At 37.4% G+C, this 128,626-nt stretch overlaps 2 protein-coding genes and 1 pseudogene across 6 annotated transcripts; all 3 read left to right on the forward strand.

The window, feature by feature from the left end:
• The first annotated feature begins 1,791 nt into the window (after positions 1-1,791).
• Positions 1,792-46,592, forward strand: SelR (methionine sulfoxide reductase SelR). 5 transcript variants are annotated; one of them, XM_067789917.1, is made up of 4 exons: positions 1,792-2,013; positions 12,840-13,001; positions 13,062-13,226; positions 27,046-27,368. In XM_067789917.1, the coding sequence occupies exons 1-4, from the start codon at positions 1,854-1,856 to the stop codon at positions 27,276-27,278; spliced, it is 720 nt and encodes a 239-aa protein (XP_067646018.1). In that variant the 5' UTR covers positions 1,792-1,853; the 3' UTR covers positions 27,279-27,368. The 5 variants fall into 5 exon arrangements, with proteins under 5 accessions (XP_067646018.1, XP_067646027.1, XP_067646046.1 ...); XM_067789926.1 differs by having other exon boundaries at positions 27,049-27,368; XM_067789945.1 differs by having other exon boundaries at positions 27,067-27,368.
• A 7,012-nt stretch (positions 46,593-53,604) lies between these two features.
• LOC137253266 (thiamine transporter 1-like) lies at positions 53,605-92,120 on the forward strand. Its single transcript, XM_067789883.1, has 6 exons — positions 53,605-53,897; positions 71,172-71,517; positions 71,568-71,650; positions 81,891-82,192; positions 85,462-86,041; positions 91,569-92,120. The coding sequence occupies exons 2-6, from the start codon at positions 71,392-71,394 to the stop codon at positions 91,795-91,797; spliced, it is 1,320 nt and encodes a 439-aa protein (XP_067645984.1). The 5' UTR covers positions 53,605-53,897; positions 71,172-71,391; the 3' UTR covers positions 91,798-92,120.
• Positions 90,180-90,357, forward strand: LOC137238953 (U2 spliceosomal RNA; annotated as a pseudogene).
• Positions 92,121-128,626: the final 36,506 nt, after the last annotated feature.

Raw genomic sequence — 128,626 nt, forward strand, 5'->3', positions numbered from 1 at the left:
AGTTGATTAAGGTTGGATAGTGACAGGGGAATGAAGTTGGATATCAACTCGAGGACAATCTGGTTTAAGAATAATTAAATAATGATGTTGGATATCACTACCAGAACTAGATATATATTTCCCCGGAGAATGTTTTTCCGTGTTTGTTGGGTAAACACAATCCAGCTGTTGCCATATCTACAAATTATCTAGATAATAAAAAAACCAACGTTGCCGCACCAAACAGCACACCCCAAAGGCGGCGTGAAACTGCGACTGAAAAACTGCTCCGTAGTTTAACTGGAGTTTATATTTGATTAGTTTAAGCTTAGCTTAACCAAGCACTGATAAACTGGGTCTTAGATATCCGAATTTGTAGCTTAAAATTGTAAGGCAAGGAGCACACGAGGCTACGCGTCATAGACGCTGCAGGGAAATTTGTATGCTTTGATGCCGAACACATGTATTTGAATGGAGAGCTGCATACGAGGCGTCAGCTGCATGAAAGCGAAAAAGCATGAAATTTTCGTGTAGCTAAGCGTACAGCAATGTTGGTCGCTGAGTGTACGTACGCTTGAAAAAAAGGAAGAACAAGATGTTTGTTTAAATATTTTTGTATGCAAATGTGTGTAATTAGTTAAAAAATGTTACTTTAGTTAATAAAAGTGTGTGAAAGGCATATTACCAAAGCAAAAACGAGTATTAAACACCACAACAGCTTGGTTAGATATTGTTGAAGCGTTTAAAAGGCTAAAAAGTGTTGGAAACTAGAAATCACCCTTTTCTCTAGTCCGCGGTGGTTTAAAATTGCCTCTCATAATTTACAAAGGCACGGGGATGCAAACAACGTTTAATACCTATTTTCCTTTGATTTCGGGGACGGATATAGCTGAAGAAATTTAATTTTTTATTTTTTTCAATAATTGTTTGCTTTGTAGCGACGCTCGAAAGTAGCTTCGTGTGCAGATCTTGGGGCGTAGAGAAATTGTACCTATATGAAATATCTTGTGCGCGTCTATGGCGCGTAGCCTCGTGTGCACCTTGCCTAAGTCGTCTGTTCAAGCATTAAAAAAATATCGTGGTTATCGATAATTTTCAAAACTAACAGCTGATTTTGACAACTTTTAGTATTTCCCTTTGTTTACATTTTCCGGCGTGATTTACAACTACAACCTTGGAGGCACCACCTTCACCCATCTTGCCAACAATTTATTAAACACTCTGCGCCCGTGTATGACGTTTTGCTTTGCTTTCCCAATTCTTGATTTTGTTCGTTCGTGGATGCCAGTTTTCTAACGAGTGGCGTGGAAATAACAGCACGAAAGGTTTGCAGTTTTGCCTTAGGAAATTGTGTACAAATTTAGAACGTTAAAATTTACCTACAACTAGAAATAGAGCAGAATTGGTAGTGGAAATTAGCCGAAAATAATAAAAATATTGAATAAAAGGTCAATATATAGGTGAGTAAATTGAATTACATTAACAATAAGTAAGGGTACAACAGCAATACTATGGCAGCCATAGCTCAAGGACAGGTCGTCACGAATCACGGACGTGTATAAAAGTGACTAGTAAAAATAGTTTTGTATTATTATATCTATAATTCATCTGAGGTTTGCTTTGCGTTGACGTTCCACAGTGGAAAAAAGTGCTTGTGCTGCGCAATTTTCATAAAATACAGAGGCCATCGTCGGTATAAGTACTTTGAAATGCAATTAAACTGTCTTATCCATTCGATTAAATAATAAATCAGTAGTATTTAGTACAATTTTAAATTTGTATATTGCTTCAGGTGCTTAAAACGTTATTTAAACGATTATTTACTGTAGAATAAACTATATGCAGCTGTCCAAATATCTATTTTAAAAGAAGAAATGTTTTCACTTGTACGAAACTTAACATCAAGACATATTCAATTAGCAACTGTATTATACAGGATAAATCATATTGCTAATTTAAATCATCTGCAACTAACCAAAACAACTGTATCAATTGTTGGCCAATCTCCATTCATAAATCAAAGAAGCTTCTCGGGTGAGTGATGACGTTGCGGCGTTAGCTTGAATGTGCTTATATAGGTACATATGGGTGTGCGGAGACACGCATAGTTAAGACAGTATGCATCGTCTCCTCTTTATTTACCTTAAGTACAAGAAAACTACCTGTATGTATATAGTGCATTGTTTGTTTAGGCTATACATTTAAATCTTAATTTTGCTTAGTTATTGCAACAGCATTTGGGTGTAAAAGCTGTGAACGCAGTGAAAGTTTTCAATAACAGTTTGGCAAACCGAAATTTTTACGCTTTCCGCGTTCGTATGTACATATATGTTTGCACTCACATACAAGGCTACCATTAAACGTTCGCTAGATTTGTGACTTAACGTTTCAGAGCGATCGGTTTATATTTGCAGAGAAGCGGAACATAAATACTACTTTTAAGTTCTTTACATGATTCCAGCTAAGGCACTTTCTTGTAAGAACGCGTTCCATCTACGGATGACGTTACAATGGTGCTGATATCCAAAGTTAACGTGTGGCTCTGGTGAATTACAAAGCTCACGTACATACTGTATTATCACAAGAAATGATAATAAAGATGACCCAAAGCGAGGTTAATCCGGAATTTCACCAAATTCATGCCAAATATATTGAAAAAGGACACTTTAGCAACATAGTGAATACATTATCGGAAACCAAACAGCAGCCCATCGTATGGTTGGGCGCGGGATGGACTAGAAGGTTGAATGTGGTCATATTAAATCGTTCCCGAGATGGTCGTGCTTATAATACTTTAATGGGGTTTGTTAGCGGAAAGGACCAGATCTGTATCCGTCAAAGAACCATCGACATCGATAACACTTACCAAAATCTTCGGGAGGTGTCTTTATTGCTACAAAAACAATAACTGTTATAATTTGTATAAAACTGAGGTTCCAATAAATAATGTGGGTATCTGCATTTTTTTTTTTCATTCATAAGTCATTTACAAAGGCTTCATTCATTCATTCATTCGTGTATCAATGAAAAGATCACATCCAAATTAGACCCACAATATTTTTTAGGACGGCAGTATATGGTTATAAGTTTTTGAAAAACGTAGCGTCAAAGATGCGCTTTACTTTCTGCAATCTCTGTGAAACAAAGACTGTACCTAAATCATACATTAAACTCATCGTCCAAGGCAATGAGTACGGTTTTAAAAAACACCACGGACGAGTGCCACAGGAGATATAACACGAAAACAGATTCCATCAGCTATTACTGTGATGGTTCGTAGCCGACAAGGGTACTGGCGGCCGGGTCGTGTGGCAGAATTACTCGTGTTGTACCGGACAAATAGCAATTATTTAAAAAAAAATTATATTAGAACAAATTATTAAAATATCCCACTGTGCTTCATAGACGCATACATACATACAATTTTTTTTAGCCATCTGGCTTATGCGTGCTTCAATTAAATTTGTTTATAAAGTAAGCATTACATTATATCCACATCTTATAAAGGCTGAATAAAATTAAAGTATGATGATGTATATAACTGCTGTGGATGGCAACATAAAACGGATTTGAAAATAAGGTCTAATAACAGCAGCATGCTACTGCACACATATTTATGAGAATATGTAGGCCTTCGAAAATATTTTATCATCCAATCATATAAGCGCCACCTTTTTAAAGGGTTGCCAACGCAATGTATAGCTTCTCTGACCCCGTCATCGACCTAATCTACCTGTGGCGAATGATGTTTATTTCGCAGTAGACGCTCTGGCTACCCCAAGTTCCTCTCGAGGAGAGGGTTGGTGCCTAGATTAATTGAGGTCGTAGCAAGTCCTTCCCGCGATAGTTTTATTGTGCTTTTTGCAATAGTCCGGCAAAGGACCATCAACATTGCTAAAACTCCCCATATCCTTTGGGGTGTCTTCCTAATGCTACAAGAAGAAAAAGGAGAATATCTAATTTTATAAGCTGGTATCAGAAGTGATATGACCATTGGAACGCTATGAAAGAGGAAGTAAGAATATTCCCCCAGCGGGTTAGGGGGTCAGAATATACCCGCGGTAGGTATGCCTGTCGAAAGAGGCGACTAAAATACTAGATTCAAAGGGCTGTGTAGCGCAACCCTTTCAGGTTGCCAGCGCAATATATAGCTTCTCCAAACCCAATTGTCAACCTCATCTATCCTTGGCGAATCCTGGTTCACTAACAGGCGAGGCTATGGCGACCCCAAGCTCCTCGTGGAACTTGGGGGTGGGGAGGGAGGGATGTCCTGAAGGTTTAATATGGCCATATAAATAGTTCCCGAGATGGTCGGGCGAGCACCGGATCTGTATCCGGCAAAGGACCATCACATCGATAACACTCACCAAAGCCTTCGGGGAGTAACCTTATCGCTACAACAACAACAACAAGGAAGAATATTATTATTATGCATAGAATGTTCTCTCGGTAAGGCATTGCTATCGTAAAAGACAACTAACAAACGGCACATACCCAAAAGTTCAAGGACTACAAAGATTCGATGAGAGTGCAGCCATGCTAGTACCAGCAATGGTGTTTTGACAAGGTTGTTGTTTTCATGGTAAGGTTACAGGGAGACAGAACAAACCTACTAAAATAAAAAACTTACGCAAAACGAAAAGTTTTGTTTTAAGATATTTGTTTGATAAGAAATCCAATTAAAACAAAATACTTTTTCCATGGATTCGCAAATCGTAAACATTCATATTTGTACAGTAAGCGCTTTTCTTAGTTCAGGTTGACAGTCGGGTTGGAGAAGCTGTGTATGTTGCAAAGGCGTGCTACGCATGCTTAAATAAGTATACAAATATGGTGGCCCACTGCAGAAAGGGCCAGTTTGAAATCAAATTAATGAGGTGAAGCTAATGATCTTCAGAATGACGCAAATGATATACATGTACGTATTATCATCCATACATATATACAGGGCCGAATTAACAAGTAGGCAGAATAGGCAGTTGCCTGGGGCCCCGAAAAATGGAAAAGACTTCTAAAATTTTCCCACAAACATAAAATTCTACAGAGTGAAAGAAAAATATAATCAGAACTGAAAATAAATTTTACTCAAATAGATAAAACTCAATTTACCGCATTCAAAAGGCGACGACCGACCAACTAGACAAGGTTCCTAAAAAGGACATTTCCGACTCATTTGGCAAATTGTGTGACGTGCAAAGAAGTGTATCGAAGTGAAAGGAGAGTATATTGAATAATAAAAAGGTTTATAACTTTTCTTCAGTTGGAAGGTCATTCAGTAAGAAAACCTTGAAGACATTGTCAACTACACGCTGGGAAGCACATTCGAATGCGACGAATGCAGTTTACGTTTCATTAGATATCATATTAGAGGCTCTAGAAATCATTGCTGATGATGAATGTTGATTTTAGGGAACTCTATTTTGACTGCTATGCGTTCAGTGAGTAAGTCATTGCAAAGTGAAAAAGCAGATTTGCAAACGTGTGCTTTTTTGTACGGATCGTTAGAAGAGAGTTTAGTTTCATTCCGTGAAAAGTTCAATGATTTCGAGGAAAAAACAAAACAATTATTACCTGGTGTAGGTTATACAGAAATCGTAAAACGTACTCGTCGTAGAAAAAAACAACCTAATGACGGAAATCCTCCAGAAGTAGAATTTTCGCCTCGCGATGATTTCAGGACAAAAGGTTTCCTCGAAATCATCGACAATCTTCACAGTGAAATCAAATGACGTACAAAAGTGTATATGGAAGTTTCAGAGAGATTTGCATTTCTCATCAACTTTTCTCTAAGTGATGGAGACCTCCACGAAGGTATAAATAACTTAGTTCGTTTTTATTCTAGAGATTTGGAAGATTTTTTCATTGAAATGAAGCAATTCCAAAGTTACGTGAACTCCAGATACACTGCTGCACAAAAAACTCATAGTCATTTGTATAAGATTCTAATGGACGATCAATTAGCCGATGTATTTCCTAACACACAAATAGCTCTTCGGATTTTTTTAACATTAATGATCATAAATTGTTGTGCCGAACGATCCTTCTCGCAATTAAAAATAATCAAAACTGCTGAAATAGCTACAACGCGACAAGAGCTACTCGAGATGTTAGGTGTGCTTTGCATTGAGTCAGATTTATTGAACAAAATCGATATTGATGATATAATTGATGAATTTGTCGAAAACAAATGTAGAAAACGACATGTTTAAAATATAGATAGTAATTTTATTGATATTTTCACATTGCGACAATAAAATTTTTATGAAAGATATAGGTTTGTGTATTTTTTAATCAAAGAAAGAATGGAACGAACGTGAAAAAAGGGCCCCCAAATTGATGGTTGCCTAGGGCCCCGTTGAGGGTTAATCTGGTCCTGCATATGTACGTACGTATTCATTGAATAAATTCGAAATGCGCCATTTTTAGTGTTTCTATAATTATAAATTTAGCAGATAGTTTATTTATACATAGTCATTTATGTACTACTTATGTCTATTTCTATGTCCATGCGTTGTTTTATAATCGAAAAATACAAGCCCCAAAGGTTTTGGGGAATGCTATCTTTGTACTGATGTTGACTATCTTGGGAAAGTTTAGATATGACCAAGTCCAAGCTTCTAGGTCGTTGCTCCAAAACGACCACCGCCGTGTTTCCAGTGCAACGAATATTCCATCCTGACACAGCCTTTAAATTAAACAAATTATAACACCTATTAAATAGTATTTTTTTTAAACGCTTAGCACTCTAGCACATTTCATATTGAGATTAGCAGTTTATCTTAACAACAGCAAGCCTAACAAGATAACAATAAAACCTAGACGGAAAATTACTGCTTGTTACACGAACTAAATTAGGTTTGCATATAGATTAAATTTATAACTGTATGTGTACATTAAGGTGGCCCTTCGTTGTATGGAGGGAAAAAAAAGTGTTTGGATTCTTGATCTCACCCCTTAAAAATATGCAAATAGCTCAAAAACGAATATATACAAAGTTTTAGGCCAATCAAAGAAGATTTAGAGGTGGCGCAAAGGGCTTGAAATCCTGAAAAATTACGAATTTTTACAATTTCATGTTTCAGGCTTCCATATTTCTAAGCCCTACGAAACTTTACTGCTTTTCCATACCGTAATAAGATCTGTATTTTCTTACTTTTCTAAAATGGCCACAACCTTCAAATTGGCTCGATCAATAACAGAGTTACAGGGTAAAATATATATTGCTTTCGAAAAACAAATATGAAAAGAAAATTAAGTCTGTGCAAATGTGTTTATCAGTGAATCGTGGTATTTGGGTAAAAAACGCTAAAATAAACTTTTTTATACACAAATACATATATCCCTTGAAGCCAAACTTGAAGTTTATTTATTTAAAAAGTATACACATATATTTTTAAGCTATTGCATAGATTTTATCGCGGGCTTGGCGACTAAATCAAAAAAAACCGTAACGGATATTTGTCAAAAAAGGTTCGAAAAGGTTCGAAAAAGTTCGGTGTTAGCAACAGGCCAAATACATAAAATTGGATCTCTATCATAAAGTTAAAGTTAAAAATAAAGTTAAAGTTAAAGTGAATGTTAAAGTTAAAGTGAAAGTTAAAGTTAAAAATAAAGTTAAAGTGAATGTTAAAGTTAAAATGAAAGTTAAAGTTAAAAATAAAGTTAAAGTTAAAGTGAATGTTAAAGTTAAAGTGAAAGTTAAAGTTAAAGTTAAGGTTAAAGTTAAAGTGGAAGTTAAAGTTAAAGTGAATGTTAAAGCTAAGGTGAAAGTTAAAGTTAAAGTGTATGTTAAAGTTAAAGTTAAAAATAAAGTTAAAGTGAAAGTTAAAGTTAAAGTTAAGGTTAAAGTTAAAGTCAAAGTTTAAGTGGAAGTTAAAGTTAAAGTTAAGGTTAAAGTTAAAGTGGAAGTTAAAGTTAAAGTGAATGTTAAAGCTAAGGTGAAAGTTAAAGTTAAAGTGTATGTTAAAGTTAAAGTTAAAAATAAAGTTAAAGTGAAAGTTAAAGTTAAAGTTAAGGTTAAAGTTAAAGTGGAAGTTAAAGTTAAAGTGAATGTTAAAGCTAAGGTGAAAGTTAAAGTTAAAGTGTATGTTAAAGTTAAAGTTAAAAATAAAGTTAAAGTGAAAGTTAAAGTTAAAGTTAAGGTTAAAGTTAAAGTGGAAGTTAAAGTTAAAGTGAATGTTAAAGCTAAGGTGAAAGTTAAAGTTAAAGTGTATGTTAAAGTTAAAGTTAAAAATAAAGTTAAAGTGAAAGTTAAAGTTAAAGTTAAGGTTAAAGTTAAAGTGGAAGTTAAAGTTAAAGTGAATGTTAAAGCTAAGGTGAAAGTTAAAGTTAAAGTGTATGTTAAAGTTAAAGTTAAAAATAAAGTTAAAGTGAAAGTTAAAGTTAAAGTTAAGGTTAAAGTTAAAGTGGAAGTTAAAGTTAAAGTGAATGTTAAAGCTAAGGTGAAAGTTAAAGTTAAAGTGTATGTTAAAGTTAAAGTTAAAAATAAAGTTAAAGTGAAAGTTAAAGTTAAAGTTAAGGTTAAAGTTAAAGTCAAAGTTTAAGTTAAAGTTAAAGTGAAAGTGAAAGTTAAAGTTAAGGTTAAAGTTAAAGTGAAAGTTAAAGCTAAAGTGAAAATTAAAGTTAAAGCTAAAGTTAAGGTTAAAGTTAAAGTAAGAGTTAAAGTTAAAGTGAATGTTAAAGTTAAAGTAAGAGTTAAAGTTAAAGTGAATGTTAAAGTTAAAGTTAAAGTGAAAGTTAAAGTTAAAAATAAAGTTAAAGTGAAAGTTAAAGTTAAAAATAAAGTTAAAGTTAAAAATAAAGTTAAAGTGAATGTTAAAGTTAAAGTGAAAGTTAAAGTTAAAGTTAAAGATATTTAGAGAATATCGAGTCTCAAACGTATGTTTCCTATTTCAGTTACCATAAACCTATAATTTCAATTATAAATATTCCTGAATAACCTATGTATGTACATATCTTGTAAGATAATAATACAATTTTTTAACCAATATTAACTTCTCATTTATTCAATAAAAGTACAAAATTTGTTTTCTTATCGGTCACCACGCTTAAAAAGTGTAACTTGTATTAATATCAAAGACAAAACTTGAATTAATATCAAAGAAAACAAAATGTTGCATAAATATTATAATTGCATAAGTTGATAATATGCAATAGCTTTACCGCGGCAGTCCCCGAGTGCCACCCGTCCTTTTTTTATAAATTTTCTTTCGAAATGCGTGATGCCACAACAAATTTAAGCCTGCACTGCAACTTGTTCTTGCAACAAGCATGTCGAAAGAAATTAGAAAAAAAAGTATAAAGAAATGAAAATATGTATGTATATATTTTAAAATTGCAAAAAACTACAAAAAATTTCTTTGACGTTTTCTTATTAAAACTGTACTGCTCTTGAATGAAAAAATTTTGAATAGTAGGTTTTTTTCAAATAGATAAATTGCGGCACTTTGCATTGGAATGGAAAACCACTTCCAGAAATAACATATCGTGAGAAGGTGAAACGACTTCCCGTTGTTGTTACTTACAGGAATGGTGAACAGTTAATGGGAGCTCCAAAATTATATGCTGCAACAGGCTCGGAAATAGCTGATAGGTTGTATGAACTGTTATTTGAATGGGATCTGAAAAATGATATTGCCGCCTGTTGTTTTGATACGACATCGGTTAACACAGGCGTTATAAAAGGAGCTGCAACGTTATTAGAAAAAAAACTTGAGGGAAAATTTTTTTATCTACCTTGTCGTTATCATATTTATGAAGTTCTGCTGAGAGTTATTTTCCGGTAAATACTAGTAAGGACGTTCAGTTATTTCGGCGATTTCAAGAAAGTTACAAAAACATCGACAAAAATAGTTTTAGAGATTTGCTACAAAATAACGAAGTGAAATTACTTTTAAGCGATAGCAAAGATACTATTTTAAAAAACCCTCTAAGGAATAGTTGAAAAACAAAATTGTAAGAGATGACTATAGGGAATTATTGGAATTAACGTCTATATGTCTAGGAGCAAGTGATGGCATACAGTTTCGTACACCAAAGCCCACTCATCATGCTCGGTGGATGTCTAAGGCATTGTATTGCTTAAAAATCTATTTATTTCGTGAACAGTTTAAACTAACGGAGTATGAAGAGAATTCGATAGCAAGTATATGCGCGTTTATTATACAATTCTATGTTAAGCTTTGGTTTACTGTACCAATCCTCATAGAGAACCTCTTCAAGACATATCTTTTATTAAAGAAATTTATAAATACAGAAATGCTAGTAAAAAATATCTGACATTGCAATAAAAAAGTTTTGTAACCACCTATGGCACCTGTCTGAAGAATGTATTGCATTGGCATTGTTCGATGATGACGTCTCTTGTACCATGAAGAAAAAGATTGTGGAAAAATCAAAAGCATAGACAACTGCGACAAGGAAACAGAAAATTTAAAGCGGTTACACTTAAGGCCCAGTGAAATCAATAAATTCATAGAAAAAGAACTACAGGATTTTGTAACAGGAAATACAATTGATTTTTTTGGTCGGTTTGGGATATCATCTCAATTTCTGGAGGTAGATCCACTATACTGGGGGGATACAGGAACCTATGAAAAAGCTAAGGATACTGTTATAAATATAAAAGTAGGTAACCACACAGCAGAACGGGGAGTAAAGTTTATGGAAGAATATAATAGAAAACTTACAAATGACGAACAAGAAAAACAATATTTTTTACAAGTTGTAACTGATTACAAACAACAATTTGAATCACATATTAGATCATCATTAATATATGTATATGTTTAAAAATGTATTTTCAAAAAAATTTATAATAAATAAATTTGAAACAAACTCATTTACGTATACTCATTATATACACATTCTTGAAGTAATGACACCGTGTTTAAGGCATAATTTATTTTATAACTTTATTATTATTTGACCAATTTTTGTTGTTTTAGATTTATTTGAAAGCCAAATATCTCACTTACTAATAACACGATAAATTACGTTTCACCCATAACAAATGAAGTAGGGTTGACCAAATTTAAGAAATTGTAAAAATTCGTCATTTTTCAGGACTTCAAGCTCTTTGCGCCACCTCTAACCCTTTTTCGATTGACCTAAAACTTTTTGTATTCTAGTTTTTAGGCTATTCGCATATTTCTAGGGGGTGAAATCCAGAATCGGAACACTTTGGAAAATAAGGCCCACCCTAGTGTAAATATCAAGCTATAATGGCTAGGGCTCTTTAAAATATTCGAATAATTCCATTAATCGGGTATTCGGTTATACGATTTTAGATTTCTGTACGTTTATTAATCCAATTTCGCTTTTCGAATAGTTAATTTATTAAAATTATTCGAATAATCTGAACTGAACGATTATTCGAATTTCAAAATGGAATTTCGTTTTTTATGTAGTGTTCATATAAAAAAATTACTTATACGCTATGTATGTATGTTGGGTTGGGTTGATTTGTATGGACGAAAGTTAACCTATATCGCGCCATCGATTTTTCGATAGGATTTGGGCTCGGGAAAAAAAGTTCCACTACGCATACCCAAAAAAATAATTTTCGAGTCTGCGAAAAAAAAGTCGATTTTTCGACCAAAATTCTTCTAAATCTTCATAAAATAAATTTTTTTCAAAAAACTGCATTTGCCAATTGACACGAAAAAAATTACATAAGAAATTATTTGGAGCCTTGAAAATGAAAAAAAAAATGCATAAAAAATCGATGAAAATTATTTTTTTTTGGGTATGCGTAGTGGAACTTTTTTTCCTGAGCCCAAATCCTATCGAAAAATCGATGGCGCGATATCCGTTAATAAAATGAACCAGTCTAATGTATGTACCAAATATTTCTTCTTTGTTGAATTTTTGTTAATTTGATCGATTAGTAGATATTGAAATCTTATACATACAAAACTTTCGGGAAAAATCAACATTTTGGTAAGAAACTCAAAAAAAGGCCAAAAATCGAAACTTCTTACAATTTTTCTCTATTCTGAAGAGTTTTGGTGCACCTTCTTCAGGGAGATGTGGTAATGCGACAGATGTATTCTCAAGCACTTTAATGCGATGAGTTCAAATCAGAATTGACCAAACTTGTTATGGTTCGGCAGTTACCTCAAAGAACGAAAACAAGTTTGTGGCAATCGAGAATTATTTTGAGGTTAGGGCCAAACAAGGATCGGCTATGCCAATTGTGATAGCGGATTGGGATTCAGCGCATAAAAATGCTCGCAATACATCTGTTGCATTAAAAGATCAACCTCATTTTTTGTGCAGGTGTGTAATTTATCGCTTTTAATTCAAAGAGCTGCCTTTTAATTTTTTAGAATGGGTAGTATGTATTCTAAGAAGTTAAAAGGCATCATAATCATATATATTATTTCTAATTGCTGTTTTTATGTACGGGTTTCTTTTACGGTGTTATTTGGAATCCAAATCTATAAATAAAGCGTTGGTTGTAAAGATGGAGATTCGGGCTATTAGCGAGCTTTGGGCAATTTTGGTCGTAGTGCTTTTGTTTAGCTATATTTTATTAAAATAATTTGTTAAAAATAAACGATTGTGAGCACACAAAGAAATCTATTTGTACTATGGCACTATTGTGAATATTTGCACCGCATTGCCGGTAGTTGCTTTTGTGCGCTAGATGGCACCGCAAGCTGTAAGTTTTAATTGATTGACGGCAGTTGCTATTATACGCTAGATGGCAATGCAAGCTGTAAGTTAATAGAAGAGCTGATTTCTGTTGATATTTGATAACAGACTTTTATATTGGTTGCGCAAGATGCGCACGGGTCACGCTCGTAATACTAATACTTCATACTCGCGAAATTGATATGTCTAATCTAAATTTTCAGATAAATCACAAGGCGACGAAACCACAAACATTGTAAAACAACAAATAGAAATGGAAAATAAAACTGAAAAAGTTAATGTAAATAAGGATGAATTGAAAAAGCGTTTAACGCCATTACAATATCAAGTAACACAAGAGGCTGCTACAGAGCGACCATTTTCAGGTGAGTGTCAATCATACTAAGTAGGAGTATAATAATATCTCAACTGATTTTTGTTTGCAGGTTGCTATAATAAACATTATGAAAAGGGTACATACCGTTGTATTGTTTGTCAGCAGGATCTTTTCAGTTCCGATACCAAATATGATTCAGGCTGTGGTTGGCCGGCATTTAATGATGTACTTGACAAGGGAAAAATAACATTGCATCGTGATGCTAGCATCCCGGGTAAGGAAAAATCCGACTCATCTCTGTTTAACAGTGTTTTGTTTGTGCAATTTTTTTAGTATGTATTACTGTTTTTGCTGTTGTAGATGCAGTCGTGCTCATGTGCACGAGTACGTATGTATGTATACATACAAATTTACTGCATATTTTAGTTGCACGCGTTAGAAGCAAATACGCACAGTATTTGAATTACATTAAATACGTTTGCGCAAACACGCTTTTAAATGTTTTATAATCAAGCTTTTTGCAATACATTTCGATTATATAAGTTATATGCTGTTTTAAACAAATTTTTTTCGTGTATGTTTGTATTAGTTTTAATATTTTGAATTGTTAGTAAGGAAGCGTAAGGAAACGAAAAAGGTTGTATTGAGAGGGGTGTCCAAATCGGCAACAGTAGCATACCACGGCACAACCAAACACATTTTTTTTTTTGAGTTTGATGCATAACTTCTTTTCGAACTAAGTTTTCAAAAGATAGATATCGTGCGCTTTTAGCGAACACATCTTTGTTGATACGATGCAAACGTGTTTCCGTTAATTGAGTGTTGGAAATTTTGCTTAATGAACGGCGAACTGAAAACATGATCCTTAAATTTTAAGGAAAATTACTACTTCAATTATTTTTTACACGTCACCAAAATATCTAAAGGAAAATTTTTATTCATAACCCATGATTCAATTACTATGGGTTTGTTCTCCAGTGATGACAGTTCTTTGAAACTCCCAAATTGAAAAATCTGGACAGGTTACTTTTACGAAGTACCCTACAAGAAACGCTGATAGTTTTACTAATACACTCACACTTGTAATTGACAATGCTGATCCTGCGATGACGTAAACATTGATACTCAAATTTATGTATGTTCCTCACGCATGTCCGCATGTACCCAACGACAGCCTATAATCATGAAAAGGGAATCAATCTGGGAAAGCTTCGGACACCTGGTACAGAACAAAAGAACATACTGCAGATACCATTATACATGTGAGACAGATAGATAATTCTCAACGGAATTTTATGTATGCGAGAACAGTTTATCCGATTTAATCATGTTGTCACTACTGACTGTCATATGACAATCAAATGATTATCACTGTAGTTTTGTTATTTTTTAAATTCCGCCATTTTCAACCGACGAAAACCATATAAAAAATAAGTTTAAAAAATGAAAAAGAGAGCATTTCAAAGCTCCATGCTAAAAGAAAAAAAAAAATCGAAAATAATATTAAAAAATACCAAAAGCTGTCGGAATGTGTGGGGCGCACTCAAAAAATTGATACGCGAAAAATAATAGTGGTTAGTGGTGATTCATTTTTAAATGTGTTTCCGCATGAGGAAAGCGCTCTTCTGTTGTTTTGTTATTTTCTGAATTTAAATTGAACATTCTGAACTCGAATTCTTATAAAACTATTTATTTTAAACAAATAAGAAACACGTATGCTTTTATCACGTACAAAATTAAAAACGTAATGAATTAAAGTAAATAAAAAGCAAAAAGCATTGTTTCATTTTTGGCGGAATATAATAATGGTCATTTTTGGTAGTATAACAGTCAAACCTGATATATACAGTAAACTATCATTTATGACACTTTTTGATAGTTAGGTGTCAGCACTGATCCAGGAAAATGTTTGAGAGTGAGCAGTACGGCTATATACTTAATCAGTAGGCCATGTTGGTGTGGAAGAAAGAGACAAAAACTCAAACGTACATAGTTGTTTACATCACATTTGCGCAAGTCCCTTTAAGTTTGTGATAGAAAGTTTGTATGAGGCGCTGATCGTTAGGTTGACATTGCTGACAATCAGATGATAGTCATATGATAGTCAGTATTCTTGTAGGGTAAGGAAAACGGGGAATAATTCAATCCCCTTCAGTGAAAATTGTAGTAGAAAAGTATCTTTGGTAGTATATTAGTAGTGATAATAAATTTGTAAATGCCAAAGGTTTTTGGGAAAATAATTTATTTTCTACTAAATATTTCGTGAATTGATAAAGTTATGTTGGTTTAGTCATTCTTTCAGAAATTGTTTGAAGAATGCCGTACGTTAGAATTTTATTAAAAAATGCACTATCTCAAAATTTGTTCAAAAACTCCCTATATAAGCATAAGTTCAATGCATTTTGTCATAAGAGGGTGTTAATGAAAAGCATTCTGAGATGAAGCGTTCTTCAATCTAACTCTAATATGGGGCGGCTTTGTGACCAATCCAGAATTGGAAAATTTCTGAAAAATATTTTGAGATAGCACGATTTTGAATAGGCGGCCGACATGGGGTAATATGCTACTCAGTAGCCGCAATGAACTGACAAAAACAAAAATAAAAGAAAATGGCTTATTGTCTTAGAACTTTATATTCCTACCTTGACTTTGACAGAAGAGTTAAGCTTTTGTGCGGTCCTGTGTAGCGAGTATTCACCTTTTTATTCTGAAATTTCGGAAAACTCTTTTCCGTTAACTATTCATGGAAGCGTTCCGGATAAACCGTTAATTTACAATATTATTTGGAATACGTTCATTTGATACTACCTCATGAGATCCGAATATATCAAATAAGTATATACAAAATATTCCAAATATAATAAACCAATAATTCCCCAAATTCTTAAATGGAGACGAATCAAAATTAAATGCGTGCAAAATCCCTTTGTACAGAAAATCTTTTTCAGTGCACAAAAACATTACAACAATCACATGAATTTTGAAAATTGCCACCTTCAACTGCAAATATCTCCGGACAGAGATATTTTCCGCCTTCGGATTATTGTTGTCGAGGTCACCTCTCTCGATATTTTTGATATTTTTGAACGCGTAACAGCAGTAGACTCCTGTTCTAGACTTTTACCTGAATAAGTCAACATGACCAATGAGTACATTTCGTTATGGCATCTCCATTATATACTAATGACATTTTTACGTGAATCGTGAATTTAATATTCGAGGTTTTGACGTTGAACGATGAATTTTGAATTGGGTTAGGTTTCGTATATTCATAGGTTTACGAAAGTGCACGATTTCTTGGTGTCCTCACTTTTCATAAAATACTTTTCATAATTACTGTTCAATGTTCAGCCATACTAATGGATCGAGGCATAGTTAATAAATTCACTATAAAATAAAAAAAAAAATGTTATAAGGAATTATGCAGATAAGTACTTATCGGGTATTTATAAACTGATTGCTTCCTATTTCTACTACTAATATTTTTCGAAAATTCGCAAAGAAACAACACAGTTAACGGATGTTAATTCGATTTGGGAGCAAAATGGCCGCAATTGTCAAAAAATTTGTCTCGAAAACCTCTTGTGATTGAATCATGGTCATAACCAAAACTTTAAAATGTCAAAGAACTGCCAGACAGCCAAATAAACACGTTGAGTAAATGAGGCGAAAAAATGTCTGCTCAGTAATTTGACGTAAAATTTCAACCGTTGAGTGGGTCAAAAATACCCGATGCACATAGAGGCATTTGAGCAATCTAGGCGGCCAAAATTATTTTTTGGCTTTAAATACATAGTTTAGTTATGTTACTCATGGTGATTTCAGTTATATTTAACTATTTATTTTATTTTATTATATACCGTGGTCCAAAAAAGTCTACGGCCAACAACGTTTCTTAAAAATCATTGTTTTTTTCTTTAAATTGTTTAATTATGTTATTCATGGTGACTTCAGTTATATTTAACTATTTATTTTATTTTATTATATATACAGTGGTCCAAAAGGTATACGGACAGCAAAGTTTCTTAAAAATCATTGTTTTTTGCTTTAAATTATTTAATTATGTTATTCATGGCGACTTCAGTTATATTTAACTATTTATTTATTTTATTAAATATACAGTGGCCCAAAAAAGTCTACGGACAGCAAAGTTTCTTAAAAATCATTGTTTTTTGCTTTAAATTGTTTTATTATGTTAATTATGGCGACTTCAGTTATATTTAACTATTTATTTTATTTTATTATATATACAGTGGTCCAAAAGGTCTACGGACAGCAAAGTTTCTTAAAAAATCATTGTTTTTTGCTTTAAATTGTTTAATTGTGTTACTCATCGTGATTTCAGTTATATTTAACTTTTTATTTTATTTTGTTTTATTATATATACAGTGGCTCCAAAAAGTCTACGGACATTCTAGTATAATAATTCATTCTAGTATAATAATATACAACTTACAAGCAGATCGCACGTTTCGCTGATTTTTGGCATTTATTTTTATATGCCTGGCATCGAGAATTCTAACAAAATTTATTAAGTAATTATCAAAAAAATTTAAGCCTGCGGAAAAATAGTGAATTTCTATACATGGCTTACGTGTGCGGTATTACCAGACTTGTAAATAATCAATACTAAAGCTAAAACTCGTATCCCAATCCGATACACTGTTATTTGTAACAGAAGTCCAGTCGCATGGTTAGTTATCATTTTTTAGGGCTCATCATCAGAGGGTATGTCAGGCAGGTCATCATCTTGGCTTTCAAACGACGTATGTCTCTTTCGAGTTTCAATGGTATGTTTTTTTGAATAAGGTCCGAAACTGTTTAATTTCTCGTTAAAACTTTCCGCATCTGATTCTTTCATGTGGTTGAATAATTCATTACGGGTGATTACTCGACCAGTGAAACCTTAATTAAAAAATCTTAATACAGCTATATACAGAACATACAAAGAAAAATGTTAGTCATCGATTGCAGTTTTTGGGGTACATTAGACAAATAGATCTAGGATTCGGTATCGGCACATTGATTCACCAAACAAGATCAAATTTTACAATTGCGTTTCTAAACGTGAGATTAACGTCCAAACTGAGTTTCATAAAAATCAGACATCTTTTAATATACCCGCCCACAAGAGTAGGGGGCGTGGCACGGTACCAATCATCATCATATTGCATATATATTCTTTTTATGCTACAACAAGATCACGCGCCGAATTTCAACAAAATTGGAGTACGTTTACTATTTTTTATTGCTTGCCCTATGGAGATGGCACCACTGTGCAACGCTCAAAATTACCAATTCTTTTCAAAAAGCGGGAATAAGCGGGACCAATCTTTCCACTATTTAACTATTTAACAAAACACAGACTTTCTAAAAAAATTGGAATCAATGCGGGGCAAAGCGGGTCACTAAAACAAAAACCTTTTGGAAAAAAAAATGTTGCCCCAATACATCACTTTTTAAAAATTATATTATGAAGGCGTTAAGGACTATATAAATCTTAAAATACATAAGTATTATACACACTTACCTGTTTCATAAGAAGCCATGGCTTCTTTTTTATAAACTTCACTGAAACCCGCAAAAATATTAATTGAAAATGTGTATACTCTAAGAACGTGAAAAACTGCCGCAAGATACGCACGAATGGTCCAACTTTGAGTGGATGTCCACACCACGCATTTGAATTATGAAAATAAATAATTATTGATTCTAATACGCTAGAGTACTGGCCTAGTAAAAATAATTTTTTTTTATTTGCTGCGTTTTGAAAAATTGATTTTCGGCCGCCCAGATTGCTCAAATAGCTCTATGTACGACGGTGCGTTCAGAAAGTGATCACTCGACGACTGATGAACAGTTGTGTTTGCTGAAAGCGCCCATTAGCTTCGAAGTTTGAAACTGGATCATTCCTATTACTTTTATGATTTATTCAAATTAAAAAGGTAAAAATGTAGGCTTGGGATGCCTTTTTCTTATTTAAGTAAATAAATACAAGGAGCGATAACGTCCGAAGAGATTTTAGGCCGAGCTTCCCTTCTAATTAATCTGGTGCTTCTTTAAATTTTTTTTATGCCGACTTCGAACGGCATCTGCAAGGCAGAGTTTTCACTGAGAAGCTTTTCATGACAGAAACACTCCGGAGTGTTTGCCAAATCACTGCCGGGAGGCGACCCCGCTTAGAAATTTTTTTTTGGAATTGAAAAAACTTGTTTCTAAATTTTTAATGTTGCTTCGTAAGGGTCTTGAACCCAGGATCTTCGGTGTGGTAGGCGGAGCACACTACCACCACACCACGGCTGCCGGCATTATGTAAAATTTTATCTTTTCAAGCTTTTATAGGAGGTATTTAGGTGGGGGTTAGTAACATATCGTACACCTAGATCAATATGGAGCTAACTGAAATATCTGAAATTTTGAAGTTATGAATACCACCGGGGTTCGCAATTCAATATATATAACGAACTGTATACTCGATTTATTAATACCTCCATTAATCAGCGAGAAAAGGCTTCGTAAAGAAAATTGCATTGGCGCATTTGGGGAGGCAGTCAGTTTTTCCCGTTTTCTGAAAATTGCGATTTTTGCGCTCGTGATGCGTCCCTAACCCCAACCGAAAAACACCCACTGGCGAGTGAGCGTTTGTTGAGTGGGGGCGAAACCGGTAGTAAGAGTAAGAGTCCAATTTGCACCTTCAGAAGCTGCACCTTCAGAAGCGGCTTGTTATACGAAAACTCAGGATTGACTGTATACGTTTCCCACAACCAACATTTATCTATGTAAACAAAGCGTTAAGAGGCAGGCTCATTGTGCAGATAGAGGTGGATGGTGAAAAAATTATAGCGGCAGAGCTTATAGATTTACCTGATAGCAAAAAAGAGATCTGTGGCTTATTAGAACTTTATTTTAAACAGTTATGGCTTACCCTGGAAACGCTTAGACCAGAGGTCTGCATTCGGTAGCACAATGGAATGGGTATGCAAAAGGTAATTTTTAGAGTCCCGTGGTTTAGACAAACATGAAATACCTCCAGCCGTATGATCAAACCTGACAAATGTTATTCTGTCTTTCTCTATATATCCTTTTGCCTCTACCCTCTTCTTCTCCCCTGACCCTCTTCTTCCTCTCTTATTTCTGATTCTTTTGCATTTTCTAGTTTACCTTCCGTAAATCTTCCCCCTTTTCCTCTTACATCTACTTCGGGGTGTACGAGGGCCTTCAAATATTTCTTGTTGTACTACTGACTTCACCTCTCTGGTTTTATTGCATCATGTGATGAATCTATGGTATTTTACTTCGAGCTAAAACCATTGGGCATCTTTAATTAATTGTTGCTATATTTTTCTGCATTCGAATATTAATTTATTGCATATTTATTTGCTATGTTTTTTGTTATGTGTTTGAAATATTTGTAGAAATTTCAGAAAGAAAACAATAAGTACTTAATGTTATTGTAGTTCTTCTAATTAAAATTTTAAAATAATTAACATACATAGAGGGTGATGAGAAAGTCATGAATAACATTTCAGCTGGTAAAGAAACACATCCTAGGCTATGAGGGTTTGGTGTTTTTTGTTAGCCAGTTGTTTAAACCATGATTAAATGATTTTTAAAAACTTCACAAAATAAATCATGGCCGACCAGAAGAGAGAACGGTTATACCTTGTAAGTGTTTTTATCATGGTTTAAACCATGATGCAAAAAATGGAGGCAGTTCCATTTAGTGTGACGTTAGCTACTTGAATTTTGCGGGGACAATGACAATTTCACCAAAAACAAGCTACCAGATTGAAAAATGTTACGCATTTTTATAATTTTGATGGATTTCATATTAACGGATATGACTAATTACTTTCATAGTAATTTTAAATAAAAAAGAAAAAAAAAAAATGAGCCTCATGCGTTGGAAATAATTTAATACGAAATATCAGCCTAGAAAAGAAGGTTTTTAATAACTTTTTAGAGCTCCCGAAAATTGCTTTGGTGGAAAAAACATGGATCGAAGTATACAAAGAAAGGGAATATAGCCTTCTCAAGTGTCCGTACGTTTGCTCAGAACATATTGACCAAACATACACGTTTTTCAATCGATTGCCCAAAGGAGGTCCTTATAAACCAACCCCGCAGTTTTTAAAGAGTTTAGCATACTTAACGCAATTTTTTGAAATTGAATGGTCATAAATTCGCTACAGGTCCACATTATTTATTTTATTATTCAAGCGTAGCCCTTGAGGAGGGAGAAAATTGCCGTTTCTCTGCAGGTTAGCCACTAGTTATGAGAGTTCGTTTGTCCATGGGTCACATTGGGGCAAGACCCGCATATACATATTCTTTGCCGTTTTAGCATTGACATAGATGTGGCTTTTACAAACGTAACTAATTAAATACCATGCCTTGAGAAATATCCACTGTAGAGGCATGCTAGAACAACGGAATTTTTCATGTATTTTTTTTTTTTTCTGTCTAGGGGTGAATCTGCCATAAAGATATGAATCATTAACCACTATTTTTCAATAAAATTGCATGTTTTACTCTATTCTCTCATCCTGAAGGAAATTTCCGTCCCGAAAAACTACAATTTCGTCTTAAACAGTAACGGTATGACAACGCTTATAGCAAAACAACAAACATTATGAAACTTCAAAAATCCCCAAATACGTCAAAAAATTTGGAGTGGAACTATCTTCCTTTTTATATCATGATTTAAACCAATTAACATATTTAAAATTAGAACTATTCTATTTTCAAATCAAATGAAAACGTAAATGGCACTGTAAACGGCACAATGCCGAAACTGGCTTGTCACTTATGTATACTCTCAAATGAGAGATTAAAACCAAGTCGTGCACGATGGTCTTGGCTTAAAACACAATTCTAAATTATTCTAATCAAGAAATAGAACGCTTCGAACAAGAAAAGGTTTTCGTTTGTAGAAACGGTACGCAAACCGACTGAAGCTACCCATTTTCTAAATCAAAAAAGCTTGAATTTTAGATCAAACTTTATCTATGACTTTCTGTACACCCTTTTCATTACTGAATTATCTTTTGTGTGTTTATATGGTATTTCGTAAATATGTAGTTTATTTTTTTATTCTGTCACAAACTTTAGAGCAAAAGTGGAATATTTACAAATTTATCGTAAATTACACTATAAAACAGCAATATTGCAACAGAAAACAACTTTGGTGTTCTTCTGAAAGGTGCCATCGGGCGGATCATTTTAACAGTAGATAAGTAGTAGATCAGTATAGCACGTCTCAGCTACTGTTTTAGTACTTTAGCGAGAGTCTTAGCACGATAAGAGTATAAAATTCGAACAATTAAAATTATATTACTTTTTAAAGAACGTTCAATAATAATCCTAACACTTTGGCGCCCCGTAAATCTATTCGTATTGGAGATAATTACAGTTAACTCAACACAATTTTCCAACCGTCCGTTTATTCAGGCTATAAAAAAGGAGTCAAGAAAACAATCATCATGAGAGAGCACAATAGCGTAGGTTAGGTTGATCAATAAAGGCATCACACCATAGTGTTACCAGAATTTCTTTGATGACCAAACGGAGACGCCGAATCAGGTGCCGGTACTTATGTTATAGAATACCTCCGTCGGCTTGGCAAATACTAGAAGTTTTCTGGGACCTAGTTTAATTGCTGCCTCAAAATCTGGCAACTTTGCCGCCCCTAATAGCTGGCGCTTTGATTTGAACTGTTTCTTTTCTGCAGCTCGCACTTTCTACATCCTCTGTTACTGACGAGGCCTAACTCATAAGCAGAAGGCAGTGTCCAGTTAGTAGTTAGTATGCCCATCGTGAGCTTAAAATCTTCGCTCCTTAGAGATATGAGCCACTTTCTTTTCCTGCTTGATGGATCATATGCATGCATAAGAGTACTTATGATTTCTCCCAAACGGAAATACAATAGCAAAATATGAAGATACCCAAATTGATTATAAATTCTCTCGATAAAGTTTCTAAACCAATAATTGCCGGTATTAAAAGAAGATTTTAAAATGAGCCTTCCAAAAAAAAAAAACTTAAACAAATGACAGTTTCCGAGATTAAAAAAAGACTCGAAAATGACTCCCTTGTATGCTTGTACAATCACAAAATATGCAACGATCACGATTTTATTATAAGTACGTCTCGAAAAACTGCTTAAGAAAGTAGTTATAAAAAGTTTTTCATGAAGTAATTTTCTATAATTTATGATTATTTTAAATGCACATTGGAGACCCGCAGAATACTCGTTTGATATGAAATGGTATGCTGGACATCCCTAGCATTAATTATTTCTTTTAATTTATTTTTTTCAAATAATCATAATCAAAAAAAAAAAAAAAATTACCTAATAATGCAAAAAGACGATGAGCTCTAAGAAGTCTGAGTCTTTCATCCAAATTTTTAACTATTCGTCCCCTAAACAATGACGCTTAACACTGTTGTACAGTGTATTGCTAAATTAATTACCTAAATATTACCCAGCGTTTGAAATGAAAAAAATTTTGTGCATATAATTTTCCTTCAATTTGAACTAAAAACAGCAGTACACCGAAAGTATGTACATATGAAAAAAATTATCATTGTGAATTCATACAATTGGCGAATGTTTGAAGAAAAAAGTTCACAATAGTTAACAGCCTCGATCACCTGTTAAGTCCCTGTCATTTGCTCAATAGCGTTTTGCAAAATTTTCGTAAACGTCTGGTATAATGCAATATTTACATATTTTAAAATGTTTGACTAGATTTTATAAATATATATAGTGTGAGCCTAATAACGTTTTACGATCAGTGAATGGAAACCATTTTCACTCAAACGATAACTATGCAACTGTAAAACTTTATCTAAGAATTATAGACGCTTTTTTTGCAAGTTAGTGGAAATAAAACGCTAGGTAGATTAGGAAATTGCATACAAAGCAACAACACAGAGTAAGCTAGTTGAGTTGGCTAACCGGTTTCAGATGAAGTCGCTTAAGCAACAGTCGACCAAAAATAGGACACTATTGTGAACGACCGAATGAAATGTACATACGAATGTGCAAAGAAACGCAAACTAAAAAATAACAGCGTTGCGGCAGGGCGACACATATAAATAAACACACGCATTCCATGTATTTTATGTTTTTAAACTCTCTGTACTATGCCCGGTTTTTCAGTGCAAGCTTAAAGTCCGGTAGTCTGTTTCTGTAACCTTTCGTTATAATAACGCGATTTGCTATCGCAAGGCTCGTATCGCTTTCGATATGAAAAGTGTTTCTCATCGTGTTCCAATGGTACATGAACCAGATACGGATAGAGATTTAACATGCAAATGCAACAACAATGTGAATGGATCACATTGGTATTTGCATTTGCATGTTAAATCTCTATCCGTATCTGGTTCATTTACCATTGGAACACGAGGTCTGTAACACACACTATTCACCTTGCGATATAATAGTGGTGAGTTTTTATCATATCTATGGAACAATCGAAATGGAACATGGGATCTGTCATCAATAGCGAAAAAGGTCCCTGCAAGAATTGTTGGATTACGTGTTCCATTTTCTTCATGTTGGAGTACTCTCACAATAATCCTTTGCAATGCGTTTGCGGACCACCATCAGCCGATCATTGTTCGTTTTTTAACGACAGTGATCACGACACGATGACGATCGAACAGAGTTGCCAAAAGTAAAATATTGCATGCAAATAACTAATAATAAAATTTTACTTTGGCAGCTCTGATAAAATGCAACAGCGCACTGGTTTTATGTATACATATTATATTAGTTTCTTTATTCACGTATGCGTATGCGTATTATATTAGTTTCTTTATTCACGCAAATGCTAAATAACATGAGAATATTCGTAGTATAAAATATAAAAGTTGTATTGCCCCTCTTCATTTGCTTTCACTTTAAATTAAATTCACTTCGATAATTCTTTCCGACACAATTCCTCTTTAGTACTTTGGCATATGATCCTCTGTGGGTGCTTCATGGAGTACTACAGAGAAAGTACTTTGGAAAGTACTCTCACGTATGTACTCCATGGAGTACTCACAAACAAAGCGAGAGTGGGATCACCTACTCCTCTCCTATTTTGTATGAATACAGATTAGATTTGGAGCAGTCCTATACTCCCAAAGGAGTATTCCTTACATTATTTATAGAGTACTCGCGTTTTTTGAAGGGGTATAATAACAAAAATTAAGTCATACAAATTGTTATTTTATGATCGTGCTCCCCCCACCGCATTTAGCTCAAGAGCAACGGCTTCCCATACACTGCGGCTCAGGGAGGCACTATTGCGACCGTTAAAAGTCCCCATTGCCACTTTTTTATTGGCCTTCATAATTTCCACCAGTTTAACCTTCTGATTTTTTTGAAAATTTTCCACTTCTGGTTTGTTTCTATAAAATAAAGAATTAAATAGAAAATAAAAAATCCATATCAGATACTAGCAAACGAACTTCACTAATTTTCTTTTTAACGTATGTATACTATTATGACCTTCGGAAAAAATCGCAAATGTTTGAGAAAAACATTGATTATCAGTTTGATATTCAACATTATTTATCCTTTGAAACAAAATATTATTCCGACTTTTTCTCAAACGTTGTTCTTCAACTTGAGAATGGTTTGAAATATACTTGGATTTCGTTCCATTCTGGTTGAAAACCATCGATATCATGGAATATTTTCCTTAATAATAATGTGAATACTTTTTGCGCCAATGTGTAATTTTAAAGTACATAATAAGCGTTCATGAAACCCAAAAATGAAATAAAACATATTACAACATGCTTATTTTACATCAATGCTATCGATAGTGCCATTGATAATTCGTCGATCTCTAATTTTCATACTTTAGCTGGAAATGTAAACAAGCGATTCTATTGAGTGAATTTGGACATAAAGTGAAAAAATAAGGAGGTTTTTCTACATTTTAATAATATTAAGTGATATTGTACTATATTATGCATAAATCTAAACAAGTTAAAAGTGAAGTGAGGCAAATAATAAATTTGCTTGCCGAAAGTGGCACAACAGTGGATTCCATTTCGTTCCGCTTTGTTCTCGTTTGAGAAAAAGTTGAGAATCCAAAAATTCTCAATTTGAAAATAAAGAAAAATTCTATATTAAAAATGTGCCTTTTAGTTTGAGAATGCTATCAACGGCTATTTGAAATGCATTTGAAAACTAACGTTTGAAATGTGAGAAATGGACTGATTCTCAAATGTATCTCAAACTGAGAATTGATAAAAATGTTTATTGGGTAGTGATATGAATATCGCAAGAAATATCGAAAATACATACTCACCACTCATACAGAAACACTACATTGCGATAACCATGAATCAGGGTTGCATTTTGCGATATAATTCGTAGGATACAGAAACGGGCTACAGATAAAGTTGACTAGAGTTGAATCTTACCACTCTCACCCAAACATGAACTATACGAAGCCACCTTTCAAAAAAATACCATTGTAGCGCTGTTGCAAAAAAACGACGATCTAAATTTTGTGTTCTGTCTTTTTAAAAAGTCATACCTGCATTGATCAATTATCAATTTCTTAGCTCGTTTGTAAGTTCGTTCCTTTGTGTATATAGTAAATAATTTACTCTACGTGTTTCTATTAAAACTACAACAAGGTATTTTTTCCTAACTAAAGTTTTCTTTTCCTTTCATCTTTTAAACGTGCCGCAATATCTCTCAATTCTTTGTGTTGTTAATTGAAAAAAAAAAAAAAAAAAATTACAATAATACTCAAACTGTTTTCTTAATTACGTAACATTATTTGAAATTTATTTTATAAATTTTACCCATTAAAATTTTGAATTAAATAAATTAAACTCGTAATTCTCTACTTTAAAATTTATAAAATTGAACAAACCACTAAATATCTAATAATAATTTTCTATACGATGACATACATACTCGTGCAATTGTTTATACCACGTTACGCTTTCTGCCTAAACGCACACATTAAAAAAAAAATACATATATGTACATACACACATACATATGTATATACATTTGTTTTTAAAAACACTTATCAAACCACGACAAAAAAATTGAATGTGTTAATAAAATATAGTAGTAATTTCGAAAATGTTAGGCATGGTGCGTACTGAAGTGCGTTGCTCCAAATGTTCAGCGCATATGGGACATGTTTTTGATGACGGCCCGCCACCGAAACACCTGCGTTACTGCATCAATTCAGCATCTATCGATTTTATACCGTTAAAAAGCAACAACAGCAATCATGCCTCTGGCTCCTCAGCAACAACAACAACTACTTCCTCTGCAAAAAGAAATATAAAGAAATAGTTTTTGCTGTGTCATAAATTTGTTGTTCAATGTTACTCGCAAAATATTTTATTATACTAACAATATTTATTATGAAAATTTGTAAAAGAACAGTTTAGCTGAATCTGCTGTATTTTATAAGCAAGCGGTAAGGAGAGTAGTATTGAAGGAAGGGGCAGCTTGTAAAGTGTAATAACAATAATAGAATAGCGCAGGCTGACAAAGATTGAAAAAAGTTTAATTGTTGCACTTTTCTTAACTATTTTGATGTCTTGAGTTGAATTCGCTGTTAAGTTTTTTCCATTTGGTGTGGGATTCGAGATACTTTGCTATTATAAGTGTGTTCTTTTCAAGCCAAAGTCGCTCGATCTAAAAACACAAAAACAGTAAAAAAGCATTTCCTGCCGAAATGAATAAAAAATGGCATTTAACACTATAACTAAGTGATCCGTAAACGAAAATCATGCTCTAGAAGTCACTTATTGCATCCATCCTATTATATGGCGCAGAAGCATAGACGCTGACAACGTCTGATGGCGCGGCTCTGGCAGTGTTCTCTAGAGGGTTCAATGTGGTCATATTAAATCGTTCCCGAGGAGGTCGGGGTAGTACCTTAATGGTGCTTGTTACCGTAACGTACCAGATCTATAACAGCAAATGACCATCAACATCGATAACATTCCCAAAAGCTTTGGAGAGTGTCCTTATCGGACAATGACAACAGAGGCTTATAAGGCTTTGCAAAGTTACTTTTAGCAACACCACCAGCTTCGAAACCAAATAGTGATTCAGTGAAGGCTTGTGAAACTCCTATCTCTGTGTGTCTGTGTCTGTGAATAAAGTTTCTTGGAATGTCCTTTTTAGAAAGCCTCCCAGAATTCAAGGATGTTGGGCCGGGAGAGCTTCTCAAATGTATAAACTCCACAGGATGGATATAGGGGGACGGGTTTCCCTGAGGCACTTGAAAATGTTTATTAGTCTTCTTACAACACCCTTTCATTGGTTAACTCACGAGTTTCTGGCATCAAAACGGAGCCATAATTGGAGTCAATTGGGACTCGCCACTCCAACCAACCAACCAACCAACCTATCTCTGTGCAGATATAAATTTGATATTCGGTACGTCTTCTTCTTAGGAACCAGCATAATGCCAGCTGAGAAATCTATGAATCTACCAACACGTGGTAGATACTTTGGACTGAGCGGAGTAAAGTTCCCTCCGGCGAACAAAAAGTTATGTCTTCTATCATATCTGTCCTTATGTATAGCTCTAAATAGTGAACGGTTTGGAAAGAAGATGGAACGGAATGTATGTTTTAGATAGAAACGCTTTCGGGAATATTTATGATCCTATTCGTGATGTCTACGTTGTGAATGAGGTTTAAAGGTGCTGTTTCGGGTTAGAAAGTATTCTTATATATACCCGATCGATCAGTTGGGAAAAGCAGGTAAAGGTAGACCTTTTCTCTGTTGGTGCTCTCAAGTGGCGTCAGTTATCTTAAAGCAGAGAAGGATATACTTTTGCACAGTTATGGTCCCAACTCAGCAGGAAGAACCAATTGAAAAACGATCGAGTTCGCTTGGTGCTCCCAATTGGCGGCAGGTAGCTCATAAAAGGACGGCGAATACCGTTTAATCGGTTAAACGCTTAATAAAGAAGAAGAAAAAATGCGGTAAAGGATGAAGCTACACGTCTACTCCACCTCATCCAACCGAATGCAGCTGCAGCGGAAAGGGTTTTCCACATGGAACCATTGGGTAGTGAGCCGCCAGAACCTCAATCACCTAATTGATTGGGATTTACTAAACCCAATGACTTCGGCAGTCCCTCTACTCTATGGAAGGAAGTCGCTGCACAGCATTTGCTTTGCGACCTCAATGCCCATCTCTGTAGGAGCAAACTCCAGGTGGCCAGTGAAACTATGAGTTTCCCATAGTCCGCTTTCATGGTTAAATGTAACCATTCGGGATAATTTTAAAATAATACAGGCCACCGCAGACCACTATCGATCGTCGAGCTCACAGCCGCTTACCTTTCCAAGTAGTTCTAAATTAGTATCCTTTTGGAAGACACAATAGTGATCGGGTAGCTTGAACCTACGACTTACATCGGGCTCCTGAAAGAAAATCTCTCCGCCAACTTTGACCACTACTGCCCCCCACCTCACTCCATCCCTCTTCTGAGGAAATGAAAATGTTGTGTATGTTTTGGCTGTGATAAAGTGCCCGAGTGATGTGTCGGAGAGCCTGTTCAACGCCCGGATGTTCAGTACATTCCATCGTACCAGCACCACATCGATGAGTATCTGCTTGACTACCATCTCGCAAAGCCAATGCACGACCTTTGGCGAGAGTATCCCTAAGCCCAATAACCAATGGAACGAACACGAAATGACTCTTTGGGAGAATTCCGAAACCAATGAAATGAACACGAAATAACTCTTTGGGAGATTTCGAAACCACGGGCAACCTCTTGAATACAAAAAGAACACACTAAAGTATTTTTCTCTTCAAAATTCTCATTCATCTCTCCACTCAAAAATTTGAAGCTCTGATCTAATAAAAAAATTACCTATGCGGATTTCGATTTAGCTTCTTTAAAATCATATCGAAAAGTATGAAAAGAAAATTTGAAAATGTGTGCCTGCTTAGTTTAGTTACATATATGAACTAAATTTGATTCAGTTATTTGAACAAATCAGACACAATTTTAGTTAACAATTTCTCAATTGAAAATTTAGCAATGAAAAATCATAAGGTGAATTCACGTCTTGTTAAGTCGTTGGCCAGTTCTCGGTAGTTCTTTTAGGTGTACTTTATTTTCATTTAATTAAAATTTATAAACGATTGACGTATTATCAACTCAGATTTTCCGCACCAGCACAATTTTTTTTAGCAATTATTGCATTCCAATGAAGCGTGATTCAGATACGGATATATATTTAACATGCAAATACAACAACAAATTGATCCATACGGATCACATATCGTATTGTGTACCTACGAAAAAAAACAACGCTTCATTGGAACGCGAGGAATATTTGGAGCTTTGTTAAAAACGCGATATGGCTGTTATGTACGAAGTGAAAGAGCTGTAAATCATTTGATCGTCAGTTTGTCCCTAAACGTCAAATTTTATTTTTACAGTGTACTGCGTTTTTTCTAATTAGGCTGTAAGAAAACGTAGTAAAATTTAATTCTGTACTATTTTATCATTTTTGTTAACCATTGAATCCAATATTTCTTATCACCGGCATGTTTGTAGCCTGTAGCCCATAAACTTTAATTTGGTGCCTTTTTAGATGAAATTAGGTTAGATTGGCCACCGGTGCGAGCACCAGTGTACTTAGGCCTAAAAAGGTCCCATTGTGATACCACGTGGATCTCTCCCCTACTCAAACCAACAGCTCCATACAGCAAACGTCAGGAGTTTCTTATGTTCCAACTTAGCCAGATCACAAAAATCGTGAAAGAAGGGAAATCCCAGAGATTTCTTCCTCTTGTGCGAAAGCGCGGGACAATCGCACAGAAAATGTTTGAATGTTTCTATCTCTTCTTCGTCTTTGCAGCTCCTGCAGTAATCATTATAGGGAGCACCCAGCCGTTGTGCGTGCCTCCCGATTGCTATGTGGCCGGTTATAAGTCCAACCACCAGAGATTTTCTCTCCATCCAGATAATTCTTGTGTGAAAAATAGTTGCAGCCAAGCAGTTTTGACATTTCCTTTATCTCTCTGCTCTCAATGAAACGGCGTCACTTTCCTGCAAGACACGAAAGTCAGATTCCGCAATGCATTATAAGAAAATTTAATAAACATATAATAATAACATATTCGAATTGAAAATACACTTACATAAGTTAAAGAGAATACACTAAACAGAGAAAAAGAATACTTGTGCTCAAATAGAATTTCAAACTCTATCCAGGACTCATTTATACAGTCACTGTTATCCCTGGTTTTTAACCGACTGTGTTCTTGCAGGGCCGTTGCTCAGATATACCTCACGTTCCAATGAACAATGTGATTCGTATGTATCAATTTGTTGTTGCATTTGCATGTTAAATTTTTATCGTTATCTACATCACTGTTCATTGGAACACGAGGATATATATCTAGACGAAACCGGAGCCCTGTACAAAAAAATCTTAAGAAAAAAGTAGCAGAAAGTGTTTGAGTTTTCTTGAAAGGTGAATACTACTAGACAAACGAAAATTTTCATTTTTTGCAATGTCGATACCGCGCTTAATCAAGATCAATTAGGCACAAAAATTCAGTACACTGAAAGAATGAGACGCTTAGAGACAAAAGCTTATTCGCTTTAATAATTAAAAGGAACTTCTGTGCAGCTCTGACAACTATTACGCAAATTTAATTGTACATATAAAAAAAAATTGCCAACATTTTAGCAAATGAAATTTTAATGTCAACTTTGCCAAACCGTTGGGCAATTGCTCTTTTCACTTATTGGTTTATTTAAACGCATTTGACGTTATAACACATGTCGCTTTCATTGATAGAGCCAAGCTTGTGGTCAAATTTGACCTAGTGAAAACCAAGTATAAGACTAAAGGTAAAGGACATACGAAGCGACACTACACTACGCGGCAAGATATGCATCATTTGCCGTCATCCGGTGGCCAAATCCTGAGCCAGATAAATAATTTTGCATGTAAATGCAACAACAACGATTTGAGCCAGATAAATCCAGATAGAACTCTGGTTCAATTTGTGAGCCAGATAATTTGTTAATTACTTCTTTTTAGGTTGGCAACGCGGCCTTTAATAAACCTACTTTTTCAAAAATAGATGTCGCTGCTTAGCCTTTCGCCGTATGAGTTAAGCTGGAGACATTGGTGCTTTATCGGTAACCGTATCGGTAACCTTATAACAGCTGATTCGACCAACCTTATGAGAATCAATGCAATCGATTATTGGTGCCGCTAAGGTCGTAACCGTATCGTAGCCAACCAATTGGGTTTTGGTTTACCGTCGTAACGATAAACAGCTGATTACGTTAGGGATACGGATACAGCGATACGACATACGGCACCAATGACTCCAGCTTTAAATGAAAAACAGCGGCGACATCTGCCTATCACATTTCACGTGTGCGAAAATTTCACGACATCTGCTTTTCAAGTCTCTCAATGATCCAGAGCATTCCCGTGAGAAGTGAGCGTGAGCCGGAGCTGTAAAACTCACTGAAAGACGGCAATTGTGAATCAAACTTACGGCTGAATTCTGTAATTCAGTCTCATCTCAAGTCTCTAAATTTGAGATTTTCCTTTAGAGACAATTTTTGTGACTTGAGATGATTTCGGTATTCAGTAAACGAAAGTCACAAAAACAATTCACCATATCAACGAAATTCACCAAAATGACAATTTACTCATACATTGAACGAATAATATAGCATTGCATTTTGTCAACATAACGTTAGGTTGTATTGTGGCTGATCTTGATAAGACTCCGTTCACAATTTTTATAGAAAATCCCAAAGTGTGTAGGTTCGAATCTCAGCGGCGCCACATAGAGTTCGATGTTTTTTTTAAGAATTTTCAATTTTTTAATTTTTTCTATGCTTATTTTAATTTGAGGAATAAAAAAAATATATTTAAGGCGTTTTTCGCAAATAATTTTCATACTTTTTCTGAAATTTTCACGTTTGTGATCTGCCCCGGCCCAGCTCACAAATTAGTGATTGCTTTTGTGAGGCTGGAGACGCGAGACAGCTTACAGAATGGCAAATTGTCTCAAAAGTGATTTTCACCCCCAAAAAGTCTCTCATAGTGACTAGAGACGGCTTACTGAATTCAGCTATAAGTGTGATATCTGTCAACTGCCTGACAGGATGTTCAATATGGCTACTTTTTAGCGTTTTGACATGGTGTTCAATATGGCGGCGCATAGGGCCGGCTATCTTCAGCGGGTGATAGAAAGAGATGCAGAATGAGACAGCGATTGTCAATTACAAATCAGGTGATCCAATCACTTTGGAATTTTGACGTCTATGCAGAAGATATCACAATGATATGCATTGCATGTATTCTTATGGAGCAATTCTCACATAGCGAGAGCAGCACCGACACGCAAATGAGCGACCAAAAGTTGTTCAAATATGTAGGCAAAAGAGAGTAGCGCCGCTGTCGCTACATGTCACGTCGCTTAGTGTGCAAGCACTTTCAAATCGACAACGATCGCCACATAGTGGAATCATACAACATTGTGAATGATAACTAAAGCAATCATCCGGTGGCAAAATCCTGAGCCAGATAAATAATTTTGCATGTAAATGCAACAACAACGATTTGAGCCAGATAAATCCAGATAGAAGTCTGGTTCAATTTGTGAGCCAGATAATTTGTTAATTACTTCTTTTTAGGTTGGCAACTGCTGTCGCTGCTTAGCCCTTCGCCGTATGAGTTAAATGAAAAACAGCGGCGACATCTGCCTATCACATTCCACGTCTGTGAAAATTTCACATCTTGCCGTGAGAATTGAGCGTGAGCCGGAGCTGTAAAACTCACTGAAAGACGGCATAAGTGTGATATCTTATATGTCAAATGCCTGACAGGATGTTCAATATGGCTACTTTTTAGCGTTTTGACAGGGTGTTCAATATGGCGGCGCCTATCTTCAGTGGGTGATAGAAAGAGATACAGAATGAGGCAGTGATAGTCAAATACAAATCAGGTGATCCAATCACTTTGGAATTTTGACGTCTATGCAGAAGATATCACACTTAATCTGCAGACATTGGTGCTTTATCGGTAACCTTATAACAGCTGATTCGACCAACCTTATGAGAATCAATGCAATCGATTATTGGTGCCGCTAAGGTCGTAACCGTATCGTAGCCAACCAATTGGTTTTTGGTTTACCATCGTAACGATAAACAGCTGATTACGTTAGGGATACGACTACAGCGATACGACAAACGGCACCAATGACTTCCGCTTTAGTTATCATTCACAATGTCATACAGGTGACAGCCGGAAATCAGCTGAATGATACTTTTTTAATCTGATTTAGCATCTCAACTTCTGACGCAGCACGATTTTGACTTTAGGCAAGCGTATGTCGCCCCGTTGCCACTTTGTATGGTTCCGCCATGGATCGTCATATAAAATTTGAAATAATAAAAATGCATTTTAACCCATTCCTGTCAGTCAATCTAGCAACACTCAGACGAAGAAATATCAAACTGCATATGAAGATAAAAGGGATCGATCTAAGAACGCAAAGTTATTTGAAAGTTTTACTATAAGGGATTGTATTGCTAAAGGGAACTCAGTGACAATTCATAATAGTGTTTCTACCATATGGAAAGTAAACTAGGTCCTACATGATGTCCACGCGGAGCCGCTGATTTAAATTAACGTTATCACTCCAAATTAAGCAAATTAAGCCTCGAACGAAACGCCAAAATACGTCATATTCCATAAACCATTTTGAGAGCGAAACAACACTTCCGTCTCGTTCTTCGTTAACCATGAATTTTTAAATTAGGATGAGCAACCATAATTTTTTTGAGAAGTGGATAGGACTTAACTTCACTTTCTAAAACCTATGCAATGATCTTTATAAGAAGTAAAAACGGGAAAATTTAGACATTATGGAACATGGAAATACGTTTCATGGCAAAACGCAATAATTTAATTAAATTTTTCATTTTTTGAGCTGAAAGTTTTGTTATGTTTATATGAATGAGAATAAATTGTGGAGTACTGGGATCCTTATTTAGGGAGTACCTTAGCAGTGTTTAAAGAGTATACGAATAAAAAATCATAAGTTTAATTTAAAAATATGCCTCCATTTAAGACTGGACACTTTTTCTCATTTATCTAGGAACCTGTTATAAGTCACTTATTGCGTTTTTGTTTGGAACTCCTCAAATAAGAAATGTGGTGTGAAATCGAAGAAAACTAACTCAACAATTTACGGTTTGCATACAGAAAATGTAGATACGTCGAAAATCAGTGACCTTAAAACCAAGTTAGTGATTGACGAATAAAAGGGACGTCATTCAATGTTAGTTCATTCTGCACCCAGTAGCGAACCACAAATCACACACACAAGATTGCGCATTTCGCATGTAAACAAAAGAGCAGCTGTTTTTATGGGCAATTTCACGTCATTTTCCTTTAGATCTTGTTTTTTTCTCTTTCTTTCATTCGCTTAATCAGTCAAGTGTGACGTAGATGCGCAGAACGAAGCAATTTTGAATTCGTGAATGCGCAGAAGATTGAGAGAAAAAAACAGGAGCTAAAGGAAAATGACGTAAAATTGCCAATAAAAACAGCTGATCTTTTGTTTACATGCGCAATGCGCAATCTTGTGTGTGTGATTTGTGGTGGTAGCGAACTAAGCTCAAATCGATTATTTCTTAATTATATCGACAGTTTATTGAAATCTGATAGCAGGTCCAACACAAACAAATAAACAAAAAAATATGAAGCAAAAAAATTAAATCTTTAAGAAAGTTATGTTATAATGACATTATTGTCTACAATAAATATATTTAGAAGTTGCAGTAAGGTCACTAATATATTACAGCTCTAAAAGAAGTTATTATTGATTCGCTGTTGCCCAATGATTAGCGAATGAGTAAAGAAGCGATGTGTGGATAGTGCACTACTCGAATAGTGATTTACTTGGAGAACAAACTAGGGGCCGTGTGGACGGGTTTTCAAGTAGAAAAAAGTAAATTATTGTTAGTCTTTCTTTAGTATTAACATTTTTAAATAATCTGTCCCCTATGTATGGGTAATTTTTGTTGGTTTCCAAAGATTTCTAACCTTTATAGATATGAAATCAATTTTTTTTTTTATTACTGATTTGAATTTTTTTTTAAATAGATATTTTGGCATAACTGTGTTCTACGTAAATATGATTTTATAATTTACATTCATATACTACATAACATTACATAAATTCATTAAAACATCAATTAATATACATTAAACAACGTAGATACAGCAAACATAAAAGGTTTTCATAATTGCTTGATGGTGTAATGATTTGCTTGGTACATAACTTAACGTTCATCTAGTCACAATATTTTTTATCGATTAAATTGTGTAAAAAAAATTAAAACTATGAATAAGTGATTATAGCTTGAAACAAGTAAGTAGTAAGAAACTTCGGACCATTCTCTACAAAACAAATGTGATATCTTATCCGTCAATTGCCTGACAGGATCTTCAAGATGGCTACTTTTTAACGTTTTGGCAGCGTTTTGACAGGATGTGCAATACGGCGACGCATAGGGTCGGCTATCTTCAGCGGGTGATAAAAAGAGATACAAAATGGCACCACGATAGTCAGTAAAAAACCGGGTGATCGGTTCTATTTGTGATTTTGACGTCTATGCAGAAGTTATCGCACTTGCCTTACCCACAATGCTTTGGACACTCTATTTAAATAATTTTGTATAAATGAAAAACCTTGAAGATATAAAGAAGCGTTAACAATGAAGATAAACTGGCTGAAGAATAAAAAAAAATACATTTTTTGTTTCGAGAAAAGTTAACGTACGAATGACAAAATGACTAAACTGTGGCATATTTAATGATTGCCGATTTATTTTTATCGGTTTGTTTCACTGAGTTGTCAAATGCATGGTATACAAAATGGAGGTAGTTCCATTTAGTGTGACGTTAGCCACTTTTGCGGGGACAATGACAATTTCACCAAAAACAGGCTACCAGATTGAAATATGTTATGAATTTTTCTAATTTTGATGGATTTAATATTAACGGATACGACTAAATTATTTTCATAGTTATTAAAAAAAAAAAAAATGAGCCGCATGCGTTGGAAATATTTTAGTACCAAATATAAGCTAGAAAAGAAAGTTTTTAATACGTTTTTCGAGCTCCAGAAATTGCTTTGGTGGAAGAAACATGGATCGAAGTATACAAAGCAAGGGAATATAGGTTCCTAAGTCTACGTACGTTTGCTCAGAATATGTTGACAAAACATACACGTTTGTCAATTGATTGCCCAAAGGAGGCCCTTATAAACCGACACAGCAATTTCTGAAGACTTTAGCATATTTGAGCGCAATTTTTATGAAATTGAATGGTGATAAATTTGCTACAGATACACATTTTGCATTTATTGTATAATTCAAGCGTTGTGCTTGAGGAGGGAATTGTTAAAGAACATTGCCCTGTAGCTCTGCAGGTTAGCCACTGGTTATGAGAGTTCGTTTGCCCGTTGTACCAGGGGTCACCTTAGGGCAAGCCACGCCTATAACATTCTGTGCCTTTTAGCATTGACGTGGATGTGGCGTTTCACAAACGTACCAAATTAAACACCATGCCTTGAGAAATATCCGCTGTAGAGGCATGATAATAGGGCCATGTTAGAACAATAGGATTTTTCGTGTATTTTTTTTTTTTTTCCAGGGCTCAAGTTGCCATAAAGATATGAGTCATTAACCAATGTATGAGTCATTATCCACTATTTTTCAATAAAATTGCATATTTTATGTATGCTAAAGCATATTATTATTGTCTCAGATGACTATTGCGTTTTCATCCTGAAGGAAATTTCCCTCCCACACACATCCACATTCACAATTTTGCCTTAAACAGTAACGGTATGACAACGCTTCGAACAAAACAACAAACATTATCTTCAAAAATCCCCAAATACGTCAAAAAATTGTGAGTGGAACTACCTTCTTTTTTATACCATGGTCAAATGAATACAGCAAGTACTTTGAACAAAATTGTATATTGAATTAGGTACTTCAATTGGAGTAATTTATTTGTAACGAGTTAAATCAGACTGATGTACAATCCATTTACGTACGCCATCTTTTATAGGTCTGTAGAGAGACTGTCCCATACTTGTTAACTTTCACGAACGTTTAGGTTCTCCGCGTATAAGATTCTCGAATGCTTTTCAGCTACATCAGCATTTACTCTTTACCTTGTATACATTGGTTCTCCTCGCGTTCCAATGGACAGTGATCCAGATCCCGATAAAAATTTAACATGCAAATGCAAACGACGATATTCGATATTTAGTACGTTAGGGATCCTTAGTATAACTAGCAGATACTTGGGTAACTAGAGCGTCCACCATTCGTCCCTCCTGGCAGGAGTTTTTTACCCGCGTCCATCACTTTTAGTGGGCTGCCGGTGAGACCTTGCTTTGTGTGCCTTTTTATTATTTCTAGGGTGTAACCTGCTCAAGCGGTCAGATGTTTTTTTGGTGTTAAATTAGTTTGTATGCTATAGTTTAAAAACCCACTCGTTTTCACGTGATGTGGCGGGACTATGGGCTTCGGAAAAAATTAATTACGATTTACACGAACGAAATTATTTTTAACTTTATTTTAACTTTGCACGGTGCAGAATTAATGGAAATTAGGTAGCTGAAAACAGCGTATGGGGTATTCCATCCCATTTCGACCAATTTTGAACCCGACCCCTTTAGAATTGGCTGAAAGTTTTTCTTCTTTTTCTAGCTTACGAAAGACGTTTTTCAGAAGTTTTCATCCAACTCAAAAAAAGTTATGAATTTAAAAAATTTTCAAAATGCTATAACTTTTTTAAAAATTGACCGTTTGGGATTTTTTTTTCTTTTTTTAAATTTGTTTTTAAATGTACTTTTCGGAAAAAATTCAAAAAAATTTTTAAAGTTTTTTTTTTTTGGTAATTTTTCAGTTTTTCGAGATTTTTCGAATTACGCCCTTTTTTGTTTTTTTTTTTCTCGTAAAAAACCAATCAATTCTGCAATCATCCCCTCTAATCCCGGAGTGGGCCGAGAATTTTTTTTTTTTTTTATTTAATTGAAAAAAAAACTTTAAAATTTTTTTTGTATTTCTTCCGAAAAGTACATTTTTTTTTTTTTTTTTTTTGTCGTCTTTATTTACAATCTGTCGTTAGACAATAAGCAAATTTTATAACATTACATTTACATTGATGCATTAAGTGCAATTTGTCCTATAAAAAGGATTATTATGTGACTTCTATGTATATACAACTGTAAATCTCGAGTTATGTAAATTAACTAGGAGTATGTGTTAACATACATATTTATTTACTTATATATATACATTAACTTATATACATACATTACATTAAGGCCATCCTCCCATACAACCCCCAAAACTAGCTCGCCCCGCAAACACACCTTCGTTGCGACCGACAGCTGTATTTACGGGGCGAAGAAATTTCAAAGGCTATACGAGAGAAAGGCCCCATTTTTGCTTAGGATCTAAGAGGCAAATCTAAGGGGTGCAGTCTTTGCAGCCGTCGTGTTTCTTCGCTGTTGTCTAGCAAGTTAATGGCTTGTGGGTTTAGATGGTTGTGTAGTCTCTCGATATATCGTGTGCTGTATCTTTTTATTTCGTCTATAACCATGAAAAGTACATTTAAAAACATATTTAAAAAAAATGATCCCAAACGGTAAATTTTTGAAAAAGTTATAAAAACACCGTTTTTTTTCAAAATTCTATAACTTTTTCAAAAATTGACCGTTTCGGATCATTTTTTTTTTTAAATATGTTTTTAAATGTACTTTTCGCAAAAAATACAAAAAGAAGTTTAAAGTTTTTTTTCAATTAAATAAAAAAAAAAATTCTCGGCCCACTCCGGGATTAGTGGGGATGATTGCAGAATTGATTGAAGTTTTTTATGAGAAAAAAAGGGCGAAATTCGAAAAATATTGAAAAACTGAAAAATTAAAAAAAAAAACTTAACAAATTTTTTTGAATTTTTTCCGAAAAGTACATTTAAAAACAAATTTTTTTAAAAAAAAAGATCCCAAACGGTAAATTTTTGAAAAAGTTATAGCATTTTGAAAACAAAAACGGTGTTTTTTTAAAAATTAATAACTTTTTTTGAGTTGGATGAAAAAATTTGAAAAACTTCTGAAAAACGTCTTTCGTAAGCTAGAAAAAGAAGAAAAACTTTGAGCCAATTCTAAAGGGGTCGGGTTCAAAATTGGTCGAAATGGGATGGAATACCCCATATACAGCTGTCATTGGTATAAGTTTGTCTTAGCTCGCAATATGGCGTTGCCAGATATACCGTTTGTAAATTGGTTACACTTCAATTGTTTGACTTAGTTAATACTTCGAGCGGCACTTCACTATCAGCAACATTTCTTTAAAATTTTCTAATTTGCAATTGTCTTTTAGTCTTTCTTCAAAATTGCATGTTTTGTTTGTGCTAAATGCAGCTTTTAGAAATAAGTAAATATTAATAATAATTAAAATATAAAAAAACAGACAAACATACTATACCACATTCTATATATAGCGCAGTTGACATATATGTAAAACGCATTGGAAGTGTCATGGTTAAACCATTTGTACAATTTATTTTTAATTTCAATATTTTTCTTATATAAATTCAATTTCTGAGCCGTTTAAATGTATATATGAAGAAACATTTTGAAAGTTTGTTCCACGTGTTTGAACAATTTCCTTATAAGAAGTTCAAAAAAAAGCAAGTACGCGGCGGAGTAAAGTACGACATATAATGACTGACGTAAATACTTTTACTAAGCAATACAATTTATAAAAGCTTGTCGACTAATAGCATTGCTTTCATAGTCGCACGGTGGGGTATTTCTCGATCTAGCTGGCTAAAACTAAAACAGCAGTTATTTCTGTTAAAAAAGTAGTTGTCTCACTTCATTGTTATGAAAGGAAATTTGTGGCAGTAAATTCACGGTGTTCCGCGCAGAATTACTTGGATCGAGCCCCCGGTTTCGGAGGGACCCGGAGTAATTTTCTGGCATTATATGAAATGTGTATGTCAATGTGGGTATCAAACGAAAGGTATTCTACTCCGCATTTCTATTGACACTTTTTAGTAGGGTTGCCACTTAGGGTTCCCACCTCACCTTTTTTATATTTCTTTGTATATCCACTATTATTTCGGAAACGGCTCGACCGATTTGAATCAAATTTGGTAGATCGATATAGTATGGCATTTTTAGACTTTCCACCTAGGTGTTGTCACTGAGGATGTTTTCACAAGGTTGCCACCTTTTGCTAATAGGGGTATCAGTCTCTTACAAAATTGATTACCACTCAAAAAATTGCGGATATGCGCAGCCGTTTTTGTTATTAAACTTTGAAACAAACATAAGCTAATGTATTGCCAAAAAATTACTGACATGATATGCCATGAAAAAAAGATATATCTTTTTCTTTGCAAGGGTTTTAAAAAATTTAATATTGAAAAGTAGTAGCATTACAAGTAGAATAACTCATTTAAAACATGCGATATAAAAAATCTAACATATGAATTAAAAACACATTTAGGTTAGAACTGTATATTGCTTTTTAAAGCAAAAATACATCGAACTGCACACAATTTTTATACAACTTTAGATGTGCGAGGTTAGCTCTATTGACGTTCCAGATGGGTTTTGGGGTATGTATACTATTCAGTGGACATCTAGGAACGCCAGGGAGAGTATTTTAAAAAAAAATTGGAATGTTTTGAAAAATCGACTTTTGGCTAGCTAAATTGATCAAATACCCCACCGTGAGTCGCCTGCTATAAATGGCAAAAAATATACTGCAGCATATATGTGAAAATTGTCAAAGTATGACGGATGCAACAACTGATACGTTGCTTATGTGGCGTTTACCATTAAAATAAACACAACCAACTCTGCTGACAGTTTCTTCCTTCTCCGCCAAGTAAGTGATGTATTGTTTCTGTTTAAGTCATAAGTTTGACGTCTCTGGGTACTGCGATTGGCTTTTCTCTGATTTTTAAATTTTTTAATTACCAAATATTTGTAATTGGCAAAATATCATTACTAAGTCTATTCATTACAGCACAGCTCTGAAAAAAATTCTCTATTTTTCGTGAGAATTTTATTTTCTGTCCAGAAAAGAATCCGGAAATTTTAACACATAAGTTTATAGATGAAGAGACTGCTATTGCTTTTTATCAAAGTTGAATTTGCGGGGATTTGACTTACATTCATTTTTATTTTGAAGAAAATCTGTGCGGTCTTTAAAAGAAATAATGATACGATTTTTAAAGCAATGAAAACATGCACTTCATTACATTAAAACCGAATAAGCCACTAAGCCAAAATATTTTCATGGTTTTAATTAAAAATATCTTAAAAAAATTAAAATTTTTTCGAAAATGTGTGAACTTTAAAAAATATTCAAAACATTTAGAGCATAGCAGAAAATATTGAGGTGTGTTTTCGTAGTCGTATTCAAGCGGGTACTTACATTTTTTAAAGATAGCACATAGGAAGTTTTGTTAAAAGCTGCCTGTAATTTAAGTAGCTGCTTAATTTTAATGTACTAAATATGCACGTTGGAAAACAAGAAAATAAATAAAACAAATGTTTTAAGTACCTCACTTCCGTGTGGGTTACATTCTAACAAACTACGCTATATATTTACATATTAAATATATAAAAAGTTGAAAAAAATTTAAGTATGACATTTGAAATAATGCATTTTTTTATATATATTTTTTCTATTTCTCCCTCTTTTCGCTTTTTTTTTTAATTTTACATACATAATACGCGTGCCTGTGTATGGGGGGGTTTGAATTTTACACTATACAACAATACATAATTATTTATTAATCACACATAATGAACAAAACAAAAAAATTAAAAAAAAAAACCTTTGCGCACACAATACACACATAACATAAATGCAATTGTTACTTACTATGCATTCGAGTACATAACTTATTTTGCTGCATTGAAAAATCTAAAAAAATCGTGCATTAAATGATCATAATTTTCATTAAGCGTTGCTTATTTTCAAAATTTTCATGATTAAAATAATATTTGTAACATTAAATTGACATTTTGACTTTTTTATAAATTGATTATCTTAACAATAATAATAAAAAATTCCATTACATGCATTTTTTCCGCAATAATAAAAAAAAAAATATTTATCATTCAAATACTCATTTCCATATCGCTGATAATTATCCCGCTCAATTTATTTCTATGGTTTGTTTCATTTTGCTATTATTTCTAATTTTTCATCTGATATTTCACTGCCTCGTCTATTATTTCATACGCTGCTTCGTTGTTTATTTCATTTCACTTAATTTCGCTACTTTCACATATTATTTCGCTCATTTTCTCTCACGTTGTAATCTTGTCTCACTCTCTTTTTGCTCACGATTCACTTGTTTGTTTCACATTCTGCTGATTTTAATTCATATTTATCACTGGCATATATATTTTTTTATGCCCTTGTACTTTCTTTTATTTTATTTTTTTTTATTGTTTTTATTTAATATATATTTAATTACTATATATATTGCTTAATGTTTTTTTATTTTTTGTTTTTTTTTACACTTTTTTGTTTTTATTTTTAATTAATTTGAATATTTATTTGATTTTGTTATTCAAATTTGTGTTTCCTTTCGTTGTTTTTTGTATCTTTATTAAAATTGCACTTATGTTTAAATTACTTTCTTTATTACTTCAATATCTGTTAATTTTTCTCAAACAATTACTTTAAAATCCCTAAAAAAAATACAACCGAACTTCTTGAACTAATGCTAATTAACCTACAATTTTTTTCATAATTAAATTGTTCCCAAAACATTTCCTGTATAAAATTCGACAAAAAAATAATATCTCGTGTATCTTTTTCCCTGCCACTTTCCCAATAATAAATAACTTTTACTGTTAAAAAAAATATTTATCAATATATATTTGTATATACAATATGCATTTATAATACCACTTAATTTGCAAAAAAAAAAACAAATTCAATTAAAAAGGGGGTAATATTTTACTACTAATTAAACATCCAGAACGCATACGCACAGAAGTACGCTGCGCGCGCTGCAACGCTCACATGGGTCACGTATTCGAGGATGGACCAAAGCCGACACGTAAACGTTATTGTATTAATTCGGCATCGATTGTTTTTGTATCGGCTGATGAATTGAATAATGCAGTAAATAGTGGTGTTGGTGCTGTAAGTGCGACCACACCTCCAACCGGCACGCCCATTGCGCAACAATAACACCGCATGAAAAATATACGTAAGTCAAAAATATACTACTAAACGGCAAATAACGGTACAAATATCAACAACTAAGCAGTGTTGTCGCCAAAATTAAAACTGTGTCTGTGTTTGTAAGAGGTTAATCAGCGTAGTGGTAGTGATTTAGTCGTTGATTAACGAGCAACATGGTTTGGTCTATGCACGCATGTGTGTTACCACTCAAAAAATAGTTCGTGAATATGCTATACAAATATTTTTTTTATTGCTTTCGTCTAACATTGAAAAATTCAAACATTCTGTTTGTTTGCAAAATATGTTTTTTGAAATGCGCAAATAAACAACAGCATATTTCGGTGTTGCTACTCTGCTGGCTCACCGACTACTAAACGAAAGCCGTGTAGTAAGCGCAAATAATTATTTCGCTGGTTGAAGACCTCTGCTATACTCTATATTTGTTGCTTTTTGGCATTAGTTTTTTTTCCTTTTGCTTTTCTGCTTCGCATACCAAAAAAAAAACTGCAATTTTTTTTAGTTTGTAATTTAAAAAACGCTGATTTAACACGTAAAAATTAGAGTTGGCAACGCTGAAATTTAAAATTATTGCACTAAAGTTAAGGTTTTAAATTAACTAAAAAAGTTGTATTTTAAATTTTTATTTTTGAAGGATTTGTACTAATAAACAAAAGTCGTATAGAAACAAACCAAATTGTGCTGTCTCGGGTGTGGCCAAATTTCATAAAAAAAAACTTAAATAACTAAATATGTAAATGTTATAAAATATACGAGAAAAAAATAATATGCTTTGTTAATAATACAATTGTATTTGAAATTAAAAAATTACAAAAAAAAAAAAAAATTAGGTTTGTGTAATTTTTTTGTTAAAATAAAATATCAACTGATATTGATTACCTAAATATTATATTAAAAAAATAAAAAATATTAAACAAATAGTAACACTTGCGACATAAACAGAATTAAATTGATGAGCAAATTTTCTACATACTGGTTACAAAAAAAGCGACATGCTAAGAGTAAAATTATAACATACTTGGATCTGACGCGTTTCAACCAGTAACGCCAATGGAAAGGTAAAGAGGCTAAATATAGGAAAAAGAAATAACATGTAGGGAAAGAAATTCAGCCTTAAATTTTGGATGCAGGGAAAAAGGATAGATATATATAGTACATAATAGGTTAGGTTAGATTATAGTGGTTGACCAACAGCAAAGCCAAGTAGCACACGCCGGCTGACCCATTGTGATACCACCCAATGAGTTTTATATATGTATGTATGTAGAAAGTTGTACAAATTTGACCGTCTAATGAGGCAGGCTGGATACCTTAGATTCCAGCAGAGCCCAACTCCTCTAAGCAATCGATGAAGTGCTTGTTCAGGCATTCCATACGTGTCGTAGCTACAACAGGATATCTGCAGAGGAAATGTTCAACACTTTCTATCTCCTCTACATTCCTACAGCTCCGATGTAAGTTATTCGTTGGGACTCTCATGCGTTCGTCGTGTACTCTTAACATACATTGTCTCGCTAATATCCCAAGTAATGAGCCTGAAGAGGACGATTGTCGATCTGTGATTGGCAAAAGTAGAAGCGATGTAATTCGATTGGTATAACTCGGTCTGTTCAACGGTCTTCTGCGCTAATTTAGCAGCAACAAAGTACCCAGGTACACAACTGTGAACTGGGGCGCATAGAGTTTTCAGTACGGTTTGACTAACAAAGACGCTACAATGGCTGGCCATATACTTAAGAAGAGCAAAACGTTCTTGACAGTAGATACCACTGCCATTAAGTTTGAAACCGCCCTTGAGGACTGCCGTGGATTCTGAGTCTAGAGTAGAGTATAATCCCATGTGTTCTGATGGATAACTTATTATATAAAAGTATCGAAGTGATAGAATCCAGTTGACGTAAGTTTTGGCGGATGTTCTTTACAAATCCAATACACGAGATCTTTATAATCTATCGAAGACAACGCTCGGTTAATGAAAATTCTTTCGTCGATTTTTTTCTGTTTATACCATTAATTACATCAACAAATTTTATATTAGTTTTAATAGATTTTTATGTAAGCAAGTAACACCAACACTTTTTATGTACATCCCGATATAAGATTGTAAGCGTTTGATTTGCAGTAACAATTATTTTTAATAGTAAAGTCAATTATATGTAGTAAGTTCAGGATTAAAATGATTGTTTTGTTAATGGTTAAACCTTCAACTTCCCTATTCATATGTAAGTATGTAAATATGTAGTGTTCTTATGTTTTATTTCTAATAATCTAATCTAATAAAAAAAAATGATTATAATATTTTTGATAAAATGCAAGTTCTTCGTTTCAATTTGGATGTAGACTTCAAAATGGATAAAAATTTACTAAAATTATGTAAGTATATAATCGTTAGATAATTTTTTATAAACCTTATAAAAATAGCTAATAAACTATTTTCCTTAATTTTTAAAAAGAAACAAGACCCTGAAGAAGACGCGAAGAAATGCGTAGTAAATTTATAGATCATCATCGTTTTTGACGAGTCCTCTATGAAAAGTGCGTCTCAAAAACAACAAAGATCCGGAAAATAATGGATTATACCGCGGCTCTTGCGATGTACGAAGGCAAGACGAGCACATTGTACATCCACAACAAGTTGGTTTCATGATAACATTACGAAATTGCCTGACGATGAATTCGTGGCGATTTTCGAAATAGTACTATCGAAATACACTCAGAGAAAAACGCCGTTCTAAAATCCAGCACCACCTGACTCAATTCAAGCTTTTCATGTTCTTACTTTTTTGTTCTTGAAAAACGAACGACGTGTTCTCAAAACAACAATCTTGCTCTTGAACTGACAACCGTTTTCTTGAAAAGAGAACGGCTGGTCTTAAAATATGAAAAAATGTTCAAGAAAAAAGAAACGGTATAATTCGTGTGCACTACAATGTTAAATACAACATTTGGCACGAACTACCAAGCAATTGTAGTGGCCCAGCGGCTATGATGTTGCGGTTGCGATCGCGTGGCGCGAGTTCGATCACCGCCAAACTCTAAATTTTTTTTTAAAACAATTTTTTATGTTCTATTTTTTTTTAACTGTTATTTTTCGTTCAGTCATTCACATATGCACAGTTAATTCTCAAACTTGTTATGAAATGTTTTAAGTATATATGCAGATTACGTCTTCAAATAAGGATAATTTCTCCATAAGAGAAATAAAAATTTTGAATTTTAATAAAAATTTTTTGTTATAAATATTTTTTATTTATGACAAAAAAATTATTATTATTAAAAAATAAATGGGTACCTATTGGAAAAAATACTTTCCCCTCCCACCAAAGATCAAGCACGAACTGTTCTTCAATTGAGACTGAAAAATGTTAAATCAACCCCAAATCGTTCTCGAAGTGTGAGAATGAAAAATCTTAAATCAAGCCCAAGTAGTGCTTGAAATGAGCACAGAAGTTACACACATCAATACCAAACTGGTCATAAAATACGAACGGTGTGCTTGGAAAAACTGTTCGGTCACGAGTTAAGAAAAAACGTACTTAACAGACTTTTGACAACGAATGTTCTTAATTTTGAACTTGTTTCGTTCGTTTTAGAACGATTTTTTCTCTGAGTGTATGCCAGTAAATGTTTCTTTATTTCTTTTCAGTTTCTCTTAGAAAAACATAATAATTGAATATTCAATTATTATAAGCCGGTGTTAAGCTCATGAATTCTTAATAATAAGTATAAATTGAACACACCATTAAAACAAACAAACAGTTGGTTTCATATTTAAATAAAAACAATACTCCCTAAGGAAGATGGGTAAGCGTTTGGGAAGCACTCCGAGTGCATTTCTGCCATGAAAAGCTTCTCGGTGAAAACTCATTGCAGATGCCGCTCGGAGGCGGTATAAAAACAAGTAGGTCCCATTCCACCAATTTGTAGGGAAAATTAAAAAAGGTGCACGACGCAAATTGGAAGAGAAGCTCGGCCTCAAACCTCTACGGAGGTTATCGCGCCTGCGGCTCTTTTAATAAATCACACTTAACGATCGCAGCAATATTTGTTGGTTGGTTGCGGTGCTGCCCGAATACCAATGATCCGTGACCAAGTAGCACACAGGGCTCCTTATTGATACACATTTTTCCTGGAACCAATTGCTGCTGATTTAGTGTGGCTAGTCGGTACTCCGTTCGAACTATTTGGTGCGAACATGGCACCTGCTGATATCTTGTACAGAGCGCTTTGCTACTTCCTTAAGTTTCGGCAGTATAAAACTGCCCATAGTTAGAAGCTTAGTGTGTGCTAGAGCTGGGCATTCACACAGATAGTGCGCGACTGTTTCTTTGCTGCCCTCCTTGCCGCAGCTCCTGCAAATGTTATTAAAAGGGATCCCCATTCTGTCAGCGTGCAGATCAAATGGCCAGTGGGCCGTAATTGTGGCAGTGATCATAAAGATATCTGTCTTTGACTTTTTTAGTAGGCCCTCTGCTCTCTAATTATCGTAATTCGACCGAGTTTGCTGGTTATCCTACAGGTGCCTGAGGGGTACCAGTTAGAGACTGCTTCCTCCTTGCATCTGGTGGACGATGCATTTCAACCGCCACAGCCTCCATCAGTGCCACTGCCCTTGCAAGTTGGTCAGCCTTCTCGTCGCCCTCGATGTTCCTGTGACCAAGTACCCATATAAGGGTTATGTTCGCGAAATTAGCTGCGGCTTGAAGCAACCTCTTGCAGCTGCTGCTCTCAGTAATAGTGATGGTTTTCGTAATTATACCCAGCTGTACTTGTACACAGGGTATTATAACTTTGATTGGATAACGGTTGGTTGTACAGGCATAAAGGAATCGAAATAAATATAGAGTTCCACATATAAAAATCATCAGTATCGAAAAAAAATTTGATTTAGCCATGTCCGTCCGTCCGTCCGTTAACACGATAACTTGAGTAAATATTGAGATATCTTCACCTTTGGTACACGAGCTTATCTGGACCAAGAATAGATTGGAAAACACAAAAAACCTGATTATTTAGTAAATAATACACCTAGAATGTTGAAATTTGACATGTAGACTGATATTTGAAAAAAAAAAACAAAAAAATAAAAAAATGGGCGTGGCACCGCCCACTTGTGATAAAATCAATTTTACAAATATTATTAATCATAAATCAAAAATCGTTAAACATATCGTAACAATATTCGGCAGAGAGGCTGCCTTTACTATAAGGAATGCTTTGAATAAAAATTAACGAAATCGGTTAAGGACCACGCCCACTTTTATATAAAAGATTTTTAAAAGGGTAGTGGACCAATAAAATTAGCTATATCTTTGCAAAAGAGAGATTTATATCAATAGTATTTCATTTCCTAAGTGGATTTATAACAATAAATAAGAAAACCTTAAAATAAAAAAAAAAAAATGGGCGTGGCACCGCCCCTTTTATGACTAACCAATTTTCTATGTTTCGGGAGCCATAATTTGAAGAACAATTAGTTCAGAATAGAACCATATGTATATGTATTATAGCGCAGCCTTGTAACACTATTAAGCACACAAAACAAACAACAACAGCATTTCAAGTATACAGCTGGGTATGTAGTGTTCGGTTTCACCCGAACTTAGACTTCCTTACTTGTTTTTGCTTCATTTTAAGAGCTAGAAGCTTAAAATTTCGGCAAATGCTTACGTATACGGCATATATTGTTTTATGAAAAAATCATAGAGATCGGTTGTATATATACAATACATATATCCCATACAAGCGATTGCTCGGATAAGAAAATTTTCGTAATTTTACCCCATTTCAACAGCTGGAAGCTTAAAGTTTCGGCAAATGCTTACGTATACGGCACATATTGTTGGCTGAAAAATCATAGAGATTGGTCGTGTATATAGTATTGTAACGAATTTATGGAACTCCTGGTTACTAAGCACCTTTTGCTAACGTTTGTATCGCTGAACTGTCGAATAAATAACTCCAATACTCAGTATTTCAATATGGTACTACTTTGGAAGTAGTACAATTATACTTCAATATCACGTACTTCCCAAAAGCGTGTTTAAATCAAACTGATTCGTCATTCCTCAGCTTGCGCTGCTTTTATACTCTCTGTTGCCTCGTCCGCATATTTCTACCAAAGATGGTTGAAAGAATAAGATGTTGCATGCGCGAACTTCAGTGGAAAGCAGCGGAGCTTCACAAAATTCTAGTAGGCCACTTCCACCACACCACAAACTTTAACACAAGTTTTAACATAATTTAAGCACACAAAATACACTGATTGTAGTTTTAGAGTGTAAAAATGTAAATTCTGAACACATTAGCTGAATAAATAGTTTACAAATAATTGTTAAATAATAAATACAGACAGTGGTAGTTTAATACATTCTGCTATGGTGAGTGGTGAATGTGACCTACTAGAGTTTTGTGAAGCTTGCTTCACACTATTTTTCGCACCGGCAACACCTTTATTCTTTCAACCATCTTTGTTTGTACTAAGATGTAGACGTTTCACCTTCTAGAACTGTTGTATTTCCTGCTTGGTAATTGAGCTATATGCGTGTGTATGTGTTAGTAACAACTTCGGCTGATGACTACATGTATGTGCGTGTACATAAGTTTGGGTGCTTACTGTATTTGGTGTTGTGATTAATTACTAACAGCATAGTGATGCTAATATTCGTCACAGTATGTATCCCATACAACCTGTTGTTCAGATAAGGGATTCATTGTCAAAGCTATCACATGTTGACAACAAAAAACGTGAACGTTTCTGTGAGGATTACCGATCTATTATTATTCACCGAAAGGTATGGTGTCTTTGGCACATCCGCTGAATGTAATTTCTGGTTTAAAGAACTCGTAACAGAACTATATATTCCAAACTTAAAAACATGCTAAGCTTACTTATCAGGGCTAATAATTTTACGCCGCTTACAGCATTGTTTAAATCGATATCTACGCCATAGTACAGGTTTACAAGTATGATATGTATGAGAAGGAAACAATTCCTTTCTCTTTCTAACACACTGCCGTTTGACACTTCGGTCAGTGTCAAACTAGTGTGGAACTCAGTGGAACCTGCGTGTAACATGCGTTTGACACTGAACGAAGTGTCAAAATTACCGGGGTTGCTGTCGTGGAATAGACGCAGGGAAACAAAAAAAGGAGCGGAATATCAGATATGGGTTGCCGTGATGGTAAATTTTTTTTTACGAATTTAGTATGAAAATGTATTTCACTTATATGTGTCCTACAGAAAATTATGCAAAAGTCTTGAATTGGGGTATCTGAGGGCACGTAGTTATTGCAGTATTAAGAATAGAAACACGAGTGCTAAATTTTTCTACCCGTTCAAAAGTTCTCCGCAAAAAACAGTTTGAAACCGAGGTCGACTGCAATAACCCGTCCAAAAATGTGGAAAGAGAAATGAAGAGACGCGTTTTGTCCTGTTATCTATAGTTCAAAGGCGAAAAAGTATTCGAATTATTGGAAGCGAGGCAAAAACGCGTCTATTAATACCTCCCCCAACGGGTTTGGTCATGTTTTAGCAATCGTCCCCGGTAATACAGTATCACAATTTGTTAATTAAACTAGTCCAAAATATATGGATTTTAAAGAGAGATGTAATTAAGTGCTCATTTGAAAGTAAATAAGAATATTTCTTTGTAATTTTGCAATAAAAATTTTACACAGTTTTCGTTAGCAGCTACTACACTTTTCTTGGACCTAAGAAGTCCAACAGTGCCAAATAGCATCCACACAAAAAACGAACAAGAACAAGCATTTTATCAGGTGAGCGTGGCTGTGTATGTGCGTGCTGCTACATATCCTACTTTTAAGCTGCAGACATAGGTGCTTTATCGGTAACCGTATCGGTAACCTTGTAACAGCTGATTCGACCAACCTTATGGGAATCAATGCAATCGATTATTGGTGCCGCTAAGGTCGTAACCGTATCGTAGCCAACCAATTGGTTTTTGGTTTACCGTCGTAACGATAAACAGCTGATTAGGTTAGCGATACGACGTACGGCACCAATGACTCCCGCTTTAAGCCGGAGTCATTGGTGCCGTATGTCGTATCGCTGTATCCGTATCCCTAACGTAATCAGCTGTTTAACGTTACGACGGTAAACCAAAACCCAATTGGTTGGCTACGATACGTTTACGACCTTAGCGGCACCAATAATCGATTGAATTGATTCTCATAAGATTGGTCGAATCAGCTGTTATAAGGTTACCGATACGGTTACCGATAAAGCACCAATGTCTCCAGCTTTAGACCTGTACTATGATCTACGCTTTTAAAGCTTTTAGCGTGTTTATAGCGAGTGTAAAGCAAAAGACCAACCATAGTGCATTGTACAGGTTTACAAGTATGATATGTATGAGAGGGAAACAATTTCTTTCCCTTTCTAACACACGGCAGTTTGACACTTCGGTCAGTGTCAAACTAGCGTGGAACCCAGTGGAACCTGCGTGGAACATGAGTTTTGACACTGAACGAAGTGTCAAAATTACCGGGGTTGCTTCGTCGAAAGCGACACAGGGAAGCAAAAAAGTGATCGGAATATCAGATATGGGTTGCTGTGATGGTAAATTTCTTTTAACGAATTTAGTAGGAAATTTTAAGTGCACCCATGTGGGTCCTTCAGAAAATTATAAAAAAGTCTTCAGTTGGGGTATCTGAGGACGCGTAGTTATTTCAGTATTAAGAATACAAACACGGGAGTTAAGTTTTTCTACCCGTTCAAAAGTTCTCCGCGAAAAACAGTTTGAAACCGAGGTCGACTGCAATAACCCGTCCAAAAAAGCGGAAAGAAAAATGAATAGACGCGTTTTGTCCTGTTGTCAATAATCCGAAGAGAAAAAGTATTCGAATTATTGGAAGCGAGGCAAAAACGCGTCTATTAATACCTCCCCCGACGGTTTTGGTCGTGTTTTAGCAATCGTCCCCGTAAAAAAGTATCACAATTTGTTAATTAAAATTGTCCAAAATATATGGTTATTAAAGAGAGATGTAATTAAGTGCTCGTTTGAAAGTAAATAAGTATATTTCTTTGTAATATAAGAAAAAAAATTTTAAGCAGTTTTCGATAGCAGCTACTAAACTTTGTTTGGTCCTAAGAAGTACAACAGTGCCAAATAGCATCCACAAAAAAAACGAACAAGAACAAGCATTTTATCAGGTGAGCGTGGCTGTGTATGTGCGTGCTGCTACATATCCTACTTGTAGACCTGTACAATGACCATAGTGTACAAGTACACTATGAGACCAACCGGCGAGCAAAGTAGCGAGAAGACCAGCTGATAAAAGCAACCCATCATTGCATGTAAACAATTTCGTCATGTAAAAACAAAACGCTGAGAAGAGAAACGTTTAGTGCTAGCAAAATTGACAAACGTCGCTCGTACTGTTATCTAATGTACCTACATATTTAATAAACTTGACAATGATAATAAAACAAAAAAAAATAAATTAAATTGATTAGGTACTTTTAGTATAAAATTTAATTACTCAAAGCTATGAGAATTGTTGCTGGATAGCCGACGACAGCATGTTAAAAGTGCAACCATTGCCATTCGTACATTAACTACGTGATTTCATGCATACATACATACGTATTAAGTGATGTAAGTATAAAACATGTGCTGAAATGATAGGGGGACTCATTTAACCTTATAAAGTGTGTAAAAGTATAAATTTATCTAGTGCGTAATCGAGCTGTCAAATTTTGTATGAAAAATCATTTACACAATAGGGGGACTCATGAAAGCATATAAACTTATAAGGTGTAAAATTATATCCATTTACACACGCTGTTATATGAACGCACCTTGTAATACTCTTCATAAACTTGATTGTGTATCAGCTGTATTATTGCCGAACAAAATTTTTTTGATTGTTATAAAAATTAAAAAATGCCACGATTAAGTGAAAAATCAAAACTAAAACGTCTTTACTAAGATATACTTGTAAATGACTTACTGATGTTGGAGATTTCTGATGAAAATGCCTGCTGGAATGTCTGCAAGGTTGCATTCCTTTGAGTTTTCCGCGTTTACACAATAGGGGGACTCATGAAAGCATATAAACTTATAAGGTGTAAAATTATATCAATTTACACACGCTGTTATATGAACGCACCTTGTAATACTCTTGATAAACTTGATTGTTTATCAGCTGTATTATTGCCGAACAAAATTTTTTGGATTGTTATACAAATTAAAAAATGCCAAGATAAAGTGAAAAATCAAAACTAAAACGTCTTTACTAAGATATAATTGTAAATAACTTGCTGATGATGGAGATTTCTTATGAAAATGCCTGCTATAATGTCTGCAAGGTTGCATTCCTTTGAGTTTACCGCGTTTACACAATGAAATGTGCGCGTAAATTTATACAAATTGTGTAAATGATTTTTCATACAAAATTTGACAGCTCGTTTACGCACTAGATTAATTTATACGTTTAGACACTTTATAAGGCATTTATAAGGTTACATGAGTCCCCCTAATGAAATGTGCGCGTAAATTTATACAAATTGTGCAAATGATTTTTCATACAAAATTTGAGAGCTCGTTTACGCACTAGATAAATGTATACGTTTACACACCTTATAAGGCATTTATACGGTTACATGAGTCCCCCTAATTTGTATAAATTTACGCGCACATTTCATTAGGGGGACTCATGTAACCGTATAAATGCCTTATAAAGTGTGTAAACGTATAAATTTATCTAGTTTACGCACGAGCTGTCAAATTTTGTATGAAAAATCATTTACACAATTTGTATAAATTTACGCGCACATTTCATTGTGTAAACGCGGTAAACTCAAAGGAATGCAACCTTGCAGACATTACAGACGGCATTTTCATCAAAAATCTCCAACATCAGCAAGTAAAGGCGTTTTAGTTTTGATTTTTCACTTAATCTTGGTATTTTTTAATTTGTATAACAATTAAAAAAATTTTTTTGGAAATAATACAGCTGAAAAACAATCAAGTTTATCAAAGGTATTACTAGGTGCGTTCATATAACCGCGTGTGTAAATGGATATAATTTTACACCTTATAAGTTTATATGCTATCATGAGTCCCCCTATTGTGTAAACGCGGTAAACTCAAAGGAATGCAACCTTGCAGGCATTACAGCAGGCATTTTCATCAGAAATCTCCAACAGCAAGTCATTTACAAGTATATCTTAGTAAAGACGTTTTAGTTTTGATTTTTCACTTAATCTTGGTATTTTTTAATTTGTGTAACAATCAAAAAAAATTTTTTTTGGCAATAATACAGCTGATAAACAATTAAGCTTATCAAGAATATTACTAGGTGAGTTCATATAACAGCGTGTGTAAATGGATATAATTTTACACCTTATAAGTTTATATGCTTTCATGAGTACCCCTAACAATTTCGGTGATATAATTGGTATAAGCATTGGCACAATATATTAATTAATTAAAAACGCCGCAAACTTTTGAGTCGGGATAAACAAATTCCTTGCAAATACCCGTTATATACAATCATACTGACGTATGTATATACCAGTAGGACACTTCTTAAAAGAATGTCAAATGGTTTATGAAGAAAATGTTAACATCATTCACCCTTATCGCGAGTTTTTTTTCCACCCGAAATTATTCACAGTTTTTGTTCACCCTATCGCAGAGGGTGGCGAAAAAATTTTTCATGTTCGAAAAAGATTTCACCTTATCGGCAACTCTTTGTTCGGGCGAAATGAACAGCGGAGAAACCCAAATTTGTTCACTTATATTTTTCAGGCGAACGAGAGAAAAACAAAATGTAAGTGATTTTTTGTTATGAAATTTGATACTCTTATAATTATATGTACTTTTATTATTAGAAATAAATCAATAAATAATGCAAAATCGGAAACAATCGGAAGCTGAGTGGAAAAAAGTGAAATTCCTTTATTGCTGTAAATTCTATTTTTTATGACAACGTATCATTCGGCCAAGTTATCCATTGTGGACAAAGCAACGGTTCAAAAATGTTGAGCACCTCACTGAAACAAGATCGGCTAAGACCCACTTCATGGTCCTTTCCGACGCCTTTTCCCTATGCGAAAAAACGAAGACATGTACTCAATTTTACAATTGGTGGAACTCCAGTTTGTAAGAATAACTAGCAAATATTAGAATGCCGACTTGTTTAGCCTGTAATATTGGCGAAAGCTAATTGAAAAAAATTAACTTGTTATTCAAAAGTGCTGAAAATAGTAATTGTTAGCTTACAGTGAATCATTTAGTTCCAAAGGGTTAGAATTGTCCCTTAATTGCCTCCGAATCGCTTTCACATTTATATTCTCCTCTCAATCAATACCAACCTAAGTGCAATACTAAACATTATTTTATTAATTTTTTATTTATATTTTTGTTGTATTTTAAGGAAATATTTGCTTGGTTACAAAATTTACACAATTGTAAGTAAATTATTTGTTCACTGCCAATTCGCAATAGAGCATCAGCTGTTTCGAAGTGAATTTTTGTAAGCCCGAAATTGCCGATAGGCGGAAAAAGTTCACCCGAACAAAAGAAGTGAAGGCGAACACTTTTCCGCGTGAACTTCGCTATAAGGGTGATTGTGAATGATAACTAAGTGTGATATCTTATTTGTCAAATGCCTGCAGGATGTTCAATATGGCTACTTTTTAGCGTTTTGACATGGTGTTCAATATGATGGCACCTATCTTCAGCGGGTGATAGAAAGAGATACAGAATGAGACAGCGATAGTTAAATACAAATCAGGTGATCCAATCACTTTGGAATTTTGACGTCTATGCAGAAGATATCACACTTAGTTATCATTCACAATGGTTAGCGTGGGTAGGTGAAAAACAATGATAAAAGCATGGTGGAACCATACAAGGTGGCGGCACGGTCACATACCTACAAAGATAAAGAAAAGTTCCATGTCGATGGACTAATGTCAAAATCATACTGCGCCGGAAGTTGAAGTGTCAAATGATTTTAAAAAAGTACCAATCACCTGATTTCCGGCAGTCAACTGTTACCGGTTCCGCTATGGATAAAAGTGAGCACCGAATTTGTTTTACGTGAGCACAATATCGAAATAATTTGGCTACCTTTGCAAAATTTCTGTTCAAATCAGCTTTGACAGTGATGTCGGTGTGCCTAACAAAAATTCAAAGAAGAAAGTGGTTTGTTATCGACGAGCTATCGAACTTATTGTTGGTTTATGTGCTTGCACAAATCACTCACAGAAGTTCTGCATTCACGAGCTCAAAATTGCTTCGTTCTGCGCATCTACGTCACACTTGACTGCTTCAGAGAATGAAAGAAAGAGAAAAAAACAAGAGCTAAAGGAAAATGTCGTAAAAATTGCCCATAAAAAACAGCTGAACTAATGTTTACATGTGCAATGCGCCACCTTCTCTTGTCCCATCATGATGCGCTTGTTATATAATTTTTAGCGGTTTCTTTACGGCGAGTGGTCGGTTTACTATAACGATAATTAATCGCGAACGGTCGATAACACACCGACAACAAACAACCCTTCAAAAACGCGAGTACTCTATAAATAATGTAAGGAATACTCCTTTGGGAGTATAGGACTGCTCCAAATCTAATCTGTATTCATACAAAAAATGTGCTCCAATTAACATTGCGATGTCCTAAGAGAGGAGTAGGTGATCCCACTCTCGCTTTGTTTGTGAGTATTCCATAGAGTACATATGTGAGAGTACTTTCCAAAGTACTTTCACTGTAGTACTCCATGGAGCACCCACAGAGGATCATATGCCAAAGTACTAAAGAGGAATTGTGTCGGAAAGAATTATCGAAGTCAATTTAATTTAAAATGAAAGTAAAGGACGAGGGGCAATACAACTTTTATATTTTATACTACGAATATTCTTATGTTATTTAGCATTTGCGTGAATAAAGAAACTAATATTTCTCTATACATACTTTAGTATGTATACATAAAACCAGTGCGCTGTTGCATTTTATCAGAGTTGCCATAGTAAAATTTTATTATCAGTTATTTGTATGCAATATTTTACTTTTGGCAACTCTGTTCGATCGTCATCGTGTTGTGATCACGGTCGTTAAAAAACGAGCATTGATCGGCTGATGGTGGTCCGCAAACGCATTGCAAAGGAGTATTGTTAGAGTACTCCAACATGAAGAAAATGGAACACGTAATCCAACAATTTTTGCAGGGAAGTAAAAAGTCGATAGCTCCTGTTTAATTTTTTTATAAGGGCCAGTTAATGGTGACTTACTAAACATATTTGAGTTGGAGAATTTATTAAATTTTTGTAGATTGCATTTATTGTTTTGGATACGTTTCACTCTCAATGATCCAGAGCTTTCCCGTGAGAATTGAGCGTGAGCCGGAGCTGTAAAACTCACTGAAAGAAGGCATATGATACGGTTATGGCGTAAGCGTTATGGTATGGCACCATTAATCAATTACATTGATTTCCATAAGGTTGTTTCGATCAGCTGTTTTATCTGGTTATGGATAAAGCTGCAGACATTGGTGCGTTATCGGTAACCTTATAACAGCTGATTCGACCAACCTTATGGAAATCAATGTAATCGATTATTGGTGCCATATCGTAACGCTAAGGTCGTAACCGTATCGTAGCCAACCAATTGATTTTTGGTTTTTCGCCATATCCATAACCTAAAAATATTTGAGTTGGTGAATTTAATAACTTTTCGTAGATTTTATTCATTGTATTGGATACGTTATGACTAGGAGACTCATTTTTTGTGGAAATTGTTTGTAATTTTATGCGTTTTTTTTCATATTTATGAAATTTTTACGATTTTTATGTTAAGGCACCATTAATCGAAAACAATGTATAGGGTTACGTTAGGGATACGATTACAGCGATACGACAAACGGCACCAATGACTCCGCTTTAAGTCACCATTAATTGGCCCTATAGATCATTGTTAATGAAACTAAGTGTGATATCTTCTGGATAGACGTCAAAATTCCAAAGTTATTGGATCACCTGATTTGTAATTGACTATCGCTGTCTCATTCTGTATCTCCTTCTATCACCCGCTGAAGATAGGCGGCACTATGCGCCGCCATATTGAACACCCTGTGAAAACGCTAAAAAGTAGACATATTGAACATCCTGTCAGGCAGTTGACAGATAAGATATCACACTTATGCCCCTATTGCCGTTAACAACTCAACTTATTTGGGTTGTAATTAAAACAACTCAACTTTAAGACAACTCAACTCCTGTTTGGTATTACGAATTACAACTTATTTCAGTTGAAGTTGAATTGAGTTGCCAACTTCAGAGAGTAATGATTTGACAGATAAATGAACAACTGATCAATTTGTGGCGGAAATTTAAGCATTTGTAAAAGTGATTTTGTTATTAAAAGCAAAACGTATATTATATGAAATCTATTTTATAATGGCAAAAATGTTGGTGATTGACATGTCGCGAATACCGAAAACATTCGCGTGATCATTCCAATCACTTGGAACTACCAAGCACCAAGTAAGAAAATGTTTAAGTGATAAATGAAGGGCTTCTAATGAAGTTATTTTGCAGATTTGAAAGGACACATTTTGCTCATTACTAAACAAAATTAAGACCATTTCCGCATACGCGTTCGTATTTTAAAATTATGCGCCACACTCCCATTCCTTGCTGACGGCAGCTATCAAATATGCTGTGGAAATGATTTTGGTGTTGGACTGGTTTTAGATATTCACCCCTATTACGGTTGTCAATAGTGAGAAAATTTGTGTCGACCCTCATGAATTGGCATCGGCGTTGTCAACGTCGATAACTATTGACGAGTATTGACGCTTTTTTGATATTGGCTAAAACAATGTTGAAGTTGTGTTGACGTGAAGCGACACAAAATTTGTCGACACAGTTTTTGGTGACGACAAGCGCGGCAATACAGAATTCAGCTATTAAAAATTAAAAAAATTAGTTTTTTTTATGATGTTTATGCCTCTTATTTATAAATTTTTTATTCAATTTCAGAAAATAATCAAAATAACCAACAGTCAGTTTAGTAGAATTGTGGTAATGTTCTAGGGCAGCGGTCGACTGCTAAAATACGTCCAAAAAACTCAGGAGAGGTACCAAAAGACACGTATTGACCTCGATTTTAATAATCCGAAGGCGGAATATAAAAATTTTACTTGCGTTATTTGCAAAAAAAAAAAAAAAAAAAAAGTTGTAAGCTTTCAAGTGGTTCATTAAAAGGTTTTTGTGAAATTTCAAGGATTTTTTATTTCTGCCTTCTAGGTCGATTCGGGTATTTTGATACCCCTCCCGAATTCGATTAAGTTTTCCATTAGTGCACCACGCTCTGGGAGGTAGGGAGTTGCTAATGGTGTACTAAAGAGAAATCCAATCATTTACAATATATTCACTAAAGTTCGTAAACAAATTCGTTGTGTGTATTTTGCCCGGAATGCTTAATTGTGCGCTAATAGATTTCAGCAGTTATTTAGATCCACAAATTCACTGTGGATAAGTACAAGTGTGTTGACATCTTTCTGACAGGCACTCGCTTAGGTTAGCATAACGGGAAAATCTGGGTTGCCATTGTTGTTTCGATTGAAAACGGTCAATTTCGGTTCTGTGCAGGGACATTAAAAATTGAAACAGGATTTATGTAGTCACAAAAGTGTTGCTCCTGTTTCACAGCATTTTAATTTTTTGCATGGCGAAAATTGTTCAGTTCAGTTATCAATTTTCATTGAAAATTTAACTCATTACATGAGGTTACTCCTCTACGTGTAAAAAGCATAGAAAAGGTAGAGTTTTTCAAATTATTGTGAACAACTTTTTAGAAACAACAACAAAGTATATCGGTAAAATATTTTCTATGATTTCTGAATTTCTGTTCCCAAGTTCATAATATTTGTCTAATACAATAATCAAGTAACAGCATTTTTAAATGAAAAAACAACAATGTTACACGTGTGGCGCTTTATATTTTGTTAAGTTTTTCTAGACTTTTTTGACTCTAATTTAAATAAATTTTGCTATGTCATGTTTCCGCATTGTTTGAGGCTAAACGTCTTCTATTATTTATATTTCCGTGGAAATATATGCAACTATTTCAACTGTAAATACCACAAAGTTTTATTGAACTATCAAATGCAACTCAGCTTAAAGTACTCGTACGTACCAAAAATGCAACTCTAAACCTGAGATTTGCAACAGGCGAGCGGCGCTGTTTGTATTTTTGACGTTTATCGCTTAGTTGACACACTCGGTATTGTACACGCACAAATTGTCCACTAAACAAAAAATTAACTCAATACAAAATGTAAATAAACAACTGTCAAAAATATAGCGATCGTATTTTTATCGATATCACGTCGACATCAATAAATTGCCTTAGTAAATACCAATTATGCATTGACGTGACATTGATGTTGATACGACGTGATGTCGACGACGATACGAAGTGATGGTTGACGTTGACAACCGTGATAGGGGTGATTATTGAGGAGCTTATTTGTGCGAATTGGATTAAAACCCAAACGGCAAAAATTGTCTTTTACTCTAAAACAGGATTCTGCATTAGTGTGTACAAAAAATGTGGCAAAATACAACAACCACATCGAATTAGATTTTACTAGAAACTAAATTTTTAATTTTTGTTTTCGGATTCTAAAATCGGAGGTCGAAACGCGTCTTTTAATACCAACTTTGAAAATGTTTGTTAAAAATTAGTTGGTGAACCGTCTTGTAAAATTTTAGCTTTTTTCAAAACAACTGCAAACTGCTTGTAATCAGTTGTAAGATTTTGACGTCTTTGACAACTACACTAACACAAGGTTGTAAACGGTAATGCCACAAAAAGTTGTTAGACTAGACAACTCAACCGACATTTTTTTTGACAGGTTGAGTTGTAATCTGTAATACCAAATTGCGAAATTTCAACCCAACCAGAGTTGAGTTGTAAACGGTGATAGGGGCATTAGTTTCATTCACAATGCTATAGATATCAAACCGATAACAAACCAATAGCAAGCTGGTAACATTTCGATAACAAATAACAGTGGACAGTGTCCATATTCCAATAAAAATTTAACTTGCAAATACAACCACGATGTGATTCATATGGATAAGTTTTTTGTCCGTCAATGTAAATTGGATCGTGGGTATTGATAACGTTTCTATTGATAACAAGCCGATAACACTTTGGTAATACACCCAATTGTCAGCGTCCATTTATTTTTGTTACTGTGCAAATCAATATCTTCCCCTGCGGGTAAGCGCTTGTAGAATATGCCCGCGGTAGGTATACCGGTCGCAAAAAGCGTCCAAAATACCACTGCTATCCAATCCATCAGCAAGGTGTCTTTCCTCAAAAGGGAGCAGTGTGAACGCGATGTATTCCCTGCGAAACCCTACCAAGGTCGTTAACAACTATACTCGCAGGGAGCAGGAAAAGCCAGTTGTGATCTGTATATTATGTATTATTGTATACACAAGTCACATCTCAAGTCAATCGGTTCGGGCCCTTGTAGGAGAATGCGAGGAGAGTTCACTCGTAGGTTCGCTCAGAGTAGACCATGACGTTTTTTTCCTGGGAGTGCATACCCAGGGGGATTCGGCCCTTTTTGCTTGTCTCAAAAACCTCAATAGTTGAAAACTGACCCTGAGGGGCATATGAAACGGTTGGCCACATGCCATATATGTGACAATCGGTGAAAACGTCGCTGAAGCGGAGATGCTTCAAGCGGCCTTAGGATACGTTAAGAAAGGATGCCTGACAGGATGCACATCCATAATTGTGACGGGAATTGAAGGTTCCTAGCATTGGGCAAAATTGTTTAGTGGAAACAATATCGAAGCAAAGACAGTTTGCTCTCAACAATGTATCATACATTATTGCAACGGCCGGGCAGAAAAGGTTGGTCACATTCCTGAATTGTGATAAGCACACACATATCTCATATAGATTATTTATTAAATTAGATATTGAGATAACAATAATCAATGAAAGAAGAATACTGATACAGGCTCAACTCACGGTGGAGATTCCGAGCAGCAGGGTGCCATTTTCCTAATCAAGGCTGGTTGACTTTGTCAGGCCGGTGATCAACGGATATTGATCCGTGTTTAAGCACACCATGGAGCTGGGTCATTCATGACAGGTGCCCCCGTAAACATTTACACACTCTGTGCAAGTCAATCTAGATTAGACATTATATCGTAGACTCGAATGGACAAGGCGAAATGGTTGCAATAACATTCCTTAATTGTAACACAGGCTATCCTGGTGCCCAGAAAAGGTTGTAAACATCCCTTAATACTTGTACTTAAGTTTTGGAATTGTATAATGTATCTGACGAGACAAAGCATTAGAACATGATGTAACGAACTATTTATGCTTAGATTAGAAAGGTAATGGAGCTCAAGGTGTGGTTACCTTGCAATAGGATGCCATTATCCATATAATGGAGAAGGGTTTAGATAAACCTTGTATCTAACCAAGGTAAGACTTTGTGATTGTACACCCGATTACAAGCTGACCCGACTGCAAGCCAACGATCGTGCAATCAAGTGTTTGGGTGAAAAACATGGAGCTGATCGTTGGGCCGCTGAACACGCAATTAGATCCATATATTTGACACCGTGAGGTTGAGGCAGATACTCACAATAAGCATATACATTAACCTGGGTCGATTTATATGGACGAAAGTTAACCGATATCGCGCCATCGATTTTTCGATAGGATTTGGGCTCAGGAAAAAAAAGTTCCATTACGCATACCCAAAAAAATAATTTTCGAGCCTGCGAAAAAAAAAATGGCGAGAAGGTCAAGTTTTCGACCGAAACACTCCCCAAAACCCAAAAAATATTTTTTTTTCAAAAAACTGTTGTAAAAACGTTGGCGATAACAGGTTTTTGAAAAAAAAAAAATAAATTTTTTTTTGGGTTTTGGGGAGTGTTTTGGTCGAAAAATTAGCCCTTTCGCCATGTTTTTTTTTTTTAGGCTCGAAAATTACTTTTTCTCGATGGCGCGATATCGTTTAATAAATCGACCCAGTCTAATACATTCTAATATACATATCTATATATATAAAAGGAAAAGCTAAAATGTGTGTTAGTTGGTCGCCGGTGCATTGTTTACTATATAGTGACATGAGTTAATAGCCGTGTTTTTTTTACACGTAAACGTCTATACGCTTAAACTTTATATGGACTGCTAAGCGACAAACTTTAAATACACCTCTGAAATTGCTGCGCATAAAATTTGTCCTACTAAATTTCAATACGCATTATACTCAGATGTAACTGAAATATGTGTCTTTGTTTCACCCTCTACATTAATTCTATGTATTCTATGTGTGTCCACAATTCATCGCAACTGATTTAGCTATATGTTATACCCTATGGCCATCAGAGGGTTGTGTCTCCGCTTTTCGGTACACCCTGTGGCTGTACCTAGTTATTTAACCACTGCCGCTAGATGTGTCTCGTAAGCATTATCTAAGCGAGGATAGGCGTTTTTTTCACGCGCAAACGTAAACGTATACGCGTGTATAAAAAAACACGGCTAATAATACCCACATACCTATTTACATACGTCCTATTCGATTTTCCTGAAATTTGAAATTAGGCGGAAAAAGCTTGTTAAAATGTATGTATATAGACCAAATTTAGGGCAGAACAACGTCTGCCGGGTCTGCTAGTATATATATATATATAATTGTGCAAATCAAACGTCAAATCTTTCAACCATATAAATAGTTAGCTAATCGAATTTTTTTTTTAACTTTTCAATATTTATAACATACTTTTTATCTATGATAAGGATATTGGATTATAGCTCAGCGGTCGTCTATCTGCTGCGATCGACAATCACAACAGGAAGGAATAATTCCACAGGTGTGGAACTGGGGGAAAGGACGAAAAAATTTGTATTGCCTCAATCCCTAAATTGTTTAAGTTCTGAGGATGTTCTTCTGTTTATTTCATATTTTGCACATTGGCAACCACGAAGTACAATGACAAGGCCTATATTAGCATGTGTTGTTGGGAAAAGTGGCTGGAATATTATTATCCTAAGTGCGAGCTTCATCTCTGCCTCTGTTTAAGAGGACAGCACTCTGAGAACATTGGTTACCAGGTCGTGCTTTTCGTTCTGACAGAAGTTTGAAACCTTCCGTGTGCCCTTTGATCCAACTTGATCGTTCCTGGGAAGTTTCTTTCCGGGATGTGGACCAGGGACCGATCTATTCGAACAAATTCTATTCACGGTCTGATGTGCCTGTAATTTGGGACATATGTGGCCCTTTGCCTAGATTAGTATTTACGATACTTTTTCCTGGGAAAGGGACCCGGGACCGATCTTTTCGAACAAATTCTGTTCTTGGTGCGTTTTACCTGAAATTGGGCAAATGGATAGCCCTTTACCTAAATTAGTATTTATGACACTTTTTTCGGGAAATGAACTGGGGGCGGGACTGGGACTGGGAAAAAGGGATGGAGAAGAACTGTTGAATAAATAACTCCAATATTGAATAATGGAAAAATGGCCTTTATTAAAGTACTTCACAATAACACTTATACTTTTCAACTAGCTGGCTTAATAACCAAAATGATAGCTTAAATGAAACTGACTTTCAAAATAATACTGCTATGGCTCGCTAGATAGCGTCTTATTCGAAACTGCTTGATAGCTCAAATCAAACTGAATTCCAGCGCCTCTACATTTGCTGCCTTTTATACTCTCTGATTTCAACGTTCGCATCTTCTAGGCGCTTCCATTTCCAGAATCTACTAATTGCCATCAGCTCTCAAACTTCTCAGCTGTAACTACAATTGCACGATTTTATAGCTTCTCTAATTGCATACTTTCAGGAGTATCTCAGATATATGCATGTGTTTGTGCATTGATTCTCCGCTGCTCGTATACGTACATGGTACATATGTGTAGACGCAATTATTTTTTTCATTTTTGTCGATACATAATTGCCGTCATCCGGTGGCAAAGTCCTGAGCCAGATAAATAATTTTGCATGTAAATGCAACAACAACGATTTGAGCCAGATAAATCCAGATAGAAGTCTGGTTCAATTTGTGAGCCAGATAATTTGTTAATTACTTCTTTTTAGGTTGGCAACGCGGCCTTTAATAAACCTACTTTTTCAAAAATAGATGTCGCTGCTTAGCCTTTCGCCGTATGAGTTAAATGAAAAACAGCGGCGAAATCTGTCACATTTCACGTGCGCGAAAATTTCACGACATCTGCTTTTCAAGTCTCTCAATGATCCAGAGCATTCCCGTGAGAAGTAAGCGTGAGCCGGAGCTGTAAAACTCACTGGAAGACGGCAAATGATTGATCTATGGATGTGCATGATATCACTGTTTAGCATCGGCTTAGAGGTAGCAGCACGCCTAAAGCCGGGGTTACTCACGAACGTACGTAGAAAAAACGTGTCAGCTGACACGACCTATCTTATGAGTGTGCAATGTAAACGAAAACTCACCGACGTGCAACGCCCGTACGTACGTAGTCCGGAACGTAGAAATCAAAACAATTTTGATTTTTTCCGTAAGAACGTGTCAGCTGATCGCTCTCTCACTAGACAGAGTTGCCTAGTAAACTTTTGTGCGCTAATTTTTGACCGTTTGCAATTTTATGCAAAAACGCCTAATTAAAGTTTGAAAAATTGTGAAAATAATTCGAAATAAATATGGAAAAGTGCTGATTATAAATATTTAATCTATTTATACTTATTTAATAGTATTCCGGCCTTTTACAATATCAAAAATTAAATTGGAAAAAGTTGATGTTTCCATAAGCATACATGCAAAATGGTCAATGGCAACAGTGCTTATCTGTAAACAATACACACACAAATATCTTATGTACATGTACACAGACGCACACATTGATTCCTACGGGCTTGAGAGTTCGGTCAAACGTGCTTCGTACGACAAACGTCCTTACGTACGGTACACGTCGGTGGATAACTGCCGCATTAGTTTTGCTAATATTCGTAACAATATGAAAATAAAAATGGCTTCTCCCATCATAGCTTATAGCGAGAACTCCGCCGTCAGCATAAGTACTTAATTATCACAGAATTATATTTTGTTTTGAAATAATATTTGATACATACAAAGTGGGAGGGACTGCATACTTATTATAGCCGCTTTGAGCAGGAGTCTTAGCCGCGGCCAGAAGAAATTTTATGTTGAAGTTAATCACAATACACTTTTTTGAATGAAAGTTATAGCAAAACAAGTAAAGGTGTCTAAGTTTGGGTGTAAACGAACATCATATACTCAGCGTGAGCTTCAATTGTGCATTTCATTTCAGATAAATTACTTTTCTACATAACACGTGGCACCGCCCGTTTAACAAAGAATGTCTCCACATTTCCTCTTACAATAAAACTTGATAAGTTAAATATCATTGATTCAAAACTAGTTTTTGCAAAGATATAGCTTATTTTATTCGTCCACGACCCTTTAAAAAATCTTTTATATAAAAGTGGGCGTAGTCCTTAACCGATTTCGTTAATTTTTCTTCAAAGCATTCCTTATAGTAAAGGCAACCTCTCTGCCAAATTTTGTTACTTACGATAGGTTTAACGACTTTTGATTTATGATTAATAATATTTCGTCGCTTGGCGCGCAATACCGCGCGTTCGCAAAGCGCAATACCGCGTATATACCAAAATTTCCAAAATCGAGATTTCGTTACCCCGACTAGGACTCATCGCCCTTAATGTATTTACGTTAAAACTCCGCCGTTTTTATCAACAAAACCGAAATAAAAATCAAAAGCAATACCGCGTATAAAATTAAAAAAAAAAAATTTGGGCGCAATATGTATTTCTTCGGTAGATGCGACCGTGCTAGTCTCTAGGACCGAATGAAGGACAGTCTCCGCAAGGAGCTACTCATTGTATGACAAATTTTGAACGATCAGAGAGAAATTGAGCCATGCTACATTGAAATGCCATGCTTTTTTGGCCCCGGGAAAAACCTCGAATGACTCCAGTACATATACCAAGCTACCGGTGGAGGTGCAGATTTTGTACGTACGTATTTGTCTTTTTTTTCAGTAGAAGCATGCGTATATATGTGTGTCAGGGGGTTAAAACGACATAAAAAGAAGAAATACCTACTCGTAGATGAAGGCTATTACGATCAATACATCGTACAATTGTTTGTATGCCCCTTTAAAAATCAAATATTTCTGTTGAAATAGTAAAAAAAAATTTACTTTTACTTATTTTCAGCAAGTAATTCGAAGCCAGAATTTCGGCTGTTAAAAAACTGAAAAATGTTTACTTAAAAATAATTGATCATGAAATACTTATAGCTTCAAAGCACAGTAAAATATTTTCAGGTTTTTTTTTCTGCTGACGACGACAGCTCGCATCCATTCAAGTTACATCTGAAGTAAAATGAAAAAAAAAAAACAAATTTGTTTGCTTTGTTTTTTTCTGTTGCTGAAATATTTTCCAACTTTAAATTCATGCAATTTTGTAATACTGAAAATTAGTTCAGCATTTTCAAAGCCTGGAATAAATCACTCCAATATTCAGTATTGCAAACTGGTTTTTATTTAGATTACTTTGGGAGTAGTACTTCACAATTATACTTCACAACCAATAGCGTGTTTAAATCAAAACTGATTAATGATTGCTCAGCTTGCGCTGCTTTTATGCTCTCTTTTGCTTCGTTCGCATATTTCTCCTAAGCTCTAGACGTTTCACCTTCTAGAACTTTTGTATCTCCTGCTTGGTTACCATCTATATACATGTATATTCGTAGTTTATGTTTTCTGCTGCAATATGCGTGTGTATATGTGAGTAACTACTTCGGCTGATGACTACATGTGTGTGTGGAATGAGATATCTCTTCGTCGCCTTCTTCGGCTGCTTTATTGTTGTTGTGCATTTATTTAGTAGCAGCTTAGTGATGCTAATATTCGTCACAATATTATTTTAATAAGAAAGAGGTACAAGTTCTATATGCTAGTTAACACGTTCACATATGTATGTCCATCCCAAGAAGCCCGATCATTAGTTGTCAAAACTTTCGGTCGGTTATCTTACGAGTCTTTTGATATTTCTTGTTTATTTCGTGTTTCCATCTAGTTGTGAAACCCGACAATCAACTCTAGGGTTTGCAAAATGTATCAAAATCTCTAGAATTTAATTAAAAGAATATTTTGAGAGAAATTGAAACAACTCGACATCAGGATGAACAGACGGAGGAATTGCAAACATTGAGTTTTTGGAACGACGTCAATAAAAGGTACAACACCGTCCCTCTTGGAATAACAACAAATAATTTGAACAAAAATGGTTTCATACTAAATCAAGATGTAACTAAGACTACAGATCCAGCTAAGATACAAGCTGACCAACAGTGAATGAATGTCGATAGATTTCCATTTAATTGTGTGACATGAACTCGCTTGAAACATTTGGATAAGTGTGATATCTTCTGCCTAGACTTCAAAAGTACAAATAGTATGGGTCACCTGACTTTTAAAGAGACTACCGTGATCTCATCCTGTATCTCTTTCTATCACCCGCTGAAGATAGCCAGCCCACCGTGTGCGTCGCCATATTGAACATCCTGGGGCCGAATCGTAATCAGAGCTGGGTAAATTCAATTCCATTACATTACCCATTACATTCCTCAGTAATTAGAAAAAGTAATCAATTCCTTTCCTCCACAGCAAAGGAATTCATTACATTTCAATTCCTCAAAAAAAAAAAAAAAAACCAAAAGAAATTTCGTTTTTTGAAGCTCGAGTGCAAAAAAATTTTTGTTTGTAATTGAAAAAAAAAAAAAACTTTCCCAGAACTTTCGAAAGGAATAGAAAATGTAATCGAAATTTCTTTTAATTTATTACAAGGAATGGAAAAAGTACTTTCGAATTTCCCAAGTACTTTTTCCATTCCTTGTAATATAATTGAAAGAAATTTCAATTACATTTTCCATTCCTTTCGAAAGTACTGGGGCAGAAATACATTTGAGCAAAGTATTTTTTTTTTTTTTCAATTACAAACAAAACATTTTTTGTACTCGAGCCTCAAAAAATGAAATTTCTTCTGGTATTTTTTTGAGGAATTGAAATGTAATCAATTCCTTTGCTGTGAAGGAATTTGAACATCCTGTCAGATATCACAATTGTTTTGTACACAATGGCTTGCATTTCAAAGTATCATTTAGCGTGTTTTTCTAACGAAATCAATTTTGTTTACTTACTCAATCAATTTGGTTGTTGTTGGGAGTCACCTGGAGTCAAAATGATTTTGCTGGGCGTCATCCGTAGTCAAAAGAGCCATTGAGCGAGCATCCTTGATATACAACTTTGCCTCTATCGCCTTGGTGCATACCTTCACTTATATTTATATGTAACGAAAGCTATGCAATTCTTGATCCTTTGTGAACAGGTTTTTGCATTGCTCTATTTTTAGAAACATCAACTTACTATGAATGGTAATTGTTATTGTTGCTATCTATCCCTATCCCTATCTCTATTCCTATCCCTATCTCTATTCCTATCCCTTTCTCTATCACTATCAATATCTCTTTTCCTTTCCCATCGCTATGTCTATCCATATTCCTATCCTTCTATTCCTATTTTTATTCCTTTCCCTATCTCTACCAATATCTCTATTCTTATTCCCATCCCTATCCCTATCACATACCCCAAACTCTATCACTTACGCCTTTCTCTAACCCTATCCCCAGCCATACTCCATATAAATTTACTTTTGATAGTTTTCCGTGTAACATTCCCAAGCTTATGGTGGTTGGCTAATACTTCTCGCCTATAACTTTTGCTAACGTCAATTAAAATTGCTGGACGCTAATCTGTAAATTTATTTACATTTTTTATCACACTTATAGGCAAGATAATGTATACATACATATTAACGGATAAAATAAAAATGTGACATTTCTCAATCGTACATTGACGTAAACAGAGAACGCAAGCAAGTATTCCGACAATTTTGAACAGATCGTAAATTTATTTACTTGGTTTGACGGCGGCGAGCTCTCTATTCGAGCCGCTGCATTTAAAGACATCCACATTTATATATGAACCGAAACAAATAGATTCATCAATATGAAGGGATGGCTACGAATATCTTTCATATTGTGCATATGTGGCTTTGCACATGAACTACGTCCTAATGAACCATATGTTACAGAGTTCTTGCTTGGTTACGGACGAAATCTTACACAGGATGAGGTATGTACACATGTCTCACATTAATAATATTAATCATTTTTATGTCTTAGTTGAGCCGAGAGATTTATCCTGTTTCGACGTATTCCTATCTAGCAACACTCGTTCTAGTATTCCTCATTACAGACTTCCTAAGGTAAGTTAAAAATGTTTATAAATACGAAATATGCTAGCTTCCGTAAGGCTTAAGCGTTTTATATAACAGTCCATTTTTATACTCAGTTGAGCAGAGCTCACAGAGTATATTAACTTTGATTGGATAACGGTTGGTTGTACAGGTATAAAGGAATTGAGATAGATATAGACTTCCATATATCAAAATCATCAGTATCGAAAAAAAATTTTATTGAGCCATGTCCGTCCGTCCGTCCGTCCGTCTGTCCGTTAACACGATAACTTGAGTAAATTTTGAGGTATCTTGATGAAATTTGGTATGCAGATTCCTGGGCACTCATCTCAGATCGCTATTTAAAATGAACGATATCGGACTATAACCACGCCCACTTTTTCGATATCGAAAATTTCGAAAAACCGAAAAAATTCGATAATTTATTGCCAAAGGCGGTTAAAGCGATGAAACTTGGTAGATGGGTTGACGTTATGACGCAGAATAGAAAATTAGTAAGATCTTGGACAATGGGCGTGGCACCGCCCACTTTTACAAGAAGGTAATTTAAAAGTTTTGCAAGCTGTAATTTGGCAGTCGTTGAAGATATCATGATGAAATTTGGCAGGAACGTTACTACTATTACTGTTATGTGCTAAATAAAAATTAGCAAAATTGGATGAAGAACACGCCCACTTTTTAAAAAAAATTTTTTTTAATTCAAATTTTAACAAAAAATTTAATATCTTTACTGTATATAAGTAAATTAAGTCAAAATTCAACTCCAGTAATGATATGATGCAACAAAATACAAAAATAAAAGAAAATTTCAAAATGGGCGTGGCTCCGCCCATTTTCATTTAGTTTGTCTAGAATACTTTTAATGCCATAAGTCGAACAAAAATTTACCAATCCTTCTCAAATTTGGTAGGGGCATAGATTCTATGACGGTAACTGTTCTCTGTGAAAATGGGCGAAATCGGTGGAAGTCACGCCCAGTTTTTATACACAGTCCACCGTCTGTCCTTCCGCTCGGCCGTTAACACAATAACTTGAGCAAAACCCGATATATCTTTACTAAACTTAGCCCACGTACTTATCTGAACTCACTTTATCTTGGTATAAAAAATGGCCGAAATTCGACCATAACCACGCCCATTTTATCGATTTCGAAAATTACGAAAAATGAAAAAAATGCCATAATTATATACCAAATACGAAAAAAGGGATGAAACATGGTAACTGGATTGGTTTATTGACGCAAAATATAACTTTGGAAAAAACTTTGTAAAATGGGTGTGACACCTACCATATTAAGTAGAAGAAAATGAAAAAGTTCTACAAGGCGAAATCAACAGCCCTTGGAATTTTGGCAGGAATACTGCTAGTGGTATTGCATATATAAATAAATTAGCAGTACCCGACAGATGATTTTCTGGATCACCTGGTCCACATTTTGGTCGATATCGCGAGAACGCCTTCACATATACATCTAAGGGCCACTCACTTTTAAAACCCTCATTAATACCTTTAATTTGATATCCATATCGTACAAACACATTTTAGAGTCACCCCTGGCCCACCCTAATGGCGATATCTCGAAAAGGCGTCCACCTATAGATCTAGTGCCCACTCCCTCTTAAAATGCTCAGTAGCACCTTTCGGTTGATACCCATATCGTACAAACATTCTAGAGTCACCCCTGGCCCACCCTAATGGCGATATCTCGAAAAGGCATCCACCTATAGACCTAATGTCCACTCCCTCTTAAAATGCTCAGTAACACCTTTCGTTTGATACCCATATCGTACAAACATTCTAGAGTCACCCCTGGCCCACCCTAATGGCGATGTCTCGAAAAGGCGTCCACCTATAGACCTAATGCCCACTCCCTCTTAAAATGCTCAGTAACACCTTTCGTTTGATACCCATATCGTACAAACATTCTAGAGTCACCCTTGGTCCACCTTTATGGCGATATCTCGAAAAGGCGTCCACCTATAGAACTAAGGATTACTCCCTTTTAAAATACTCATTACCACCTTTCGTTTGATACCCATATCGTACAAACACATTCTAGAGTCACCCTGGCCCACCCTAATGGCGATATATCGAAAAGGCGTCCACCTATAGACCTAATGCCCACTCCCTCTTAAAACGCTCAGTAACACCTTTCGTTTGATACCCATATCGTACAAACATTCTAGAGTCACCCTTGGTCCACCTTTATGGCGATATCTCGAAAAGGCGTCCACCTATAGAACTAAGGATTACTCCCTTTTAAAATACTCATTACCACCTTTCATTTGATACCCATATCGTACAAACACATTCTAGAGTCACCCCTGGCCCACCCTAATGGCGATATCTCGAAAAGGCGTCCACCTATAGACCTAATGCCCACTCCCTCTTAAAATGCTCAGTAACACCTTTCGTTTGATACCCATATCGCACAAACACATCCTAGAGTCACCCCTGGCCCACCCTAATGACGATATCTCGAAAAGGCGTCCACCTATAGACCTCGTGCCCACTCCCTCTTAAAATGCTCAGTAACAGCTTTCGTTTGCTACCCATATCGTACAAACATTCTAGAGTCACCCTTGGTCCACCTTTATGGCGATATCTCGAAAAGGCGTCCACCTATAGAACTAAGGATTACTCCCTTTTAAAATACTCATTACCATCTTTCATTTGATACCCATATCATACAAACACATTCTAGAGTCACCCCTGGCCCACCCTAACGGCAACATTTCGAAAAGGCGTCCACCTATAGACCTAATGCCCACTCCCTCTTAAAATGCTCAGTAACACTTTTCGTTTGATACCCATATCGTACAAACATTCTAGAGTCACCCCTGGCCCACCCTAATGGCGATATCTCGAAAAGGCGTCCACGTATAGACCTAATGCCCACTCCCTCTTAAAATGCTCAGTAACACCTTTCATTTGATTCCCATATCGTACAAACACATTCTAGAGACACCCCTGGTCCACCTTTATGGCGATATCTCGAAACGTCGTCCACCTATGGAACTAAGGATCACTCCTTTTCAAAATACTCATTAACAGCTTTCATTTGATACCCATATCGTACAAACATATTCTAGAGTCACCCCTGGTCCACCTTTATGGCGATTTCTCGAAAAGGCGTTCACCTATAGAACTAAAGCCCATTCCCTTTTAAAATACTCATTACCACCTTTCATTTGATACCCATATCGTACAAACACATTCTAGAGTCACCCCTGGTCCACCTTAATGGCGATATCTCGAAAAGGCGTCCACCGATAGACCTAAGGCCCACTCCCTCTTAAAATGCTCAGTAACACCTTTCATTTGATACCCATATCGTACAAACAAATTCTAGAGTCAGCCCTGGTCCACCTTTATGGCGATATCCCTAAATGGCGTCCATCCATAGAACTATGGCCTACTCTCTCTTAAAATACTCTTTAATACCTTCCATTTATACACATGTCATACAACCACATTCCAGGGTTACCCTAGGTTCATTTTCCTACATGTTGATTTTCCTTATTTTGTCTCCATAGCTCTCAACTGAGTATGTAATGTTCGGTTCACCCGAACTTAGCCTTCCTTACTTGTTTGTGTAGATTTTGAATTTTAAGGGTCAGTTAAACTTCCTTAACCCTAACGCCATAGTCGTAACCATACCCATATCCATTGTGATCGATTAATGATGCCATAACCTTAAACAGCTGACATTTTCATAAAAATGAGGAAAACGCAAAAATTACAAACATATTCCACAAACAATAAGTCTCTTAGTCAAAAAGTATGCAAAACAATGCACAAAATCTACAAAAAGTTATTAAATTCACCAACTCAAATATTTTTAGGTTATGGATATGGCGAAAAACCAAATACCAATTGGTTGGCTATGATATGGTTATGGCTTTAGCGTTATGGTATGACACCATTGATCGATTACATTGATTTCCATAAGGTTGGTTCGATCAGCTGTTTTATCTGGTTATAGATAAGTCACCTTAAATTGGCCCTTTAACTATCAATTACTTTTTAATTTTGGCTGAACTTCAAAAAATCCACCAGTGTATCGACTTGTCTGAAAGATGCCTAATAGAAACAAGAACGTGTGGAGGAGTAGGATGTAAGGGGAGAATGTTGAATGTGGAGAGCAAGGAGAAGAAGGGGGTTAAATAAAAAAAAACGAAGGAGTGTAGAAGGAATCGAAAAGTGAGAGAGGCCCCGGGAGCAGGAAGCCGAAAACGAGCGGAAGGGAAAGGAAAAGAAAAGGCGGTGAGAAAAAGGACGGGAAAGGGCAAATAAAAGGAGAAGGAGCAGCATAGACGTGGAAAATGAAGAGGACCGCTAAAGGGAAAGAGAGGAATGAAAGCAAAGAAAGAAGGATAAAGAAAAGGAAATACCGAAATACACCGGAGACGAACTTGACAGAGGTCTAGGGAAGGAAAAAAAGAAGAAGAATGGAAGCAGTGAGGGAAAAAGCAAGAAAGGGTGCAATGAAAACGTGGCCACCGTGGTGTGATGGTAGCGTGCACCGCCTCCCACACCGTATGCCCTGGGTTCACACCCCGGGCAAAGCAACATCAAAATTTTAGAAATAAGGTTTTTCAATTAGAAGACAATTTTTCTAAGCGGGGTCGCCCCTCGGCAGTGTTTGGCAAGCGCTCGGAGTGTATTTCTGCCATGAAAAGCTCTCAATGGAAACTCATCTGCCTTGCAAATGCCGTTCGGAGTCGGCATAAAACATGTAGGTCCCGTCCGGCCAAGTTGTAGGGAAAATCAAGAGGAGCACGACGCAAATTGGAAGAGAAGATCGGCCTTAAATCTCTTCGGAGGTTATCGCACCTTACATTTATTAAATTTTTTTTATTTATTTATTTTACACCACAGGGAAGCGAATCAGGGACTTGGTTATTCAGTGAATGCAGCAAACATTCGAGTTCATTAAAGAGTCAGAAAGGAGCTCTAAATTAGGCTTTACGATATCTAAGAGCTTTTTAAGGAGTCAAAAATTTCGCTGTGGTCGTCCGATATGACTGTTAATAATATTTCATATGAGCCTGAATAGAAGACATATGTGACAGAATTTTTTTCAATAAGTAAATAAGTGTTATATTTGGGGTATTCACGTGACGCCTGGCTTACATACTTATATATGTATGTCCTCAAGTGATTATATTTTTAAACAATTAAAAAAAAAATACGCTGGAGACAAATAATTTTTAAGCATATAAGTTTATAATGAGGTGACGTGAATACCCCCATTTTATAATCGTTTATGTCGAGGCGGCCGTCGTGGTGTCGAGGTAATGTGTTGGCCTCACAAACCAAAGTTCCCCGACTCAAGTCATGGGACAGTTAACGTCAAACAACTTTAGAAGTTTTTCTAAAACGGGGTTCGCTTTCGTAATTGGCAAGCACTTCGGCTGTATTTCAGTCGTGTGTTAAATATTCCTCATATTTTCTTATGAACGCATGTTTGTCCGCATAATCTTAATATATATAAATTTCGTGTCGCGTTGTTTGTCCGCGATGGACTCCTAAGCTACTTCAACGATTTCAATCAAATTTGCACACCGTATGCAGTTTGATCCAACTTAAGCCTATCTTTCAGCGTCCCTTTGAGCTTTCATTCCGGTAAGCGGACCAGGGACCGGTATATTGGAACAATTTCTAACCACGGTTCGATTTGCATAAAATTTCTTGGTTCGATTTACCTGAAATTGGGCATGTAGGTAGCCCTTTGCCTAGGTTAGTATTTATGACATTTTTTTCGGGAAATGGAGCGGAAAAGAAGTGAGGGAAAGACGGAGAGGGAGAAGAGACGCAGAGGGAAGAGTGAATAAAAAGATAAAGAAAATGAGAGAGAGGGGAAGGGAGAGTAAGAGGTGAAAACTGCTTAAAAGTTATGCAGATAGCCCAAAGATAGGATAGAACAACGTCTGCCGGATCTGCTAGTGAGTTATAAAAATTGTGCACAAAATAGGAGGAAAAAGACAAAAAAGCAGAAGCATCCGCTATCATGCCACTTTAACACTTCATCCTTCGTTTATGTTAGCCATAGAATATATTGTTTAAGGGCTGTGGTTGGAGGGTTGCACCTGTAGTATCCAGACACTAATTACGGAAAATACCCGTGCGCGACTAATTGGTATCCTTGTGCGTATCAAGTTTACCTAGCGAATACAGTAGTGACCACGTAAAAAATCGCAGCTGTGATGTTAAATTTACCAGGTGTTTCTATTTTGAACTCTTATCTGTATTTGGCGATTTCAAGACTAGTTGCAAAACGGGTATGACTATGCCAAATAACTTTGAGCAACATCAATCGCATCGTAAGCTCTGCTCTTTCCTGAAAAAGAGAAAGTCGAAGTTCTTGCTGTTATAAAACAAAATAAAATAATTAAAAAAAAAATTTTAGTTAAACGGTTTTATTGAAAACAACACTTACATGAAGTAATAATAATGCTAAAAGCTAGAAAATAGTTAGGTAGGTCCTAGGTACTAGTCATCCCACTCCTCATCAATCTAGGGCGTTGATCAGTTAATTAAATAAAAGCGTTGTGCGCGTGAAATTTGTAAAAATGTGAGGCGTAGCATAACCTGATTAAGGCTCAGTTGGTCTTACTTATGACTATCAATAGAAATTTTACGCGTCAAACGCTTTTATTTAATTGTCTGATCAACACCCTCGATCGATGAGGAGTGTGATGACTAGTACCTAGGACCTACCTAATTATTTTCTAGCTTATAGTATTATTATTACTTCAAGTAAGTATTGTTTTCAATTAAACCGTTTAACTTAATTTTGTTTTTTAATTATTTTATTTTAAAGTTTTTAGTCTTTATTTAATTGTCTATTATTTCTCATTCTATTTAGTTCATTTAGTGACTCATTATTACAAGGACTCTTTCCTGACAATTTGTTACAATCTAAGTTCTCAATACATAATCCTTCCAAATACTTTATTGGACTCTGCGCCACGCATGCTTGTCCCTCCTCGAACTCCAAAATATTTTGATGTCACTTCTACCGGACTGTATGTATTATTTGTTCCAAATATGAGTCAAATCGGACATCATAGGTCGCTTTCTATTCATGTATGTATTATATGTTGCAAATATAGACCAAATCGGACCACAAATACGATTTTTTTGAATATCTCCATCCTTGCGTCACCTAGTGGCGACTTTTTTCATAGGTCGCCTTCTATTCTTGTATGTATTATGTGTTCCAAATATGAGCCAAATCGGACTACAAATACGATTTTTTGGAATATCTCGATCCTTGCGCCACCTGGCGGCGATTTTTTCTTATTATTGCATTGTCATCGGGTTCTGAACTATATTCCAAGTTTCAAGCTTGTGGCTTATGGGGAAGTTACTTAAATTTCAATTACAAAATTCGTGCCAGCCTGTCAAGTCAAGCTAAATAAAACCGTTTAAAAAAGCAGCACACCTCACACTCACCAATTCACTATTGAAAGTTGTCAACTTTAAACTGTGAACTAATTCGTCTATTGTTGAACCAGTGAAGTGAAGTCCCGAATCGACGAGATGATCTTTAAAGCATTTCCGAGAAAAAGCCTTCCCTAAGGCATAGGTACTTGTGTGCATTGGCGACGGCGAATATCGAAAGGGATTTGATAATGGTGGGGTGCATGAGCTTTACACAAACACTGAAGCATCTCAGGAAACAACAATCAAACGACCAAGCTGCCATTCCTGAAGCGAATCGAACTAGTTCCGAACTAGGGCAGAACTGTTGCATTAGGAGATGGTACTAGTTCTTATTCTGGCCCCCCGCAATGACACTTTTAACGAAACGAACGAGTAAAAATTGCGCCCCTCTTTCAGAACTTTTGGTCTTAGGTTTTTCTAAAAATGTCTCAGACTTTGTTTAATTAATTCTACAACACAAGTGTGGCTACCAACTGTCCCGCTCTGCATTCGATTAGCATTAATTTTTGCACATAATTAATACCTTTGCAAAATTTGTTTTTAAATTATTGGTAGACTATGATAATCCAAATATGTTAAATGTTTACTTTCATTTATAATTATATACATTAGGGTGTCTGTAATTTACCAACTTTTTTCTTCGGGCGACAAAGACGATAAATTTTTTATATGAAAAAAATGGTATTTTGGCACTGTTTACAAAAATAAATGTTTGCCTTGAAAATGTTAATATAAAGCAATGAGAAAAACATAATCCCACGAGCAATCGAATGCTCTACAAAAAAGATTATAGATAAGCTTTCAATAAATTCACACGTCAAATTTATTCGAAGTCAAAATTTAAATTTTAATATAAGTCCCTAAAGCGCTTCATTCAGTATTGTCGAGCTACAAATCTCGCTCTAAAGCAGAGGTCTGTTTCCATAGCACAATAGTGCTCTCATTGTACATGCGAATAGGTAGGTAGGTATAATGGCTGCGACCCTGATCGCGCAAGTAGCTAATGAAAAGCCGTTTTGATGCCATAAAACTCGTCTGAACCTACTGAGTACTACATGGACATGTTTTACAACCAGCCTGAGTTGTTTATAAAATCAAGAATGTTTGTCATCCCTATTTCCGCTAATCTTCCAAAAAAGAGCACCCGAATGATAAACGGGTTCTAGCTAGAGCCGGGCATTTACACAGAAAGTGCTCGACAGTCTCTTTTTCATCTATGTCCTTACAACTTCTGCAGTGGTCATTGTGCGGAATACCCATCTTGTCCGCATGCGTGCCTAAAGCCCAGTGACCAGTGCAGACCGCTATAAAACTATGGGTGTCGGCCCTGGATCTCCCCAGCAGATACCTTGTTTTCCTTTCGTTGTAGTCCGGCCAAATGGCTTTTGAAATCGCACAACCCGCGGTACTCTTCCATTTTTGTTGGGCTTTGTTCACATAAAAATCTCGAATATCTCCCTTGGCCACCCCCAGGGGTATACCTACTTCGACACTGGTTATTTCCACACCACTGATAACTAAGAGTCGTCGCGAAAAAAATTTTTTTTGAAAATAATGAACACCCTGATATACATACATACACACATACTTAAGTTTACTTTATGTGTTTATCGACTAAAAGGAGATAAGGGTAGCTTGACCAGTTCTAATAGGGAGAGCTGGCAGTCGTTTCATTACAACCACTTTATAAAATATAAAAAAGAAGAAAAACAAAAGGGAAAGAAAATGGAAGAAAAGAAAATTAAAAAAAGGAGTGGAAGGGAGAAAAAAAGGTAGCAAGACACTGATTCCGGAACCGGAATCGAGCTTGACACGCAGCTGAAATCGGAATCGAAGCCGACATGGCCCGAAATCAGAACCAAAATCAGAAACAAAAGCAGGTCCGAAATAAAAACCAGAATCAAACCCGAAACTAACAAGAAAACAGACTACACGGGAGTGCCTGAGCTTCAAATGAAATCTTGGGGCCACAATAAAGGTTGACGCAAAGGGGCGGAACTGGCAGATGATACTATAACCGTGTATAAAGATGATTTCAAATTAATGGAAGCGGTCGCGTCTGTGCTACTGCGTCGACCCTACAGGCATCCAGATCACTGTAGTATCGCTCAGGCGGAAATTGTGGCGGTGGAAAAAGCAAAACGTTGGAGGAAGCGTGCTTAAGGTGCAGTTACTTGAATAGATATACATATATTAATATCCGGGCGGCTATTAGGGCAATAATCTCACAGAGTACTTCATCAAAAAGTGTCCTGGAATGCAAACAAGCATTGAAGATACATCGCTCAGACCCGACCATATATATATAATGGGTTCCCGTTCATAAAGGAATGGAAGGTAACGAAAGAGCCGACAACGGATGGTAGATTGTTCTCGAATACAGTTTCACGAAATGACTAGACCTTCGGAGAAATGGATGAACGAGAAAATAGAGAGTATAACAACAGCGCAAGCTGAGGCATGAATAATCAGTTTTGATTTAAGCACGCTATTGGTTGTGAAGTTAAGTGTTATTGTGAAGTACTCTCAAAGTAGTCTTATAAAGACCATTTTGCATTTTGAATATTGGAGTTATTTATTCAACAGTTTAATGATTCGAACGTTAGCAGAAGGTTTGGAAAAGCGGAAAGTATGAAGTTGCAGTATAGTATGAAGTTGAATTTTCAACAACTTGGTAAACTGTAGTTAATTTAAAAACTTTAGTTTCCTAGTCGTACATACTCATACATTTGGCTGTAATCACAATTTATGTTCTATTTTTTCACAAATAAATATCAAGTTTAATTTTTATTTGCAGATATAAGCCGTTAATAATTGTGATGGGTGCTTGTGGTACTTTAGTATCGGCTATGTTGATTTGGACGACTTCATTAACTGCACTACAAATACTTGAGTTTTTCTATGGCCTTTATATGGCATCTGAAGTGGCCTATTACACATATATATATGCAAAAGTAGACAAAAAGTACTATCCTAAGGTCACCGCACATACTCGTGCCGCCATGTTCTTGGGCAAACTCGTAGCCGGCGTCTCAGCACAAGCACTAGTTAATTTAGGATTAATGAATTATAAATCATTGAATTACTTAACGCTAAGCAGTAAGTATACAACAGTTAAGGCTCCATTACTGATACTTAGCTTGAGAACTGTCACTTACAGTTCTGTTAAATGAACAGTGCATGTTACTGATTACTCAAAACTTGGCAACACTTAACTTGAATTAGAAGCATGGTTCAACTATATACAGGTTGGCTCATCTGTAAAGCAACAAAATATGTCTGTTCAAATTGTCAAAATCTGTGTATTGGTGTTGGTGCGAATGGTATGGAATGGAAACATAAAACTTAGCAGTTTTTGTATGTGTAAGTAAAATGTTGCCAATGTGTTGGTTTCATTTTGAGTTTGCCATCTCCTTTTGACAATCCCTTCCACCATGCAATGACATAAATAAAATCAGCTGATGAGATGAGCCAACCTGTACATAATTGAACCATGCTTAGAAGTCTGTTGAATTTTGATTTTCTATGTAAGTTCTAAGTGACGTTTACATTTTGAGATGCCATTTGTTTGTTTCCATGTCATTTTGACATTTTTTCATACTAATTGACATTTATTAAAAAGTAAATTTCAAACCTGATTTTGATGCCAGATTGTATGCGCTAAGTGGAGTATAATCGTGGCTAAGTTGCCAAGTTTACGTCAAGTCAAGTCAAGTCTATGCGAAGTATCAGTAATGGAGCCTTTATACTACATTGACATTGTTTTCAAATGCGTAATTCCAAATTATATGATTCGCATTTAGTCTAACTTTACTTACAAGTACAAATTACCCTGCTAGACAGCTATCAGTCATTTGACGCATTGTGAATGATAACAAAGTGTGATATCTTATCTGTCAACTGCCTGACAGGATGTTCAATATTGCTACTTTTTAGCGTTTTGACAGGGTGTTTAATATGGCGGCGCCTATCTTCAGCGGGTGATAGAAAGAGATACAGAATGAGACAGCGATAGTCAATTACAAATCAGGTGATCCAATCACTTTGGAATTTTGACGTCTATGCAGAAGATATCACACTTAGTTATCATTCACAATGATTTGAGGCATCAATTTACAGATATGGCTGATGGAAATTTACATCACAGCGTAAAGCAAAGTTTCTATCAGGTTGTTAGAAGCGACATGACAAACCTGATGTAAACATTTTGTATACGTATATGCATACACATCCATACCATGGTTTTCCATAGGAATAAAAGGAAAAATTTGTGCGAGTGTATTAGTGATGTCAAAAATCTTGTTAATGTGTTGGAGTTTCCGTCAGCTCTGTCTAGCAGGGTAGTTTCTTGTAGTATTGTCAAGTTAGTTTTACAAACTCGTGCACACTTCTATTTATAACTCTAATATACATAGTATTGGGATTGGTGGGGTGCCATAAGGTCAAAGACTCAAAAGGTCAATGGAAATAAGATCAATCGGCCTTATGACCACTTCAAATGGTCTAAAGTTAATGGACTTTATGAACTATCTTAGTTTGACGTTGTGTCCATTCAGGAAATTTCTGTTTCACCTTACGACCATTTCGGGAAAAAGACCATAACCATATACAGCAATTTAATAATAGCAAAAGAACTTTCGGCCCAGATTTTTATTAAATTTTTTAGGGAAAAATTTCACTTAACTTTTATATAGGTAAGTTATTCTTATATTCTGAGAACAAAACGAAGTACCTCCTGTTATCGTGCAAAGAGTCAGCGCATATGCGCCTTGGCAACCACGCTACTGTAGGTAGCCATAATTTCGAAATTGTACAAGACTTCGTTTATTTGGGAACCAGCATCAACACTAGCAACACCATCAGCTTTGAAATCCAGCGAAGAATCACTCTTGCCAATAAATGCTACTTTGGGCTAGGTAGGCAATTGACAAGTAAAGTCTTCTCTCGGCAAACGAAAATCATACACTACAAGTCACTTATCGTACCCGTCCTTATATATGGTGTAGAAGCATGGACCATGGCAACACATCAGAAGAAGCGACTTTGGGAGTGTCGGAGAGAAAAGTTCTTCGAAAGATTTATGGACCTCTATGCGTTAGCGATGGCGAGTACCGAAGAAGATTTAACGATGAGCTGTACGAGCTCTACGCAGACATCAACATAGTGCAGCGAATTAAAACGCAGCGGCTTCGCTGGCTACGCCATGTTATGCGAATGAATGATGACGCTCCGCCCAAGCAAGTGTTTCTATCGGAACCCGCCTATGGAAGCAGAGGTAGAGGGCGGCCCCCACTCCGCTGGAAGGAGTACGATTTAAACTCCCTTGGTGTGATCAATTGGCGCGAGTTGGCAGATAGAAGAAGCGACTGGTGCGCATTGATGAACGGTTAAGCGCCAATTAAGTAAGTGAGTTATTCTTATCCACGTTCGACCAGTATTAAAGTCGTTTTTATTTTTCACTAAAATGAAACCCAGCCGCGCGATTTTTTATTCCAAATTCTCTCTAAACTTTTAGTTGAATAAGTTCCTCTTATTACAGAGAGGAACTCATTGGGCCGGTTTTTTATTCGATGTTTCACTAGAATGAGACCGAAATATAGGAAAAAGAGCACCGTGTCTGAGAATTTGAAATTTAAAAAAAAAGTGTCGTTTCTTAATTAAAATAATTGACCTTGTGGCCAATTGAGAAAAAAAGAAGTGCGATGGTCATAAGTCAATATCGTTGACATTATAACCATTTCGAGTTTGACGTTTTGACCGTTTCATATGGTCATAACTTCAATTGACTGTAGCCATTTTCATAAAGTGGTCATAAGGTCAATTGACGTCAGGGCCGTTGACCTTATGCCACCCCTACACTGCGGTTATATCAAAAGCTTTCACGAAAAAAATGAAAGTTCATGATTGGATCGCATGTGGTCGACAATAAGCCATTTGCGATTTTTATAGGAAAATGCATTTCATTTAGAATTTTTAAACCAAAATTACGCATTTGGTACAATCTAAAAGTGCGTGCACATTAAGCGACGCGACACGTAGCGACACGTTCCGACAAAATATTCGCGGCATTTTTGCCTAGTTGGTCAACTTGGTCTTGTCGTGTCGTACGACTGTCGCTATGTGTGCATGGTTCCATAAGAATACATGCAAATAATATTTTGTCGCTACAAGTCGCGTCGTATAATGTGCATGAACCTTAAGTGCGTTTTCTAAATGTTCGATGAACACTGATCGATAACATAACATGCGATTATGGGCGATTAACTGGCGATCAGCGTCAACCGAAAATGGAGAAACCGCTACTTAATGCCATACGGCTTTAAAACTGAATGTTCTTATAAAATGTTTGTTTTTTTTCTTTGCTTTAGCCCAAATTTTTGCCACAGCATGGGCATTCGCCTTACCGCAAGTAGACAGAAGTTTATATTTTCATCGTCAAAATTATTTTGAAAAAAATGAACAACCAACGCCAATTGTTGGGTCATCATCACCACATGTACAGGATTCCAAATCAATTGATAGTGGAATAAGTCAAAATAAAACAAAGTACGATCCATTCAAGCTACTCTGGTCACATTTTTATAATGCCTACAGTAATTTAAAAGTAGTGCAATGGAGTATTTGGTATGCGATTAGTTTGTGTGGTTATTTGCAAATAATTTCATATATACAAGTTTTATGGATTGAAATTGAACCGAATATAGAAATTGCTTGGAATGGTGCTGTAGATGCTGTGTTGACTGCATTGGCGGCATTAATGGCTTTAGCAGCTGGTTATATACATGCTGGACGATTGAAACCTCTACAAAGTTTATTGGTGTTGTCCGCTTTTGCTGCGCTAGAAGGTGGTGCAGTATTGCTTTGCTGCTGGACGTCGAACATTTATGTTTCATATGTTGGTTATATACTTTTTGCAGCGTTATATGCGTTTAGCATAACTGTGGCAAGGTTAGTAAATAGAGATTTACATAGGTATTGTAACGAATTTTCGGGAGTTCCTGATAATTATGCACCTTTTGCTAACGTTCGAATCGCTGAACTATCGAATAAATTACTCCAATATTTTGTATTACAAAATGATCTTTGTTTAGACTACTTTGGGAGTACACACAGAGAAAAAACAATTTTAAATCGAACAAAGTTGACTTAGTTAAAGAATTTTGTATGGGGCCCAAGAAATTTGTAAATCCTACCAAAGTACTTACACAATTTATGCTCGACAACGGAAACAAAGCTTAGGCTATTTATTACCTAATTTAGTGATTATTTATTAGGATGATGAAAAAACTTAGTAGGTTAATTACTCTTAGTTGTGGTATACGCGATTTTAAGTTCATTTTACAATAGTTTTTCTCTGTGTGTAGTACTTGACAATCATAATTATAATTCACTAATAGCGTGTTTACATCAAACTGATTGACTATCGCTTGCATCGCGCTGCTTTTATGCTCTCAGTTAGACTCGGTCACCTATTTCTCCAAAGGTCTAGACTTTTCATTAACATGCCTTCTGGAACAGTTGTATCTCATACTTGGTTATTTAGATATATGTGTGTGTATGTGTGAGTAACAACTTCTGTTCTTAGCTGAGAACAATATATGCATATGTGAGATAATCTCTTTGATTTAAGCTGCTGGTTATGTGTGTGAAATATTCTTCGTCGCCTTCTATGTATGTGTGTCAATGGCTAACTGTCATTGTGTTTATTTATTAACAGCATAGTGATGTTAGAAATGCTAATTAATAATCACCACAGTATTTAACAAAGCTTCGATTCCGATACATCGGAATTTCCGATTGATTTAGACCTCCCGTTCCGACTTTTTGGAATCGGATGTATAACGAAAGTCAATAGAAAAGTTGAATGAAAAAGTGTTGTTCGCACTTTCATAGCAAGTCATAATAAAATCTTTAACAGTTGATCACAGAAGTTTTCAATATTATTTATTGGCCTTATTTGTATTCCTAATCTTTCAATTTACTTCTCGGCCTTTTGGCTTAGATCAAGTGTAGTAAGTAGAGTAACCCCACATACAAGCCCACCGTTAGGGGCTACGGTACACCCCATACCCATGGTGGAAACCAACGTAGCATCACCAGTAGAGCCGTTAACTGCCCACCTCGGTACAAACGCAGATAAACGACGAATAATCGATGCTTTGAACTTATCAAATGACCAAGGGCAATTAGAAGAAGCCTCAGTCGAAGCTATGAGATACCTATCGAGGTTATCCGTCCGTACAGACCGACAGACTGTGAGAGGAACTCACCCAGGTCGTGGTGGAAGAAACCCCCCCACGCAGAGGAGGGCTTCAGATCGTATACGGGAGGCCGCCAGACTACAGCGTCTATATATGAACAACAGGAAGAAAGCGGTGCAAGAAATTCTGGCAGGTTCCAATAGGACTTGCCAGATACCCTTAGCAACCCTCGAGCACCACTTTCGTACCCTAGCTGCGCCCAGAGACGTCGAGGAAGACTGGCCGAATATATTCCATCGTGAAGACCCCTCCACCTCTAGCAACGAGGTATTGACTCGTCCATTCACCAGAGTGAGGTTATGGACAGGCTAAAAGGTCGGGCAAATTAATCTCCCGGTCCTGATGGCCTGACCTACTCCGACCTGCGGAAGGCCGACACAAAGGCTCAAGTGCTGACAGCGTGGTTCAACGTAGTGCTGAGAACGGAGTCGGTTCCAGTAAAGTGGAAAGAAAGTCACACAATTCTATTGTACAAAAAGGGCGACTCGAGTGAGGTGGCAAACTGGAGACCGATATCCCTAGGGGACACGGTGCCGAAGCTTTTTGCCGCGACACTAGCTGACCGGCTAATAAAGTGGGCCATGACCAATAGCCGTATAAGCCCCTCCCAAAAAGGGTTTTTAGAATTTGAAGGGTGTTTTGAGCACAATTACGTTCTACAGGAAGTACTGCGTGACGCTAAGAAAAATAAAAAGGAAGCGGTAGTCGCGTGGCTAGATTTTTCCAACGCGTTCACATCCGTTCCGCACTCTATAATCTTTAAGTCTCTCGAAGGACATGGCCTACCGAGAAAAATAATTAATGCAATCAATCAGAATTACAACGGCATGACAACACGACTCAAGGTATCAGAGGGCACGTCCCCGCCCATTAACAAGCAGGCGGGAGTTCGCCAGGGATGCCCCTTGAGTCCTATAGTGTTTGATCCCATTCTGGAGGTCGTCGTTCGCACGGTGGCCCAAGAAGGGATCGGATACCAACTGGGCAACGCCCTCATTAATAACGTGGCATATGCCGACGACGTGGTGCTAATAGCGGATACCCCGGCCAATCTGCGAAAACTGCTTGAGGCCGCTGAAAAGGGGGCGAGGGATATTGGGCTTAAATATAATGCTGCGCAACGCTTCACATACCAGGGAGGGGCAATGACGTAATGGTTACGAACTTCCAAGTCCAGGGCCAGCCTGTTCGAGCACTCGGGCCAGGGGGGTATTACGACCACCTCGGAGTACCCACTGGCTTCCAGATTAGACAGACACCGATGAGCACCATAGCTGGTATGCTGAGCGACGTGCGGGCACTGGATCACTCAGGGCTGGCCCCATGGCAGAAGATAGATGCTACGGCAACGTTTTTATTGCCACGCCTAGACTTTATTTTGCAAGGGGCAGACGTAGACAAAGAGTATTTGAGCGAGGCAGATAAGGTAATAAAGAGAACAGCCAAACGCTGGATGAACCTGCCCCAACGGGCTAGTCCAGAACTCGTCTTCATGCCGCCCCACAAAGGTGGTGGCGGGCTGCTACCACTGGCAGACCTGACGGATCTCCTCACCGTGGCCCATGCATTTAAGATGTTAAGCTCAAAAGACCACGTCGTGAGTGATATAGCGGTTTCATCGCTGAGACAGGCTACGGCGGAAAGGCAAAGAAAACCAGCATGTCATATAGACATGGCAAGTTACCTGTCCAGCGAATCCAACGTCCCACGTTCAAGTAGTATCGCGAACTATTGGACGACGGTGCGGACGGCAACGGCCAGAATTAGCAGCAAGGTAAAGCTACGCTGGACATGGTCCTCACCGGAGTCCGAGTTTTGGATCCAGTTTGGTACTCCAACTGATCCGAACTTCACAGTTGTCGAACCGGGGGACGCCCATCGCATCATTTCGACATTGCGACGGTGTATAACACCACACTACGAAGCCATGCTAATAAACAAACCCGACCAAGGTAAGGTGTTCGAAGTGACGTGCAGGACACCACCAGCCAACCACTTTCTCCGCTCGGGAAAATTCACCCGCTTTTGCGACTGGCGTTTTATACACCGGGAACGTCTCAATGTCCTCCCATTGAACGCTGCAAAGAGGTGGCTTATAGACGCAGACAAGCGCTACCGCAAGTGCGGAAGAGACCTGGGGACATTACCACATGTGCTTAACCACTGCACCCCCCACTCCGCGGCACGACAGCAACGCCACAACACCGTCCAAGACAGACTCGTAAGAGCCCCGAAGTGCCCCGGGAACGTGAGAGTAAATACAATAGTAGAAGGCTCCCACGGTACTGCTGGCAACCTAAGACCAGACATCGTCATACGGGACGAAGTAAGTCGACGAATCACTCTGATCGACGTGGCAATTCCGTTCGAAAATAGAGGCGAGACTTTTAAGGATGCTCGGCAGCAAAAGCTACAGAAATGCCAGCCGCTTGCGGACCAGCTATCGACACTTGGCTACGAAGTCAGAGTGGAGGCTTCTATAGTTGGAGCACTGGGCGGATGGCACCCGGCAAACGAACGAGTCATAAACCTTCTGAACATCACGCGCTATTATGCAAGCCTGATGAGGAGGCTCATGATAAGCGATACCATCCGCTGGTCGCGGGACATCTATGTGGAGCACGTAAGCGGTACCAGACAATACCGTGATACACCATCATGAAAATAACACAACCACCAAGTTACCGCCAATAAATGCTTTGTTGGAAATTACAAATTATTAATTGTTATTATCTGTTATATGTGATGTTTAGTTATCATTTAAAGTCCTCGTGACTGAAATATATTTCTTGTCAGCAACATGTCAACCTTTACTAATTGTAAGGAGGTTTAAAAATTTTTAAAAATATATGTTCTTATCAGCTTAACATCTGATAGATTCTCCATCGGGGAACAAGAAATGTTAAACTGATTTTTGGAAATAGACGGTGTCTAGGGCCTGATCCACCTCTGTCATGGGTTGTTCCGACATTGCAGTACAGTCGGAATTTAAACCCGATTTTTATAATTTTTTATAATTACTAAATATGTGCCTGCAATCTAACACTCTGACATTGTGTTGATTTCCTTTGCATTGCTTTTCTTTCTACTGGCTACTTCTGTAGATATCGCATGACCCTATTTTTTTTATGCCTTAAATCATGTCAACCGAAACATACCTTACCAGAAAAGGATTCGAACATTCCAACAATATGCCCTTAAATCGTGAACCTTAAAACGTTTAGATTTTGTCGCCATCCGAAAAAAAAGTACTACAAAAACTTGCATTCAACTTGCTTCTCATTTGTAGTGGGTTTTAGGTTGCGGCTTCCAAGTTAAGCGCACAACACACCAACGACTTCGGTTGAGATATCTAAAAAAATAAATACTTCGCACGACATACTTTCGAGGAGTTTCCAACTTGCGTCGTACTACTTTCTAATTTTTCCTACAAAATTGGCAGAACAGAACCTACCTACATGTTTTATGCCGACTCTGAACAGAATCTGCCAGGCAGACGTATATTCACTGAGAAACTTTTCATGACATAAATACACTCGGAGTGTTTGCCAAACCTTTGTTCGCTTAGAAAAAACTTTTCTTAAGTACTTTAATGTTGTTCTTCAGGAACTTGAACCCACGACTTTGGGTGTGGTAGGCGGGCACGCTGTCACCACACCACGGCGGCGGCGACCGTAATATTTACACATTTATATAGCTAGTCTGTTGCACCAAGGCAGACGCGTACTTGTAGCCGCACCACTTGGTCAACAGATGCTGCAAACCACAGTGAGCCCTAAGTCAAGTATGACGAAGTCTGGATAGTATGGCTGTTTAATTAAGACTGCTTGGCTAGCGATATTATAACGCCCTACGACACACGTCTTCTTCTTGTAGTTATAAGGAGACTCCCCGAAGGTTTTGGGGAGTTTTATTGATGTTGATGATGGTCCTTAGCCGCATACAGATCCGCTTCTTATTAAAGTACAAGCCCGACCATCGCGGTAACGATTTGATATGACCACGTTGACCCTTCTAGGCCATCAAACCATTGGGAGGAATTGCGTTCGCCAAAGCCTCGCGTGCTGAATAAACAGGATTAACAATTGACTTGAAGAATTTGAAAATTGCTCTATCAACCCCTTGAGTAGGTTATGCCCCACGACACCTTTATTAATAATATCTTTATTAGAAACGAAATTACAATCTCTTTCTGTGTTTTTTTTTACTAATAGCGCTGAAGTGGCACGCTACTTGGAGGAGGAAAGTTACGGATTTGTGTTTGGTGTCAACACGTTTGTGGCACTAGTTTTTCAAACCTTGCTTACGATAATTGTGGTGTCAAACTCTGGATTCGCTTTGGATACACGCGGACAGTATACTGTATATGCATGTTACTTTATCGCGGCTAGTGGCACGTACTTCTTGTCTGTGGCTGTGGAGTACTTAATGAATAGAAGTTAGATTATTTGTATATATAAATAGTAGAAATGGCATAAATTTAGTTGTAGATTAGTTTTAATTATATTTAACTTAAATATTGTTACTAAACATTCGACCTTATCACAAAAGTCGAGATTAGGCCTGATTACATTGAACTCGGCGGCTACGATCACAATCATAAAATAGCAAAGTTTGACGACAACCGCAGCCAAGCATTGCCAAGGTAATTAATTTGAACGCAGCAGTCACAAATATTATTTAAAACAAACGTTAGCGAATGATTTTTACTTATATTATCTGTTATTTACTTCTATTTTAATGTTGACAAAATAAAAACGACGCCACAAAAATAGAATTTGATTTAATGTAGCTAAAGCAGTCACCCGGTCCGGATGGCATCATTCCTGCGCAACTTCAGAGGTCTTTAGGGATTTCCTGCCGCTGGTTGGCCATCATCTACACTAACTGCCTCAGGCTTAACTATATCCCTAAGTCGTGGCACACGGTTACGGTCATCTTCATTCCGAAGGCCGGCAGGAGCTCTCATGTGTCACATAAGGATTTCAGGCCAATCAGTCTCTCGTCGTTTCTTCTTAAGACGTTTGAGCGGCTGATTGACCTGTACCTACGAGAAAGGATACCTGGGGGGTTACTGTCGGCTTCACAGCATGCGTACTGCAAAGGCAGATCGACGGAAACGGCTCTCCATTCGATTGTAAAGCAAATAGAGGGGTCTCTAGAACATAAAGAGTATGCTCTGGGTGCCTTTCTAGACATCGAGGGGGCTTTTAACAATGTCTTACCGGGGGCAATCGAAAGAGCTCTGGTGGGTTTAGGAGTCGAAGCGGCTCTGGTTGAATTTATTAGCAAACTTCTATGCGGCAGAATTGTCGCAGCGGAGTGGGGAGGAGCCATAATAAGGAGGAAGGTGTGCAGGGGCACGCCGCAGGGGGGTGTCCTATCTCCTCTGCTCTGGGTTGTGGTAGTCAACGAGCTTCTTGTGGAGCTGGAAGCCAATGGTTGTCGGGTGGTTGCCTATGCAGATGACCTCGCTATCCTAGTCAGGGGCAAATTTCTGGGCACCCTGCGCGACGTTCTGCAGGGATACCTGGATACTGTGGCTAGGTGGGCTGAATCATGTGGATTGGCGGTCAACCCGGGAAAAACAGAATTGGTTCTTTTTACAAGGAGATATAAGATACCCGACTCCAGAACTCCTTCGATTGGAGGGGTACCGTTGGTACTTACTGACAGGGTTAAATATTTGGGAATTGTTCTGGACAAGAAGCTGTCCTGGAGGCCCAATGTGGAAGATAGGGCCAGGAAGGCCGCGGTTGCCTTGTACTGCTGCAGGGGGGCTATCGGAAGGAGATGGGGGCTCTCGCCAGGAGTAGTACACTGGCTTTATGAGATGGTGGTCAAACCGATTCTGCTATATGGGGTGCTGGTCTGGTGGAAAGCACTGGACACGGCGAGCACCTCCAAAATGCTAGTGTCAGTGCAACGGAAGGCGCTTATCGGTATCAGTGGCGCTATGAGAACAACACCTACCTTGGCACTGAATGTCATGCTGAATATACATCCAGTAGATATTGCGGGAAAGGCAGCCGCGGCCCGGTCGTTGGTCAGGCTTCGTGATATGGGTTATATGCTTTCTGATTTCGGACACTCTAGCCTTCTTACTAGTTTCGACTTTATCCCGGACAGGACGGACTATTGCATGGCGGTGGCCGCTCCCAATACAACCTTCACCCCAGTCATTCCCCCGATGGAGGAGTGGAGAAGAGGAATTATCTGGGGCATGGGACCGATTAACTTGTTCACGGATGGGTCGAAGTTGGCCGGAAAGGTTGGCGGGGGGGTCTTTTGTCAAGAGCTAAATGTAAGCCGCAAGTTTTAGTTGGCTGATCACTGCAGTGTATTCCAAGCGGAAGTTGCTGCGATTAAGGATGCGGTGGATGAAATGCTATCCAGCGCTACTACGGTTAGGGAATTTAACATCTACTCTGATAGCCAAGCGGCTATAAAGGTCTTGAGCTCAACTACAGTGCGATCGAGGGTGGTCTGGAAGTGCCTGACCTCACGTGCGATTGCATCGAATTATTTTACAATTAAGATTATCTGGGTCCTGGGCCATAGTGATATTCCGGGTAACTGTCAAGCGGATCTCTTAGCCCGAATCGGTACAACTGAACCGGATGAAGATGGCTGTAGGGATTTCGGGATTCCGCTAGCCACCTGTGGATTGCTCTTCCATAGCTGGGCCTCGAGTCAGCTCAGCAAACGTTGGGCGGACACTACGTCTTGTAGGATATCAAGATCTTTCTGGCCGAAAGTAGATGGCAGGAGGTCTGCTGAAATAATTGGGTTCACTAAGGCTCACCTATCAATGGTCATTGGGGTTTTGACAGGGCACTGTCCCATGGGTATCCATGCGGTACGTCTCAATATATTGGAAACTCCATCCTGCTGCAGCTGTATGGAGGATGATGAGGTGGAATCACCAAATCACTTTATGCTTGACTGCCCAGCTTTTGCCAGAACTAGGCGAAAGTATTTCGGTGGTGACTCACTTGGATCTCCCGAGGAGCTATCCAAGGTTGAGATCGGGATCATTCGGAACTTTATCGTTGCTACCCAACGATTCTCTAAGTAGTTATATCTACGTCACCGTTAGTTTAGTTTATTATATGTGGTATCACAACGGACCGTCATGTTGTCCAAGTGAGCTTCCTCTATCAGGGAAGCTACCACCCAACCTAACCTAAAAACCTAGCTAAAGCAGTATTCGTGATTGATTGTCGTGCTGCTTTGTCGCTCCGAAAATAACGATGACGTGTAAAAATAATTTGGCAGAAGTCGCTTTCTAGCCGCCGTCGTTTATGTAATCAGTCATGTTTGAACAAAGTGAGATGCGACCACTCTGTTTTTGTACTCAGCTTACTTAGCGGCCACCGTGGTGTGATGGTAGCGTGCTCCGCCTACCACACCGTATGCCCTGGGTTCACACCCCGGGCAAAGCAACATCAAAATTTTAGAAATAAGGTTTTTCAATTAGAAGAAAATTTTTCTAAGCAGGGTCGCCCCTCGGCAGTGTTTGGCAAGCGCTCCGGGTATATTTCTGCCATGAAAAGCTCTCAGTGAAAACTCATCTGCCTTGCAGATGCCGGAGTCGGCATAAAACATGTAGGTCCCGTCCGGCCAATTTGTAGGGAAAAGCAAGAGGAGCACGACGCAAATTGGAAGAGAAGCCCGGCCTTAGATCTCTTCGGAGGTTATCGCGCCTTACATATATTTATTTATTTACTTTGCACACAGAGTATATTAACATGATTGGATAACGGTTGGTTGTACAGGTATACAGGAATCGAGATAGATATAGACTTCCATATATCAAAATCATCAGTATCGAATTTGATTGAGCCATGTCCGTCCGTCCGTCTGTCCGTTAACACGATAACTTGAGTAAATATTGAGATATCTTGACCAAATTTGGTACGTGAGCTTACCTGGACCCAGAATATATTTATATTGAAAATGAGCGAAATCGGATGATAACCACGCCCACTTTTTATATATATAACATTTTGGAAAACACAAAAAACCTGATTATTTAGTAAATAATACACCTAGAATGTTGAAATTTGACGTGTGGATTGATATTGGGACTCTTGGATAAAAATTTTTTTAAATGTGCGTGTCACCGCCCACTTGCGAGAAAATCAATTTTACAAATATTATTAATCAAAAATCGTTAAACCTATCGTAACAAAATTCGGCAGAGATGTTGCCTTTACTATAAGGACTGCTTTGAAGAAAAATTCACGAAATCGGTTAAGGACCACGCCCACTTTTATACAAAAGATTTTTAAAAGGGTCGTGGACGAATAAAATAAGCTATATCTTTGCAAAAAAAGGGCTTTATATCAATGGTATTTCAGTTCCCAAGTGCATTTATAATAATAAATAAATTTAAAAAAATGGGCGTGGCATCGCCTCTTTTATGACTAAGCATTTTCTATGTTTCGGGAGCCATAACTCGAAGAAAAATTAACATATCGTAATGAAATTGTGTACACATATTTTCCTTATAGCAGAAAATGTTTCTAGTAAAACAAATTAAAAGGGCTCGTAGACTAGAATAATAAGCTATAACTTAGCCAAAAATAGTTTTGAATCAATGATATTTCACTTATCAAGTTTTATTGTAAGAGGAAATGGGGAGACATTTTTGCTTTTAAGGGGGGTGCCACGTGTTGCGTAGAAAAGTAATTTATCTGAAATGAAATGTACAATTGAAGCTCACGTTGAGTATATAATGTTCGGTTACACCCGAACTTAGACACCTTTACTTGTTATACAGTCATTTTGTTGCACTTTTGTTGTTAGTGATACAGGCCCTGCTGGTTCCCAATTGGGAACCAGCATCAACACTAGCAACAACATCAGCACTGAAATCCAGCGAAGAATCAATCTTGCCAATAAATGCTACTTTGGACTAGGTAGGCAATTGAGAAGTAAAGTCCTCTCTCGGCGAACGAAAATCAAACTCTACAAGTCACTTATCGTACCCGTCCTGCTATATTGGGCAGAAGCATGGACCATGACAACAGCAGACGAAGCGGCTTTGGGAGTGTTCGAGAGAAAAGTTTAGATTTATGGACCTCTACGCGTTGGCGATGGCGAGTACCGAAGAAGATTTAATGATGAGCTGTACGAGCTATACGCAGACATCAACATAGTCCAGCGAATTAAAACGCAGCGGCTGCGCTGGCTAGGCCATGTTATGCGAATGAAAGATGATGCTCCGGCCAAGAAAGTGTTTCTATCGGAACCCGCCTATGGAAGCAGAGGTAGAGGGCGGCCCCCACTCCGTTGGAAGGACCAGGTGGAAAACGATTTAAACTCCCTTGGTGTGACCAATTGGCGCCGGTTGGCGGAGCGAAGGAGCGACTGGCGCGCCTTGTTGGACGGCCATAACCGTTTAGACGGTTAAGCACCAATTAAGTAAGTAAGATACAGGCCCTGTAACGTTACTTTCAAATTGTACCTCACGTTCTCGCAGATTGTTGTTTGAAAATAAAAATAAAAATTGGATCAGCAAAATAGATATCACACGATAGCTCTTTGCTATCGTTCGGCTCAGGTCCGCACATTAAATTAAGCGATAAGATTATTGTAATAAATTACTTGTCCTGCTGGTAGTAGGCAAAATTACTGTGTAAAAAATACTCCAAACACTTTGGTTGATACTAGCCAATCGTGTTGGAGTGATCAAAGATGCTAAAAAGTTGATAATTTTAGCTCTAAAAGAAACACAAATATATTAAAATAATTAATACAAGGTATTTTTATGCCTATTTTCAAATTAAGTTGTTTTACTTTTCAACGGCGGCATAAAACTAACCGAAAGTGACTAATTCTGGAAAGTACCCAGCATATGCCTTCAGCTTTTGTGTCGTTCCTCATCACAACGAAATAAAATGAATTCCTATATTAAAATTACAAACCAGTCCCAAAACAAAACAGCCCTAATGGCAGACATTTCGCATGTCGTTATGGGTCGGTTATAAAATCGATAGTTTAGGTTACTGTCTAATTTGTTTTGGCTGAGCTCAGGCCAAGGGGGTCACTGCTGGCGGACAGTGAACGGCCTATTAAATAGGTTAGCTGCGAATATCAAATAAGCAGCCCTCGACCAAGAGCGGCTGGTGAGGAGGGTTTGGCTTAAAAGGCCTAAAGCACCCTGAGAACCTCCAGTGACAGGGCGAGTAGTTGCCGCCCTGAATTAAGCATCCACAGCCTAGTGCGGGGTTGCTTCGAGGGAATACCTACCCAAGATAGGGAGGCAACTATACGACGTGGGATACACACTCAGGAAGGTAAAGAGGTAAATTATTTGTAAATTTAAGGTGATTGTCACATTAAGACTGAGCCCAGTAAGGTCTTAATTAAGGTATACTGGAATCAACGACTCGGATATGTTTGTTAAGGGCTGGCGAATGTGGCATTCGGAAATCTCAGTACACGGCTTGACACACCGTCGAAATGACTTTCCGGTTAATGTCCCATTCGTCTCCGTCCCGTTAAAACCTTGGCAGGCCTTGGGGTACGTTCAAAGTCCGTCATCATTAAGTTGGTGGTGCAGGTTCGGTTGAGATCCTCCCGATTAATACTGATCTGGCTCTGAACGCAGTCTTCATGAGGGACTGCGTCAACCTTCACGTGGCCTCCCTGCCTTCGCATAGACAACCACGGGATCTATATAGGTAACTGCACACTCGGACCAAGATAGCGGCCTCAAGTGGGGACCCAATTAAATAAATGATGAGCAACAACAATACTAAAATAAAAAACCAAACACAGGAGAATGAAATGGCGTTCAATCCATTTGTAGGAAGGAAGCTAGCTCGCTCTCCAGAAGGGCGTGGCCCATCGGCTGGGGGCCTTAACATTTCGTCGCAAGTGGTAACGAAACCCAAAGGAGCGGAGGCCGAAAGCAAGCAAGGAGCGTTGTCGCCGGGTGCTACACCGAAGCTTTGCAAAAAGAACTCCGACAGCAAGGCTCAAACGGGCACACCATTATTAAGTGAGCTAATTAAGCAGGCGTCAGCTGCGTTAAATCAGCAAAACCCCCCTGGAGAGAAAAAGATGACCAAGCTAGGCAAGGCGATTGAGGACTTGATGCAGTTCTTCATAGGGCGTAATAATATACACGCGGAAATCAAGCGCTTGGCCTCCGTAATAAAAGTGCTGTACATCGAGTCGGCCCTAGAGGTAAAGAATTTAGAACATAAATTGCGTGCAAGCGAATGCGCCAAGGATAGAAGTCCATCACCCCCAGGAAAGCGACCGAGGAATAATTCGTACTCGACCAAGGAGAACAACGTGGTAAAACCCACTACTACTCTAAAAGATGTCTTACCAGGGCACGTGGGTGGACACAAACGACGGCAAGAAACGCAAGAGAAGACGGAGCGGAAAGAGGAAACTGCAGCCCAAAAGACGGGAGAGTGGCAGTTAGCCAAAAAGAAGAGCAAGAAAAAATCACTTAAGGCTAGGCCGGATGCAATCATCATTTCCAAGGCGGGGGATGCGACGTACGCCGACATATTGCGTAAAGTGAGAAGATGCGACGAATTAAAATCCCTGGGTGATGACGTCAAAACGATTAGAAGAACGGCGAAAGGAGAGCTGTTACTAGAGCTGAAAAAATCGCAAGATGGGAAAACAAGCGCGTACCAAGCAGAAATTGAAGCGGTACTAAAGGACTCGGCTAAAGTTATAACAAAGTCCCAAATGGTCACGCTACAGTGCAGAGATCTCGATGAGATTACTACGCCCGAGGAGATTTGCAACGCCCTCCACCAGCAATGCAACATCAAACTTCCAGATGTGGCTGCCATAAAAAGCATACGCACAGGGTACAGTGGCACGAAGTCGGCACTTATAAGCCTTAGAGCGGATGATGCCAAGGCGGTTCTTAATACGCAAAGAATCCGGGTAGGATGGGTTTCCTGCCGAATTAGAGAGCTCAAGCAAGAAAAACGCTGTTATAGGTGCTGGGGCTACGGGCATATAGCTCAGAAATGTAAGGAGACTGTAGATAGGTCTAGCCTATGCAGGAAATGCGGCCAGGAAGGTCATAAGGCTGCAAGTTGCGAAAATGCACCGAAATGCGCGCTATGTGGGGGACAACATTCAGCAGGCAGTTTTAAATGCCCACAACGAGAGGGCAGCAAAATGACTGTCTCATGAGGGTATTGCAGCTCAATTTAAACCATTGCGAGGCAGCCCAAGAGATATTATCCCAAACAGTCTATGAAGGAGGATATGACATAGTGGTACTCTCTGAACAATACAAAAATCGCCAGGAGCAGGGTTGGCTCTCAGATTCAGCAGGCAAAGCCTCAATTTGGGCACCAGGGAAATTTCTCCCACAGGAAATTATGACGCCAACGGTAGCAGGATTCACGTGGGCAAAAATCAACGGTATATACGTCTTCAGTTGCTATGCCCCTCCGAGCATGACCATCGCCGAGTTCGAAGACATGATATACGGGATCACCATTGAAGCACGAGGTAAACACCCGCTTTTAGTGTGTGGAGACTTCAATGCATGGTCATCTGTGTGGGGAAGTAGACGAACCAACGAAAGAGGGAGAGTTCTCCTCGAAAGTCTTACTTCTTTGAGGCTAGAACTCCTAAATGAACCAGGGATATATACCTTCGATACAGGTACCAGACGATCCATTATAGATCTCACCTTCGCTAGCAGCGAAATAGCAAGACGAGCAAAATGGTCCATAAGCAACGTCTACACACACAGCGACCATAAAGCTATTAGCGTAGAGCTGCTCGAAACTCCACGAACGGTAGCAGCAAGACATCGACAAAGTAGGAAATGGAAACAGCACCTTTTCGACCCACAAATATTTGACATTATCTGGAAGGACGCCATAGTACGAGAATCGCATGCGGAAGACCAGTCGGTTCAAATCACTAAGTTGCTATGTATGGCATGTGATGCTGCCATGCCCAGAAGTCGCGGAAAAGCACAGCGCACTCCGGTATATTGGTGGAATGACGAAATTGCGGAAGAGCGTAGAAAATGCCACAAAGCACGAAGAATAGCGCAGAGGGCACGCTCATCACCACGATATGCAGAGCTACACAGCACCTATGTCGCACAAAGAAAGGCACTTAAAAATGCCATAAAAAAGAGCAAGAAGTTATGCTTTAGGGAACTGCTGGATAATGTCGACCTAGATCCTTGGGGATCAGCCTACAGAACTGTGATGGCCAAAGTTAAAGGACCGATATCACAGCAACCTACGTGCCCGATACTGATGAATATTATTGTTGAAACACTTTTCCCGGCGCAAGATCGCTGGACTTATCCAAGCGAGGATCTAGAAAGTACGGAAATTCCGCAAATTACAGAGCAAGAGGTGCTGGACGCTGCAAAAAGAGTTGCTGATAACAAATCCCCAGGACCCGACGATGTACCAAACATAGCCCTTAAAGCCGCGATTATAACTAGGGCTACATTATTTACTGATCTTTTTAATGCCTGTATGCAAGAAGGCGTGTTCCCTCGCCCGTGGAAACGACAAAGACTAGTCCTATTGCTGAAACGTGGTAAACAGCCGGACCAACCATCCTCATATAGGCCACTTTGTATGCTGGATTCCCTAGGGAAGATTTTCGAGCGTATAATTAGTGAGCGCCTACAGCTGACTCTAGAAAGACCAGGTGGCTTATCGAATAGTCAATATGGATTTCGCAAATCAAGATCCACCGTAGATGCAATACAAACAGTCGTCAATATAGCTAGAGAAGCTATCTCTGGAGGCCAAAATAAAAGGAAGTTCTGTGCACTGATTATGTTGGACATCAAGAATGCTTTTAACACTGCGAACTGGATGCAGATAATGGCAGCGCTGCAAAGCTTCGGCACTCCAGCTTACTTACGCAGAATTATAGGTAGCTATCTTAAAGACAGAGTACTTCTTTTTGACACGGATCAAGGAGCTAAAGAGTACAAAAACACAGGAGGCGTCCCACAGGGATCTGTTCTCGGTCCAACGCTTTGGAATGTAATGTATGACGGGGTGCTAAAGATTGATCTACCAGAAAACACGCAAATTGTGGGATATGCTGATGATATTGCAGTGGTAGTAGTGGCCAAGAAACTGGACCTGCTTCAAGCATTATGTAATGACGCCGTAGCAAGAATAAAGGAATGGCTGACCAATACAGGACTGGAGTTGGCTAGCCAAAAGACGGAAGTGGTATTAGTAAGCTCCAAACGGTCGGCGAACGAATTAGTCTTAACTGTCGGGGATCATCAAATCACCTCAAAGGATTCCTTAAAATACTTAGGAGTGCACATTGACTCTAAGTTAACTTTCAAAGAGCACTTCAGAGCGGTGGGGGAGAAAATTACCAAAGTTAATGGATCACTTATGCGAATAATGCCTAACATTGGTGGTCCGAGCGAAGCTATACGTCAGCTATTGTCCACAGTAACCAGCTCAATAATACTATACGCAGCACCAGTGTGGTATGGATCTAAACAGACCCATCAAAAATATATATTAGCAGCGTACCGACTTGCTTCTTTAAGAATAGCAAGTGCTTATCGGACGGTGTCCGACGACGCGATCCTGGTTCTAACCCGGAAAATCCCAGTGGACTTACTGGCAAGCGAAATGGCCGATCTGTATAACACTAATATCGAGTGACCATCTGAAGAAGACAAGAAAAGAGCAAGGACACAAACAATAGCTAAGTGGCAAGAACGGTGGGAGGCCTCGAGTAAAGGGCGTTGGACTTTCACACTAGTTTGGAACGTAGCTCAATGGAATGAGCGGAAGCACGGCGAACTGAACTACCATCTCACGCAAATAATGAGTGGACATGGCGGTTTCAAAGAGTATTTATGGAAGCGTAGGATAGAGGAAGATCCTCATTGCCCAATGTGTACCACAGAGTTAGAAAACGCAGAACACGTCATGTTCTACTGCCCCCGTTTCCACGAAGAAAGACTCACCTTGCATGGAGTCTTTGGGGAGGAACCTACCACAAGAAATTTAGTTTCACATATGTGCAGCAGGAAAGAATGCTGGACTGCAGTGAGCAAAATGGCATTTATAGTAATGACACGCCTGATGGATGCTGAGAGGGAGCGCAGAGAAATGCGCATGCGAAGCAGTGGTGATTAAATGGACACTCAGAGCAAATAGCATTTATTTTTGTCTTTAATCGGCCTAAAAGCTCCCAACCTAAAAAATTATAATTTTTAAAATATTGTGACGAATATTAGTAACACTAAGTGATACTCACATCACTAATCTGATACTTAGTACATAAAGCCACAACAACAATAAAGCAAGCTGCTACGCTTGTATGTACGTAAACAAATTAAACATCATGTACACACATACATACAAGCAGCAGAGAGATACTCAAAAACGCATGTCATCATCAGCAACTACTTCGCTCACATATACACACACATAAGGTTACACACTACAAATGTAGAGGATTCTAGAAGAAGAAACGTCTAGACATTTGGGCAGAGAGTATAAAAGCAGCAGAAGCTGAGTAGTCCGTACTCAGTTTGATTTAAGCAAGCGATTAGTTGTGAAGTATCAGTGTTATTTTGAAGTACTTTAATAAAGGCCACTTTGCATTATTGAATATAAGAGTTATTTATTCAACAGTTTAGCGATACGAACATTAGTAGAAGGTGTAAAATAAGCGGAGTTTCACTAAATTCGTTACAATGTGTATGTTCGTCAAAGCGAGTTGGGACAAATATTGAAACTTTGTTACGACAATTTTTCATTTTAATACAAAATGAATTACATTTGTACATCATTGTTACCCTTGCTATTCTTTTTTGTATAAGCATGGACGTTTTTCCGCTCATGGACGCTTCTCGACATTTTTAATGTGACCGCAAAGCTGCCACGCTGACGATGCCTAATAAATAGGCCATGTAGGTGTCAGATAATCAGATTTTATTAGAGTTAAAAATGACGACGGAGAGGTTCAGCAGAGTATAATATAAGCTGTTTAAAAGCCTTTTAAGACTTATGTCGGACTCTTATTTAGTTTCGAATGATATACGTTAATAGGCTCATAGAGGACGACCATTGCAAGAAGAGAATACACAGGTTTCGTCCTCCCAAATGAGTGCATACCGACTGTAAACGCTCCAATTTATATATTTTTTTCTACTCTTTTTTGACTTAAAATGTTTACTGGGTAAACTTAAATTTTTGCAACGGCATGCATTACTTACTTACTTAATTGGCGCTTAACCGTCTAAACGGTTATGGCCGTCCAACAAGCCGCGCCAGTCGCTCCTTCGCTCCGCCAACCGGCGCCAATTGGTCACACCAAGGGAGTTTAAATCGTTTTCCACCTGGTCCTTCCAACGGAGTGGGGGCCGCCCTCTACCTCTGCTTCCATAGGCGGGTTCCGATAGAAACACTTTCTTGGCCGGAGCATCATCTTTCATTCGCATAACATGGCCTAGCCAGCGCAGCCGCTGCGTTTAATTCGCTGGACTATGTTGATGTCTGCGTATAGCTCGTACAGCTCATCATTAAATCTTCTTCGGTACTCGCCATCGCCAACGCGTAGAGGTCCATAAATCTTTCGAAGAACTTTTCTCTCGAACACTCCTAAAGCCGCTTCACCTGCTGTTGTCATGGTCCATGCTTCTGCCCCATATAGCAGGACGGGTACGATAAGTGACTTGTAGAGTATGATTTTCGTTCGCCGAGAGAGGACTTTACTTTTCAATTGCCTACCTAGTCCAAAGTAGCATTTATTGGCAAGATTGATTCTTCGCTGGATTTCAGTGCTGATGTTGTTGCTAGTGTTGATGCTGGTTCCCAAATAAACGAAATCTTTTACTATTTCGAAATTATGGCTGCCAACAGTAGCGTGGTTGCCAAGGCGCGTATGCGCTGACTCTTTGCTGGATGACAGCAGGTACTTCGTTTTGTCCTCATTCATCATCAAACCCATCTTTACCGCTTCTTTTTCCAGTTTGGAGTAAGCAGAACTAACAGCGCGGGTGTTTAGGCTGATGATATCAATGTCATCAGCATATGCCAGTAATTGCACGCTTTTATAGTATATTGTTCCAGTGCGGTTAAGTTCTGCAGCTAGTATAATTTTCTCCAGCATCAAATTAAAGAAATCGCACAATAGGGGGTCACCCTGTCTGAAACCTCGTTTAGTTTCGAACGGCTCGGAGAGGTCCTTCCCAATTCTGACTGAGCTGATAGTGTTGCTCAACGTCATTTTGCACAGCCATATAAGTTTTGCGGGGAAACCAAATTCATACATAGCGGCATATAGGCAGCTCCTTTTCGTGCTGTCGAAGGCGACTTTAAAGTCGACGAAGAGGTGATGTGTGTCGATTCTCTTTTCACGGGTTTTTCCAAGATTTGGCGCATTGTGAAAATCTGGTCGATGGTAGATTTACCAGGTCTGAAGCCGCACTGATAAGGTCCAATCAGCCGGTTCACGGTGGGCTTCAATCTTTTGCACAATACACTTGAAAGGACCTTATATGCGATATTAAGAAGGCTGATTCCACGATAGTTGGTGCATTTTGCAGTATCCCCCTTCTTGTGGACTGGGCAAAGAACACTTAGATTCCAACCGTGGGGCATGCACTCGTCCGCCCATATTTTGCTAAGAAGCTGCTGCATGTCCCTTACCAACTCCTCGCCGCCGTACTTGAATAGCTCCGCAGGCAATCCATCAGCGCCCACGGCCTTGTTGTTTTTATACTCAGTTGAGCAGAGCTCACAGAGTATATTAACTTTGATTGGATAACGGTTGGTTGTACAGGTATAAAGGAATCGAGATAGATATAGACTTCCATATATCAAAATCATCAGTATCGAAAAAAAATTTGATTGAGCCATGTCCGTCCGTCCGTCCGTCTGTCCGTTAACACGATAACTTGAGTAAATATTGAGGTATCTTGATGAAATTTGGTATGTAGATTCCTGGGCACTCATCTCAGATCGCTATTTAAAATGAACGATATCGGACTATAACCACGCCCACTTTTTCGATATCGAAAATTTCGAAAAACCGAAAAAATTCGATAATTCATTGTGAAAGGCGGTTAAAGCGATGAAACTTGGTAGATGGGTTGACGTTATGACGCAGAATAGAAAATTAGTAAGATTTTGGACAATGGGCGTGGCACCGCCCACTTTTACAAGAAGGTAATTTAAAAGTTTGGAAGCTGTAATTTGGCAGTCGTTGAAGATATCATGATGAAATTTGGCAGGAACGTTACTACTATTACTATATATGTGCTAAATAAAAATAGCAAAATTGGATGAAGAACACGGCCACTTTTTAAAAAAAAAATTTTTTTAAATTCAAATTTTAACAAAAAATTTAATATCTTTACTGTATATAAGTAAATTAAGTCAAAATTCAACTCCAGCAATGATATGATGCAACAAAATACAAAAATAAAAGAAAATTTCAAAATGGGCCTGGCTCCGCCCATTTTCATTTAGTTTGTCTAGAATACTTTTAATGCCATAAGTCGAACCAAAATTTACCAATCCTTCTCAAATTTGGTAGGGGCATAGATTCTATGACGGTAACTGTTCTCTGTGAAAATGGGCGAAATCGGTGGAAGCCACGCCCAGTTTTTATACACAGTCCACCGTCTGTCCTTCCGCTCGGCCGTTAACACAATAACTTGAGCAAAAACCGATATATCTTTACTAAACTTAGCCCACGTACTTATCTGAACTCTCTTTATCTTAGTATAAAAAATGGCCGAAATCCGACTATAGCCACGCCCACTTTATCGATATCGAAAATTACGAAAAATGAAAAAAATGCCATAATTCTATACCAAATACGAAAAAAGGGATGAAACATGGTAACTGGATTGGTTTATTGACGCAAAATATAACTTTGGAAAAAACTTTGTAAAATGGGTGTGACACCTACCATATTAAGTAGAAGAAAATGAAAAAGTTCTACAAGGCAAAATCAACAGCCCTTGGAATCTTGGCAGGAATACTGTTAGTGGTATTGCATATATAAATAAATTAGCAGTACCCGACAGATGATTTTCTGGATCACCTGGTCCACATTTTGGTCGATATTGCGAGAACGCCTTCACATATACATCTAGGGGCCACTCGCTTTTAAAACCCTCATTAATACCTTTAATTTGATATCCATATCGTACAAACACATTCTAGAGTCACCCCTGGCCCACCGTAATGGCGATATCTCGAAAAGGCGTCCACCTATAGACCTAATGCCCACTCCCTCTTAAAATGCTCAGTAACACCTTTCGTTTGATACCCATATCGTACAAACATTCTAGAGTCACCCCGGCCCAACCTAATGGCGATATCTCGAAAAGGCGTCCATCTATAGACCTAATGCCCACTCCCTCTTAAAATGCTCAGTAACACCTTTCGTTTGATACCCATATCGTACAAACATTCTAGAGTCACCCTTGGTCCACTTTTATGGCGATATCTCGAAAAGGCGTCCATCTATAGACCTAATGCCCACTCCCTCTTAAAATGCTCAGTAACACCTTTCGTTTGATACCCATATCGTACAAACATTCTAGAGTCACCCTTGGTCCACTTTTATGGCGATATCTCGAAAAGGCGTCCACCTATAAAACCAAGGATTACTCCCTTTTAAAATACTCATTACCACCTTTCATTTGATACCCATAACGTACAAACACATTCTAGAGTCACCCTGGCCCACCCTAATGGCGATATCTCGAAAAGGCGTCCACCTATAGACCTAATGCCCACTCCCTCTTAAAATGCTCAGTAACACCTTTCGTTTGATACCCATATCGTACAAACATTCTAGAGTCACCCTTGGTCCACCTTTATGGCGATATCTCGAAAAGGCGTCCACCTATAGAACTAAGGATTACTCCCTTTTAAAATACTCATTACCACCTTTCATTTGATACCCATATCGTACAAACACATTCTAGAGTCACCCCTGGCCCACCCTAATGGCGATATCTCGAAAAGGCGTCCACCTATAGACCTAATGCCCACTCCCTCTTAAAATGCTCAGTAACACCTTTCGTTTGATACCCATATCGTACAAACATTATAGAGTCACCCCTGGCCCATCCTAATGGCGATATCTCGAAAAGGCGTCCACCTATAGACCTAATGCCCACTCCCTCTTAAAATGCTCAGTAACACCTTTCGTTTGATACCCATATCGTACAAACATATTCTAGAGTCACCCCTGGCCCACCCTAATGACGATATCTCGAAAAGGCGTCCACCTATAGACCTCATGCCCACTCCCTCTTAAAATGTAACACCTTTCGTTTGATACCCATATCGTACAAACATTCTAGAGTCACCCTTGGTCCAACTTTATGGCGATATCTCGAAAAGGCGTCCACCTATAGAACTAAGGATTATTCCTTTTAAAATACTCATTACCATCTTTCATTTGATACCCATATCATACAAACACATTCTAGAGTCACCCCTGGCCCACCCTAATGGCGACATTTCGAAAAGGCGTCCACCTATATACCTAATGCCCACTCCCTCTTAAAATGCTCAGTAACACTTTTCGTTTGATACCCATATCGTACAAACATTCTAGAGTCACCCCTGGCCCACCCTAGTGGCGATATCTCGAAAAGTCGTCCACCTATAGACCTAATGCCCACTCCCTCTTAAAATGCTCAGTAACACCTTTCATTTGATTCCCATATCGTACAAACACATTCTAGAGACACCCCTGGTCCACCTTTATGGCGATATCTCGAAACGGCGTCCACCTATGGAACTAAGGATCACTCCTTTTCAAAATACTCATTAACAGCTTTCATTTGATACCCATATCGTACAAACATATTCTAGAGTCACCCCTGGTCCACCTTTATGGCGATTTCTCGAAAAGGCGCTCACCTATAGAACTAAAGCCCATTCCTTTTTAAAATACTCATTACCACCTTTCATTTGATACCCATATCGTACAAACACATTCTAGAGTCACCCCTGGTCCACCTTAATGGCGATATCTCGAAAAGGCGTCCACCGATAGACCTAAGGCCCACTCCCTCTTAAAATGCTCAGTAACACCTTTCATTTGATACCCATATCGTACAAACAAATTCTAGAGTCAGCCCTGGTCCACCTTTATGGCGATATCCCTAAATGGCGTCCATCCATAGAACTATGGCCTACTCTCTCTTAAAATACTCTTTAAAACCTTCCATTTGATACACATGTCATACAACCACATTCCAGGGTTACCTTAGGTTCATTTTCCTACATGGTGATTTTCCTTATTTTGTCTCCATAGCTCTCAACTGAGTATGTAATGTTCGGTTACACCCGAACTTAGCCTTCCTTACTTGTTCAATCTGGTTATTGCTATTTTAACTTCGTCATAATCGGGCGGGGGACATATATTCCATCATCATCGATTGCGGGATCGGGTTCTTCATCTCTGCGCGGTGAATTGCTGCCTCCATTTAGGAGAGTGTTATGGCTGTCAGCTATCTTAACTAATTTTTTTGCATTCTCCTAGAATTGTGGGTAGGGATTTGTTTAGGGTAGAATCAGTCATTATATCAACCCACCTGATGTGATCTAAGTAGTAAATTGAATATACCTTATTCTTTTGCGTTACCCAACACTACCACGGTGTGTCAAAAAAGGAAACAGCTGAGAAATAGAGAATAGAGGTGGGATCGAAAAAAAATTCGTTTGGCTCGGCCATTTTTTTTACCGGCGAATCGAGACGAAACACAATCTTTTTATTTGAGAGGACACCAATAATTTGGGTAAACCATTAAAGTTTGTATTTTTTTTATAATCCGGTGTTCTGTGCGCCATCATCAAAAATTGTGCAAAAAGCTCACCGCAATTGGACTTCTAAAAGTCGCAGCAGCGTTACTGCGCATATATTTGAAGGAAAATTCCATTCCTTTTTATCAAAGAAAAGGGGCGTACATCGCACCTGTATCAATTCGCTTGTAATATCAAGCAGAGTGCCGCCGCTTGCGTAAGATTCCTTGGCATGAATCTGCCAAACAATTCGTCATAAAAGCGAAAGTGATTGATAAAGGCGACAAGGGTGAGTGGAAAGACGTTTCACGCAATTTGATAGAAGTTTCATAGTGCACGCTCGCGTCTAGCACAAAACAGCAATGATCATGACGGGGTACACGTGCACGTATACTTACAGAGGATTAAGGATGGCCAACCATAATTGGCGGGTTCCGACAAGAAGTGGACGATTTTAGAAGCTGATCGCCTACTGCATAGTCTTATATCACCGCCAACACCCTCTCTTTCTCAGATAAAAAAGAAAAGAAAAAGGCGATATATAATGGAAACTAACTAAATAATATTTTTTTTTTCATATTCAATTTGAGGCGAAGTTAAGAAAACTGCAAACAACTTTGATTACAACACCAAGTCTAAGCAATTTATATTCGCCAAATATACTACAAAATTTTATTTAAAAACTGTAAAAGCTATTTTCATAAGTAAATACGAAGAAAGATCTTTAATAAGAGAAGCATACATTTGGATATAGGGGTACTCATTTAAGCCAGTAAACAAAATAACAATATTGTAACAATATGGAACTTCACAACATGTTTGCGCAAACAACGTTGCAGGCATGCTTAACCAACGAAACGATATCATTTCGTTACGATAATCAACGTTAATAAACGAAACGAAGTCATTTCGTTTCGTTTATTAACGTTAAGATCATCAAATTAACGAAATGATTTCGTTTCGTTTTCTGCCATATCAAAACGAAATCAAATCGTTTATGTTGATTATTAATTTCAAACTATGCTGGCAAAGCTGATTGATGGCGGAGTCATTAAAGGTGAAAGCATTATCCAAGCTGATTGCAACTTTTCTCATGAATTTTGACAGTACGAACATTTCTCAGAGTATTTTTGACATTACCACCAACGTATTACACAAACAAATTACATAGAGTTTGTGTGTGTATGTGCGCTCGTTGTTGCCACCTTACGGCTTCACCATGGCTATAGCATTGCCAGCATAATTCAAACATAAAGTATCACGTTTTCGTTAACGTTTTTAACGTTAACGAAAGCTTTTCGTTTCGGTTAAAAACGAGATACAATTTATCTTGATACTTTCTTTATCGATAATATTTCGAAGTGTTTCAACGGAAACGGTGGAAATTTTTTGATAAACGATTAGCTTAACGTTAAGGTGCATCCCTGCAACGTTGTATAATGTAAGTCCTACCCTAACTTAAATTTAGCTATGTATATGCATATGTATATATTTGTAATTGTATATTTTTTTTTCAACAAAAATACTAGAGTACGCAAACTACCGTATTTTTTTCTGCTTAAATCATTCAAAGCGTGAGTGAACAGTAATCATAGTTTGAAGGATTTTCATTCGTGTTTAACTAAATTTCATTTCCACACCTCGCTTTGGGGGTGATACACATCAGTGGGGTTTTCTACTTGTAAACAAACGTATGTATATACATATTGTAACGAATTTACTTGCAAATCCTCTTATTTGCAATCCTCTGCTAAGTTCGAATCACTAAACTGTTGAATAAATAACTCCAATATTGAATGATGGAAAAATGCCCTTTATTAAGTACTTCACAATAACACTCAAACTGTGCAACGAATAGCTTAATAACCAAACTGATATCTTAAAGGAAACTGACTTTCAAAATAATAGTGCTATTGCTCGCTAGATATCGTCTTACTCGTAACTGCTTGACAATTCAAATTAAACTGAATTACTTCTTACTCGCTGGCGCCGCTTTTATAGTTTACGCTGCATACTTCTAGGCTCTTCGATTTCCAGAAGTTACTAGTTGTTTCGGCTACAAAATCGCCAGCCACAACTACGTGCACAAATTATTGCTCTCTCTTGTGACAACTCAGATAAGATATATGCATGTATTTGTGCATTGCCGCTCAGATGTTCGTATACGTACATATGTGTAGACGCAATTATTTATTCGTTTATGTAGATACATAATGATGAATTATTGATGTGCATTCACGTCACTGGTTAGCATCGCTTAGAGACGATAGCATCGCTCTGTGCTGCTAACATTCGTTACACTGCCCTCCACCTAAGTCTGATCGTCCCGATCAGACAAATCTCTCGATCTAAACGCCGCTAGCATCTCCAAATGAACCACCTTTCTATTTCGTGGTTTCCCAATGGTTTGTATGCGGTAGATGGAATTACTGATCTTCTTCACAACCTTGTACGGGCCTTCCCAAATGCACCGAATTTTGGCTGGAACACCTTTCCGCCGGAGAGGGTTGTTTAACAGTACCAAATCTCCCTCCAAGAACCCTTCCGAATTATTGATCTCATGGTACCTGTGTTTCATCGTACCACTCAATACCCTGGTTCGTTCCTTTACACTCTGTTGTTTGGCCGATGAACTACTTCGTAGAGCTTGCGCTGGACGGATTTGCTTTGCATAATCAGTATCGTTCCCACGTTTCCCCACAGTAGTGCGCTCTGGATTGAAACTACCCTCGCATTCCTTCTCGAAAATTCGTTGTTTCATTTTCCTGCGTCTTTTAGGTTTTGTCAATGCTAGTGTTTCTCTCGCAGGTACTTTTGATTTTGATTTATTTGGCCCATTCGATCTATCAACCTTTGCCTTCGACTTTCGTGGTCTTTGTCGAGTCTTTTCCACCAGTACCCGATTACTGCTGAACCCTTTTTCCAAACTAAAGTTAAGTGGCACATCTTGGTTCTCATAACGCATCACCCTTCTCTGCATATCGATCTTGATGTCATGGTCAACCAAGAAATCTACTCCCAATATAACTTCATCAACAATCTTCGCCACAACAAATTTGTGTAGGACCATGACCTTCCCAATCAATACTTCACATATCACTTCTCCCTGAACTTGGTTATACTCGCCAGTGACCGTACGCAACTTTGCTCCAGGTAACGGTTTTACTCTCCTGTTGACCAAGTCAGATCGGATCAAGGAATGAGATGCGCCCGTATCTACAGTCAGTATTCGTTCTTTGCCATCCACATTCCCTCTGACGGTAAGACTGCTTGATTTCCTTCCAATTTGCGACACAGATATCACAGGGCATTCAATAGCTGGATCTAGCTCTCTACCTCTTACTCGCTCTTGCTCATCTCCTCCAGCTTTGCGTTTACGGCCACCCACATTGTTGGAACTATTAGGACCAAGATCGCAATGACGTGCAATGTGACCTGGGTTGCCGCACTTGAGACATTTAATAACTCCGGCATTCTTCTGTTGAGATCCCTTCAGTGCTTCCAAAATTGTTTCTACCCACTCTGGCCTTTCTACTTCTACACGATGAGCCTTATATGCTGGTTTACTCAATAGGGCGGCAGTTTCCTGAGTCAATGCATGTGATACCGTTTCAGCAAATGTCAGTTTTGGGTTCGCGTATGTAGCTCGCTTCGTTTCCACGTCTCGTATGCCATTTATAAAACTCTGGATTTTTACCCTCTCGGTGTATTCCACGGGTGCGTCCGCATTTGCGAGATGAGCCAACCTTTCAACATCTGAAGCAAACTCCTGCAATGTCTCATTTGCTTTTTGGTAGCGGTTTTGCAACTCAATTTGGAATATCTGTTTTCTATGCTCGCTTCCGTAACGTCGTTCTACAGCAGCCATCAATGCTTCATAGTTGTTCCGCTCTCCTTCGGGAATCGTCTGTAGGATTTCGGCTGCTGGCCCTTTCAATGCCACGAACAGAGCTGCAACTTTATCTTCCACATTCCAGTTGTTCACTGCTGCGGTCTTCTCAAACTGTAGCTTAAAGACCTGGAAAGGAACAGAACCGTCAAAGGATGGTGTTTTTACCTTTGGATTACTCGCTGAAACTGCTGGACGATTTAGTTGTAACTGCTCGATACGTCCTCTCAAAGCATCCACCTCGGCCTCGATTTTATCCTGTCGACCACTGAAGCCTTCATGAAACTGGGTTAGTTTTTCTTCCATATGCGCTTCCAGTTTAGATGATATACGGGCTTCCTGCTCTTCTAGTTGTGTGGAGATCTGAGATGATATCTGTGCTGAAATTTGTGCTGACATTTCCGAAATACGCGTTTCTTGTGCTTCAATCTTTGATGTTATACGTGTCTCTTGGGATTCCATCTGTGATGACATATACGTTTTCTGTTCTTCTAGTTGAGATGACATATACGTTTTCTGTTCTTCTAGTTGAGATGACATATACGTTTTCTGTTCTTCCATCTTGGATGTTAAACGTGTCTCCTGCGATTCCAGCTGAGATGCCACTGTCGATGTTTGAGCAGTTATTGCAGCCAATATCATGTTCAAGTCTGTGCTCGTAACTGTCTGCGATGTTTCGTTTTTCTCTTCCATTTTTGTTGTTGTTTCGTCCCCATCAGGATAAAAGACAAACTCGTCGACATCAATTCCTTGCGACTCCATTACCTCTCGTAGCCGTGCTTGAAGTTCGATCTTATTGCCAGTTGTATTTAATCCACGGTTTTCCAACTCCTTTTTCAGTTGCTGGATCTTCAATTCACTGAACTTTGCCATGTCCAAGTTGTATTCCCAATCTTCGGAATTTATTCAACAATTCCTCTTCTGACACCAATTGTAACGAATTTACTTGCAAATCCTCTTATTTGCAATCCTCTGCTAAGTTCGAATCACTAAACTGTTGAATAAATAACTCCAATATTGAATGATGGAAAAATGCCCTTTATTAAGTACTTCACAATAACACTCAAACTGTGCAACGAATAGCTTAATAACCAAACTGATATCTTAAAGGAAACTTACTTTCAAAATAATAGTGCTATTGCTCGCTAGATATCGTCTTACTCGTAACTGCTTGACAATTCAAATCAAACTGAATTACTTCTTACTCGCTGGCGCCGCTTTTATAGTTTACGCTGCATACTTCTAGGCTCTTCGATTTCCAGAAGTTACTAGTTGTTTCGGCTACAAAATCGCCAGCCACAACTACGTGCACAAATTATTGCTCTCTCTTGTGACAACTCAGATAAGATATATGCATGTATTTGTGCATTGCCGCTCAGATGTTCGTATACGTACATATGTGTAGACGCAATTATTTATTCGTTTATGTAGATACATAATGATGAATTATTGATGTGCATTCACGTCACTGGTTAGCATCGCTTAGAGACGATAGCATCGCTCTGTGCTGCTAACATTCGTTACAATATATACGTGCAAATGGTCTGCATGAATTCACGATGAATTATTGTTCGGAATTCATTACAGGTGTGGAAATCGTAATTTAACGGATTTTTTTTGGGTATTTAACCAAACTAACATTGTAAAAGGATACAGATTCTTTTGAAAAGTTCTTGCGATAAACACTAAGCAAACGTTGATTTTTTTATAAGCTTGAAATAGTCGAAACGGCGTTGCCGAAACGCTTAATTGATATAAACCTATAAACCAATTTAAGGAAAGTTTTTTTTTTGCTACTTAGTTTTTATTGAACGACAAGTTTCATTTAGATATCTACAAAATTTCAATAGGAATAGATACATAAAATGAAAATAATATATGTATGTAGATCCACACATGAATTTCGGATCTCATACATTCATTGAGAGGAGTGTAGCTGCAATGCTAACGAATCTTAGCAATGCTAAGAGATGTTCAATGCAGCTATTCTCTTACATGTGCAACGTTTTTTTTGAAAGATAACTGGAAGAAAAGTTCAATTAAATAGACAAACTGTTTTCTTGAGTTTTGTTGTTACCATTTACAAAGGGATTCAGAATCCAATTAATTATAATCGTTGCCTCCAACACTTATATACGTTATTTTTTTTTTGAAAGAGTTAAAGAAATTATTTAATACTGGAAACGCTTTATGTCGCTTCACAAAGCAAGTTGCTTTGAGCCACTTGTAAAAATCTTTATAGTAATGCCTGTACAGAAATATAAACGACACAGTAGTTTACATACATAAGGTTATTAAATCATAGTTTTCAAAATAATGAATACAGTGTAGATTATTGTTATGGTCTTGTAAGCCAAATATGCAGTCGTGAGTTTATTTATTTTGGTTGGGTATGGAAGAGTGCCAGTAACTCTCAATACAAGGTAGGGCAGGGAATTGAGAAGACACTCAGAGGAGTAACGACGCCTATCTCCTCCACACGCTGGTGTATATATTTTCCCTTGCTAATGCACACTTTACTTTTGCATCGTTCTCTTTTTTTTTGGATGTGTGTTACGACCTTCACCTTGAGGTTTTTCATTCCAGTGCTGTAAGAAGTCCGTCCGTTCCTACTATGCCAGTCAATAGAGTAAATAACGGATACCGGCTGTGTGCTTTGTTTTTTTCGCTTTTGTGCTTTTATCTTGACTCTTTGTCTTTAGGCGGTTTAGTCCGCATAGTGCATGATATATTGTAGTAATATACATACGCTCACACTAGGGTGGATCGCAGCAAGAACCCCGACCTCCCGAGTAACTAAGCCCGGTTAAATCAAGCATGCACGCCCGCTCCGAGCTCCCTAGGTCAGTTGCAGTAGAAAACTGATTTGGCGTTTGGTGGGGTATATAACAAGAGCAGAGAAGTATTCCCTCCATAATCTTTTTTTTTTTTTGAAATTTGGTTTAATGGAGGGGACTATAATAAAAGTCCCATATTCCAGGTTATTATCAATATTATATGTTTTTTAATTAATGGATTAAATTTCCAGTGTTGTATAGATGTACGTTGAGCTCCACCAGTACACAATGGTAATACCAATTCGGCCAGAACCATGTGTAGCAGCTTGCTATTAGTATTAGACTATCCGTGATTTGTAAAATGGTATTTAAATGGCACCACGCCAGGTTATATTCAATTTGTCTTCGTATTTAGTGTTATATTTTAAAGAATTTATATTCACTCTAGTTCATTCAATTGTTGGTTTTGTCCAATTGGGGTAATTATTTTTCGTTTATTTTATTTTTGTAAAAGTATTTTCGTCGTATCAGGTGTTATATTTTAAAGAATTTATATTTATTCTGGTTATGTGTACATGACTGTACATTAGTATATAATAAGAGTATTTTCAATCCCGTTATTTGTTCTTTTTGCAATAAAATTTGCAGTTAGATGTATGCAATGACACTGCATAGTATGTTAATTGATCATGCTTTTTCAGCATCAATTATATACACTCCGTTAAATTGTCCCGTTTATTTTCGAGAATTTTATTTTCATTAGTATGTATGTATATGAACATTAATTTTCAGTGGCCAGTTGCCAAGTGTCTTTCACGACCCGTTACGATCAATTATGTATGTACACACCTGCTCAAAATAATAGGTACACAGCAGCCCTTCAATTTCAAAACAAAACAAGTAAGGAAGGTTAAGTTCGGGTGTAACCGAACATTACATACTCAGTTGAGAGCTATGATGACAACGTAAGGGAAAATAACCATGTAGGAAAATGAACCGTGGGAAACCCTGGAATGTGTTTGTATGACATGTGTATCAAACGAAAGGCATTAAAGAGTATTTTATGAGGGAGTGGGCCATAGTTCTATAGGTGGACGCCATTTAGGGATATAGCCATAAAGGCGGATCAGGGTTGACTCTAGAATGCGTTTGTACGATATGGGTATGAAATTAAAGGTGTTAATGAGTATTTTAAAAGGGAGTAATCCTTAGTTCCATAGGTGGACGCCGTTTCGAGATATCGCCACAAAGGTGGAACAGGGGTGACCCTAGAATTTGTTTGTACAATATAGGCATCAAACGAATGGTGTTAATGAGTATTTTAAAAGGGAGTGGGCCTTAGTTCTATAGGTGGATGCCGTTTCGAAATATCGCCATAAAGGTGGACCAGGGTTGACTCTAGAATGTGTTTGTACGATAGGGGTATCAAATTAAAGGTATTAATGAGGGCTTTAAAAGAGAGTGGTGGTTGTTGTATAGGTGGTCGCCTTTTCGAGATATCGCCATAAAGGTGGACCAGGGGTGACTCTAGAATGCGGTTGTACGATATGGGTATCAAATGAAAGGTGTTAATGAGTATTTTAAAAGGGAGTAATCCTTAGTTCCATAGGTGGACGCCGTTTCGAGATATCGCCATAAAGGTGGACCAGGGGTGACCCTAGAATTTGTTTGTTCAATATGGGTATCAAAAGAAAGGTGTTAATAAGTATTTTAAAAGGGAGTAATCCTTAGTCCCATAGGTGGACGCCGTTTCGAGATATCGCCATAAAGGTGGACCAGGGGTGACCCTAGAATTTGTTTTTACAATATGAGCATCAAACGAAAGGTGTTAATGAGTATTTTAAAAGGGAGTGGGCCTTAGTTCTATAGGTGGACGCCGTTTCGAAATATCGCCATAAAGGTGGACCAGGGGCGAATCTAGAATGTCTTTGTACGATATGGGTATCAAATTAAAGGTATTAATGAGGGTTTTAAAAGAGAGTGGTGGTTGTTGTATAGGTGGTCGCATTTTCGAAATATCGCCATAAAGGTGGACCAGGTGTGACTCTAGAATTTGTTTGTACAATATGGGTATCAAAAGAAAGGTGTTAATGAGTATTTTAAAAGGGAGTAATCCTTAGTTCCATAGGTGGACGCCGTTTCGAGATATCGCCATAAAGGTGGGCCAGGGGTGACTCTAGAATTCGTTTGTGCAATATGGGTATCAAACGAAAGGAGTTAATGAGTATTTTAAAAGGGAGTGGGCCTTAGTTCTATAGGTGGACGCCTTTTCGAGGTATCGCAATAAAGGTGGACCAGGGGTGACTCTAGACTTTGTTAGTACGATATGGGTATCAAATGAAAGGTGTTAATGAGTATTTTTAAAAGGGAGTGGGCCTTCGTTCTATAGGTGTTCGCCTTTTCGAGATATCGCCATAAAGGTGGACCAGGGGTGACTTTAGAATATGTTTGTACGATATGGGTATCAAATGAAAGGTGTTAATGAGTATTTTAAAAGGGAGTGGGCCTTAGTTCTATAGGTGGACGCCGTTTCGAAATATCGCCATAAAGGTGGACCAGGGGTGACTCTAGAATGTGTTTGTACGATATGGGTATCAAATTAAAGGTATTAATGAGGGTTTTAAAAGAGAGTGGTGGTTGTTGTATAGGTGGTCGCATTTTCGAAATATCTCCATAAAGGTGGACCAGGGGTGACTCTAGAATTTGTTTGTACAATATGGGTATCAAAAGAAAGGTGTTATTGAGTATTTTAAAAGGGAGTAATCCTTAGTTCCATAGGTGGACGCCGTTTCGAGATATCGCCATAAAGGTGGGCCAGGGGTGACTCTAGAATTCGTTTGTGCAATATGGGTATCAAACGAAAGGAGTTAATGAGTATTTTAAAAGGGAGTGGGCCTTAGTTCTATAGGTGGACGCCTTTTCGAGATATCGCCATAAAGGTGGACCAGGGGTGACTCTAGAATTTGTTTGTACAATATGGGTATCAAAAGAAAGGTGTTATTGAGTATTTTAAAAGGGAGTAATCCTTAGTTACATAGGTGGACGCCGTTTCGAGATATCGCCATAAAGGTGGGCCAGGGGTGACTCTAAAATTCATTTGTGCAATATGGGTATCAAACGAAAGGAGTTAATGAGTATTTTAAAAGGGAGTGGGCCTTAGTTCTATAGGTGGACGCCTTTTCGAGGTATCGCAATAAAGGTGGACCAGGGTTGACTCTAGAATGTGTTTGTACGATATGGGTATCAAATTAAAGGTATTAATGAGGGTTTGAAAAGGGAGTGGTGGTTGTTGTATAGGTGGTCGCATTTTCGAAATATCTCCATAAAGGTGGACCAGGGGTGACTCTAGAATTTGTTTGTACAATATGGGTATCAAAAGAAAGGTGTTATTGAGTATTTTAAAAGGGAGTAATCCTTAGTTCCATAGGTGGACGCCGTTTCGAGATATCGCCATAAAGGTGGGCCAGGGGTGACTCTAGAATTCGTTTGTGCAATATGGGTATCAAACGAAAGGAGTTAATGAGTATTTTAAAAGGGAGTGGGCCTTAGTTCTATAGGTGGACGCCTTTTCGAGATATCGCCATAAAGGTGGACCAGGGGTGACTCTAGAATAAGTTTGTACGATATGGGTATCAAATTAAAGGTATTAATAAGAGTTTTAAAAGGGAGTGGTGGTAGTTGTATATGTGAAGGCGTTTTCCAGATATCGACCAAAATGTCTACCAGGGTGACCCAGAACATTATCTGTTGGATACCGCTAATTTATTTATATATGTAATACCTGCAAAGATTTTAAGGGTTTTTTATTTCGCCCTGCAGAACTTTTTCATTTTCTTCTACTTAATATGGTAGGTGTCACAACCATTTTATAAAGTTTTTTCTAAAGTTATATTTCGCTTCAATAAAACAATCCAATTGCCTTACCATGTTTCATCCCTTTTTTCGTATTTGGTATAGAATTATGGCATTTTTTTTTCATTTTTCGTAATTTTCGATATCGAAAAAGTGGGCGTGGTCATAGTCGGATTTCGTTAATTTTTCATACCAAGATAAAGTGAGTTCAAGTAAGCACGTGAACTAAGTTCATTAAAGATATCTCGATTTTTGCTCAAGTTATCGTGTTAACGGCCATGCGGAAGGACAGACGGACGACTGTGTATAAAAACTGGGCGTGGCATCAACCGATTTCGCACATTTTCACAGAAAAGAGTTAACGTCATAAAATCTATGCCCCTACCAAATTTCAAAAGGATTGGTTAATTTTTGTTCGACTTATGGCGTTAAAAGTATCCTAGACAAATTAAATGAAAAAGGGCAGAGCCACGCCCATTTTGAAATTTTCTTTTATATTTGTATTTTGTTGCACTATATCATTACTAGAGTTGAATGTTGACATAATTTACTTATATACTGTAAAGATATTAAATTTTTTGTTAAAATTTTACTTTAAAAAAATTTTTTTTTAAAGTGGGCGTGGTCCTTCTCCGATTTTGCTAATTTTTATTAAGCGTACATATAGTAATAGGAGTAACGTTCCTGCCAAATTTCATCATGATATCTTCAACGACTGCCAAATTACAGTTTGCAAAAGTTTTAAATTACCTTCTTTTAAAAGTGGGCGGTGCCACACCCATTGCCCAAAATTTTACTAATTTGCTATTCTGCTTCATAAGTTCAACTCATCTACCAAGTTTCGTCGCTTTATCTCTCTTTTGTAATGAATTATCGCAATTTTTCGGTTTTTCGAAATTTTCGATATCGAAAAAGTGGGCGTGGTTATAGTCCGATATCGTTCATTTTAAATAGCGATCTGAGATGGGTGCTCAGGAACCTACATACAACCTGTGAGCTCTGCTCAACTGAGTATAAAAAATCCATTTTATTAAATCAATATTATGAAAATAAAACACACTTTTATCCTTGTCCTATTTATTAATGAAAATAAGCAAACTTCACATTAAAGTAACGAAAAACATATTAGTTATTATTTAAAAACATTATTTGGCCGAAATTAACCTGCTCATAAAAATAGGTACAATTTTGATCAGATAGTAATTATAAAAAAATATATGAAACAAAACTTTTCTTTTACACATTTAACATTGCTTAGTTAATAACCAGTATATCCACCTTCATTCTGAACTACTTTGCCCTTTCTTTTGAGCATATTATTGATTAAAGTCTGGCAGGTTTCTACGGGTATCTCAAACCAAGTTTTTTGAACATATTCCCATAATTGGTCTTTGTTGGAGAAAGTTTGGCCTGCCAATTTCTTTCTTAAATCTCCCCACAGGTTTTCAATTGGATTTATGTCAGGGGATTGACTAGGAAACTTCAAAACATTAACATCATGGTCCTAAAAGGATTTCTTGACCAGCTTAGATGTATGTTTTGGGTCGTTGTCTTCCTCATACACCCAACATAATGGCATGTTTTCCTCAGCATAGGGCAGCATGATATTTTCTAGTATGTCCTTGTAATCCACAGCTGTCGTTTTATTGGTTGTTCTGCATATAGGACCTACCCCATATCAAGAAAAATACCCCCATACCATAACATTTCCACCTCTATGATTCACAGTTTTTTTTTGTAAAACGTAAGTGGAACTCGTTACCTTTTGGGCGACTTACATTTCTTTCCGCATAATTTCCAAACAAGTTTATTTTTGTTTCGTCGTTCCAGAGTATATTTCTCCACTTTTTCGATCCTCCAGATCCTGACCAATCCAAATGCTCGTTTGCAAATGTTAACCTTGTTTTTAAATTTTTCCCTCGCATTAGTGGAACTTTTCTGGCTATTCTTCCTGGTATATTAGCATTGTGTAAGCAGCTGCTAACCGTTTGTGCACTAACTACGTTGCCTATTTCTGCTGCTATCACCTTTGATGTCTTAAAAGAAAACCTTTGAGGACCATGATGTTAGTGTTTTGAAGTGGCTTAGTCAATCCCCGGACTTAAATCCAATTGAAAACCTGTTGGGAGATTTAAGAAAGAAATTGGCAGGCCAAACTTTCTCCAACAAAGACCAATTATGGGAATGTGTTCAAAAAACTTGGTTTGAGATACCCGTAGAAACCTGCCAGACTTTAATCAATAATATGCTCAAAAGAATGGGCAAAGTAGTTCAGAATGAAGGTGGATATACTGGTTATTAACTAAGCAATGTTAAATGTGTAAAAGAAAAGTTTTGTTTCATATATTTTTTTATAATTACTATCTGATCAAAATTGTACCTATTTTTATGAGCAGGTTAATTTCGGCCAAATAATGTTTTTAAATAATAACTAATATGTTTTTCGTTACTTTAATGTGAAGTTTGCTTATTTTCATTAATAAATAGGACAAGGATAAAAGTGTGTTTTATTTTCATAATATTGATTTAATAAAATGGATTTTTTTGTTATGAAATTGAAGGGCTGCTGTGTACCTATTATTTTGAGCAGGTGTGTATTTAAAGCGAATTGGCTTTTATGGCGCCACGCCAGTTATTAAATATGCACTTATTTTTGATTCCTGTTAGGAGCGCAATAAACCACCCTAACTCCAGGTCAGGGAGGCAAGCGCATCTCCTAACTCCGCCAAAACGCCCGAGGGAAGCACAGAAGCCAACCTTGTGGCCTATTTTAATTTTTCACTCAACGCAAAAAGCCCGAAAATTGACGGTGAGTAGAGGATGACCCGTACTACCGCTCGAGCGAAAAGACAAGACCGGAATGCCTCCATAATCTAAGCACTCTCTGGACATCAGTAACAAGGTCGCCGTTTTCATTCCTACAGGAGTTTGCCCCGGTCTTAAAACCTTCCGTTTGTCGCCGTATTTTTTGGTAGAATTTTCGGGCGTTATTCTTGGTGGCTAGCAGCTCAAGCTCCTCGCACTCACGCCTTTCTGCTTCTGCTTTTTTCTTCCTTCTTCACACACTCCTCTTGTCGCGCTCGCTTTTAGGCAGCGTCTTTTCTTTCGGTTGCAGCGCGGCATTCTTCATCGTACCAGTCGTTTTTTCGTGGCCGCCGGTAACCAATTTTTTCCTCGGCGGCAGTACGAAGTGCTTTGGAGATATGCTCCCACTGCTCCTGTACTCCTTCAGGATGAGTTGTGCTCTCAGAGAGCAGGTGTGAGAGCCGAGTTGCGAAATCATTGGCAGTATGTTGTGATTGAAGCTTTTCGACGTCTAGCTTTCCTTGTGTTTTTTGTTCCTTGGTTTTAGCCGCGTTGAGGCGGGTGCGTATTTTGGCTGCAATGAGATAATGGTCCGAGTCGATGTTAGGTCCTCGGATCGTGCGCACATCTAAAACACTGGAGGCATGCCGTCCGTCTATCACAACGTGATCGATGTGATTACGAGTATTTCGATCAGGAGACAGCCATGTAGCTTGATGTATCTTTTTATGCATGAACCTCGTGCTGGATATGACAATGTTTCGAGCACCGACAAAGTCAATCAGCCTCAGTCCGTTAGGAGAAGTTTCATTGTGTAGGCTGAACTTTCCGACTGTAGGGCCGAAAACACCTTCTTTGCCCACCCTGGCGTTAAAGTCGCCAAGCACGACTTTTATATCATGACGGGGGCAGCGCTCGTATGTGCGTTCTAATTGTTCATAAAAAGTGTCTTTCACCTCATCGTGTTTTTCTTCTGTCGGCACATGGGCGCAGATGAATGATATATTAAATAATTTTGCTTTTATTCGGATAGCGGCGAGACGCTCGTCCACAGGCGTGAACGCCAGCACTTGGCGACAAAGTCTCTCTCCTACCACGAATCCGACGCCGAAACTGCGCTTATTCGTATGGCCACTCCACTAGATGTCACAATTTTTGATCTTCTTTCTTCCTTGCTTCGTCCAACGCATTTCTTGGATGGCGGTGATGTCAGATTTTGCTTTGACGAGGACATCAACCAGCCGGGCATCTTCACCAATCCCATTCAGGGAGCGGACGTTCCAGGTGCATGCCCTCAATTCATTGTCCTTCAAACGTTTGCCATGGTCGTCATCAATAGAGAGTGTATTTATCCGAGGCTTGTTGTTATATTTCATTGGAGTATGGTTTTATGTGGCGGGTCCCAAGCCAAGCGCACAACCCGCTAAGCGGGGGTGAAAATATTACTTGCACGTTTATATAGTGAGCCGCTTGCTCCAAGACAGACGCCCGCTTGCAGCCGCACCTAGATGTGTACAGACGCTGCCGATGAGATCTCCCCCGGCTAGCCCTTAAACCGATTATGTCAGAGTGGCCTAGCCAGATTGTCGCCTTCTCACATTGCTACCCAGAGGATACTTGGCCGCAAGCGACCGGCAGTAGTGAGCTGCTTGAACCGCATCCAAAAGAATCGCTCTGGCTATTCCCAGGTGAATGGCGGTCAGAAGCTTTCCCCACTTTCGTGGACTTCTACACACGGCTCCACCCTCCACGGGCATGCATTACTGGCTAAATATTTTGGAAAAACGCTGGATTACAGATTAAAAGTAATTCAACCGATAGCGTAATGGATAACCCACCAATATAGGACAAATTGGGTACACTTTTGATTGAATTTGTATGTTTCTTTCCCATATTATCCAAACGATTATTTTTACCCTTCTTTTGGCTAAATATTTGGGTATTTACCCATTTTTACCATATTTTCCAATTTACCGGGTATTTACCATTTGGGTATTACCCCTTTCCCATCTCAAAACATCTTAAAAAGTCAGGGAGTAACTGCCCGTTCAGGCGATATCGACCTTGAAATCATAAGTATCTACATACCTCCTATAATCTGTTGATCGAGTCTAGCATAGCGTTATATAGTTACACGCAAACCTACCTTTCACTCCAATTTGTCAGATGATATGATAAATGTCACCGCTACTAAAGCTTGGGAAACCGGTTAACTTAATAGAGCCGAAGCGCGTAATATCTCTCCTTGAGAGACTTCTACTCGCTAATTAAACAACCGCAATAAACCTCCAGATAAATAAGAGACTCAATCAAGAAACCCCCCCCCCCCCCCCCTCCACCCCACAGAGCAGTTCCTCTTGAGGAGGAATTACAATTCCACAAACATCATCATTTTTAATTCGGGCTTAACCGCCTAAGCGACATGCCTATCCCACCTCAGTGGAGGCCTCCCCCTTCCTCTGCTTCCAAAATACTGTGTCCACTGAAATACTTCCTTGACCGGACCGTCTTCGTCCATTCGTATAACAAGACTTGGCCCATGAAGCCTTTGGGTTTTATTTGATCCACTTTCGCACATCTTCATAAAGCTCATACAGCTCATCGTTATACTTCCTCCGATACTTGCCGTCGGAATCTTGGTCTGAACCATAAATATTCCACTCCAAGAGCCATCTCATCATCACTCGACACCGTTCATGATTCTATGAGCTATGAGCCATACATCAAGACAGGTATTATGAGCGACTTGTAGTGCGTGATTTTTGTTCGTAGAGACAGGACTTTAAGTACTTTTCAATTGCCTACTCAGTCCAAAGTACCGCTTGTTGGTAAGACCTCTTCTCCGTTCAATTTCTATGCTGACATTGTTTTCGCTGTTAATGCTGGTTCCCAAACAGACGAAATCCTGCTTATATCCGTCAACAGTGACGTGGCTGCAAAAGCCCGAAAGCGCCGACTCTTTTTGGATGACAGCAAGTTAGCAATTCTAAAATTTTTGTGCTATGGTGCTATTGCTCTTTGAGGAGTTGGCCTCGGTAGTGAAACGTTTCGTCATTCGCCGTATTTTCCTCCCATTATTTTTATGATTTGTAACCTTCCTCAATTTCGCCCTGCACGGTCACCATTCCGTGCAGTAATTTTTATCAATACACGATAACAGATCATTCAAAACTGCGTATATTTTGAGTTATAGCCAGTGAAGTGGATACTCACAGATAGCATGTCCAAAATAGTGTAAAAGTTTATGTTGTTGTTTCCTCCGGTATCCCGAAGTGTATATGTATATCAGACTGACGATTTCTTTTTCCAAAATCGTCCTAGGTTTGGATTACCATTGACGATTCGTGATTTCATTAATACCATCTTTTTCAATAATTTTCAAAGACTTTTTTTCTACATTGAGTTTTTTAAGAAACGCTGAAAAAATCTTTCACGGATTCCGTGATCTTCGTATACCACAAAAACTTGAGGGAGATGCAGATTATTTATTTAATTATTTATTATTAAGACTCTTAGAGCATAACAACAGCATTGCATGCCATTCTGCACAACCCAACTCATATCTAATGACCCAAAATATTGTGACGAATATTAGCATCACTAAGTTGCTACTAAATAAATGCACACCAACAATAAAGCAGCCACTCTTATGTAGAAGGCGACGAAGAGATACATATCTCACACACACAAATATGTAATAATCAGTCGAAGTAGTTACTCACACGTACACATGCATATAATTATGAGAAACGTATAAACTACAAATATACATGTATATAGCTGGTAACCAAGCAGGGGATACAACAGTTCTAGAAAGTGAAACTTCTAGATATTTGTAGAAATATGCAGACGAAGCAACAGAGAGTATTAAAGCAGCGCAATCTGAGGAATGACGAATCAGTTTTGATTTAAACACGCTATTGGTTGCGAAGTATAATTGTGAAGTACTACTCCCAAAGTAATCTAAATAAAGACCAGTTTGCAATACTGAATATTGGAGTGATTTATTCAACAGTTTAGCGATTCCAACGTTAGAAGAAGGTTTCAAATAAGCGGAATTCCCCAAAATTCGTTACAATATATAGCGCTAGCAACTGCATCAAGGCTTAAGGATTCGGGGGAGCTTGAGTACAGGCCGTTTGGCAATAGAAGTATAGCGCCACTAAATACAGAGCTATCGGACTACATGGTACCGAGCCTAAGCTTCAAAATAGATCTTGGGACCACAATAGAGTCGGAGGGTTGGCGCGAGGGTGCAGAAATTACAGAACATAAGGTACTGATTGGAATAACATCACCACCTGTGCAATATCAAAATCCATTTGGTTAAACTATGATGGAAAGAGGACGAGAAGTCTTCTGAACAAGTCCAGGGCTAACACACGCAAACTGATAGCAGTCTGCACCGGTCATTTTGCAGTAGGTACGCATGCGGAAAAGATGGGCATTCCGTATAACGAATACTGCAGAAGTTGTAAAGATCCAAATGCCAGGGAGACAGTAGAACACTTTATGTGTAAATGCCCGGCTCTAGCTAGAGCCCGGCTAAGGTTCCTTGGAACCCCGTTTCTAGAAGACCTCAGAGGGTTATCTGTGATAGCAATACCGAATATTCTTAATTTTATCAACAACTCTGGTTGTAATACATTGACCGTAACATTCCGTAGGTTTTTAGACGAGTTACATGGCATCAAAACGGCTTTAAATAGCTACTTGGGCGACCAGGGTCGCAGCCATTTCACCTACCTACCTAAGGTACTGATTTATTGATATTTAATTGATATTTGACCTTGTGAAAACAAAAGACATTCGTGACAGATATTTGACATAATTTTCCATGAGCTTTCTGTTAAAAAACCTGATGTTAATGCTTGGTTTTCATTTGGTCAAATTAGCTGGTATCAAAAACTACCTCAAACTGACCCGCTGGTGAGTTGGGATCATGGCGTTTCTAGTATGTCCCATTACTGACTCGAAGTCGATAAAACAGTGCGTGGCCAAAACTGAAGCTAATACTGTTTTCACACAGAAACTTAATGATCTCATTTCACCTTCTAATGAAATCGTAAATTTTTTGCTTTCACACAGAAGTAACTGCTCGATTAGTATGAAGGATGAAATGTCAAGCGAATAAAATGACAATGCTATATGACAGACAATCATGGCGGAACGATACAAGGTGGCAGCATGGTGACATACCTACATACATAAATAAGAATTCCATGTACTTTGTTTTTGTAAATTCGATGGACAAATGTCAAAATCGTACTGCGCCGGAAGTTGATGTATCAAATCAAATAAAAAAAGGTTATAATCAGCTGTTCGATGCGGCCACCTTGTATCGTTCCGCCATGCAGACAATGGCATTTATATTGACAAATGACATTTTTAAGCACTGAACACACCAAAAACTAAGAAACTGAACGCTCCCAACAGAGTTGCATTGTGCTTTTGACTTCATTAGGCATTCGATTAGCTACTAATGAAGTAATTATAGATTCGAATTTTGTAGGGAAGGTTGAGCTCAATAAGCGTCTTAATGTAGAAAACTGCCTTTATTATTCAATAAGCCGTCTGTATGAAAACAGTATAAGATTTTGCGTTCATTAATTTCACAACCTCATTCATTACTTCTTGTTGTTTCATACGCTGTGGCATTATTTGCTGATGGAACGCCTGTTGGCAAACGAAAATTAATTGCCAACATGTTAGCTAATGAAATTTGAATGTCAAATTTTCATACCTTGCTGTTTTCACTTATTGGTCAATTTCGTTTTCATTTCGTAATCAAATCAGACGTCATAAGCATTTGGTGTTGTATGACAAACCGTTTTCAGTGATATGGCCAAGTTTTCGGTCAAATATGATCTAGTGAAAACCAAGCATATACATATATGACTAAAAATGTTAAACAGGAAGTTTATATGATGAATTTCCTATAAACAAAGACACATTTTGAACCCAACCCCCTCAGATTTTTATGAAATTTTGCATACAGGTACACTTTAACGTTCTTAGAAATTACATTTTTGAAAAATTGTGGGCGTGGCAACGTGTCAAAGTTGTGAAAAATGCGTGAAAAATTACGGTAATAGGTACTTTTGAGCTGTGATAACTACGGAATATCTCAACTGATTTCAAAGACCTTGGTATCA

Source organism: Eurosta solidaginis, chromosome 1 (assembly GCF_040869045.1).
Source record: "Eurosta solidaginis isolate ZX-2024a chromosome 1, ASM4086904v1, whole genome shotgun sequence".
Lineage (NCBI taxonomy): Eukaryota > Metazoa > Arthropoda > Insecta > Diptera > Tephritidae > Eurosta > Eurosta solidaginis.

What these genes read in the sequence shown, in the direction of transcription:
- SelR (XM_067789909.1), top strand. Translation starts at nt 1,854, where the DNA reads ATGTTTTCACTTGTACGAAACTTAACATCAAGACATATTCAATTAGCA. An exon ending in TACAGAGCGACCATTTTCAG is followed by an intron (nt 13,002 to 13,061) that starts GTGAGTGTCAAT and finishes TTTTGTTTGCAG; the next exon opens with GTTGCTATAATAAACATTAT. An exon ending in TCGTGATGCTAGCATCCCGG is followed by an intron (nt 13,227 to 44,017) that starts GTAAGGAAAAAT and finishes TCAATTAAAAAG; the next exon opens with GGGGTAATATTTTACTACTA.
- LOC137253266 (XM_067789883.1), top strand. Translation starts at nt 71,392, where the DNA reads ATGAAGGGATGGCTACGAATATCTTTCATATTGTGCATATGTGGCTTT. An exon ending in CTCATTACAGACTTCCTAAG is followed by an intron (nt 71,651 to 81,890) that starts GTAAGTTAAAAA and finishes TTTTATTTGCAG; the next exon opens with ATATAAGCCGTTAATAATTG. An exon ending in GAATTACTTAACGCTAAGCA is followed by an intron (nt 82,193 to 85,461) that starts GTAAGTATACAA and finishes TCTTTGCTTTAG; the next exon opens with CCCAAATTTTTGCCACAGCA.